The sequence below is a fragment of the Leptodactylus fuscus genome, chromosome 7 (genome assembly GCF_031893055.1).
Source record: "Leptodactylus fuscus isolate aLepFus1 chromosome 7, aLepFus1.hap2, whole genome shotgun sequence".
NCBI classification, from domain to species: domain Eukaryota; kingdom Metazoa; phylum Chordata; class Amphibia; order Anura; family Leptodactylidae; genus Leptodactylus; species Leptodactylus fuscus.
The window spans coordinates 147514689-147658867 of record NC_134271.1 but is presented as its reverse complement, the minus strand read 5'-3'; the positions used below and the strand labels follow the sequence as shown (position 1 = coordinate 147658867).

At 44.6% G+C, this 144179-nt stretch overlaps 2 protein-coding genes and 1 pseudogene across 3 annotated transcripts; 2 read left to right on the top strand and 1 right to left on the bottom strand.

Moving 5' to 3' along the window:
- Positions 1-23890: 23890 nt before the first annotated feature.
- On the top strand, positions 23891-100141 carry LOC142213435 (uncharacterized). Its single transcript, XM_075281750.1, has 10 exons — positions 23891-23952; positions 27539-27616; positions 37089-37412; positions 37539-37841; positions 82365-82688; positions 82814-83116; positions 83331-83396; positions 83669-83759; positions 97873-97943; positions 100104-100141. The coding sequence occupies exons 2-10, from the start codon at positions 27568-27570 to the stop codon at positions 100139-100141; spliced, it is 1569 nt and encodes a 522-aa protein (XP_075137851.1). The 5' UTR covers positions 23891-23952; positions 27539-27567.
- A 5991-nt stretch (positions 100142-106132) lies between these two features.
- Positions 106133-140550, top strand: LOC142214312 (uncharacterized). 2 transcript variants are annotated; one of them, XM_075283231.1, is made up of 9 exons: positions 106133-106225; positions 131608-131729; positions 132725-132829; positions 133528-133836; positions 134017-134147; positions 135423-135459; positions 136364-136426; positions 137583-137645; positions 140038-140550. In XM_075283231.1, the coding sequence occupies exons 2-9, from the start codon at positions 131693-131695 to the stop codon at positions 140223-140225; spliced, it is 933 nt and encodes a 310-aa protein (XP_075139332.1). In that variant the 5' UTR covers positions 106133-106225; positions 131608-131692; the 3' UTR covers positions 140226-140550. The 2 variants fall into 2 exon arrangements, with proteins under 2 accessions (XP_075139332.1, XP_075139333.1); XM_075283232.1 differs by lacking the exon at positions 106133-106225 and adding an exon at positions 129302-129318.
- On the bottom strand, positions 119297-120179 carry LOC142213064 (putative ATP-dependent RNA helicase DDX5 pseudogene; annotated as a pseudogene).
- Positions 140551-144179: the final 3629 nt, after the last annotated feature.

Here is a 144179-nt window from a genome sequence, read left to right as displayed (position 1 = left end):
CTGGGAGAGACATCATCATCCCCTGGAGACTGCTGAGGCCAATGAAGGCTTTCAGTGGTCATGTGATGTGCTTATGGTTATCCGTGTTTAATGCTCTTCTTCACCTTCACCAGATTATTATATTCTGGGATTGAATTTGGCTGAAATTGAACTTTTTGGAAAACTTTTTGGAGCCCCATATAGGGATCACAATGTACTTTTTTTTTTCCTATCAGTATGTCTTTGTAGAATGGGAGGAAAGGCACACAAACACGGGGAGAACATAAAAACTCTTTGCAGATGTTGTTCCTGGCGGGACCCAGGACTCCAGAGCTGCAAGGCTGCAGTGCTAACCACTGAGCCACCGTGTTGACCCAACTTTTTGGAAAGCTTGTAATGGCTTCTGTTTTTTTAGAGCCCAGTTCACCCATCTCTACTTACAATAATTATGTTTTCTTTAATGTGAAGGTTTCATATCATCATTTTCTGACATATACCATCGATCTGACTGTTCACGGGGAAGAAAGTAGTGCCGATGTTGGCGGAGAATGAGAACAGCTCTTCAAGAATACGATCAACCATATCAAAAGCCCAAAACACCCCTTTAACAGATAAAGATTGAGGTTAGAACTATAACTCACCATACACTGTGAGATTATACATCTGTGCACATTGCCCAGATGTCAATATATTTGCTATATAGGAGCCTTGGTCTTCTGTGGTCAGATTTGTGATGACTAAGGAGCCATCATAGGTAGCGCTCAGTCGTCCTTTATAAGAGCTGGTGATATCTTCAATGACATTCCCGGGTTTTGTAACAGCGACCAGCTTCATATTTCTTTGAGTTACCCAGAAGATGTCTCTGACCCCAGCACGGTCCACATGTAGCGTCACCTCTCCTCCCACCACACCGGTCACATCCCTACTCTCCCCGCACGATGATGTACTCAGCACACCTAAATGGAAAGAGGAATTTTATTATATATCGCCATAACACATTATTTCTCGTATTGTTGTAAATATGATTAGAATATATTGAGTATTTCTATGTTTCTGCAAGCGAACTACGTGTGCATGTGTAATTCTAGCTATACATCACACACAATAGTAAAGTAGTAGTGTTGGCCTTGGTTCTAGCAGTCTATCCTTTGTTAATGAATGGATCTATTATTTTGGTGGGGTTTTATTTTGTGTATTCCCCCAATACAGTCTAGCCTACTGTACTCTTAAAACACATTTAGGAATAGGAATTTCATGTAGTTTTTTTTTCCCGTTCTGTCCATAGTGTCAAAGGTGTCTCCCAAATAACAATAAGCCCCCTGTAGCACTTACAAGCCAACAAAACAAATTTTTCTACAAAACCATTGCTTATGGCAATACAACCGCTATGTCTGTCTAAAAAACCATGGGCACCCACATTTCCCTAGTAAATGGGTAACTTTTGGAGTGTAAAAGCGTCAGTGCAATGTATGGTTAAACTCTTGAGTTTGTATCCTTTGCTTACCATTAGAGATTAGCGAGTAGTGAAATATTCAATATTCGTTTTGAGTAGCCCCTCAATATTCGACTATTCCACCGAATCCCATTATAGTCTATGCGGAAAAAATGCTTCGTTTCAGGGGAAACCACTATTCGACTCAGGAGGGTCACCAAGTCCACAATGACACCTCAGGAAATGATGCCAACACCCTGGAATGCAACTGGGACGGCAGGGGAAGCATGTCTGGGAGCATCTAAAATGCCCAAGTCACAGTATTACCCCAATATCACAGCTTAACAACTACACAATTTCCACACTCACTAGAATCTCTATGGAAAGTGGAAAAATACTTAGAAACCTTCTTTCCTCTACATTAATATGGACAGAAACACAAATTGAAACCTAAAGAAACATTAGCATGCGCTCATCACAATTCCTGATATGACAGCTGCATTAAGCAGGGTGCAGCGTACAACACAGACCAGGCCCGAGCACCAGGAACAGTTGTTACAATGGCTAGCGGATAATGCTTCCAGCTGCTTTTCCACCAGCCAGTCAGCCACTACCTGCAGTCATGTTCATACCCAAGAGTCTGCCCCTCCTTCCTCCCAACAGAGTCATCCCACCCTTGCCCCCTCCCAGGATCTGTTATTGGGTCCTTTTACTGTCTCTCCCTCTGTTGAACCATTTTGTGAATCCCAGGAGCTAGCAGACGACTTTGTGTGTACTGATGCCCAAACACTGGAGTATCCGCCATTTCCTGCCAATCTTGTGGTTGTGGACCCACAACCAGTGTTTCTTGGCCTCAGTGATGATGACGAGACAGTTGCCATCAGGGCAGGCTGTGGTTATCTGCGGTTTGAAGTAAGAGGAGAGTGAGCAATTGGAAGAGGAGTTGGTGGACGACGAGGCCACCGACCCTAAATGGACAGGGGTGATGTCTAGCGGGGAAAGCAGTGTAGATGTGGAGGCAAGCACAGCAGCAAAAAAGGTGGCTAGAGGCAGAGGCATGTCCAGAGGCACAGGACAGTTACTCATTCCTGTATACTGTCATACAGTATATAGGACCTAATATAAGCTCAATATATCTAGCCTCTGTGTATACCCTAAAAAGCCTAAGTGGTATACAATCCATCAGTTAGTGAAGTCACTCATTCCTGTATACTGTCATACAGTATATAGGACCTAACAACTTCATGGAGCCAACGTTTTTAAAAACTTACACCAATGTTCACGAGCTACTGATGAAAGAGCGGCCACTTCCGTAAGTCTACAGTAGCTGCTGCTAGCCGGAAAACCCTCCAGCTACGCCTACATCTGCCTGAAGCACCGGCTGTTGTGTGAGGTCACCACACTCTGAAACCCTAGATACCGTATGTTGAGCAGGGTGTGTGAGCAGCAGAGACCTTTGATGGAGTTCCATCCCATCCCAAGGGTTCATCAAAGTCAGCTCCGTCAGTTTCTCAACCATGAGTGCCCATGGGTGGCAGACTTATGTGAAATCCTATCTCATCCTTTCCACTGGACACTTTCCCAACTCACTAGAACCTCTATGAAAGTCTAAATACTTGGAAACCTTCTTTCCTCAACATTAGTATGGACAGAAACAAAAATTTAAAGCAAAAGAAACATTAGCATGCACCCCATTAAATCACGTTGCCCATGAGAACCACAGATGGCATAGGCAATAAGAAATCCAACAGCCCCTATATTGTTTATGTGTGTGTGTATGTGTGATGTGGTAAGACCTTACAAAATTCAGTTTAGTGGCCCTTAATGTGAGCCCGTAAAAAATTAAGTTAGAGTCCCTTAAGCTGAGCTACCATCAGAGATTGAGGCCCTTGAAGTGACTTCAGCCTTTTACCAGCACAAAATTGGCATACAATCCATGAGTTAGTGAAGTCACTCATTTCTGTATACTGTCATACAGTATATAGAACCTAATATATATGCTCAATATATCTAGCCTCTGTGCATACAAAAAACCCCACATTTGTATACATCACAAAATGCGTAAGGCTAGTGCTAAGGGATGTGGACAAGGACATGCCCGGGGGCATGGAAATGCATTTGGGAAGCAAGGTTGTGGTCAAGCTACAGCTAGAGGCAGAGGCCTGTCCAGAGGCACAGGACAGCTGCTTCACAGAAGCCAGGCGAGAGCCAGCAAGGCCCAAGATTTTCCCTGTACTAGCCACTCGCCCAAAACTCGCCCATGTTGGCCACCTCCCTCGATATTGTATAGATTTTGCAACCTATACGTGGAGGACAAACTGAGTGCATTTTGCACACTGTGAAACTAAATAGGGGCCCTGAGAAAAGCAACCTGAGCACCTCAGCCATGTACCGTCATTTGTAAGGCAAGCACTGGCCTCAGTGGGAGAGAGAAAACGCAGGACAATCGTCGGCCGGCGTTGCTGACACTGACTCTTCCACTGTTTCCAGTGCTGGTGCTGCAGTCCAGACCACCAGCCTGGACACCTCCACATCTGCCTCTGACACTTTGGGGAGTTCACCCTCATCTGCCCCTTTTCCTGCCTCTTCTCCTTTTGCCTGCACCATCATGCGCCTCTTCCCAGCCATTCCCCATCTCCCAGGCAGAAGCAGGCAGAAGCACAGCACAAGCCACCCACATGGCCAAGCCTTCAACGGCCTCATCTCAAAACTGATGGTTCTGGAGATGTTGGCGTTTATGCTAGTGGAGACTCAGGCCTTCTGTGACCTGGTGGCAGCTGGGGCACCTCCCTATCCCATCCCTAGCCGTCACTACGTCTCTTGGTGTGCCGTCCTTGCGCCAGCACGTGTCCCATAACATCAGTTGGGCCTTGAGTTCTGCATTTTGCTCTAAGGTCCACTTGACCACCGACGCATGGACAAGCGCATGCGGTCAGGATTGTTGCTTCTCTATAATGACAAGCAGGGTGAATGTAGTGGAGGCTGGGCCCGGCTCGCAAACTGGGGCAGCCTATTTCCTCTCCCAGCCCAAAATTCATGACTGGGGTTCTCAGAAATCCTGCTGCTCCGCTGCAACATCGACCACACCTACGAGCTGTAAACGCTACAGTACTGGGGTGTGGAGACGTCAGCAGGTCGTGCTGAAGGTCAGCTTGGCCAACAGAAAACACACTGCCCCCAAGGTGAGTGATGCCATCCTAGATGAAACGGCAATGTCTTTCTCGCCAATGCACCTGGGCCCAGGCATGATCGTGTGTGATAATGGCTGGAACCTGGTAGCAGATCTGGAGCTTGCCAGACTCAAACACGGTCCACGTTTTCAACTTGTTGGTGGTAAGGTTTTTAAAAACCTACCCCATTGTGCCTGATATACTGGTGAAAGTGCCGCCATTTTTGTAAGTCTAAAGTAGTAACATTCAGAGCACACTCCTGTCATCTTCTCACCGTTGGCTGATGGAGGAAGAGGAGGAGGAGGAGTGAAGTGGCATTTCATGTCACTGTCCCACGCGAGGCTAGCGGGGTAGTTCAGTGCATCCCATTTCTTCAGCACGGATAGTGTGAAGGGGAGTTGAAAGTGGAAAAAATGGAGAGTGACCCTTCCGGTGGGGGCAGCGAAGTCATGCCAAGTAACACTCTGGCACACATGGCTGACTTCATGTTGGGCTGCTTTTCCAGAGACAAAGGCATTGTTCACATCAATAACAACAATACTGGATTTTTGAAATCCTCAACCTCCGGTATAAAAATAACATCTCGTCTTTCGTTCTGGTAGGAGAGAGGAACAATCGCATAAATGATTGCCACAAGCACCTGGTGCAGAATATGATGGAGATGTTTCCGTCAACCCTCGCTGGCGGCAGAGAGGATATTTCCTCCAAGAGGCTAACAACTGCTATCCGGTCCACAACCACCAGGTGAACACTCTCCAAGGTCTGGGACATGTTAATGCCCCCCCCCCCCCCCCGGCCAAACTACCGCCACTGAGGGGCCTAGTGTCACCAGGAGGGAAAAGTATAGGCGCATGTTGTGTGAGTACCTGGCCAACCACAGCCCTGTCCCCTCCGATCCCTCTGCACCTTACACGTATTCGATGTAGATGTTGGACCTGTGGCCCTTGGGGTGAGTGGAGGCTTCCCCCAGCTGAGGTTTGGGTGAGTTTGGTGAGGGGGTACAAGTAGGCCCCACAGTTAGCCTTTTTGGTGGCATAATGAACCCCAACTGTCACTTGCTGAGCCATTCTTCTACTTGTAACTTCATGATAGAACCTGCGTGTCTATGCTTTCTTTTCAGTACTACTTAGATTTGTGTACCTGCATTTCAAGTTTATGCCCCATTCTTTTGCATTAGGCCACAAGCAGAGATTTTTGTCTTGTGCCCCTTTGTGCCAATTCAGCCCTGCCACCCCCAGTAGTCATTATTTCACCCCTCTTTTCACTTGTGACTTGCCCCAGCAGCGCTTACAGTCTCAGCCCCATTCTGTTGCTTCAGTACAGGTGAATACTGTATACCAGCGCTACGGAATTTCAGCCCTAAAAAGTGGTTTTGAGAACCTTCTGCAGGATGAGCCTATAAGCTGATGGTGTTTATAGACTCATCAAGCAGTGTTGCTGTTTTCAGAATATTTCCTGCCTCGCAGAAGGTAAATTCTCTCTCTGACCCTCGGCACGATGTCTCTCCCTATCTATCCAGCCACAAATGACATGAACATGGCTGCCATTATTCTTATAGATTCAAGGTCACCTGATTTTGCCAGCCAATGGCTTTTTACTTATTTTTTTCGATGCCTACGTTTTCCTCTTTCCTGTCCGACCTCCCCTGCACAGTTATTGGTGCAAAAAGAGCACCAGGGAAGGTGGGAGGGGATATGAATTTTTTTTTTTTTTAAATGTAGATTGTGAGCCCCACATAGAGCTCACAATGTACATTTTTCCCTATCAGTATGTCTTTGGAATATGGGATGGAAATCCATGCAAACACGGGGAGAACATACAAACTCCTTGCAGATAGTTTTTGCCCTTGGCAGGATTTGAGCACCAGGACTCCAGCGCTGCAAGGCTGCAGTGCTAACCACTGAGCCACCGTGTGGCCCCAGGATATGATATGAATTTTTACTGCGTTTACCGCGTGGTATTCGATTGGAATCAAATATGTTGAAATTTCCGATCGAATATCTTCTCGATCGAACGGTATTCGATCATCTCTATTTACCATTCATTTTTCCATAGACATACAAGTCACGTTCACTTTGGCTTTTTTTTTTGAGTCTATGGTTTTATTGAAAATTTTTGGAAAAATCATAGAATACAAGAATAACATAGGAAGCAGAAAATGGCCTACACGGCCAAGCAATATACATATCTATCGAAGGGTGAAGCTCACCACAATAAGCATAGAAATAATCAAACAATAAAGTGCATAAAGAATTTGGAAACACAAATAAATAAGTCGTGGTAAGTATACCAATGTGGAACAGGACATTGTGGGACAAGACAGTATATATCGCAGGAACAATGTGTAATCCGTGGCCGAGAGCCAAGTAATAAGGTTAACGATAACAGTAACAATAACCACAGGCCTCAGAACCCTCGGGAGAGGAACCAAGTGGCATGGAATGGATATGTCACATTCACTTTGACCAAACTTTAGCCGTGTTACAATGTATCCTATAGACTTATAGACAGAAATGATATAACTAGAAGAAGAGAGAAATTAGATAAATGGTAAATATAGTGAATATACAGCCGTTAAATTGTGACCCAGAAATGTCTAAATGTCTGTGACTGTGTCCTTGTTGTTTTTATGGATATCTGCAAGACCCATTCATCTGAACGGAGTGATCACAGAACTTTCTGGAGAAAAAAATCTGCCATGTGCCAAGTTCAACCCGAGTTCAAAAGACGGCTCTCATTGAAATCAAAAAACCCCAGTGAGTAGATCTGAAGGACAATGTGAAGGAGCAATAAGTGAAATTAAAGAAGAAAAAGATATATAAAAGATAATAAATAGGTTGTCACCTGAAAATTCCCGTACTAAATCGAAGACCCCCAACTACAAGGTGATAGGACTTACCTTCATGATAAAGTAAGATGAAGACGCCCATGTAGATCCTTTCCATCACCTTGTGAGACTTCTCCATCGCTGAGCTCATGATATATACATACGAAGAACCTGAGACTGCTGTGAATAGTCTTTGACCAGTGAGAAGACGACCGAGGTGTCACCTCCGTTTCATACAAATAAAGAAAGAAGAAGGAACAGGAAAAGGCTATTAACCCTTCATCCCCCACAAAATTGTCAAGTGACAGTATCCTGCCATTTCTTTAGACTGACATGGAAAATTAAAAGTAAAATCAGCAAAAATATGTTTAACCTAAAAATTTGTTCATGACATGAATATTCCAAATTGTTTGGATTTGTACCGAACAAATGCCGATTCATCTCGGACTAACTAAAATGGTCCTTGCCGCGTGTATTGAGTAGGGAATACAAAAGAGTCACATGTACAGGAATCATTGTGTGACATTCTAGCGCCATCTGACATTAGCTGAGAGCCTTTCAGCCAATAGACAGTGGTAGGTAGACTCCCGACACTGCTGATGTCATACACGAGGCATTACAGTAATGGTGGAAATAAGGAACGGTCTGTGTTTAATCTCATTTCATCATACAGAGAACAGTTCTGAAAATATTACAATTTAAAGCTATATTTAGGAATAGGAGAATTTAGTTAGATTTAAAGGGATCCAATCATTGGAATCCCATTTTTTCTCACTAACATGTAAGAATAGCCTTAAGATAGTCTATTCTTCTCCTAACTTTAGATATCTTCTCCGCACCGCCGTTCGGTAGAAATCCCAGTTTTCTTCTGTATGCAAATGAGTTCTCTCTCAGCACTGGGAGCGGTCTCCAGCGCTCAAACAGCACTGGGGGTGTTCCCAATGTGGCGAGAGAACTCTCCAGCGTCGCCTCCATCTTCGTCTGGAACGCCTCTCTCCACGTCTCCTTTCGTCTTGGGTTTCAAACTTCTAGGCATTCGCAGTCAGCTCTTCCATCAGGCCTTGGGCAATGCCAACTGTGCATGCTGGTGGCCATTTTCTTGTGGCCACTTACACAATAAGCTGGTGTATATGGCCACAAGAAAATGGCCGCAGGCATGCGAAGTCGGCTCAGCCCGAGGACCTATGCAAGAGCTGACTGTGCATGCCTAGAAGATTGAGACCCAGGATGTAAGAAGAAGAGATATTCCTAATAGCCCAAGACTTCCTCTTCTTCCTTTTTTTTAATGAGAATTACCTGTGTTTTTGGTATTCCAGAGTATTGAATGTAGAGGAGGTAGAGGTAGAAGACATGAAATTTATTGAAGGTAGTAGTGGCAAGAGATGTGCTACTGGTGGTAGTGCTACTAGGGAGGATAGAGGGAAATGTAATAGGAATTATGAGGGCATAGAGGAATCCCACTGCCGAGATGAACCACAGAAAAGTGGAATAGATGATGACATTACTGAATCTGATGATGTTTCTATTACAGATAAGACATGGCAACCAGGAAGAGGGTGGTGGCAGCTGTAATAGTAAGAATTCCTCCTGACCTGCAGCCCCAACATTCAAAAGACCTACCTGGTGTATATCTAAGGCAAGTTTGGGTAGTGGTGGCCCTACCAGACACATTTCCACTGTTCCTGGTTTGGGCATCAACAACTATGTACAGTCATCTCCCATATTGAAATTGCTTTTGGAAAGGACACATCAAAGGCAAGGTGCAAGATCTGCAAGCAGATAATTAGCCATGGGAGTAGCATACCAGCCAGGGATAGAAATAGACTTGACAGGCTGATTAGAAGGGCCATCTCTGTCCCAGGGAGGCCCCTGGACCCAGTACAGGTGGTGGGTGACAGAAGGATACTGTCCGTGGTAAGATCCATGCTGAAGAACAACTCCCATCTCATATATGAGACCGTGATAGTACTGGGCAGTACTGTCAGTGACCGACTGCTTCACCCCAAGTGTGAAAAGGAACGCTATCAAAAGTCCTTCCTCCCAACCACGGTCAGGCTGTATAATCAACATCAGGCTAAATACAGATGACTCTGCACAGAGAACTAAATGATCCTGAGTCTTTCTTTTTCTTCTTAGTTGCTATGACTCCTAGTATCTTTTCGATCTGCTATGAACTTGTATGTGTTCTTGGAATATATTACTGTATTGTAACATGAAGTAAAGAAGTGGGGGGCACTCACCCAAACAAAGTATTTTCTTAAAAACTTGAACCTTTATTGGGAAACATAAATAAAATAAATTGTATGGAAGGCAAGAACTAAAGGTTCAAGTTGAAGTGGAAATCTGCGCTCCCTGGTAGATAATAGGTAGTGACACAAAGACCAGATGTCCACGTATGGATTTATTGAGAAACAAGAGCACGACGCGTTTCGGACCTCCAAGGGTCCTTCTTCAAATGCAAAGACAGAACTTGACACGTCAGACTAGATGCATCAATAAAATAAATTAGGATGGAGCGACCGCACTCATAGCAACAGCCGTTTCGCGCCCCATGGGCGCTTTCTCAAGCCGGATATGCCGATGGCAGAGCTGTCTGTGCAGGCATACAAGTGTGACCCCCAGCGCCAGAAGAAGAAGATGAAGAGGCTGTTGCTGACGAAGATGGAGGTGGCGCTGGAGAGAGCTCTCTCACAGCATTGAGGACGCCCACAGTGCTGTTTGAGCATACCAACGAAAAACGGATTTTTTACCGAACAGCGGCGTGGAGAAGACATCTAAAGGTAGGAGAAGAATAGCCTTTCTTAAGGCTATTCCGACGTGTAAACTAGAGAAAGAAGTTTTTAATAGTAGAATCCCTTTAATGTCACAACATTTCTTTGGTTTATACAGTATACAGAGCTTTAGGCCAGGCAATGCTTTCATACTGACTGTGAGTTGTGATATTTGCTATAACCCCTGCAGGAAGACTTGCTAAATAGATTAACCACAAATGCATTAGCAGTGGCGCCATGTGTATCCGGTCTTGTGGATTGTAATGACCATACACATTACTCAGAAGCTGCACTGATACATTGACGTGAACTCCTGCCTACAACTATGAGCACAAAAGACAACGCATAGCTAGAAAGAGTAACATATAACACAATAAGAGCAATGTTTAGTAGTACAAGGACTGGATTTGACCCCGGACAGTTGAGCTGGACCCAGCTATCATCCCCTCCCTGATAAGATATTTATGGCCTATCCTAAGAACAGAACATAAAAAATAATCCTGGGTGATCATTTTCTTGAGGAGTGACTTTTCCCTTAGTATTCCTCAATATCTATCCCTATTTTCCTCTGACCATTGCCATTAGAGCTGGGTTTAGAGGAGCCTGTTTTTTATGAATTTTCCAAAAATTTGGGTGACAGCTGGGCCTCATTGGTCAAGGGGCACATATTAACTTCACAACACATTTATCTGCACCTCCCCTGGGCTTTCACTTATTACACTGTAACTAATAACACTTATAATTTGGACCGAACCAAAACTTGGGGGAGAACTTTGTGAATATTCATGAAACAAATCGTGACTAGTGCTGGCCTGCAGCTGATCTGATGGGCACACTAGCAGTGTCTCTATGGTCCACCTTATGAGAGTGTGCGCCTCCTGATGAAGTATCCTGCCAATGACTAGTCATGAGGCCGGTAAGACGTGTCATGTTGTTTTCCTTGCTACTTTATTTACAGGGGTTATTTGGTCATTCTAGTGTAACCCACAGACTGTATTTTGCACAGAAGAGTGACCACATCCTTTTCACACCCCGTGACTAATATTTGTATTAGATATTTTTGTAGTATTGGACTTCTATGAACTATAACACATTCTAATGTAGACACCCAGACCACATGTTTTATATACAGGACTTGTACCTGCACTCGAACCCTACAATTTGTAAAGTTCTGTGGAATATGTTGGTGCTATATAAATAAAATATATTAATATTATTACTTCTTTTATACTTATTACTCATCTCTGGTGCTCCAGATTCCTGTGGAGTTCATCACCAGGAGATGTGCAAAGCCAGGAGATGTGCAAATTGGCTTCAATGCACATATTGAGGTCCCGCGCATGCGCAGTGAAGTTGAGGTGTATTCCTCTAGCTCCACAACAGAAATACACTGACATGGGGAATACAGCTGTGAGGTATAACAGGGCTATTTGGGGTGCTAAGTCCTCAGGCCATGAGGATCTGTGGGTGGTATAGTGTCCCAAAATCGCTCTGACAGGATTCCTTTAACCCTGTCAGGACAGATATCTGGACCCCTCTGGTCTTCATTTCAGGTACACTAACAGCTCAGCGTTACTTTGATTTGGTCATGGAACCAGTGGTATGGCTATTACTCCAAAGACAACGCCGTACGTTTCTCATGCTACTGTGAGCAGTCTGTGTGGCCTAAACGTGCTACCATGGCCTGCAGCATCTCTGGAGTTGTCTCCCATTGAGAAGATCTGGGACCTTAGTGGTCAGGAACTGCGAGCAGTCAATCTTGATGATTTGTGTGCCCAAGTGGATTCAGCATGGCATAAGATTCCTCAGACAACCATTAATAACCTTAATGATAACATGCCAAGGAGTGTAAGTACAGGGATTTCTGTGTGTGCCATTCATACTCCATACTGAATATATCCAGATGTTTTGAATATTTTGTTTCCATTTTTTTTGTCATGTGTCTCCATTAACGATGGGGGAACATCTGAGGATTTGTTTTGTCCAGTGTTCAGACGAGGTAATAACAGTGTTACTCGCCTCTCTGCCCTTACTCGTTGATGCCAGGGACTGAGTGACATCACATGGTGTTGCGACATTTGCATTTTTTAGTCACAATGCGATGTGAGGCCCATTCACTGGTCCCCGATGTCAGTAGAAGCACCGAAGACAGCAGGGAATCGTACTAGATCCTAAGAGAGGTAACACTTTTTATTTTGACTACCTTCCCATGCCCTCTGCTTATTATACTTCTAGTGTCTGAAGAGGACCCACAGTATATTAATAGCAAATTCAGTTCAGCCGTGTTCTGTCAGAAAGAAATCGTTAGGCAAACCTTGTGAGACAACACTTAATCATACTGTAAAAGAGCGTGGAAAATATGGAAAAGCCATACTCTTAGGTGAATAAGCGGATCCCTTGGGATGGCCACCTTCAGTGTTACTGTGAGAATATGTTCATCATCCTTCCAAAATTAAAAAATTAGGGAACAGAGCCAGTAAATGTACAACAGAAAGTAAGGTTGAGCAATTGGGATCGGAAAAGATTGAATAAATTTCACGATCCGATCGGGTTCCGATCCTGCCTAAATTAGATCAGGAACGGAATTCCAATCCTGATCGCTCTACTTACCGGCACACATCCACTGCCGCTATCGCTCCCTGTTCTTCTAGTTCCAGTTCTCTCTCATTTACAGGCCTTCAGAGCGCAGTGTGCGCCCCCGCCTCCCAGACTAGTGTTACAGACCTAGTGTGTGGGCGGGTACTGGGAGGGGAAACGTGAGTGATGCACTCACGTCTCCCTGCCCTGTACCCGCCCACACTCTCCTAAGCCCCGCCTCAGTAACACTAGCCTGGGAGGCGGGGGCGCGCACGGCGCTCTGCAGGCCTGTAAATGAGAGAGAACCAGACTGAGAAGAATTGGGAGAGACAGCGGCAGCGGATCTGTGCAGGTAAGCGAACACCAGGGGGTACTAAGTAGCCGGGGGATTTTTTAATCACTACACAGCGTGGACTCCAAAAATTGAAGCGTTCAATTTTTGAACTCCATGCTGTTTTAGTGAATAGGATTGTTTTTAAAATCCAATCTTTGATCATAAAAAAAAATCCCATTGACTTACATTAGGATCAGAATTGGGATCGGGTTCGAATGGAAAATGATCGGAAATCGGATTTTAAAAACGATCCTGAAATCTCAAGATCGGCTCAACCCTAACAGAAAGCCATCGCTAGGAGACATTAGGTATAGTTAAGGGTACAAAGAGATCCCTTAGGGGCCCTAGACCATGTAACTTGCCATAGAGAGTCACCTTTTTGTGTGTCGATGAAGGGATGCTGTACCCTTTTGGGACGCTTCCTGACGGTGTCTGGGGATGAGGCCTGTAATGGGTCTCTCCCCTCTTTCAGCTGACCTGTCCTGGGGAACCAGGGCAGGCGCAGACTTCTTGCCTGAGCCAAGGAGTATCTCTGGTGGTGGCAGCCCGGAGAGAAACTTGGCGACTGGTAATCCTGAGTACCCTTGGTGGTGGCAGCCCGAGGGGAAAACGGATGTGTTGGTAGGGCCATCCTGCTCCGGCAGATGGCCCTTTCGGATACTCGACCCCACTCGGTCATCTTTTGGTCCTTGTGGGGAAGAGTTTGAGTCAGGAACCTCTCTCCCCTTTAGGGGAAGGGTGCGTTTTTTGGCGAGCATCCTGGGCACGTTTTTTTTAGTGTGGCACCCACACTTTTGTCGTGCACTTGGTGTTTTTGATTTGGCACAGACGGAGACCTTCAATAAAAAAAAAAATAAAAAAAATAGAGAGTAAGGGTCTCCCTTGCCAGTGGTCATTGAAGAGCATATAGGAGTGTCGGGTGTCAGGAGGCTCTTTAGGAGGCCATAGATACCCTAGATAGTATCCATATGTAAATAACACAGTAAACTGCATAGAAAATTTGTCCTAAAGATCAGCAAACCTCCTTAATTGTCTGGCTAGAGGATCTGCAAGGCCCCATATATGGAGGACCCACTAGAGCCACAATCCAAGGCCTATGGAGGTGATTTTATAAGGGAGGTGTGGTGGGAAAAGAAATGGAGTCAGGGGGAATAGTAAAGTAGACAACTGGTTCCTCACCCTATAGCAATACCAGATGTTCCTCATAACAACCATCGGACTTAACTAGTGATCAGAGGGAACATCTGAGGGAACATCTGATGGTGTCCCCAAATCAGGGTGGTAGGGGGCCAGCCAAAGTTTCTCCACGTTGGTCCCCTATGTCGAATTCTTGATAGTGGCAGTTATGGATGTTCCAGCTGTGTCCAATAGACTTGAAAGAAACAGTAGCACAGGGCAGCTCTCTGTACATAAACAATGCCGGGAGCTTTGAGTTCTGGGAAATAGCTGATCTGTGAGGGTCCTAACATTCAGATGCCAGACGATCTCAAGTTGATAAAAAACAAAAGAGACACCGAGCACACTATATAGTGTAGAATGTCTGATAAATTTTGGTGGAAATAACCAGAAGATTTAAAAGGACCAAATGGCCTCTCACCTGATGAGGTTGTGACAATCGCTCACAACTACGTTTGGGGTTTACCGTCAGGTGGAGGAGGCAGCACGTCTGATGGACACCGGCCAAGGCCAGGGAAGATAGAGTTTTCAATGAAATGGAAAGACGGCGCTCTCAGGTCACAACAGGATTTTATTCAAAAAGACAATGATGCACAACGCTAAAAAATCGCCGCGTTTCGGGCACACCTGCCCTTTCTCAAGTGCGTAACTTCACACAAAGCTCGGTCAGTCTGGAAGATGTATACAAATTGTATGCATACAATTTGTATACATCTTCCAGACTGACCGAGCTTTGTGTGAAGTTACGCACTTGAGAAAGGGCAGGTGTGCCCGAAACGCGGCGATTTTTTAGCGTTGTGCATCATTGTCTTTTTGAATAAAATCCTGTTGTGACCTGAGAGCGCCGTCTTTCCATTTCATTGAGATCTCAAGCTGATGGCTGTTGTAAAGCTGTATTCCCGTTCCTTGTTACTGAAGATCTATCCTTAGCATATGTTATCAATAAAAGATGAGAAGGGGGTCGGACACCCAGGACCCCTGCTGATCAGATGTTTGAAGAGGCTGTGACTTCACAGGCCGCCTGTTTTATAGAATATGTATAGCCTTGTCTCATTCACATTTGCTGTCTTGTATAGTTTATTAGAATTTCAAGTACACCAAATGTATATGAAACTTAGGATGTGTTCACATCTACACCATTGTCCCAAAAGAACCATAAAAAAAGATCCAACTAATGATGGACAACAACACATCCCGCAAACTACAATGGGGTCGGTCAGATGTCCGTTATTTTTTCACAGAAACTCAGCCTTGCAGAACTTTTTCGTTTGGGATTTTTTCATCTGACACACTCTGCACCTGTGACTCCGACCACCAAACTGATTTTTCATACCGATGACCTCAGCACTCATTGTGGCTTATATAAGCTTAAAGGGGTTGACTATGATAAACTAAAACTGTAACATTAAGCTAAAGCCCTCCCCCGCCTAAATTCTAATTTACTCCCTTTAAAAAAAAATGTCATATAATTACCCATATCCCTGGGATGGTCATGTGACCACTACCGGCCCATTTTCTGATTTCTTGATGATGTTCCGTTTCCCCATTTCCAGAAACGCAATGTCACCAATACTCCTCTCCATCCCCCATCATACTCACCAGTCTTCATGTCCTCTTCTTTTGCTGGGCGTCACTTCCTTCAGGGAATCCAGAGCCAGCGCCTGTGCAATAGAACGCTGGGCAGGTGCGGGCAGAAGAGCAGACAGCGGCACCGAAGAAAATGAACTCCAGGACAAAAAGACTGGGAAGTTGTGCTTGTTTTCCGTCCATGCGGTCCCTTACGGACGGAACACATCAGCATGTGTGAACCGGGCATAAGACAGCAGGAAGCTACCCAGGTAAACTAATGCTGAGGATGCCAGGAGCTCACATAGAAACACAGAAATCAAAACACTGCTAAAGACATATGGGTGCACTTATTATCCCATTAATAGCACTAATTTTTAAAAAAATAATTTTATTGCCCGGAAAACCCCTTTATGTCTGGGTAACCGATTTAATCCCTACATAGACCCCACAATGCAGCCTGATATAGTCAGGGGCTCCCATGTGGTCAGAGGTGGACAGGTCATATACTTTAATGGAAAGATTTCTGGAGGGCTCCATTGGGTTGTTTGGCCTGCCTTCTAACCTTATGTATAAATTATTCCTGTAAACTAGGGAGTTGGCTCACTGACGTGTTAGGGCAGACCTGGGCAGAGCCCAGCCCGCGGGCCATATCCGGCTCTCTGACTGATTCAGACCGGCCCGCACAGCTTGTCTAGGGAGGCGTGTCTTAGTGCCGGCAGGACAGTGCAAGAGGATGGAGACGTGGTGTTTGTCATAAGGTACTGAAAGGGGAATGTGAGATGCAGGGTGGAGAGTGTGTGTGTGTGTCTATATGTATCTGTCTGTGTGTCTATATGTGTCTGTCTGTGTGTCTATATGTGTCTGTCTGTATGTTTGTGTGTCTGTATGTGTGTGTCTGTCTGTATGTGTGTGTGTCTATCTGTCTGTGTGTCTATATGTGTCTGTCTGTGTCTATATGTGTCTGTCTGTATGTGTGTCTATGTGTGCCTATATGTGTGTCTATCTGTGTATCTGTGTGTCTATATGTGTGTCTAGAAACTAGAGAGGACATGAAGCTGGGACAACTGGAGGGGGCATTAAACCGTGGAGGAAGCTGAAGGGGGACCTGTCTGCCTCTAGTTGCTCCAGTTTAATGTCACCCTCCAGCTACCCCTACGGTTTAATGTCTGCTTCCAGCTTCCCAATTTTAATGCCCCCTTATAGTTGCACCCAGTTTCATGTCCCGCTCCAGCTGTCAATTTATTGTCCCCCTCCAACTACCCCCACTGTTTAATGTCCTCTCTAGTTTCCACCAGTTTAAACTGGGGCACCAGGAGAGGGACTTAATACTGTGGGGCAGTTGGAAGGTAACATTATAATGTGGGGACATATAATGTACGGGTGACTGTAGGATGATTATACTGTGTGGGGGCCAGGGGTGAACCTACCCCTTTCGCCGCCTGAGGCGAACTACAGAAAGCCCCCCCCCCCGGAGGAGGGGGCGGAGCGAAGGGGCGTGGCAGAATGAGGGGGCGGGGCTTAGCGTTGTTCGCAGGCAGAGAGCAGGCACGGAGAAGACCTGCTCTCTGCCTGAGTGTGAGGGGAGGCTGCTGGAGCAGCGCTGCTCCAGTGGCCTCCCCAAACCACCGCTCGGTGCTAAGCCAGTCCAGGACAGCTTGTCCTGGACTGGCTTAGATAATCAAAAATGCTGCCCTCCCTGGGGCCCTGACATAGTGCCGTCTGAAGCGCTCGCTTCAGGTCGCCTCATGGGAGGTGCGGCGCTGGTGGGGGCACATGGAAAGATGATTGGGAATGGGCGGAGTCAACGTAGAAGTGGGTGGAGCTAAATTTGCCATGGTGCGGCCCTCTAGCATAGTTTCAATTTCTTATGCGGCCTCATAGGAAAGTTAATTGCCCACCCCTGTGCTAGGGTATGTTCACACAGAGGAATTTGGCGCTGATTTTAAGGCGGATTTCACCTCCCAGATATTTAGCAATGTATGTTTCTGTTGTTATTTCTTTATTATGTACATATGGATGGAGCGAAGCGGGGCAGGAACACTTCAGCCTTTTGTATACATTACATTTTTATTCTTGTCCCATGAAGCTGCTCCACATTTGGTTTCAGCACAGTGCGAGGCATGATATCACTGAGCGGCTTCTATCCTCTATACTTCCAGCTCACAGCTAGTTAATTCTGATCATGTGTGTATCAGCTGAATGGGCTGGGTCTCCTATAAATCCTCTGCTCCTGGATCTATCCCTCCTTGTCTTTCACACTGAGATAAGACCAAAGCTGATCCAGAAAGGCAAAGAAAAACTCTAGCACCATGCAGGTTTGTAGCATGTACATGTATGGGCAGTGGGGGCGTATCTACATTTGTATATTCACATAGAGCTTAAGTGCAGGCTACGCACTGCTGCAAATGTCCAGAACTGATCCCTGGTGCAGGCAGGGCCGGCGTTAGGGGGAGGACAAACTGGACAATTGCCCAGGGCCCCGGCAGCTTAAGGGGCCCCCTGGCTCCAGCACTGCACCACCATAAACTGAGCCAGGCATTGAACGATGGTCCGGACTGTCAGATTGACAATCAGACCGGACAGTGACAGAGCAGGGGCAGCAGCTACGGATTATTGATAATACTTTAATTACTTTCCCTTTGCAGTAGCAGCGCAGCAGCCGGGCAGAGATTGGGGGAAGGGGCTTATTGGCTGTGTTATTTGTAGCTCCCTACCCAGCCCAGCAGGGGTCGTAGGAGCAGTCCTGACCTGCAGATTACATACTTAGACTGAGGCAGGAGACACTGGCTGTGTGCTCTCTTCTTGTGCAGTAAGAACAACATGAAATGGCAGCTATAAGGTGTACAGCCAGAGAATACAGGTCAGTCTGCTGCAGCAAGGTGTATTCAGTAACAGATAAAGGGGGTTTCCCCTAAAGCAAATTATCCCTTATACATAGCATAGGGGATAACCTGCAGGTCAGTGGGGATAGCTGAATGGAGCAATGATACTGGGCAGCACATGTGGCTTCATTCATTTCAATGGGAGTGCCAGAAATAGCACTGTACTTCAGCTATTACCAGCACTCTCATTGAAATGAATGGAGCGGTGCACATACTGCCAACCATCACTCCATTCTGCATTCTCCTGATCAGTGGGGGTCAGATCCCCACTGACCTGCAAGTTATCCCCCTATTCTATGGATAGGAGATGACAAAAAAAAAAAAACCTTTATAGAGGACCTTTCACCTCTTGGGGAACATGCAATTTTATATACCGCTAGAAAGCTGACAGTACACTGAATGCAGGGCACTATCGGCTTTCACGTTCTGTGCGCCTGGTGAAGAGCTATCGGTGCCGGTACTGTAGCTCTTCCACACTGAGATAAGACCAAAGCTGATCCAGAAAGGCAAAGAAAAACTCTAGCACCATGCAGGTTTGTAGCATGTACATGTATGGGCAGTGGGGGCGTATCTACATTTGTATATTCACATAGAGCTTAAGTGCAGGCTACGCACTGCTGCAAATGTCCAGAACTGATCCCTGGTGCAGGCAGGGCCGGCGTAGGGGGGGCTCTCCATAATGTCACACCTCCATACATTTCCTCCCTCCTCTCTGTCTACCGCCCAACCTGTGCTCTCCGCTCACTCAATGACCTAACACTTACATCCTCTATTATCAGAACCTCCCACGCTCGTATACAAGACTTCTCCCGAGCCGCACCACTTCTCTGGAATGCTCTACCCCGGACAATCAGATTAACTCCCAATTTCTACAGTTTCAAACGCAAACTAAAGACGCATCTTATCAGACAGGCCGATCACAATGTCTAACGTAAACCCTTAACCCTCCTCTGTCCCCGCTCCCACATTACCCCACATGATATGATGTCATCTCAGGATAACTTTATAAGTCCAAGCTCCATCCACATGTTAAAGGACACGACTGTTGACGGCTCATAAAGTCTTATGTTTGTGTAATGACAGTCACCTCTATTACAGGATTGTCTGACCCCTGTATAAGAAATGCCGCCCCTGCTACCTCTTGTTTCACCCCCTCTACCTCATAGATTGTAAGCTCTTGTGAGCAGGGCCCTCAGTCCCATTGTGTGAAATGACTTTCTTTGTAATGTATCTTTCTGTCTGTATCTGAACCCTACAAATTGTACAGCGCTGCGGAATATGTCGGCACTATATAAATTTTATTATTATTATTAGCTCTTCACTGTTAGAAGGGCTTCTCATACAGTCTGTCAGGTACGTCCTTCTCCACAGCAGCGTCTATTGTGCTGTACTGTGGAGCGGTGAGGAATGCCCCCCCCCCCCCTCCTGATAATACTCGTCTATGGATGTGCACTGTGAGCAGAGGGAGGGGGCGTTCCTCCCCGATCTCACAGTACAACGCTATAGACAGCAGCGCACTGTCAGCTTTCCAGCAGTATTTAGAACTGCCTGTGCCCAAATCCATGAAAGGTCCTCTTTAACCCTTTCCCGCCGATGGCATTTTTTGTTTTTGACTCCCCTCCTTCCAAACCCCATAACTTTTTTATTTCTCCGCTCCCAGAGCCATATGAGGTCTTAATTTTTGCGGGACAAATTTTTCTTCATGATGCCACCATTAATTATTGTATATAATGTACTGGGAAGCTGGAAAAAAATTCAGAATGGGGGGGGGGGGGGGGATTTGAAGAAAAATCGCATTTCTGCGACATTCTTACAGGCTTCGGTTTTACAGTGTTCACTGTGCAGCCAAAATGACATGTCCCCTGTATTCTGTGTTTCGGTACGGTTCCAGGGATACCAAAGTTATATGGTTTTATTTACATTTTGACCCCTTAAAAAAAAAATCGAAAACTGTGTTAAAAAATTTTTTTTCTAAAAGTCGCCATATTCCGACGGCCGTAACTTTTTTATACGTCCGTGTACGGGGATGCATAGGGCGTCTTTTTTTGCGGGGCCGGGTGTACTTTTTAGTTCTACCATTTTCGGGAAATGTTATTGCTTTGATCAGTTTTTATTAAAATTTTTATCAGAATCAAAATAGTGAAAAAACAGCGGTTTGGCACTTTTGACTATTTTTCCCGCTACGGCGTTTACCAAACAGGAAAAAATATTTTGGACGTGGGGATACCTAACATACATGTATGTGTTTCACAGTATTTAACTACTTTTATATGTGATCTAGGTGATTTGAATTTTTAATACTTTTTTAATATTTTTTTTTTTTTTTGCATTTATTAGACCCCTCCTAGGGGTGCTGAACCCCAGGGGATCTGATCACTAATGCAATGCATTACAAAAAAATCGTCATTTCTTTTGCAGGCTGCAAACTAACTAGCTGTAATGTATATCGAGATTGATAGCTAGACAAACTAATGCTAACCACTATAAAAATACTCTGGCACTAAAAACTAAGCACAGGTGTCGATGAGATGGCTACGCCGGACACACACAAGGATGTGGTGCAGAGGATGGAGGAAAAAAAACAAAAAGTCTTAGGGCCCCTTCACACGGAGGATACGCTGGCTGATTTTGAATGTGTAAACGTTCTGAATCAGCAGCGTTTAAAACAGGTCCCATTGCTTTCTATGGGAGTCGGCATACGCGCGCTCCCCATAGAAATGAATCGGAAAGAGCAGCCCATTCTTTTTTATGGGGAGCGCACGTATGCCGGCTCCCATAGAAAGCAATGGGACCTGTTTTAAACGCTGCTGATTCGGAACGTTTACACGTTCAAAATCAGCCAGCGTATCCTCTGTGTGAAGGGGCGCTGAAAAAAGAAAACTGTGGATGGAATATAGGGAGGTGGGATGAGGGAGGGAAAAAGAAGCAAGCTCCTGCAATTAATTGCAGTGGGAGAACCACAAGTCCCAGTGGGTATTTGTCAGCCAGTCACAGCCATCAGAGGGTGGCATCATCGTACCCCCCTTGCCCTTGTAAACACTGCGAGTACTTGGTGCTATCCCAGAAACCACCACTCACAACCATTTCTAACGCCACCTAGTTACTTTAGCTAAGCAATGGTGTAATTAGCTGGTCTGATTTGACTAACCAATAACAGGGATTGCTTATGGGGAAGTCGCCTAAATGTCACATGCTGTTAGGGTATAGCAGTCACCATTAGCTGACAACCCCATCCCCCCCCCCCCAGAGACACCCTCAGCTGCCGCATTACATCCATCGTCACTAGGTGTACTATTACGGAGATTTGCGGAAAGTTCTTCCCTGCAGCTCTGTACTATTGGGTGTCAGGAAGGGGTTAAAAATAGATAATCCCTCCAGGGGGTTGTCCATAAATTATAGTAAACTCAAGGGTGGCCAAACCAAACAAAAAATAATAATTCTCACCTATCTCTACGGGTACTGTACAGCACCAAGGATAGGTGCGTCTTTTATTTTTGCTTCACAACTATCCGACCAGTTTGTTTTCATTCCTGAACATCCCCTTTAAGTTACAATACACTATTCATACAATGCACCAGGACTTGTGATCCTCAATTTACACCATAAAAGTCTGACACTCTGAGAGCCTTGACCTGTTATACTAGTATACCGTCAGCAGTGAATATTAACCCCTTCCCGCCGATGGCATTTTTTGATTTGCGTTTTTGACTCCCCTCTGTACTGGGAAGCTGGAAAAAAATTCAGAATGGGGTGGATTTAAAGAAAAAAAATGCATTTCTGCAAATTTCTTACGGGCTTTGGTTTTACGGCGTTCACTGTGCAGTCAAAATGACATGTCCCCTGTATTCTGTGTTTCGGTACGATTCCAGGGATACCAAATTTATATGGTTTTATTTACATTTTGACCCCTAAAAAAAAAAATCCAAAACTGTGTTAGAGCTGTAGGTTTGGTCTAGTTGTGTGGGCAGTGCACGGCAAGCACATGGACCCCATTATAGACTATGGGGTCCGTGTGCTTTGACAGCACAGCGCTTGCAATTGTATTCCGTCCAGGGGGGGGCTGCATGCGGACTCTCCTCAGATGGAACATATACACTAGTGTGAACCAACCCTAAGGCCCAACATGGTGTCCTACAGCAAAAAAGCACAGTGAGAAAAACTGCAGTGGCAACACATTGCGGTTCTTCCCAAAACGCTTTACACAGAAAGACTTTCTGCTTCAATTATACCTGTAGAGAAACCGCCGGCGTTTCCGTAGGTATAATTAGCATGCTGCAATTTCCAAAACTGTAACTGTTCATCTTTCACGTGAACAAGGGGCCGCTTCTTTTTACTGCAGAGCACAGACGTCTATGTTAGGACGGGTTCACCTCTACGCCCCGGTTTCTATTTTGCAGGTTTCCCTTTCCTGCCCGAAACCGGACAGGAGACGGAAACCTGCAGTCATTTTTCAAACCCATTCATTTGAATGGGCTTGGAACGTCTCTGGCCAGGACCGGCGAAACTGTTGTGTGTTTTTTTTTTTTTTTTTAACCGGACACAGAGTTGGACGTGAAGGACTTTGTGTCCGGTTAAAAAAAAAATACGGTTTCGCTGCGGAAAGCAAAAAACGCTCACAGGCGCTCACGGCCGGACACTGAAAACGGAAACCTGAAAACGGAGATGGGGTTCAGGTGAGAACCCGCCTTCACATGAGGGAAAAAAAGTCCCCTTTCCGTGAGCGAAGCCGAATGATCCAGGTCACTGAAAATCGGCGAAATTCCCATCGTTAGCGCGCTCCCGTCAGTCCTACCGCGGCCTGGGGACGTCCAGCAAAGCCATGACCCTTATTAAACCCTTCCTGGACACCCCAATTACCTCTGTGGTAAATTTGGGGACCGATAGGTGGAGCCCTATAAAGGACAGCCGGTCACTCTTATACCATAGACCCATTTCCCTACTATAAGGTCTCATAGACTGCTATGGCTGCGGTATATTGTATTCCCATACACAGCTGGTGGGGGCTCATGGTGTGGGCTGGACTCGGGGTCACTATGGCAGTCTGCCTGGTTAGCCCTAGTGCTATACAATCCTCCAAGTCTAAGAGCCGCTGCCCCCGTCCTTTACCTCAGCTGCAGCCGAGTCCATATTCCCGCCTTCTTGTGACCCCGCCCCCTCCCACTGCACATTGAGACGTCACGTCACGTGCTGTAAACAAGAGAGACGCGCGGTGTAAAGCTCTCCTGAGGCGCTGAGGTAAGTGGGTTCTTCGACCTTGGAGACATCCACATAACAGACAATATGGCGACTACGAGATTCAGCCGAGATAAGAACACAAATAGTCGCTAGTATACTGCTATACACAATTGTTGTGTACTGGTATAACGGTGTAAGTACACTGCTGCATGTTATATGTAACATACAAGGTAAGGTTGTAAAAGATAACACTGCACACAGTGGTGTAACTAGGAATAGAACTTTTGACATGACCCCCAAATGTAAAGCACCATGGAGTTAAAGGGATTCTACCATTAAAAAACTTTTTTCTGTGGATAAGACGTCGGATCCTGTTCTTGGGCAGCAGTGCAGACGCCCTTGTCGCATTTTGAGCGCTGGGGCCCGCGGTATTACTAAACGGTATTACTAAGGAACGGCGCGGCGGAGATCCCATCTAAACGTAGGAGACGAATAGCCCTTCTAAAGGCTATTCAGACGTGTTAGCCACAGAAAAAAGTTTTTTAATGGTGCTATATAAATGATAATGCCCCCCCACCGACGCTAACCTCGACCCCCCCCCCCCTCCCCTCCGCATTCCTGCACACAGTATTATCCCCCATAGTGGCCCCTGCACACAGTATTATCCCCCATAGTGGCCCCTGCACACAGTATTATCCCCCATAGTGGCCCCTGCACACAGTATTATCCCCCATAGTGGCCCCTGCACACAGTATTATCCCCCATAGTGGCCCCTGCACACAGTATAATGCCCCATAGTGGCCCCTGCACACAGTATTATCCCCCATAGTGGCCCCTGCACACAGTATAATGCCCCATAGTGGCCCCTGCACACAGTATAATGCCCCATAGTGGCCCCTGCACACAGTATTATGTCCCATAGTGGCCCCTGCACACAGTATTATGTCCCATAGTGGCCCCTGCACACAGTATTATCCCCCATAGTGGCCCCTGCACACAGTATTATCCCCCATAGTGGCCCCTGCACACAGTATTATGCCCCATAGTGGCCCCTGCACACAGTATTATGTCCCATAGTGGCCCCTCTATACAGTATTATACCCCATAGTGGCCCCTGCACATAGTATTAACCCCCTTAGTGGCCCCTGCACACAGTATTATGCCCCATAGTGGCCCCTGCACACAGTATTATCCCCCATAGTGGCCCCTGCACACAGTATTATCCCCCATAGTGGCCCCTGCACACAGTATTATCCCCCATAGTGGCCCCTGCACACAGTATAATGCCCCATAGTGGCCCCTGCACACAGTATTATGTCCCATAGTGGCCCCTGCACACAGTATTATGTCCCATAGTGGCCCCTGCACACAGTATTATGTCCCATAGTGGCCCCTGCACACAGTATTATCCCCCATAGTGGCCCCTGCACACAGTATAATGCCCCATAGTGGCCCCTGCACACAGTATTATGTCCCATAGTGGCCCCTGCACACAGTATTATGTCCCATAGTGGCCCCTGCACACAGTATTATCCCCCATAGTGGCCCCTGCACACAGTATTATCCCCCATAGTGGCCCCTGCACACAGTATTATCCCCCATAGTGGCCCCTGCACACAGTATAATGCCCCATAGTGGCCCCTGCACACAGTATTATGTCCCATAGTGGCCCCTGCACACAGTATTATGTCCCATAGTGGCCCCCTGCACACAGTATTATGTCCCATAGTGGCCCCCTGCACACAGTATTATGCCCCATAGCGGCCCCAGTACACAGTATTATGCCCCATAGTGGCCCCTGCACACAGTATTATGCCCCATAGTGGCCCCTGCACACAGTATTATGCCCCATAGTGGCTCTTGCACACAGTATTATGTCCCATAGTGGCCCCTGCACACAGTATTATCCCCCATAGTGGCCCCTGCACACAGTATTATCCCCCATAGTGGCTCCTGCACACAGTATTATCCCCCATAGTGGCCCCTGCACACAGTATTATGTCCCACTGTGGACACCCATAAACAATTATTATACTCTGGGGTCTTTTCAGACCTCCGAGTATAATGATAGTCTTTGTGGGGTCCGCGGTGTCACTTACCGATCCCGGCCCAGCCAGGATCAGTAAGTAAATAGGGCCTGTTACCGGTTGGAGTAACTTCAGCGGGTAACAGCCTATTAAAAGAAACAAACTGTTACCGGGTCCCCTAATGTCTCGGGCCCTGTGGCAGCTGCCTCTGCTGCTACGGCGGTAGTTAGGCCACTGAGTACACACCTGTATGTCATATAGCTGTGTGATAACTGTACATTCTGTATGTTGCCTTATGGTTGCATTTTATACTGGAGATATATATATATATATATATATATATATATATACACACATTGTGCAGGACTTTTCTGTCCATTTGAAAAAACAGACAGCAAGTGTTCCGTTTTGTTTTTTTTAAAAAAGTTGAGGTCTATGGACAACGGACAGTAGCTGATAGCCACCAGTTACTATTCGTTTGTGTCTGTTATGATAGGTGTCCATTAGAGATGAGCGAACAGCACGCACCCATAGAAATAAATGGAAGCACCTGTGACGCTGACTTTGCCGGCGGCCGGCCGACGTCACAGGTGTTTCCATTCATTTCTATGGGTGCGTGCTGTTCGGATCAGCTGATCCGAACAGTGTTCGCTCATCTCTAGTGTCCATTTGTTTTTTTTAAACTGACACATTCTGTGTAGACATCAACAGTAGTGTGAACCCTACCTTAGAAAGCTAATTCAGGTGACCTCCAATTTGTAAGAACAGTGGATTTAATATCCGGTTCATATGAGACTGAACTGTGTGACTGTGAGACAGGGACAGATGTACAGGCAGGGTTAGCTAGGGATTACCTTTATTTAGGGGGGAATGTCACTCACACAGCTCTTTGGGGCTCTATCTGGTCGGGATCCCTGTCAGCTTGTGATATGCGTGAGCTGACTTTTTCCCATAGGAATGCATTGACCAGCGGTGATTGGCCGAATGTCATACAGAGTACAGCATTCGGCCAATCAACGCTGGTTCTGCCAGAGGCTCGTCTGTGAGGAGGCGGAGTCTAAGATCGGTCCACAGCAGTCTCCATTCTGGTCCGATCTTAGACTCTGCCTCCTCACAGACGAGCCTCCGGCAGAACCAGCGTTGATTGGCCGAATGCTGTACTCTGTATGACATTAGGCCAATCAAAGCTGGTCAATGCATTCCTATGGGAAAAAGTCAGCTCCCGCATATCGCAAGCTGGCAGGGATCCTGACATAATAGTGACTTGGGCATGTTAGATGCCCCCAGACATGCTTCCCCTGCTGTCCCAGTTGCTTTCCAGGGTGTTGGCATCATTTCCTGGGGTGTCATAGTGGACTTGGTGACTCTCCTGAGTTGAATAGTGGTTTCCCCCTAAACGAGTATTTATTCCCCATAGACTATAATGCGGTTCGATGTTCGATCGAACAGTCGAGTATTGAGCGACTACTCGAATCGAACTTCGAACATTTCACTGTTCGCTCAACTCTAATTATTATACTACACACCATTCATTTTAATTACTGTAAACTTTGTACAATCAAGACCTTATTTTCTCTTTTTTTTTTTTTTTTTTTTTTTTTTTTTTTTCTCTCCTTCAGCCAGGTTTGACATAAGATACTAAGAAAATATGAAGAACATTTTTTGCTGGCTGATTGTCCTCATCCATCTACAAATCAGTGAGTATCCTTTCATTCTTCAGACAGGATAGTTTTTTTTCCTAGTGCTGTGTATTACTGATATTCCGGCATCCGATAATTCAGACTATTTAATATCATAGTGCTTGTTTTCTGCACAGATGTGCAACATGCACATACTGTGAAGACGGAGCAAACTGGGAAGGAGAAGGTTTAGCAATATCTTTATATGATAATAGTCATATTTGTAAAAATGACAAAAAGGTGCAGAAGAGATGAGAGAGCTGAGGGAAAGATTCAGCAAAGAGCCACATTCTAAAGGGTATGTAAATAGATAACGGAGTGGAATGTGTGAGGGTCCATGTACACGGCTGAGTGTGCATCTGAGTTGGGGGCGTAGCTTATCACGGAGTGCAGTGAAGATGACATTCGAGTGTATTCAGTGATGCATTCACATCTAAGGGGCTTCTGGCTATCTGTTCCCATAACATGGATGATTATAGAGCAGATTCTATTCTGCTTCGTACTATTGGAAAGGATCTAGAAGCCCCATAAACATGAATGCATCACAAAATACACTCAAATCTCATCTGATGAATTCTGTATAAACTTGGATTACACTCATTACACCCATTTGGATGCACACTCATGTGCATGGGTGCTTAAATCAGGGACCTCAGCGAAACGTGACGTCACTATACCTGTGACGTCCCAAGTCTCTTCCTGATGCCACTCAGCAGAAGGGCGGCAGGATGTCATAGCCGGTGAAGAGTTCCACTTCAAGAAGACACCGGAGGAGCAGGACCAGACCACGCTGGGAGGACTTTTTTTTTTTATTTTTTTATTTTTTTTTTAAATAGGCCGTGGGAGGTAAAAAAAAAAAAAACCAGAAAACCTCTTTAAAGGGGGGGTAGCACCATGAAGAAAAAAAATTGTCCTGCAAACATTAAGATCTCATAGCTCTGAGAATAAAAAATAAAAAATCGAAAAATGTCACCAGTGGGCGGGGGTTAAAGATGCAAAAGAAATTTTAGATTTATTGAATGGATTATTACTTGGACATAAGTTTAATAAATTTATTACATGAGATATCCCATATATTTCATGCTGTGAATATTTCCACTGTTACAGATTAAAATATGTTTGTTTGTTTTTTTTTTTTTTTATCTGGATACAAGTTCCTAAACAAAAAAAATAAAATAAAATAATGAGCAGCGGAGCTCATGATCTGGTCTATCTGCAAGAAAAGGGGAAGTGGAAGCCTGATACATTTTGTTTTTATGTTCTCATAGTCATGTGTACTAATAAAAAAAAAAAAAAATCTCTTTATCATATGTGTAAGTCTTATGCGTGGATAGGATTGGTTAACCTACAGCCTAGAAGGAGCGTAAATAAACACGTCAGGGGCTTAAGTCCTGAGACTGCATCTTCAATGACCATACTGGTGCGTCGGAGAGAGAGAAATTTCCTAACTGTAAATTTTGATCCCACGGACAAAGTGTTAAGAATTTGTTAAAGAAACAAGACATTGTCTTTGTTGCCGCAGAATGTAGACAAAGTCTGTGCTGTGTTCACTCTCTATCACATATATCCGTATACAAGAGTGCTGTGCACAGACGGAGCTGTTTATAATGGGGAAGGGGAGTGAGGAAGTCAGAAGACAAAGAGAGACTGTCTACAGTGTTTAATGATCCACTAGAGAGCTCGATAATAATTCACCCGATAATCCAGCGCTCTCGTAAAGTAAAAGATATCAGTAGGTTCCTCTCCAACAACCAGTGCCAGGCGGCAGCTGCCAACGCAAATAAAAGCATCTGCTGTATCATGAAGGGACATACACTCACCGGCCACTTTATTAGGTACACCATGCTAGTAACGGGTTGGACCCCCTTTTGCCTTCAGAACTGCCTCAATTCTTCGTGGCATAGATACAACAAGGTGCTGGAAGCATTCCTCAGAGATTTTGGTCCATATTGACATGATGGCATCACACAGTTGCAGTCGCAGATTTGTCGGCTGCACATCCATGATGCGAATCTCCCGTTCCACCACATCCCAAAGATGCTCCTCTATTGGATTGAGATCTGGTGACTGTGGAGGCCATTGGAGTACAGTGAACTCATTGTCATGTTCAAGAAACCAGTCTGAGATGATTCCAGCTTTATGACATGGCGCATTGTCCTGCTGAAAGTAGCCATCAGATGTTGGGTACATTGTGGTCATAAAGGGATGGACATGGTCAGCAACAATACTCAGGTAGGCTTTGGCGTTGCAACGATTCTCAATTGGTACCAAGGGGCCCAAAGAGTGCCAAGAAAATATTCACCACACCATGACACCACCACCAGCCTGAACCGTTGATACAAGGCAGGATGGATCCATGCTTTCATGTTGTTGACGCCAAATTCTGACCCTACCATCCGAATATCGCAGCAGAAATCGAGACTCATCAGACCAGGCAACGTTTTTCCAATCTTCAATTGTCCAATTTCGATGAGCTTGTGCAAATTGTAGCCTCAGTTTCCTGTTCTTAGCTGAAAGGAGTGGCACCCGGTGTGGTCTTCTGCTGCTGTAGCCCATCTGCCTCAAAGTTGGACGTACTGTGCGGCGTTCAGAGATGCTCTTCTGGCTACCTTGGTTGTAACGGGTGGCTATTTGAGTCACTGTTGCCTTTCTATCAGCTCGAACCAGTCTGGCCATTCTCCTCTGACCTCTGGCATCAACAACGCATTTCCGCCCACAGAACTGCCGCTCACTGGATGTTTTTCTTTTTCGGACCATTCTCTGTAAACCCTAGAGATGGTTGTGCGTGAAAATCCCAGTAGATCAGCAGTTTCTGAAATACTCAGACCAGCCCTTCTGGCACCAACAACCATGCCACGTTCAAAGGCACTCAAATCACCTTTCTTCCCCATACTGATGCTCGGTTTGAACTGCAGGAGATTGTCTTGACCATGTCTACATGCCTAAATGCACTGAGTTGCCGCCATTTGATTGGCTGATTAGAAATTAAGTGTTAACGAGCAGTTGGACAGGTGTACCTAATAAAGTGGCCGGTGAGTGTATATATATGTGTGTGTGTGTCTATATGTGTGTGTGTGTGTCTATATGTGTGTCTGTCTATATGTGTCTGTCTGTGTGTGTCTCAGCAACCTAGGGGCAGAGATGGAAGGCAAATGTTAGGAGGATTATACTTTGTGAGGGCACATGGAAAGATGATTGGGAATGGGCGGAGTCAACATATAAGTGGGTGGAGCTAAATTTGCCGTGGCACGGCCCTCTAGCATAGTTTCAATTTCTTATGCGGCCCCATGGGAAAATTAATTGCCCACCCCTGATCTATACTCTTCGCGTACGGATGTTCAGTAATACAAAATGTCTGACGTTTTATTGATGTTGGAATAAAGGAATTTTACTGTAGTTATTCTTATCATAGTTGCCTATGTGTTGGTAGTAGTCTGGTTATATAAAATCTTCAGTGTGTATACAGAGGCTTAACTACTGGGGGTGCAGCGGTAGCAGTTGTTACTGAACCCTGAGGGGTCCCCAAAGGCCCGTCAGCTACACAAAACATACCACTTTTCTAAATAGTAAGTAGGGGCCCAGATTCGGATTGTGTGCTGGGACCAAAAAACTTCAAATTATGCCTTTGTGTGTTTGTATATACTGTACATATAACACCGTAATGATGCAGCAGTTTTGGGGTACATTCACATTTGCGTCCGAGAATCACAGCCTGTGATGCAGACTCAGTTTAAAGGGGTTGAAAGTGTTAAAGTGTTGGGGCAGGGGGCCAGTAAAGGGGAAACATTAAAAAAAATACATGATCCAGTGTCCTCTCCAGAGGCACCACAAGGCTCGTCCCGGGAAACAATCTGGGAATCTGATGAGTGTTTTTTAACGTTTCACCTTTCCCGGCCTCCTACATCAGTTCTGTATATGCTAAACAGCCCCTTTAATATGGAAGATCACAAAGTCCTTCAAGCACAACTTTTTTAGCGTACTGACGGCGAGAACAAAAGATACCTGATGAACGCATTGTATTCTTTGCAGTTCTTCAGAATCCGTTGTGTTAATAGACAAATCCATTTAAAGATGTTCTGTTTTGTGGGCTATATACTGCTGTACATCCTATTGGTATTTTTGTTATGTCATTTTGTTTTTTGCATCCACAAAAATAACGGGCACTGTCGTCTTTATCTTTTAGCCTCGCCCCTGAATCCATGAAAAACAGAGTTTTCTGTATTTTTCATGGAAAGAAAATTTATGAAAGAGCTCTTAATGTTTAGCCCTTTCTTCTATTCCTACGTTGAAAACAGAAGAACGGACCAAGATGATGAAAGTGTGAATACGTCCTCACCAAAATCTTCAATGATCTCCTAATGGTTAAATCCAAGGGTGACTTCTCTATTCTTCTGGACCTCTCTGCAGCATTTGATACCATCATCTCCTCCTCACTATGCTCTGCTCAGTCGGCCTCGAGGACACTGCGCTCTCCTGGTTCTCCTCTTATCTCTCAGACCGCACTTTCAGTGTATCATTCGCGGGCTCTGTCTCTTCTCCTCTTTCCCTTGCTGTTGGGGTTCCTCAGGGCTCGGTCCTAGGCCCTCTGCTCTTCTCTCTCTACACTGTCCCCATTGGACAAACCATCACCAGATTTGGCTTCCAGTACCATCTTTATGCTGATTTATGCAGATGGGTACCAAGCACACAGTTGTAAATGTGTATTCTGCTGGAAAATGATTTCAGTATGTGGAGAAGTAGTATGGAGTAGTAGGTATCTGCTGGGGCCCTTAACATCCACAAGGGACGAAAAATTGACAGGATCCTGGACCAGGAGAGAGGCACAGCACTTACTCCCAGAATGTTCAGTAAAAGGTAGCTTTATTGAAACCGATTACATGTACACAGACACAAAGAACCCATTTCAGAGGTCTAGAAGCCCATCTGGGAAGGAACTCTGTTCTTTATATCCCACTTGAAAAAGGAGTTAAACCCCGAAACACCCTGACAGCGTCGTATGTGCATTTTATCAGTTTCAATATAAGTTTTACTGGAAGATATGCAAATCTGTTTCCATGATGTAAATAGGATAACAGTACCTCTGTTTGTTGCCCTCTAGTGACAGCCCCCTTCTTTAAACATCATGCTTGACTTTCCAATAAGCCTTTATGCTATGATGCGGGGATTAGCCAAACCAATAAATCTATTCCAAAAGGAACAGAAACCCATAGGGTGAACTGGTTTGGCAGAGATTGGAGATGTCTAGACCAGGTTATTGGGCTTACTATCAGAGATGAGCGAACAGTAAAATATTCGATGTTCGTTATTCTTTCCAAATAGCCGCTCAATATTCGACTATTCGAACGAATATCGAACCCCATTATCGTCTATGGGAGAAAATGCTTCGTTTCAGGGGATCCCACCATTCAACTCAGGAGGGTCACCAAGTCCACTATCACACCCCAGGAAATGATGCCAACACCTCTGCAATGCAACTGGAACAGCAGGGGAAGCATGTCTGGGGGCATCTAACACACCAAAGACCCTCTATTACCCCACTATCACAGACTAACAACTACACATTTTACACATTCAAAAAAAACTCTATCAAAGTGGGAAAATACCTGGAAACCTTCTTTACTCCCCAAATGGATGGACACAAACCCCAATTTAAGCTAAAGAAACATTAACAAGCACCCCTTTAAATCACGTTCCCCATGACAACCACAGATGGAATAGACAATGGAAAATCCAAAAGCCCTCACCCTTAACTGTCATTTTGAGTGTGTGTGTGTGTGATGTGGTGAGACCTTCCAAAATTCACTTTTCTTAACAGGAGCCCTTCCAAATTAAGTATGAGGCCCTTAAGCTGAGCTACCAGCAGAGATTGAGGCCCTTCAGGTGACTTCAGCCTCTACCTGCAGAGTTTTAGGAACTTTAACTTAGTTCAGCCTTGCACCAGCAGAGATTTGTTGGTTCTTTGGGTGAGTGGAGCCTTTAAAATACAGTGTTTTTGGCCCTTTTGGTGACTAGAGCCATGCAGCAGCATTGCTTTATTTTTTTGGCCCTTGGGGTGACCCCTAAAAAATTAGATTTCAGGCCCTTGGTGGGGGAGCCCTAAAACAATTTGCACGCCCCTGTGGGGGGAGCCCTAAAAAATTGTTTTGCACACCCCTGTGGGGGGTATGCATGAAAAAAAATTATTTTAATAAAAAAAAAAAAAAAATTATTACTACATTCAGGGGCTCGGGTTGTAGGAGGATGAGAAGGATGAGGAAGAGTAATATGTTTGCTGACTGAATCTCTCCAGTACGTGGGCTATGGAGTGGATATACAGCTGGGTATCCACGTCCTCGCACCCTGGTGCTGGCGAGGGGCACTGCTGACAGCCTCTCTGCAGTACATCGACTCTGGAGCTGATACCCAGCTGGGTATCCAGTTCCACGTGCCCGCCAACGTACCCCGGTGCTGGCGAGGGGCACTGCCGGCAGCCCCTCTCCAGTACCTGGACTGTGGAGCTGATACCCAGCTGGGTATACATGTCCACGTCCTTGCTCACGTCCCCTGCTGCTACGCTGCATGATTTTCTAGTTAACAGCTCTTTTCAGAGCTCAATAGCTAGCTATTATTGACAATTCCTGCCTAACCAAAGCACTGTACCGCACTGACAGTCTGACACCACACTCTCTATGACTCCAAAACGAGAATGAGACGAAGATGGCTGACACTATTCTTATGAATTGGGAGGTCAGATGTTTTCGGCAGCCAATGGGATTTTTCAATTTTTTTCACTGCCTCTGTTGTCGTAGTTCCTGTCCCACCTGCCCTGCACAGTTATTGGTGCAAAGAACGCACCAGGGAAGGTGGGAGGGGACACAAATTTTTACCTATTCGATCGAACGGCCTTCGCTCATCTCTACTTACTATCACTCCTTACACTCACTAAAGGGCAGCAAACAGAGGCACTGTGAAGGTGATCTCTCCTCAAGGAGTGATAGTATCCCAGTAACCTGGTCTACAAGTCTCTCCTCTCTGCCAAACCAGTCCTCCCTAAGCTGTGCTGAATAGATCCAATCAGATTGAAGCAGCACTGTCCACAGCTCCTTTTGGAATAGATTTATTGGTTTGGCTAATCCCCGCATCATAGCATAAAGGCTTGTTGGAAAGTCAAGCATGATGTTTAATGGGGCTGTCGCTAGAGGGCAGCAAACAGAGGTACTGTTTTCCTAATTACATCATGGAAACAGATTTGCATATTTTCCCATAATTCCCCAGTGGAGTGAAAATGACTTGGTAAATCTCCATACGCCTGTGAAGGTGATCTCTTTTTATGGAGTGATAGTATCCCCATAACCTACCTTTTACTGAACATTCTGGGAGTAAGCACGGTGCCTCTCTACTGGTCCAGGATACTGTCAATCTTTGTGCTGATGACTCCCAATTATACACATCTGCCCGTGACATCACCCCTGCACTCATACAGAACACTAGTGACTGTCTTTCTGCTGTCTCAAATATCATGTCTTCGCTCTATCTGAAACTGAATCTCTCTAAGACTGAACTACTACTGTTTCCACCATCTAATAGATCTGTCCCTGATATATCCATTGCAGTCTCAGGCCTTACTATAACTCCTAGGTAGCAGGCCCGCTGCCTCAGGGTTGTGTTTGACTCGGACGTTTCCTTCACCCCCATATCCAATTACTGGCACGCTCATGTCACCTCCACCTCAAAAACATCTCCAGCATACCCTTTCCTTACCAGAGATACATTAACCCCTTCCCGCCAATGGCATATTTTGATTTTCGTTTTTGACTCCCCTTCTTCTAAACTCCATAACTTTTTTATTTCTCCGCTCCCAGAGCCATATGAGGTCTTAATCTTTGCAGGACAAATTTTTCTTCATGACACCAACATTAATTATTCTGTATAATGTACTGGGAAGCTGGAAAAAAATTCAGAATGCGGAGGATTTGAAGAAAAAATGCATTTCTGCGACTTTCTTATGGCTTTGGTTTTACGGCGTTCGCTGTGCAGCCAAAATGACATGTCCCCTGTATTCTGTGTATTGGTATGATTCTGGGGATACCAAATCTATATGGTTTTATTTACATTTTAACCCCTTAAAAGTCGCCATATTCTGACACCCATAACTTTTTTATACGTCAGTGTACGGGGATGCATAGGGCGTCTTTTTTTGCGGGGCCGGGTGTACTTTTTAGTTCTACCATTTTCGGGAAATGTTATTGCTTTGATCACTTTTTATTCAAATTTTTATCAGAAGCAAAACAGTGAAAAAAACGGCAGTTTGGCACTTTTGACTCTTTTTCCTGCTACGGCGTTTACCGTACTGGAAAAATATTTTTATAGATTTGTAGAGCGTTTTTGAACACAGGCATACCTAACATGTATGTGTTTCACAGTATTTAGCTACTTTTATATGTGTTCTAGGGAAAAGGGGGTGATTTGATCTTTTAATAATTTTTTTATTTTAATATTTTTTAACTTTTTTCTGCATTTGTTAGACCCCCCTAGGGGTCTTGAACCCCAGGGGGTCTGATCACTAATGCAATGCATTACAATGCTAATTCATTGCAAAATACCGGCGCTTCTATTGCAGGCTACCTAGCATAGCCTTCAATAGAAGCAAAAGAATGACAGGCCGGAGAGCCTTCACAAGGCTCCAGGCTGTCATAGCAACGTGACACCGGGCCCCGGAGCTTACGCCGGCGATCACGAGGAAAATGGCGCCTCGGCACCTACCAGGAACATTACTGCTGGTTGTCTATTGTATCTTTCTGTCTGTATTTGAACCCTACAAATTGTACAGTGCTGCGGAATATGTTGGTGCTATATAAGTAAAATTTATTACAATTTATTACATGGACTGTGCAATATTGTGCACAATTTTGAGCACTAGTATATAAGGACATAGCTGAACTAGAACGGGTGCAGAAGAGGGCAGCCATAGTAATTGAAGGAGTTGTTGAGCACCTTAAGGTAATTGATATTGACCTATCAATATCAGATTGGTCAGGGTCTGACATCTGAACCCCGTCTTTATTTGTTTCGGCCGCTGGAAGCTATGTATCAGTTACACGCCTGGAAGAAGCCCTGCTTCTAGAATCGGAGTGGGCTGCTGTTCCAAGCACTGCCACTAAACTGTTTGTCTAGAAACTGTATGGTGGTTCCTGGAACTGCAGCTTTCGGCCTTATACCTATTATATGACTTTTAGCAGCTAAAATGGCTGACCGAGATGGGATCCAGGTGTTGAACCCTGGCCAGTATTGATAGGTCACCTTCAGATTCTGGACAACCCTTTTAAGGACACTAATCCCATAGCCACAGTGTTATTAATTATTAGTATTATTAAATTTACCCCATAGTCTCTGTTGAATATAGAATTCTGAATTTTCGCATGTCAAGATTCTCCTCAAGGCTCTTGGATTCAGACCACACATTTAGATTTTCAACTCCACAGATTTCTTAATAAAATGTTTCTATTGGCAGTTCTACCTGCGATAGTCTGTGAGGAGACAAGAGATGTGTTTGGCATTAATGGAGAAGAAGTGACTCTACAAGTGTCTGTGGTTCAGGGCAAAGATATCAGACAAATCCGATGGGTCACTTTCGACGGGGTTAATATTGCCACATCACGACCGGGTGGCTTTGTTGAGATTCGAGAAGATTATTATGCGGATAGATTGAGAGCGACCAGTGATGGATCTTTGATTATAGAAGACCTTAAGATGGAAGATGGTGGAATCATCAAAGCGACCATTTACTTACTGGACGGAGAAGACTGCTCAGAAACCTACAACCTCAGCGTCACAGGTGAAGTATTATAACATTTATGTAAATAGGGAGGATTTACCTCAGTGGTGGACAAGACTATTGTAAGAAATTATTGGTCCAACAACACCATCTATAATATGTATTGTTACTGTATCATGAAAACAGGAAAGTGTGGTATGGCAAAGAAGGTCTCGGTTCCAGTTGGAGGGAATGTTACTCTGCAAGTGGAAGAAAGTCACATTAACAACCTGTTTTGGGAAAGACCAGTTGGGGTCATTATTGGCAGAACAAATCCAGGTGGATTCCTTGATCTCCGAGAAGAAAAGTATAAGGGAAGGCTGCAGGGATCTCCTGATGGTTCCTTGACCTTAAGAAATGTATCTGGCCAAGACCAAGGATACTACAGAGCAGTAATATTCCCACCAGATGGAGTAGCTTGTGCTCGAGTGTATGATGTCTCCATTTCAGGTAAGATTTAAAAATTTACAATATTGTCATTCTTTAGTAAACTTGCTTGGCATTGGTCTCCCATGGTGTGCCCACTGGGCTCTTTAGGCCTTCAGGTGACGAGCTGCAGTGCTGTGCGTTACATTACCAGTGTTGTTTCGCCAGTCATTTTACAGCAAAGTCTAGTTGGCCTCTGGTACCAGTCATGGTGTTTTATAAACATTTTTTTTGTCCCCGAATTCAGTACCTAAATTTTTTATCAAGGACTTTTCAAACTACCTAAACTTCCAGCCTTTTGTTTGGGCGAGTTCTCACTTTCAATTTGTTTTATACCATTTTCCCAAAAATTTTTTGGATAAAGCAATTGGAGTCAGACATGCTCGGGTGGAAGTAGCTGGTGTGTGATCAAATCTGTTGAAGAATTAGATTTAGTTCATTAAGCCACTTTGTGTCTCCTTCTACTTGGGAGACAGACTCTCTGTGTCCAAATATTGCTTTAAGACCACCCCAGAATTTACTCACAGATCCCTATGCCATTTGCTGTTCCATTCGAATCCTATCATTGACTTTTTCCCTCCCTAATTTGTCACCTCATGTCCTTTTGCACATCGCCCAGGCTTTCCTTATCTCCTACCGTAAAGGCTCTCTTTTTTTTCTTTATGAAGAGCTTTTATATCAGGGTTAATCCATGGTTTGTTATTAGAGAAACACCTCACCACTTTTGTGGGTATTGTGTTGTCCACACAAAAGTTAATATAGTCTGTTATGCAATGTGTGAAATCGAGACCCTCTGTCATTCAAATGAGAACCCAGCAACACGTCCCATGCAGTTGTTTCAAAACAGTCCCTCAAAGACAAAGCGCACTCCTCTGACCAGATCCTCACTGTACGAGTAACAGCTGGTTCTTTACGTACAAGTGACTTGTACACAGGTCACAGGTACACCAGGTTGTGATCTGATCTACCCAGGGGCGGTAGGGTTGATAAGCTATATGCCTCCATCACATTGGCAAAGAGCAAGTCCAGTGTTTTGTTGTCTCTTGTGTAGCAGGTTGCATACTGTGTGAAGTTGGGTAGAGTGGATGATGATGGAGAGACATGGTTGAAATCTCCAGACACAAGGAGGAGGGCATGGGGGTGTAACGATTGCAGCTGGCTCACCGCTACTTGTAGCAGCTTCAGCTTTTTGCAGAGTGGGGACTTATGCAGGTATCACAATGACATGCGATAATTCCCTTGACTGTAGTAGACTTTCTATAAAAATTTATTTTATTTTTTTTATATTTCAGATGACTCTTTGAAACTGAAATTTGGCATATTGGTGTACGTGAACGCTGGTTTAGTTATCGCAATGGTCACTTTCCTACAGTGTATGTAATGTTTCCCTTCATATGATCTCTTGCTTTTATCTCCTTAAAGGTTATCTAAAGATTAATGATCCCCCCCCCCCAAAAAAAAGGTATCCCTAAAGTTGATGTGGGGCAATTTACTGGCCTAGCGTTTCACAACTCCGCGGCCTATGATGGAGAAAACTTAATGTGTACACACCCATCTCGATATCGTAATTCCACCTTTCTGAAGTGCCTAAAGGGTCAAGGGACCGTACATTCCCCTGAGATATGGGGGCTTACAGACATTTTCACAGCGCCCCATTAGAAGTTTCTAACATGGAAGCTTGTTTATATCTAGATAGTCCAGGCCACACAGAATGGGATTCCTGGCTGCATGTCGTGTATCACCAATGTACTACATAACATTGTTTGAATCAGGAAAAATTGCCAAAATCAATGGAAGCAAGGGACAAGACGTGGACTAGAGAGGCAGCTGCCTAAAGCATTGCTATCCACCTGGCAGAGGAAAGGGCATCACAGTTCCCTCCAACTTAATGGGCAGCAATGTTACTGCTGGTCATATAGAAAAGTACAGCTAGTTGTAGGAGTAATAAGTGACAGGTGATCGCCCTTTGGTGTGCACCAGAATTTATGTGTGATATTTTGCATTTCAGATGCTGAATATTGTGAGAAACAGAAATGGGTAAGTATCCTATAGCATGGTTCACGCTTGCTTTGTGACTGGCAGTAATCGACACTCTGTGGCTGTCATGCATGTGATGTCATAGCTTGCATTTAAGAGCACTGCATGCATTCTCCAAAGACTATTCCCATCTCAAGGATCCTACCTATACTGCTAGCGTATATAAAGTCAAGAGTTTTCTTAAATGCATTGCTTGAGCTATTTGCCTTCTATGTGAGATTATTCCTGATATTGTTTATATAGGTTTTCCTTAGTTCACAGCCTGTAGCCGATCTTATCTCTCAGTATAGGAAGGTGACAAAGCTCACTGCTCCCTGGAGGGGAGGGGGGCTGAGTTCTCGGCAGCGAGCTTGTGTTTTAGAGCTGTTGTCTCCTGCCCAGGTCAGCTAATTCACTTTTGCTGATAAGGGATCAGACAGTGGGTTCCAAACCAAACAGAGACCAAACAGGGTGATGTATTTCTGCTGCTTTTTTTCCACAGTGCTTTTGGCTGCAACTTGACAAAAAAAATGTGTCTTGTCCTTTGCATGCTCCTCCAGGGCAAGAGCAAATTATTATTTCTTTCTTTAATTTTTTAGAGCACAAAGACACTGTACATTGAAAAAGGTTAATATACATACAGTGTTTCCCCGAAAATAGGACATACCCCGAAAGTAAGGCATGGCAGACATTTTGCTGCCTTGCCTAATATAAGGTGCTCCCCCGAAAGTAAGGCGTAGTGAATAGAAATGAATGGAAGTAGCCGGCAAGCGGAGGGTTAATCGGCGTGTCGGGTGCTTCCATTCATTTCTATGGGAGCGTGTGTGGGCACCGACTGGAGGCATTAGCGCTGGATGTCTGCTGACACCAGCAGACACCAGGCGGCTATGGGTATTCTTCTCCTATCTACCTTCTCCTACACGTCTGACCAAAAAACCCCATGTGAACTTACCCTTAGGGGTGGGAGAAGAGTGTCTTCCATGAATGTTTCTAAGTTGGAGCCAGAAGAAGGTGTTGAGGGCCTGGATATGTGGTTAAAAGGACAGGGCAGAATAAAAGGTTACCCTGAGAATAAGCTTGTGGAACTGATAAGTGTGTAGAGACATTAAATGTGTGCTCGGTGATGTATGAAGAGATCCAGGAGGGGGCCAAGTATGTGAAGCTGAGAAAGAGAGATTTTTTTTTAAAGGAGGGAGCAGTCAGCTGAGTAAAAGGCAGAATAAAGTTCTAGAAAGAGGAAAAAAGAAGGCACCACTGGTTAGAAAAAGGTTGAAGAGATTGGATATTTTGTGGTATAAACATTGCTATAAGGTAGAGCTGCTAGTGGATCAGTTCAAGCACACAGCTTGTGAGGTTCGATGTTGCCAGCCAGGCAGTGAGGGGGTCGATAATAGCGGTAGTAGCTCACGGTGGTCAGTAGATGATGGCCATTTGGAGGTTGGAGAGCGAGTAGATGCAGACAGTGTGAATTTCAGAAGAAGGGAGCGTAAGGGTGGGAAAAGATCCACAACCTGTCTGCTCCATATATCTCTGACCTCATCCACAACCTGTCCGCTCCCTATATCTCTGACCTCATCCACAACCTGTCCGCTCCCTATATCTCTGACCTCATCCACAACCTGTCCGCTCCCTATATCTCTGACCTCATCCACAACCTGTCTGCTCCCTATATCTCTGACCTCATCCACAACCTGTCTGCTCCATATATCTCTGACCTCATCCACAACCTGTCCGCTCCCTATATCTCTGACCTCATCCACAACCTGTCTGCTCCATATATCTCTGACCTCATCCACAACCTATCCGCTCCCTATATTTCTGACCTCATCCACAACCTGTCCACTCCCTATATTTCTGACCTCATCCACAACCTGTCTGCTCCATATATCCACGACCTAATCCCCCTCTACCTGCCCACATGTAATTTCAGATCCTCCATAGACCTCCTACTCCGCTCTACTGTCATCCGCTCCTCACACAACCGTCTCCAAGATATCTCCTGTACATCCCCCATACTCTGGAACTTCTGACCAAGACACATAAGGGCTTGTTCACATCTGCGCCCCGGGTCTCCGTTCTGCAGGTTTCCGTTTCTTGCCCAAAACTGGACAGGAGACGAAAACCTGCAGTCATTTTTCAAACCCATGTAAACGAATGGGTTTGAAAAGTGTCTGACCGTGAGCATTTTGTGCTCTCCACGTGTTTTTTTTTATTTTTTTTTTTTAACCGTACACAGAGTTGGACATGCAGGACTTTGTCTGGTTTTAGAAAAAAAAAAACGCTTTTGCCGCGGAGAGCCCAAAACGCTCACCGGCGACCACGGCCGGACTCTGTCTGAATGCTGTGTGAACCCAGCATAAGACTGATCCCCACAATCACAGGCTTCAAGAAGGCCCTGTAGACTCACCTATTCAGGAAGGCCTACAACCTCCAATAACACTACTGTTACACCACCGTCTGAACAGTCTCTCCCCTCACCTTCTGTCTCTATCCCTCTACCCTCATAGACTGTAAGCCCTTGCGGGCAGGTCCCTTTATCCCACTGTGCCAGTTGGTTACTGTTAGGCTATGTTCACAAAGAGTTTTTTGTAAGCGGATTTTGATGTGGAATCTGCCTCAAAATCCACCTGCAAATATGGCTCCCATTGACTTCAATGTTAGCTGCTCTCTCTTTTTTTTTTTTTTTTTTTTCTTTTTTTTCCCACTAGCTAGTATCGGAAAAAAGAAGCGACATGACCCATCTTATTGCGGATTCCACGACCATTCATTCGGGCCTAAACAGGAGCAGGATGCCACGGCAGAATGCCAATGCTGCAACAGTTGGTGTTCTTGTAGACACCAGGGGCTCTGACCACAATTAGGACAAAGGCAGGTGTGATGATGTCATTCCACTGTGCCTCCTACTCTTTGACGTAGACATCTTGTGGTAGCGGAACTTTGTAAGCTACAGGCCTGAAGAGGATTGTGGTCTACAAGCCGGGCAAGGAAGAAGAGGTGGGGTGCACAAGGGAATCGATGGTGAGATGAGTATCTTTTTTTTTTTTTTTTTTTTCTTTTTTACGTTTGGCCATTATTTTACAGTTAAAATGGGGATAGTAGGATAGATATATATAACCATATAAAAGGATAATATTAATAGGGTTGGGGTTAATAAGTCAGCATTAAAAGGGTTGCCGGGTATTTATTTTATAGACTCTCCCGAATAGCTGATCCATTCAGGGGCCAACTCTCGCCCGCAACCAATCAAATAATTATGGTCTATCCTAAGGATAACCCATAAAGAAATCCGACAACAAGGACTAGGTTCTATATCCCCAGGAGTAAGGAAAAGCAGGGAGAGGGATAGCCGGTGTGAGCAGGAGAGGGTGAGATGTGGATCTGTGCATCTAGGGTGGAAGGTTTGCATTAGAGATGAGCGAACACTGTTCGGATCAGCCGATCCGAACAGTACGCACCCATAGAAATGAATGGAAGCACCTGTGACGCCGGACGGCTGCCGGCAAAGTCAGCGTCACAGGTGCTTCCATTCATTTCTATGGGTGCGTGCTGTTCGGATCGGCTGATCTGAACAGTGTTCGCTCCTCTCTAGTTTGCATGTTTTAAAAATGGCTCAGTAGAGAAGGTCAGTTGAAGAAAATTTGTAATCTATTTTATTAAATCTGTTTCCTTCCCCACTTGTCAAACTGAGTTACTTTTAAAAGTACAGGTGTAAATTTAGGACTTCAATAAAAGTAACAATGTTGGAATCCATTTGCTCGACCTGTTCTGTTTCCAATCCAAGAGGGCTAGTACCGGAACAAGGTTTTCTCCTTCTTTCTGTTACTCATCCTATACTAGTGATGGCAAACCTTTTAGAGACCGAGTGCCCAAACTGCCACCCAAAACCCACTAATTTATCACAAAGTACCAACACGGCAATTTAACCTTAATACTGTGCAGATCCACGATTGTGGACAATTAAGGACCTGCAAAATGCCATCATGTGAATGGGGCTTTACAAAGCGTTCAATATTGCAAGCAACTTTGAACTGCATTTGGTACTTTTGAACAATTAATGCTCACTATTTCCACCGCACAGATCTGTTTTATAGTGACCACTTAATGTTGTTATGAACTATAATAATATCACGTCTGCTATAAAAACAGATATTGTGTGAAATAAATAGTGAAGGGCCCCCACACAGTCCAATCTGCTCCACATTGGCCCCCACACAGTACAATCTGCTCCACTGTGGCCCCCACACAGTACAATCTGCTCCACAGTGGCCCCCACATGGTATAATCTGCTCCACAGTGGCTCTTACACAGTCTAATCTGTTCTACACTGGCCCCCCACACAGTCTAATCTGCTCCACATTGGCCCCCACACGGTATAATCTGCTCCACAGTGGCTCTTACACAGTCTAATCTGTTCTACACTTGCCCCCACAGAGTATAATCTGTTCCACAGATGGGTCACCCCAGAGAGGGCTCTGAGTGCCACCTCTGGCACCCGTGCCATAGTTTCTCCATCACAGTCCTGTAGGATTCTATAATATACAAATAATGTATTCCCACGCATCAGAAACCAATCTTTACAGAGAGCAAACCTCCTGTCATATTCTCCACTAAAAGGCTACCAAGAGGTTACCAATAATCTCATTTAGTGTATTTACCAGTTACGCTGGGTTCACACCAGCACCCGGACTCCGTTTTCAGGTTTCCGTTTTCTGCCGACAGAAGACTGAAACCTGGCAGACCGTGTCCGGCCGTGAACGCCGGTGAGAGTCTTTTGCTTTTTTTTTTTTTTTTTAACTGGACACAAAGTCCTGCATGTTCGACTTTGTGTCCAGTTAAAAAAAAGTCCTTTACAGTTTCAGGCAGGAAATGGAAACCTGCAAAATGGAGACAAGGGCGCAGAAGTGAACGAGCCCTTAAATTGTTGGACTGGCTTAGGTTGATGGTGTCATGGTCAATAGACCATAGACAACAAGGATGAATAAATACCTTACTTCTGCATCTGTTTTTTTTCATGTAAGAAAATGTTAAGTGATGTACGGAGCGTTGAATTCACCCACGAGCTGGAGCTTTGGATCGGTTTGTATTGAGAGTTCATTATCGGCTCTCTTTTCGGCGTATAGAGAGCAGAACATTTCCTTTCAGCTGTGGAATATCGACTACATCCCCCTGGAATATTAAATATTCATCATTCTGGATGTTGGTGGAGTTTTCGGACAGTACCGATGGAGGAGCCACAGGTATGGACATCTACTTAGCAAGATATTAATAGAATTTTTTTTGGACATGAACCTATATATATATATAAAACCATCAACCTATGCCAGTCTAACATAATCTAAACTGGCAACTTTAATACTTGTGATTATTGGTAATCTGGTGGTAGCCTTTTAGTAGAATATATGACAGGGGGCTTGTTATATCTGGAGATTGGTTTTTGATGTATTGGAATACTTGTTTTTTACTTGTTTTGTGGGTATTGAAGCACGAGATGCCAGTCTTACACAGCATGAACAGCCGCAAAGTGTTGATTGAATTTGGTGATCAGCGCTAAAGTGACATGTTTTGGATTGCTTAGTTTGTTGGACTACCCAGGCGGCAGCACCCCATCTGACAGCCCATGAGTTGTAGTGTCATGCACACAACTGTATGAGGTGAACAAGGTTTCAGTTGTATATAGTGTGGTATACATTAGACTACATTCACACTACGGTTGTTAGTTTGTTGCCGTGACTTTAATGATTTCAGAATAACTCTATCTGTGTCCGTTTCCTCGTGTTCATTTACTTTTGTATCGGCAGAACTTTTTCTTCCTTTACAAAAGTAAAAAAACATGATGAAAGAAAGTTTCCAACTACTATGTAAGCGGCCATTTTTATTGTGGCCGCGAGCATGCGCAGTCGGCTTGCCCGAGGCCTAGAAGTTACAAGCCGCCACTGGAAGAAGACGCGGTAAAGATCTCGCTGCAGAAGAAGAGGAGGCGGCATTGGAGAGAGTTCTCTTGCAGCATTGGGGCCGCCCCCAGTGCTGTCTGAGTGCTGGGGCCCGCCCCCAGTGCTGCGAGAGAGCTCATTTACGTACCGAGAAAAACTAGGAGAACGGTAACATGTTAGAAAAAAAAAAAGTGATTGAATGATAGGATCCCTTTAATGTTTATTGCAATGAATAATGATAGTGTGATCCCCACCCTTACTATGACAGTGCTGTCCTATGGGGTGTTTTGCCGCCTTAATTGTTTTCTGCACAGAGCACAATGAAAAATCCACATCCTATTTTTTTTTTTCATCTCTTTTAGGAAAACAGACCAGTGTGAATTGTAAACTTATCCGACATCTGGTGGAGCGAACCTACCTGCTTGGGTTAAATTCTCTCATTTACGAAAGGAAAAAAAAAATCTGTTTCTTTTGATTTAATGATAAATTAGAATAATCTGGTAATAATCTTACTAATCTGTTAGAATAAGCTGTCATAAATAGACGACTTTCTGTTATAACACTTGACATTGACAGTATCCTCAGCTGGAAGTTGGTGACTCCATATCACGATAGGTACTATAATGAAGGTGCGGCACTGTATTGAGCACTGTCCTCGCTCACCTTCACTCTGTATAACACAGGGTTTATCATACATTACTGGCACACTGACTGCAGTGCTACTGTGTACTATATACAGTATATGTTGTATATATGTTGGGTCCATATTTTTTATATATGTATTATATATTTATTTATTTATATTCATATATTGGTTCCATTAAAAAGCCCCCCTCGGCTCATACTCGAGTCAGCAAAAAAAAATAAAATTTTTTTTATATATATATATATGAGGGGGGGGCTATGACCAGCCACAATATTAATGTATAGAATCTGCCATGAAATAGTGCAAAAAAAATAGATTTAAAATTAAAATAAAATAAAAGTTCTAAATCCCTCCTTTCCCTAGAATACATACAGAAGTAGAAAATTACTGTGAAACACAAACACATTAGGTATCCCTGTGTCTGACAGTGCCCGGTGCTTCCGTCGGGAAGGCGTTAATAGGAGCACTGCAGATACCCTATATTCAGCCAGGCTGAATTCCAAGTGGGGGAAGAAAAAACAGTCCTCAAGCTCAGGGAAGGGGCAGACAGACAACCAAAACACCCCCTCCCCTTACCCAGCAACTACTGCACCCAAAAACTCTGACCATTTTATTTTTCTGTAATTTTCCAGTAGCTGCTGCATTTCCCCCATAGAAAAATCAAAAGGAAAAACCGCTACATCTGACTGCATGTACAGTCCTATGAAAAAGTTTGGGCACCCCTATTAATCTTAATCATTTTTAGTTCTAAATATTTTGGTGTTTGCAACAGCCATTTCAGTTTGATATATCTAATAACTGATGGACACAGTAATATTTCAGGATTGAAATGAGGTTTATTGTACTAACAGGAAATGCGCTATATGCAATAAACCAAAATTTGACCGATGCAAAAGTATGGGCACCTCAACAGAATAGTGACATTAATATTTAGTAGATCCTCCTTTTGCAAAGATAACAGCCTCTAGTCGCTTCCTGTAGCTTTTAATCAGTTCCTGGATCCTGGATGAAGGTATTTTGGACCATTCCTCTTTACAAAACAATTCAAGTTCAGTTAAGTTAGATGGTCGCCGAGCATGGACAGCCCGCTCTCAAATGATCTGAAAACAAAGATTGTTCAACATAGTTGTTCAGGGGAAGGATACAAAAAGTTGTCTCAGAGATTTAACCTGTCAGTTTCCACTGTGAGGAACATAGTAAGGAAATGGAAGACCACAGGGACAGTTCTTGTTAAGCCCAGAAGTGGCAGGCCAAGAAAAATATCAGAAAGGCAGAGAAGAAGAATGGTGAGAACAGTCAAGGACAATCCACAGACCACCTCCAAAGAGCTGCAGCATCATCTTGCTGCAGATGGTGTCACTGTGCATCGGCCAACAATACAGCGCACTTTGCACAAGGAGAAGTTGTATGGGAGATGATGAGAAAGAAGACGTTTCTGCAAACACGCCACAAACAGAGTCGCCTGAGGTATGCAAAAGCACATTTGGACAAGTCAGCTTCATTTTGGAAGAAGGTCCTGTGGACTGATGAAACAAAGATTGAGTTGTTTGGTCATACAAAAAGGTGTTATGCATGGCGTCCAAAAACAGCATTCCAAGTAAAACACTTGCTACCCACTGTAAAATTTGGTGGAGGTTCCATCATGCTTTGGGGCTGTGTGGCCAATGCCGGCACTGAGAATCTTGTTAAAGTTGAGGGTCGTATGGATTCCACTCCGTATCAGCAGATTCTTGAGAATAATGTTCAAGAATCAGTGACGAAGTTGAAGTTACGCTGGGGATGGATATTTCAGCAAGACAATGATCCAAAACACTGCTCCAAATCAACTCAGGCATTCATGCAGAGGAACAATTACAATGTTCTGTAATGGCCATCCCAGTCCCCAGACCTGAATATCATTGAACATCTGTGGGATGATTAGAAGCGGGCTGTTCATGCTCAGCGACCATCAAACTTAACTGAACTTGAATTGTTTTGTAAAGAGGAATGGTCCAAAATACCTTCATCCAGGATCCAGGAACTGATTAAAAGCTACAGGAAGCGACTAGAGGCTGTTATCTTTGCAAAAGGAGGATCTACTAAACATTAATGTCACTTTTCTGTTGAAGTGCCCATACTTTTGCACCGGTCAAATTTTGGTTTAATGCATATTGCGCATTTTCTGTTAGTACAATAAACCTCATTTCAATCCTGAAATATTACTGTGCCCATCAGTTATTAGATATATCAAACTGAAATGGCTGTTATAAACACCAAAATATTTAGAACTAAAAATGATTAAGATTTTTCATAGGACTGTATATATGCAATGACTGCAACGGACAACCCCAGACTGTAAGAGCCAACAACAGACAAAATAGAAAAAAATTATCGTCCGGCAATCAAATACTTAAAATGTAACTTTTACTTCATTGATATAAAAAACATAAACATGTTTCAGGAGCAAGAAAAAAAGCTGTTCCTTTTTTTTTCTTGCTCCTGAAACATGTTTATGTTTTTTATATCAATGAAGTAAAAGTTACATTTTAAGTATTTGATTGCCGGACGATAATTTTTTCTATTTCCCCCATAGGCTTATACTCGAGTCAATAAGTTTTTTCAGTGTTTTGTGGTAAAATTAGGGGCCTCGGCTTATACTCGGGTCGGCTTATACTCAAGTATATACGGTATTTGCAAAAAATTGTAATGTCCATTGTTACTATATATGCTTATTTCTTTTGTTATGTGATGACGCTTGTTAGACCATAATTTTGGTATTATAAATCTTGGCCTTGTTTCCTTTAAAGAGGTTGCCTAAGCCCAGGTTGATCCTTATTATATCTCATCCAGGCCTGTACCAACACTCTCGTACATCACTGGTGACGTCCCAGGTCCTTTTCATGTGACAGCTGAGGCCATTGATTGGTTGGGGGACAATGGAGCTTATGTTTCACCTTCCCGACCTCCTGATTTAGGACTTTAATTCCTGGACAACCCCTTTAAACTAATAAGGTCATGTTCTGATGTTTTCTTTGTCATTGGCCTGTTATCATCTATCTATCTGTATCTTTCCTTCACTGTACTTATCTTCATCTAATAAACATATGTTCAAAAATATTGTATTTGTCATACCGTGCCGCAGCAAATTTAGCCCCGCCCACTTTTTGTTGACTCCGCCCATTCTCATTCATTTATCATGTGCCCCCACACAGTATAATCCTCTTACAGTCACCCGTAAATTATATGTCCCCCCTCCATCTCTCCCCCAGTTTCATGTTCCCCGATCTCTGTTCCCAGTTTCATGCCCCCCATCCATCTCTGCCCCCAGATTCATGTCCCCCATCTCTGCCCCCAGATTCATGTCCCCCCCATCTCTGCCCCCAGATTCATGTCTCCTCCATCTCTGCCCCTAGAATCATGTCCCCCCATCTCTTCCCCCAGATTCATGTCCCCCCATCTCTTCCCCCAGATTCATGTCCCCCCATCTCTGCCCCCAGATTCATGTCCTCCCATCTCTGCCCCCAGAATCATGGGCCAGCACTTCGAGCAATTGTTGTAATAAGTAACAGTGATTAAACTGATTTTCCATTAATGCGCTTTCTCTTCTTCGTTTCTCCTCATTAATAAAAAAAAAACGCTTCATATACCGGCTAAAGTCCACCCTTTCATTTTGTGTACTTACTTTCCGAACACCTTGTATGAGTGGTGGAAGTTCGACACCCGGGAAATTGAATTCTTACTGCGTAGTCCTATAAACAATACGCGATCACTAATGATTCCCGCAGTACGAGTCTTGTGATTAAAGGGCTCGGTCAGAATAAAATGAAAAATTAAACCTAAACTAAACTTCCTCCACCGCCTATCTTCTAATTTACTTACTATAAAATAATCTAATTACTGAGATTGCTGGGGCAGTGACCGACCCAGGCACACTTTCTGATATTCCGGTAGCCGTAGTAGAAGCCGCATGCTACTGCGCATGCGTCCAGGCCATTTTTTTTAAGCAATGTCAGTTCGCGAGCGCCGGAGGAGGATGGGACCCGAGGACATCGCAGGAAGAGGAGGCGTGGATGAAGAAGACGGCGCACCCTGAATGCCCGCCCACTGTGCACGATGCGTAAGTTTATCACATTCCGTTTTAGAGTTTTATTTTAAAACGGGGGGGGGGGGGGGGTAGTTTAATATAACATTTACGGTATTCACGCATATGTGGGGCTCGATCAGCATGATTTTGCTGATAGAGCCCCCTTAACCCCTTGCTGTTTGCCCGCTCCCATTCATTCCTATGGGAGCGAGGTATTCAAAACTATGTTTCATATACTATTCAAAGCAACACTAGAAGCTAGCAACTCGGCTCAGTGGTTAGCACTGCAGCCTTGCAGCGCTGGAGTCCTGGTGTTCAAATCCCGCCAAGGGCATAAAACCATCTGCAAGGAGTTTGTATGTTCTCCCCGTGTTTGCATGGATTTCCATCCCATATTCCAAAAAAGACATAATGATAGGGAAAAATGTACATTGTGAGCTCTATGTGGGGCTCACAATCTGCATTTAAAAAAAAAAAAAAAAGCTAGCAACTCGTGTAGAAGATGTCAGGAGCTCCCAGGGAAACTCAGAAATCACTCAAAACACTGCGAGAGGTACTAATAGTAGTAAAATGCGCTTTTTAAAAAAACATATCATTGAAGCCTTTGAAAATAAAAAGCATTGGCTAAATAGAAGTATCCCCTTTTAAGGGTATGTCCAAAAGTACAGACAAAATTTTTTTTAAAAATCCATTGTTTTATACTGCCAATAAAAAGTAAGTGAACCCTTTGAAATGACCTGGAATTTCATAGAATGCTAATACAATGTCTCATTATCTGCAATAACAATTATAGACAAATGTATTATAACTAAATCAGTAACATAAACAGATGTACTTTATTGGGCCAATTGAGTATCATCCATAGTGTAAGGGAAAAAGTAAGTGAACCTCTGTATTAATAGATAAGAGCTCATTGGCAATATGTGTTTCAATTGAGATGAAAATAGAAGTCTGGCTCTTGTGTGTTTTGGTTGTTTAAATGAAGGCGCACAAAGCCTGGTTACAGACAGATTTATCAAGAAACACTGATTAGTGTGAACTCTGCCTTGATTCAACCAATGTTCGGAAGACCTGTTATAGCGATGCATGAAGCTGGACGAGGATACAAAACATTCCTGTAACATCGGACAAATGGTGGAGAGCAGTCAGGACTTTTCCTACTCTTCTCAGGTGCGGTGTCTTGTTGCTACTCTATGTAAGAGTGCATGGCGGATTACAATAATAAGAATTGAAGATCATGAAAGCGTCTAAACAAAACAGAAAAAGTCCTACTGAAGACTCTACAACTGCAAAAAAACCTCTGATGTGTCCACGATTAGTAAGCCACTACTCTCCAGAAAAAAGTTGCGGCCCATTTCAAGTTTGTTTGAGACTACCTTGTTACTTCAAATGTTTGCATGGATATATGACACCACACTCAACACTTCACATCAACATCCAAACCTCGTTCTGACTGTGAAGCCTGGTGGAAGAAGCATTATGGCTCCGCTTCCATTAGGACCTTGACGCTTTGAGATCATTGAGGGAAGAAATCTCTACCAAAACACATTAACTTTTTTTTGCTCTCTTTTTGTCATGATACCATATTTTTTTTGGTGAACAAGAAGAATTGCCAATTCCTCCACTTGACTTTGTAAAACATGTAAGGTGACCTTCATTAAATGGCGTGGTTTTTCTTAAATTAAAGGAGAAATAGTCATCGTGCCATGAAATGTTTATAAGAATGGCAACCCCAACATGACATTCATATAAAGTAAGGCATAACGACAACCAATTCCTTAGCTGAACCTTACGTTTCAGTTTGATCCCTGTCTCTGACCTTTTTTTTGCAAAGATTATACTAGTCTGGCGGATGTGACATTTGGTTGAATACAAGACTTGGACTGGTCTGCACCATGGTGGCGATGCGGGCACAAAGGATGCCCGGTCTTTTTGTTGAACAAGTCTTTATAAATCTGTCCAGCTTTGAGCATTGTTTACAATGGCAGAAAAAGCTGTGTGCCAGGTAAATATGCAGAGGCTGGGGTTACTGACCATTAGTAACTGGTTATAAAAAATAAAAATTATAGCTATCTATCTATCTATCTATCTATCTATCTATCTGCAGGGCTGGGTTTTGGTGACACTCCCTTTAAGTCCACAGTATGTGAAATTCTGCTGCAGACTTTACCCCATTTTAGTAAAATCTGCAGTAAATTCCACAGAAAATCAGATGCGTATTTAGACCAAAATATTAACTAATAGCTCATTGGAATTAACCTTTATTGCAGGAAACAGCCTGACCCTGTTATGTTTTCAGGGTGCTGGTCTAGTGGGGTGCACATATGGAGGTGCTGGACAGCTTGCCTAATCTAATAGTAGGGGCGCTATTTAATAGGCTGTAAATCGGCACTGTTCATCTGACCTCATCATGTGCCTAGAAAGATACATATATAACAAACATTTTTTAACTCCTTCCTGTCGCAGCCAGTTTTAGACTTGCTCTTAGAGCCATACCTCCCAACTTCTGAAGAACAGAAAGAGGGACAAAATGTGCGGTGCACACAGAGCGCCACGACAAATTTAGCTCTGCCCACTTTTATGTTAACTTTACCCATTCTCATTCATTTATCATGTGCCCCCACACAGTATAATCCTCTTACAGTCACCCGTAAATTATATGTCCCTCCTTTCCATCATTCCCCCAGTTTCATATACCCCCTTCATCTGTCCCCAGTTTCATGTCTCCTCTCCATCTCTGCCCTCAGTTTCATGTCCCCCCATCTTTGTCCCGTTTTATGTCCCCCCTCATCTCTGCCTCCAGTTTTATGTCCCCCCTCCGTCTCTACCCCAAGTTTCATGCCCCCCTCCATCTCTTCCCCCAGTTTCATGTCCCCCCTTCTATTTCTGCCCACAGTTTCATGTCCTCCCCCCTCCATTTCGCCTCCAATTTCATGGCTACCCCCTCCATCTCTGCCCCAGTTTCATTTCCCCCCTCCATCTCTGCCCCAGTTTCATGCCATTCCCCCCCCCCTTCATCTGTCCCCAGTTTCATGGGCCCCCTTCATCATGTTCTCCCTCATGTTAACACAAAAAAACACTTACCGTATTTTCCGGACTATAAGCCGCACATAAAAACCTACGATTTCCTCAGAAATATAGTCCGGTGCGGCTTATATATGGATGGAAGCGGCGGCAAAGACTGCGTGCCGCTTCCATACATACATAAAAGGCACCGTAAGGGTGCATTCACACTACCGAACGCCGGCGTGTATCACAGCCGTACACGCCGGCGTTACAGCAGGGCTGCCGGACACTTCCTATTCATTTCTATGGGAGCCGGCATGCGAGCGCTCCCTATAGAAATGAATGGAAAAAAGCAGTCCATTCATTTCTATGGGGAGCGCTCGCATGCCTGCTCCCATAGAAATGAATAGGAAGTGTCCGGCAGCCCTGCTGTGACACCGCCGTCCTGAAAGAGAACGTGAAACTTACCCAACGGTGCAGGGCGGGCATTCAGGCCTCCTCTGCCTCCGATGTTCCGTCCTTCTCCTCCGGCGCTCGCTGATAATGGCCGGGGCGCATGCGCATAATGCTTCTACTGCGCATGTGCCCTGGCCATTATCAGCTTGCGAGCGCCGGAGGAGGACGGAACATCGGAGGAAGAGGAGGCCTGAATGCCCGCCCACCCTGCACCGCTCGGTAAGTTTCACGTTCTCTTTCAGGACGGCGGTGTCACAGCAGGGCTGCCGGACACTTCCTATTCATTTCTATGGGAGCAGGCATGCGAGCGCTCCCCATAGAAATGAATGGACTGCTTTTTTCCATTCATTTCTATAGGGAGCGCTCGCATGCCGGCTCCCATAGAAATGAATAGGAAGTGTCCGGCAGCCCTGCTGTAACGGGGGGGGGGGGGGGGTGTGTGTAGTAGTTTAACCTAACGTTTACGGTTGGGCTCTATCAGCATGATTTTGCTGATAGAGCCCCTCCTCGCCTGCCGAGCGCTTCCAATAGAAGCGGCTGGCACGCGGGGGGTTAAGCGGCCGCTGGCAAAGTCTGCCTGCCGCCGCTTTCAATAAGATATAATGCGCACCGGACTGCGGCTTATAGTCCGGTGCGCCTTATATATGAACCAAGACGGACTATAAGGCGCTCATGGGCAATGCGGCTTATAGTCCAGTGCGCCTTATAGTCCGTAAAATACGGTATATTCACCCTTCCAACGCTCCCCTGCAGCTCTCTCCCCAAGTTTCACTCATAGAATTGTAGGCGTGATGTGAGTGACGTCATCACATCGTGCCTACACATCCACTAGCTTGAGCGCAGGGGTAATAATAATAATAATAAAAAATTTTATTTATATAGCGCCAACATATTCTGCAGCGCTGTACAATTTGTAGGGTTAAAATACAGATAGAAAGATGCATTATAAAGAAAGTCATTACACAATGGGACTGAGGGCCCTGCTCGCAAGAGCTTACTATTAGAGATGAGCGAACACTGTTCGGATCAGCCGTTCCGAACAGCACGCTCCCATAGAAATGAATGGAAGCACCTGGCATGTACACTTTGCCAGCGACTGGTCGCCGTTCCAGCTGCTTCCATTCATTTCTATGGGAGCGTGCTGTTCGGAACGGCTGATCCGAACAGTGTTCGCTCATCTCTACTTACAATCTATGCGGTAGAAGGGGTGACACAAGAGGTAGCAGGGGCGGCATTGCTTATACAGAGGTCAGACACTTTTGTAATAGAGGTTACTGTCCTTACACAAACATTAAAACTTTTTGAGCCATCACCAGTCATGTCATTTAACATGTGGATGGAGCTTGGACAAATAAAGTTAGCCTGAAATGGCATCATATCATGTGGGGAAATTTGGGAGCGGGGACAGAGGAGGGTTACATTTTGGGGATTCTAATTATAGTATGGAAGGGTTTACATTAGGACATGTGATCTGCCTGTCTGATGTCTTTAGTTTGCATTTGAAACTGTAGAAATTTGGGAGTTAATCTGATTGTCCGGGGTAGAGCATTCCAGAGAAGTGGTGCAGCTCGGGAGAAGTCTTGTATACGAGCGTGGGAGGTTCTGATAATAGAGGATGTAAGAGTTAGGTCATTGAGTGAGCGGAGAGCACGGGTTGGGCGGTAGACAGAGATGAGGGAGGAAATGTAGGGAGGTGCGGCATTATGGAGAGCTTTGTGGAGGAGGGGGATAACTTTATATTTTATTCTATATTGAATAGGCAGCCAATGTAACGACTGGCACAGACCGGAGGCATCGCTGTAGCGTCTAGCCTGATAGATGAGCCTGGCCGCTGCATTCAGAATAGATTGTAGAGGGGAAAGTTTAGTGAGGGGAAGACCGATTAGTAAGGAGTTACAGTAGTCAAGGCGAGAATGAGTCAGAGAGACAATAAGTGTCTTTAATGTATCTCTGGTAAGGAAAGGCCGTATTCTGGAGATGTTTTTGAGATGGAGGTGACATGAGCGTGAGAGTGATTCAATATGAGGGGTGAAGGAAAGGTCTGCGTCAAACATGACCCTGAGGCAGCGGGCCTGCTGCCTAGGAGTTATAGTAAAGCCTGAGACTGCAATGGATATATCAGGGACAGATCTATTAGATGGTGGAAACAGAAGTAGTTCAGTCTTAAGAGAGATTTAGTTTCCGATAGAGCGAGGACATGATATTAGAGACAGCAGAGAGACAGTCACTGGTGTTCTGTATGAGTGCAGGGGTGATGTCACGGGAAGATGTGTATAATTGGGTGTCATCAGCATAAAGGTGGTACCGGAAGCCAAATCTGGCGATGGTTTGTCCATTGGGGGCTGTGTAGAGAGAAAAGAGCAGGGGGCCTTGGACCGAGCCTTGAGGAACCCCAACAGCAAGGGAAAGAGGTGAGGAAACAGAGCCCGCGAATGATACACTGAAAGTGCGGTCTGAGAGAAGAGGAGAACCAGGAGAGCGCAGTGTCATTGAGGCTGACTGAGCGGAGCATAGTGAGAAGTTGATGGTCAACAGTGTCAAAAGCTGCAGAGAGGTCCAGAAGAATAAGAAGAGAGAAGTCACCATTGGATTTAGCCATTAGGAGATCATTGGAGACTTTTGTGAGAGCCATTTCAGAAGAGTGCAGAGCGCGGAAACCAGATTGTAAGGGGTCAAGCAGAGAGATAGCAGATTAAACGAGAATAGCCCAGGCATTCCAAGAGTTTAGAGATGAAGGGGAGGTTAGAGACGGGTCGATAGTTAGCAGCACAGGATGGGTCCAGGGAGGGTTTTTTCAATAGCGGAGTTATAACAGCATGCTTGAAGGAGGATGGGAAGATTCCAGAAGGGAGAGAGGTTAAATATTTTAGTAAGGTAAGTCGTGACAGCAGGCGAGAGAGATTGGAGAAGGTGTGAGGGGAAGAGGTCACTACGGCAGGTTGTAGGGCGAGATGAAGAAAGTAGCTGGGAGACTTCCTCTTCTGTAACAGGTTCAAAAGATGAGAATGGACAGTCTGAAGTGCGGTTGGTGAGGGAATCAGTTCTATGGTAGGTGTGGGAATCAATGCCACCTGTAAAGCAGGAGCTGATTCTGTGACGGCTTCTGTTTTACTCGCGTATGTATTCAACTCATCTGCGTCCTCCAGACACAGATGAGTTGAAACCGGGACATACCTCCTGCCAACCGGGACTGTGGGACAGGACACAGAATCCGTGAATGTCCCACGGAATCTGGGACGGTTGGGAGGTATGTTAGAGCTACATATTACAAGTCTGACATGTGTCACTTTGTGACAGTAGCTTTAATTTATCTAAGTGATTTTGAGACAGTTTTTTCATGACAATTTGTACTTTGTTAGTGCTAAATTTTAGTTTTGTGTTTAGTTATGACTAAATAGGAATGTTGGAGAAAATTCTGAAAAATATACAATAATCAAAGTCTGAAATTATTTACTTTTCATACCCAAATTAGGTCTTAAATCTAATTTACCATATCTGTACTTTATGTTTGCATCAAGCTTTAAAAATTAACGACCAAGGATGTAATAGTATATCCTTGGTTGCGAGGGGATGTAAGAAGAGAACATGGGCACCACCATAATTGACTGATTGCTGCCCTCAGGAATGTCATTAGAGGGCAGCGATTAGATACCATTAGAGATGAGCGAATACCTTTTGAACAAGTAGGTATTCGACCTATTCGATTCCGATTGAATACCACGCAGTAAATGCAGTAAAAATTTGTATACTCTTCCCACCTTTCCTGGCGCTTTTTTTGCACCAATAACTGTGCAGGGATTGTGGGACAGGAAGCAGGAAAACGTAGGCATTAAAAAAAAAAAAAATAGGAAAAAGTTATTGGCTGGTTAAATCAGGTGACCTCGGATTTATAAGAATAGTGTCAGCCATATTCGTGTCAGATGCGTTTTGGTGACATAGGGAGAGACATTGTACTGAGGGTGAGATAGAGTTTAGCCACTGCTAGGCAGGAAAAATTCAACAGCTCTTTTCAGAGCTACACTGCAGGAACAGTGAATATACACTGAACCTGCCAATGATGCGTCAGGGTAGCATCAAGAGACAGGAGCGTGGAAATCCAGCTGGGGATCCAGTCAGCGCCGCACCTCCCATGAGGCGACCGCTGAAGCAGCCTCCCCTCACCGGCAGCCTCCCCTCACGCTCAGGCAGACAGCAGGTCTTCTCCGTGCCTGTGAACGGTGCTAAGCCCCACCCCCTCCTTGGGGGGGGGCTTTCTGTGGTTCGCTTCGGGCGGCGAGAGGGGCAGGTTCACCCCTGGATCCAGTCCACTGTCCAGTTACTGGAGAGGGGCAGCCAGCAGTACCCCTTGTCAGTAGCACAAGGGGACGAGAGCGGGGACGTGGAAATCCAGCTGGGGATCCAGGCCACAGTCCAGCTACTGGAGAGGGGCTGCCATCAGTGCCCCTCATCATTAGCACAAAGGGACGGGGACGTGGAAATCCAGCTGGGGATCCAGGCCGCAGTAGCTCGACTGCAGATTCAATTAGCTACTGGAGAGGGGCAGCCAGCATTGCCACAACATCAAGCAGGGTGCAGGATACCCCACTGACGAGGCCTGGGCACCAGGAACCTATGTTAGAGTGGATAGCAGATTGTGGACCCGCAACCAGCATGTCCTGTCAACAGTACTGACGAGACACAGTTCCACGTGTCTGTGCCAGCTCACAAGTTCCTCGTCCTCCGCCAACACCACCACCTTCACCGTTAATAAATAATTAATGTTTTAGGGTTCCCCCCAAGGACCTGAAAATTAATTTAGGGCTCACCTCAAGGGCCAAAAACTAAAACTCTGCTGGTTAAAGGCTCAATTTACCCAAGGGGCTTAAAACACTGCTGGTACAAGGCTCTACTCACCCCAAAGGCCAAAAACACTGATGGTACAAGGCTCTACTCACCCCAAAGGCCAAAAACACTGCTGGTGCAAGCCTCTACTCACCCCAAGGGCCAAAAACACTGCTAGTACAAGGCTCTACTCACCCCAAGGGCCTAAACACTGCTGGTACAAGGCTCTACCCACCCCAAGGGCCAAAAACTGAAAAACTACTGGTGCAAGGCTCAACTCACCCCAAGGGCCAAAACCACTGCTGGTACAAGGCTCTACTCACCCAAAGGGCCAAAAACTAAATCTCTGCTGGTTAAAGGCTCAATTCACCTTAAAGGCCAACAAATCTCTGCTGGTGCAATGCTCAACTCAATTAAAGGTGCAACATTTAGATGGCTTCTTTCCAAACTGAGGGTGATTCCTTTCGCTAAGATGTGATGGCTGTTTTCAGCCCTGATTATCCTGGTTGATCGTGTTCAGTAATGAGGCCAGCTCAGCATGAGGATCTTGTACGTTAGGTTGTCCATGCCCACTAATGTGCATGAAGACTCGATCACAGTAAATGTCCTTATTTTTCTCCAATTCAATCTCTGAATGATCTGCTCTGACAGATGGCCTACACAATGCTGCAATGGCAATCACTGGGTTTTCCTGTTCTGGTTCCAAAGAATCTTGTGTCTTACTTGAAGAAGAGACAATCTTAGTCTGACTCCTGGTTGCTTGTGCTGCAGCATGTGGAGTTGGGTCTGTCAGCCTTGTGATGAACTCCTCATTCTGGATCCCATTACTTTCAACAGTCTCTAAAGTCTTTTGACACTTTGAATTTTGTTCAGTTCCAAAGGACTCTGTGTTTAGATTTGGCTCAGTCGCAGCTCCAGGACAGGCCTTGGAAGGCAAGGTTTCCTTTAGTGGCTCCATCTCAGCAGAATGATAATGATGATGATGATGATGATGATGAAGCTGAAGCTTTGTTAAATCTGGTGTCGGAAGGGAAAGTGGTTTCTGATCTACATCTAAAGTACTGGAGCATGTTGTTTGGACAATTAACACCTGATCAGAACCCTGTATAGGTAATGTAGAGTCTGATATTAGAGGAACATTACTGCTAGTAGTGGTTGCAGCCAATTCTCCCCCTTTGCGGCCCTCTAAATCAAAGTTACCCCCAGGACTTGATGCCAAAATTTTATCAATTTGACAGTCAAAATGAAGGTCAATGTCTGGGTCCTCAGTCCAATCCACTGCATCAATCCAACACAATGAGAGTGATGGTTCTGGAACCACTGTTTTAGGGGCTAAGAAATTTAAAGGGGCTAACACTCTGCTGGTGCAAGGCTCAACTCACCCAAAGGGCCTAAAACTCTGCAGGTAGAAGGGCTGAAGTCACCTGAAGGGCCTCAATCACTGCTGGTAGCTCAGCTTAAGGGCCTGTAACTTAATTTGGAAGGGCTTACGTGAAGGGCACACACACACACACAATGACAGTTAAGGGTGGGGGCCGTTGGATTTCCCATTGCCTATTCCATCTGTGGTTGTCATGGGCAACGTAATTTAAAGGGGTGCATGCTAATGTTTCTTTAGCTTTAAATTTGGGTTTCTGTCCATATTATTGTCGAGGAAAGAAGGTTTCCAAGTATTTAGACTTTCATATTTCACTACTCGCTCATCTCTAGTTACCATGACAGCTGGGAGCCTCTTATCATTACTATAGTTCTATAGGCAGCATATAATACACAGTCCAGTCCTATTAATGTGACCACCGCCTACTTTGACGTCAACGTTAAATAACCAATGGCAGAAGGCACGTGTCATCTGGGTGCACTCATCATTGTGGAAGGCACGATGGATCAACACCAGTATGGATCTATCCTTGCGGACCATGTTCACCCCTACATGCGAATTGTTTTTCCTCAGGATGATGGCATCTACCAGCAGGACAATGCGACGCGTCATAAAGCTCGCAGTGTACTTGCTTGGTTCGAGGATGAGTTTACCGTACTCTCTTGGCCTGCAAATTCCCCGGACTTGAACCCAATCGAGAATCTGTGGGACCACCTCGATCGGGTTGTTCGCGCCGTAGATGCTCAACCGCGTAACCTAGCGCAGCTGACCACGGTACTGGAGTTGGCATGGCTCAACATCCCAGTGACATCATCACAACATCCCCTCTCTTCCTGCACGTCTCGCAGCGGTCCACTCTGCCAAATGTGGTTATTCTGGATTTTGACAGGTGGTCACAGTAATGTCACTGGACTGTGTATATCTGAAAAGAGTACAGTCCGTGGCATGTACTACATATAGAGATGAGCGAACAGTGTTCTATCGAACTCATGTTCGATCGGATATTAGGCTGTTCGGCATGTTCGAATCGAATCGAACACCGCGTGGTAAAGTGCGCCATTACTCGATTCCCCTCCCACCTTCCCTGGCGCCTTTTTTGCTCCAATAACAGCGCAGGGTAGGTGGGACAGGAACTACGACACCGGTGACGTTGAAAAAAGTAGGCAAAACCCATTGGCTGCCGAAAACATGTGACCTCTAATTTAAAAGAACAGCGACGCCCAGGTTCGCGTCATTCTGAGCTTGCAATTCACCGGGGACGGAGGTTTCCGTCCAGTTAGCTAGGGCTTAGATTCTGGGTAGGCAGGGACAGGCTAGGATAGGAAGGAGAAGACAACCACAACAGCTCTTGTAAGAGCTAAATTCCAGGGAGAAGCTTGTCAGTGTAACGTGGCACTGACGGGCTCAATCGCCGCAACCCAGCTTTCCGCGGATCCTGAATGAAATACACTGACAGTGTATTCCCGTATACCCGATATATACCCCCGATACCCGTTCCAACGGTGTGCCCCCCCACCTTCACCCCAGAAATACCCTGCAAGTCCCCTAGCAATAGAATTGGGGCTATATACACCCACTATTTTTGCTACTGCCATATAGTGCCATTGTCTGACTGGGAATTCAAAGAATATATTGGGGTTACGTGCACCCACAATTTTTACTACTGGTATACAGTGCCATTGTCTGACTGGGAATTCAAAGAATATATTGGGGTTATAAATACCCTCATTTCTTGCTACTGCCATATAGTGCCAGTTTCTGACTGGTAATTCAAAGAATATATTGGGGTTACGTGCACCCACAATTTTTACTACTGGTATACAGTGCCAGTTTCTGACTGGGAATTCAAAGAATATATTGGGGTTACAAATACCCTCATTTCTTGCTACTGCCATATAGTGCCAGTTTCTGACTGGGAATTCAAAGAATATATTGGGGTTACGTGCACCCACAATTTTTACTACTGGTATACAGTGCCATTGTCTGACTGGGAATTCAAAGAATATATTGGGGTTATAAATACCCTCATTTCTTGCTACTGGTATATAGTGCCATTGTCTGACTGGGAATTCAAAGAATATATTGGGGTTACGTGCACCCACAATTTTTACTACTGGTATACAGTGCCATTGTCTGACTGGGAATTCAAAGAATATATTGGGAATACAAATACCCTCATTTCTTGCTACTGCCATATAGTGCCAGTTTCTGACTGGTAATTCAAAGAATATATTGGGGTTATAAATACCCTCATTTCTTGCTACTGGTATATAGTGCCATTGTCTGACTGGGAATTCAAAGAATATATTGGGGTTACGTGCACCCACAATTTTTACTACTGGTATACAGTGCCAGTTTCTGACTGGGAATTCAAAGAATATATTGGGGTTACAAATACCCTCATTTCTTGCTACTGCCATATAGTGCCAGTTTCTGACTGGTAATTCAAAGAATATATTGGGGTTACGTGCACCCACAATTTTTACTACTGGTATACAGTGCCATTGTCTGACTGGGAATTCAAAGAATATATTGGGGTTATAAATACCCTCATTTTTTTTTTTTTAGGCGCCGCCCCCTGAGAAGCTGGCTGCCTGATGCAGTGCTCCAAGCTGGGAGCAAACTTTTTCTTTCCTTTTTCACTCTTTTTCTCTCTAGCTTCAAGAATCCGGTAACCAAGCAATCTAGCACTATGAATTTAGCAACTATAAATCGAATGGAAGACCCTGTGGAGTTTTTTGTTCCTTTTGTTTCCATTGTAAGGCATGGACTCAAGACCTGGTTCAGCTGGTTTCCACATGTGCCTGTTACCATCCCCCCAGCTAGGACAGCATGGCTCAACATGCGGCATGGAAGAGAAACCTACATGGAAATGCGGACTTCTTCGTTCAAGGAGATGATTTCTGGCGTCAATTGCTGATGTGTGAAGATGCTACAGCTGACTGGTATTTCTTTCTATTACTGTGGACACGTGGGACACTGTTACAGCCTGGGAACCATCACCCACCTACCCCAAGAGTTATGGAAGCTTGGCAAGAGAGCAGCACCCTGTATACCTGGATGGCCTCTGACTTCCTTGGGGCAGTAGAACACTGTGGTAAGAAGAAAGGAGGAGGAGGGCTTGTGATGAAGGACATTTGGGGCATTTTTTGTGGTTAATGGACAATAGTGCTGATGCAAGATACCGAACTATCAGCTGTGAGCAGGAGATCTCATCACCTACCAAAGGAACTACCACATGTTATCATGATAGCTGACTATGTCCCCCACCTCTGCAAAATTTCTGCTTGTTATATCCACATGCTGTGACCCCCCTCCTTGTGTCCTACAACCAAGTCGGCTGTATTATTATTATTATTATAATTATTATTATTAACATCAATCTGCACAGAGAACTAAATGATCCTGCAGTGTGTCTGTGTTTCTTTCTTTTTTTTAGTTGCTATGATTCCTAGGATTTCTCTATCTGCCATGATCTTCTATGTGTTTCTCTCTTGCTATATACTACTGTACCATCTATGAAACTGTATCACTGAAATTTCCCCATTGTGGGACTATTAAAGGAATATCTTATCTTATCTTATCTTATTTCTTGCCACTGCCACTGACTGGGAATTCAAAGAATATATTGGGGTTATAAATACCCTCATTTCTTGCTACTGGTATATAGTGCCATTGTCTGACTGGGAATTCAAAGAATATATTGGGGTTACGTGCACCCACAATTTTTACTACTGGTATACAGTGCCATTGTCTGACTGGGAATTCAAAGAGTATATTGGGAATACAAATACCCTCATTTCTTGCTACTGCCATATAGTGCCAGTTTCTGACTGGGAATTCAAAGAATATATTGGGGTTACGTGCACCCACAATTTTTACTACTGGTATACAGTGCCATTGTCTGACTGGGAATTCAAAGAATATATTGGGGTTATAAATACCCTCATTTCTTGCTACTGCCATATAGTGCCAGTTTCTGACTGGGAATTTAAAGAATATATTGGGGTTACGTGCACCCACAATTTTTACTACTGGTATACAGTGCCATTGTCTGACTGGGAATTCAAAGAATATATTGGGGTTATAAATACCCTCATTTCTTGCTACTGGTATATAGTGCCATTGTCTGACTGGGAATTCAAAGAATATATTGGGGTTACGTGCACCCACAATTTTTACTACTGGTATATAGTGCCAGTTTCTGACTGGTAATTCAAAGAATATATTGGGGTTATAAATACCCTCATTTCTTGCTACTGGTATATAGTGCCATTGTCTGACTGGGAATTCAAAGAATATATTGGGGTTACGTGCACCCACAATTTTTACTACTGGTATACAGTGCCAGTTTCTGACTGGGAATTCAAAGAATATATTGGGGTTACAAATACCCTCATTTCTTGCTACTGCCATATAGTGCCAGTTTCTGACTGGTAATTCAAAGAATATATTGGGGTTACGTGCACCCACAATTTTTGCTACTGGTATATAGTGCCAATTTCTAACTGGGAATTCAAAATGCGCAAGGCTCCCGGAAAGGGACGTGGACGAGGCCGTGGGCGAGGTCGGGGGAATGGTTCTGGGGAGCAAGGTAGCAGTGAAGCCACAGGGCGTCCCGTGCCTACTCCTGTGGGGCAGCAAGCATTGCGCCACTCCACAGTGCCAGGGTTGCTTGCCACATTAACTAAACTGCAGGGTACAAACCTTAGTAGGCCCGAGAACCAGGAACAGGTCTTGCAATGGCTGTCAGAGAACGCTTACAGCACATTGTCCAGCAGCCAGTCAGACTCTGCCTCCTCTTCTCCTATTACCCAACAGTCTTGTCCTCCTTCCTCCCAAAATTCCCAAGCTTCACAGAACAATAACCCCAACTGTCCCTGCTCCCCAGAGCTGTTCTCCGCTCCTTTCATTGTCCCTCAACCTGCCTCTCCACGTCACGATTCCACGAACCTAACAGAGGAGCATCTGTGTCCAGATGCTCAAACACTAGAGTCTCCTCCATCTCCGTTCGATTTGGTGGTGGATGACCAGCAACCCACCCTCATCGACGATGATGTGACGCAGTTGCCGTCAGGGCATCCAGTTGACCGGCGCATTGTGCGGGAGGAGGAGATGAGACAGGAGTTGGAAGAGGAAGTGGTGGATGATGAGGACACTGACCCGACCTGGACAGGGGGGATGTCAAGCGGGGAAAGTAGTGTGGATGTTGAGGCAAGTGCAGCACCAAAAAGGGTAGCTAGAGGCAGAGGCAGAGGTCAGCAGCTTAGGCGAAGCCAGGCCACACCCGGAATCTCCCAAGATGTTCCAGTTCGTACCCAGCCCCGAAAAACTCCCACCTCGAGGGCACGTTTCTCGAAGGTGTGGAGTTTTTTCAAGGAATGCGCCGAGGACAGATATAGTGTTGTCTGCACAATTTGCCTCTCGAAATTGATTAGGGGCTCTGAGAAGAGCAACCTGTCCACCACTTCAATGCGCCGTCATTTGGAATCCAAGCACTGGAATCAGTGGAAGCAGCAACGGCAGGACAAAGGCCGCCTGCCGTTCACGCCACTGCCACTGCCTCTGCCACTGCCTCTGCCTCTGCCACTGCCACTGCTGACTGTGCTGGCGATGCACTCCAGAGGACGAGCCAGGACACCACTTCATCTGCCTCCGCCACTTTGTTGACTTCTCCCTCATCCTCCCCTGTTCCTGTCTTATCTCCTTCTCCTGCACCATCAAAGGCACCATCAGGCGCTTCTTTACAACAACCTACCATCTCTCAGACATTGGAGCGGCGGCAGAAATACACTGCTAACCACCCACACGCGCAAGCCTTGAACGCCAACATCGCTAAACTGCTGGCCCAGGAGATGTTGGCGTTCCGGCTTGTTGAAACTCCCACCTTCCTGGACCTGATGGCAACTGCGGCACCTCGCTATGCCGTCCCTAGCCGTCACTACTTCTCCCGGTGTGCCGTCCCCGCCTTGCACCAGCACGTGTCACTCAACATCAGGCGGGCCCTTAGTTCCGCGCTTTGCACAAAGGTCCACTTGACCACCGACGCGTGGACAAGTGCATGCGGACAGGGACGCTACATTTCACTGACGGCACACTGGGTGAATGTAGTTGAGGCTGGGACTGCTTCCCAAACTGGCCCGGTGTACCTCGTCTCCCCGCCTAACATTCCTGGCAGGGACACGAGAAGAACACCCCCCTCCTCCTCCTCCTCTACCGCCTCCTCCTCCGCCACCGCCTCCTCCTCCGCCACCGCCTCCTCCTCCGCTGTTAGATTGACCCCAGCTACGAGTTGGAAACGTTGCAGCACTGGCGTTGGTAGACGTCAGCAGGCTGTGCTGAAGCTGATCAGCTTGGGGGACAGACAGCACACTGCCTCCGAGGTGAGGGATGCCCTCCTCGATGAGACGGCAATATGGTTTGAGCCGCTGCACCTGGGCCCAGGCATGGTCGTTTGTGATAACGGCCGGAACCTGGTAGCAGCTCTGGAGCTTGCCGGACTCCAACATGTTCCATGCCTGGCCCACGTCTTCAACCTAGTGGTGCAACGTTTCCTAAAGAGCTACCCCAATTTTCCAGAGCTACTGGTGAAAGTGCGGCGCATGTGCGCCCACTTTCGCAAGTCGACAGTAGCCGCTGCTAGCTTAAAATCTCTCCAGCAACGCCTGCATGTGCCACAACACCGGCTTTTGTGCGACGTCCCCACACGCTGGAACTCAACGTTTCAGATGTTGAATAGAGTGGTTGAGCAGCAGAGACCTTTGATGGAATACCAGCTACACAACCCTAGGGTGCCACAAAGTCAGCTGCCTCAGTTTCTCATCCATGAGTGGCCATGGATGAGAGACCTTTGTGACATCCTACGGGTGTTTGAGGAGTCCACAAGGAGGGTGAGCTCTGAGGATGCGATGGTGAGCCTTACAATCCCGCTCTTGTGTGTTCTGAGAGAATCCCTGATTGACATCAGGGATAACTCAGATCACACAGAGGAGTCAGGGATAGCATCCGATCCGTCACAGCTGGAGAGTAGGTCCACACATCTGTCCGCTTCATCGCGTTTAATGGAGGAGGAGGAGGAGGAAGAAGAGTTGTCCGATGATGTGATGGTGATACAGGAGGCTTCCGGGCAACTTCGAATCGTCCCATTGTTGCAGCGCGGATGGGTAGACATGGAGGATGAGGAGGAAATGGAGATTGAACTTTCCGGTGGGGCCAGAGGAGTCATGCCAACTAACACTGTGGCAGACATGGCTGAGTTCATGTTGGGGTGCTTTACAACCGACAAGCGTATTGTCAAAATCATGGAGGACAACCAGTACTGGATCTTTGCTATCCTTGACCCCCGGTATAAAAACAACATCTCGTCTTTTATTCCGGTAGAGGGGAGGGCCAATCGCATCAATGCTTGCCACAGGCAATTGGTGCAGAATATGATGGAGATGTTTCCAGCATGTGACGTTGGCGGCAGGGAGGACAGTTCCTCCAGTAGGCGACCAAGTTCTCACCGGTCCACACAAACGAGGGGCACACTGTCTAAGGTCTGGGACACCTTGATGGCACCCCCTCGCCAAAGTGCCGCCACAGAGGGTCCTAGTGTCACCAGGCGTGAGAAGTATAGGCGCATGTTGCGGGAATACCTTTCCGACCACAGCCCTGTCCTCTCCGACCCCTCTGCGCCCTACACGTATTGGGTGTCGAAGTTGGACCTGTGGCTTGAACTTGCCCTATATGCCTTGGAGGTGCTGTCCTGTCCTGCCGCCAGCGTCCTATCTGAGAGGGTGTTCAGTGCAGCCGGTGGCATCATCACTGACAAGCGCACCCGTCTGTCAGCTGAGAGTGCCGACCGGCTCACTTTGATAAAAATGAACCACCACTGGATAGAGCCTTCATTTTTGTGCCCACCTGTGTAAAGCACCCCAACATGAAACTCCATGTCTGTACTCAACCTCTCCAATTCCTCCGCATCCTCATACTCATCCACCATAAGCGTTGCACAATTCTGCTAATACTAGGCTCCCTCCAACATGATTTCCCCCAACTCTGCTGGTTAGAGGCTCCCTCCACCCTGCTTTCCCACAACTCTGCTGGTTAGAGGCTCCCTCCACCATGAATTTGCCCAAACTGGGCTGGTTAGAGGCTCCCTCCACCATGAATTGGTCCAAACTGGGGTTTTTAGAGGCTCCCTCCACCATGAATTTGCCAAAACTGGGCTGTTTAGAGGCTCCCTCCACCATGAATTGGTCCAAATTGGGGTTTTTAGAGGCTCCCTCCACCATGAATTTGCCCAAACTGGGCTGGTTAGAGGCTCCCTCCACCATGAATTGGTCCAAACTGGGCTGGTTAGAGGCTCCCTCCACCATGAATTGGTCCAAACTGGGGTTTTTAGAGGCTCCCTCCACCATGAATTGGTCCAAACTGGGCTGTTTAGAGGCTCCCTCCACCATGAATTGGTCCAAACTGGGGTTTTTAGAGGCTCCCTCCACCATGAATTGGTCCAAACTGGGCTGGTTAGAGGCTCCCTCCACCATGAATTGGTCCAAACTGGGTTTTTTAGAGGCTCCCTCCACCATGAATTGGTCCAAACTGGGGTTTTTAGAGGCTCCCTCCACCATGAATTGGTCCAAACTGGGGTTTTTAGAGGCTCCCTCCACCATGAATTGGTCCAAACTGGGGTTTTTAGAGGCTCCCTCCACCATGAATTTGCCCAAACTGGGCTGTTTAGAGGCTCCCTCCACCATGAATTGGTCCAAACTGGGTTTTTTAGAGGCTCCCTCCACCATGAATTGGTCCAAACTGGGGTTTTTAGAGGCTCCCTCCACCATGAATTTGCCCAAACTGGGCTGTTTAGAGGCTCCCTCCAGCATGAATTGGTCCAAACTGGGGTTTTTATAGGCTCCCTCCACCATGAATTGGTCCAAACTGGGGTTTTTAGAGGCTCCCTCCACCATGAATTGGTCCAAACTGGGGTTTTTAGAGGCTCCCTCCACCATGAATTGGTCCAAACTGGGCTGGTTAGAGGCTCCCTCCACCATGAATTTGCCCAAACTGGGCTGTTTAGAGGCTCCCTCCACCATGAATTGGTCCAAACTGGGCTGGTTAGAGGCTCCCTCCACCATGAATTGGTCCAAACTGTGTTTTTAGAGGCTCCCTCCACCATGAATTGGTCCAAACTGGGGTTTTTAGAGGCTCCCTCCACCATGAATTGGTCCAAACTGGGGTTTTTAGAGGCTCCCTCCACCATGAATTGGTCCAAACTGGGGTTTTTAGAGGCTCCCTCCACCATGAATTTGCCCAAACTGGGCTGTTTATTGGCTCCCTCCACCATGAATTGGTCCAAACTGGGTTTTTTAGAGGCTCCCTCCACCATGAATTGGTCCAAACTGGGGTTTTTAGAGGCTCCCTCCACCATGAATTGGTCCAAACTGGGGTTTTTAGAGGCTCCCTCCACCATGAATTTGCCCAAACTGGGCTGTTTAGAGGCTCCCTCCACCATGAATTGGTCCAAATTGGGGTTTTTAGAGGCTCCCTCCACCATGAATTTGCCCAAACTGGGCTGGTTAGAGGCTCCCTCCACCATGAATTGGTCCAAACTGGGCTGGTTAGAGGCTTCCTCCACCATGAATTGGTGCAAATTGGGGTTTTTAGAGGCTCCCTCCACCATGAATTGGTCCAAACTGGGCTGTTTAGAGGCTCCCTCCACCATGAATTGGTCCAAACTGGGGTTTTTAGAGGCTCCCTCCACCATGAATTGGTCCAAACTGGGCTGGTTAGAGGCTCCCTCCACCATGAATTGGTCCAAACTGGGTTTTTTAGAGGCTCCCTCCACCATGAATTGGTCCAAACTGGGGTTTTTAGAGGCTCCCTCCACCATGAATTTGCCCAAACTGGGCTGTTTAGAGGCTCCCTCCACCATGAATTGGTCCAAATTGGGGTTTTTAGAGGCTCCCTCCACCATGAATTTGCCCAAATTGGGCTGGTTATCCTATATGTGCCCTACATCTATCCTATATGTGCCCTACAGCTATCCTATATGTGCCCTACAGCTATCCTATATGTGCCCTACATCTATCCTATATGTGCCCTACATCTATCCTATATGTGCCCTACATCTATCCTATATGTGCCCTACAGCTATCCTATATGTGCCCTACAGCTATCCTATATGTGCCCTACATCTATCCTATATGTGCCCTACATCTATCCTATATGTGCCCTACATCTATCCTATATGTGCCCTATAGCTTTCCTATATGTGCCCTATAGCTTTCCTATATGTGCCCTACATCTATCCTATATGTGTCCTATAGCTGTCTGCAGTTCTGGCTCTGTCAATTCATTTTTAATGTACAAGTCAGTGTTAACCACATCCGTGCTATTTGTGTGCAGGAGACCTCTTAAGCCTGGTTCACATCTGCATTCGGTATTCTGTTCAGGGAGTCCGCATGGGGACCCCCCCAAAAAGAATACCGAACACATTGACGAGCAGTAAGCAATGAAAGCACACGTTCCCCTAAACTATAATGGGGTCTGTGTGTTTCCCGCGCACTGTCCATGCAGAGAGGAAAGTACTTCATGATCTACTTTCCTCTCCGCTTGACTCATGTGGAAAATGCGTGGAAAGCACATGGACCCCATTATAGTCTATGGGATCCGTGTGCTTTCATAAGCTCACCACTTGTCAATGCATTTCAAGTAGGACAAAGCATGCTCGGAGCCTGGAGAGGTAAGTAACAGTGTTTATTATGTTATCTTACCTCTCCCACGCCTCCGATTGTTATACTCGGGGGTCCGAAAAGACCCTCGAGTATAATAATAGTCTTTGTGGGGCCCGCGGCATCATTTACTGATCCCGGCCCCTGCCAGGACCTTTAAGTATATAGGGCCCGTTACCGGTTGGAGTAACTCCAGCCGATAACGGGCTATTAAAAAAAAACAACCTGTGGCAGTCGCCGGGCCCCCTAATGTCCCGGGCCCTGCGGCAGCTGCTACCACGGTAGTTACACCACTGGCCCCCGGCTGTCAGGGCAATCGATCACCACGCTTCATGGTGATCGGTAACCGAAGGAGGCGCCTACACTCTTTAGATGCTGCAGTCGTGTTTAACCGGCACATCTAAAGGATCGACACCGATCGCAGCTGTTATTGACGGGTGCTGCTTGTATTATACATCCGTCTCTCTCCATTTGTAGATTCAGGTCACCGAAAAGAGCCGAAATTCCCATCGTTAGCGCATTCCTGTCACTCCTACCGCGGCCTGGGGACGTCCAGCAAAGCCATGACCCTTATTAAACCCTTCCTGGACACCCCATTTACCTGTGTGGTAAATTTGGGGACCAATAGCTGAGATAGGTGGAGCCCTATAAAGGACAGCCGGTCACTCTTATACTATGGACTCATTTCCCTACTATAAGGTCTCATAGACTGCTATGGCTGCGGTATATTGTATTCCCATACACAGCTGGTGGGGGCTCACGGTGTGGGCTGGACCCCCGTCCTTCACTTGTAATTTTACCTCAGCTCTCCGTAACCCCGCCCCTTCCTCCTCACGAGTCACCTGCACATGACAGACGAGACCATATACACAGAGACAGGTGCTGCGGAGCTCAGCGGAGGTGTGAGAGTGACCTGACCCATAAGAGACATCCACATAACAGATAATATGGCGGCTGCGACATTCAGCTAAGATGCCTCCCAACGGGGTCGTGTCCCGCACGGCCGAATGTTTGTCCCGGATTCGGCTCATCTGCGTCTGAAGGAGGACGCAGACGAGATGAATACGGTGGTGAGGCGGGAGCGGAGAGTCACTGCCTCACTACTGTGCCCGCATGTGCTCCGGCTCTATCCTCCTCTGTGCTCGGCCGAGTCTTACAGAAGAGACTGGTGGGAATGGCACCGTGAGGTAACAGTGTGTGGTCAGTGCATGTAATGGCTGCAGCAACTACAGCCTGGTGACCCCTCACCTACCTCTCTGAGCCTCTTCTTCACCTCACATACGTCACTGAGCCCCCACCTTACCTCACATACATTTACTGAGCCCCTTCCTCGTCTGACATATATCACTGAGCCCCTTCCTCGCCTCACATATATCACTGAGCCCCTTCCTCGCCTCACATACGTCACTGAGCCCCCACATTATCTCACATACATTTACTGAGCCCCTTCCTCGTCTGACATACGTCACTGAGCCCCTTCCTCGCCTCACATACGTCACTGAGCCCCTTCCTCGCCTCACATACGTCACTGAGCCCCTTCCTCGCCTCACATACGTCACTGAGCCCCTTCCTCGCCTCACATACATTTACTGAGCCGCCTGCTCCCCTCACATACGTCACTGAGCCCCCACCTTACCTCACATACATTTACTGAGCCCCTTCCTCGCCTCACATACGTCACTGAGCCCCTTCCTCGCCTCACGTACGTCACTGAGCCCCTTCCTCGCCTCACATACGTCACTGAGCCGCCTGCTCCCCTCACATACATCACTGAGCCGCCTGCTCCCCTCACATACGTCACTGAGCCCCTTCCTCGCCTCACATACGTCACTGAGCCGCCTGCTCCCCTCACATACATCACTGAGCCCCTTCCTCGCCTCACATACATCACTGAGCCCCTTCCTCGCCTCACATACGTCACTGAGCCCCTTCCTTGCCTCACATACGTCACTGAGCCGCCTGCTCCCCTCACATACGTCACTGAGCCCCCACTTTACCTCACATACATTTACTGAGCCCCTTCCTCGCCTCACATACGTCACTGAGCCCCTTCCTCGCCTCACATACGTCACTGAGCCCCTTCCTCGCCTCACGTACGTCACTGAGCCCCTTCCTCGCCTCACATACGTCACTGAGCCGCCTGCTCCCCTCACATACGTCACTGAGCCGCCTGCTCCCCTCACATACATCACTGAGCCCCTTCCTCGCCTCACATACATCACTGAGCCCCTTCCTCGCCTCACGTACGTCACTGAGCCCCTTCCTCGCCTCACGTACGTCACTGAGCCCCTTCCTCGCCTCACATACGTCACTGAGCCCCTTCCTCGCCTCACATACGTCACTGAGCCCCTTCCTCGCCTCACGTACGTCACTGAGCCCCTTCCTCGCCTCACATACGTCACTGAGCCGCCTGCTCCCCTCACATACGTCACTGAGCCGCCTGCTCCCCTCACATACATCACTGAGCCCCTTCCTCGCCTCACATACATCACTGAGCCCCTTCCTCGCCTCACATACGTCACTGAGCCCCTTCCTTGCCTCACATACGTCACTGAGCCGCCTGCTCCCCTCACATACATCACTGAGCCCCTTCCTCGCCTCACATACATCACTGAGCCCCTTCCTCACCCCACATACGTCACTGAGCCCCTTCCTCGCCTCACATACGTCACTGAGCCCCTTCCTCGCCTCACATACATCACTGAGCCCCTTCCTTGCCTCACATACGTCACTGAGCCGCCTGCTCCCCTCACATACATCACTGAGCCCCTTCCTCACCTCACGTACGTCACTGAGCCGCCTGCTCCCCTCACATACGTCACTGAGCCCCCACCTTACCTCACATACATTTACTGAGCCCCTTCCTCGCCTCACATACGTCACTGAGCCCCTTCCTCGCCTCACATACGTCACTGAGCCCCTTCCTCGCCTCACGTACGTCACTGAGCCCCTTCCTCGCCTCACGTACGTCACTGAGCCCCTTCCTCGCCTCACATACGTCACTGAGCCGCCTGCTCCCCTCACATACGTCACTGAGCCGCCTGCTCCCCTCACATACATCACTGAGCCCCTTCCTCACCCCACATACGTCACTGAGCCCCTTCCTCGCCTCACATACATCACTGAGCCCCTTCCTCGCCTCACATACGTCACTGAGCCGCCTGCTCCCCTCACATACGTCACTGAGCCGCCTTCTCCCCTCACATACGTCACTGAGCGCCTTCCTCGCCTCACATACATCACTGAGCCCCTTCCTCGCCTCACATACGTCACTGAGCCCCCACCTTACCTCACATACATTTACTGAGTCCCTTCCTCGTCTGACATATATCACTGAGCCCCTTCCTCCCCTCACATATATCACTGAGCCCCTTCCTCGCCTCACATACGTCACTGAGCCGCCTGCTCCCCTCACATACATCACTGAGCCCCTTCCTCGCCTCACATACGTCACTGAGCCCCTTCCTCGCCTCACGTACGTCACTGAGCCCCTTCCTCGCCTCACATACGTCACTGAGCCGCCTGCTCCCCTCACATACGTCACTGAGCCCCTTCCTCGCCTCACATACGTCACTGAGCCCCTTCCTCGCCTCACATACATCACTGAGCCCCTTCCTCGCCTCACATACGTCACTGAGCCCCTTCCTCGCCTCACATACATCACTGAGCCCCTTCCTCCCCTCACATACGTCACTGAGCCCCTTCCTCACCTCACATACGTCACTGAGCCCCTTCCTCGCCTCACATACGTCACTGAGCCCCTTCCTCGCCTCACGTACGTCACTGAGCCCCTTCCTCGCCTCACATACGTCACTGAGCCCCTTCCTCGCCTCACATACGTCACTGAGCCCCTTCCTCGACTCACGTACGTCACTGAGCCCCTTCCTCGCCTCACATACGTCACTGAGCCGCCTGCTCCCCTCACATACGTCACTGAGCCGCCTGCTCCCCTCACATACATCACTGAGCCCCTTCCTCGCCTCACATACATCACTGAGCCCCTTCCTCGCCTCACATACGTCACTGAGCCCCTTCCTTGCCTCACATACGTCACTGAGCCGCCTGCTCCCCTCACATACATCACTGAGCCCCTTCCTCGCCTCACATACATCACTGAGCCCCTTCCTCACCCCACATACGTCACTGAGCCCCTTCCTCGCCTCACATACGTCACTGAGCCCCTTCCTCGCCTCACATACATCACTGAGCCCCTTCCTCGCCTCACATACATCACTGAGCCGCCTGCTCCCCTCACATACATCACTGAGCCCCTTCCTCACCTCACGTACGTCACTGAGCCGCCTGCTCCCCTCACATACGTCACTGAGCCCCCACCTTACCTCACATACATTTACTGAGCCCCTTCCTCGCCTCACATACGTCACTGAGCCCCTTCCTCGCCTCACATACGTCACTGAGCCCCTTCCTCGCCTCACGTACGTCACTGAGCCCCTTCCTCGCCTCACGTACGTCACTGAGCCCCTTCCTCGCCTCACATACGTCACTGAGCCGCCTGCTCCCCTCACATACGTCACTGAGCCGCCTGCTCCCCTCACATACATCACTGAGCCCCTTCCTCACCCCACATACGTCACTGAGCCCCTTCCTCGCCTCACATACATCACTGAGCCCCTTCCTCGCCTCACATACGTCACTGAGCCGCCTGCTCCCCTCACATACGTCACTGAGCCGCCTTCTCCCCTCACATACGTCACTGAGCGCCTTCCTCGCCTCACATACATCACTGAGCCCCTTCCTCGCCTCACATACGTCACTGAGCCCCCACCTTACCTCACATACATTTACTGAGCCCCTTCCTCGTCTGACATATATCACTGAGCCCCTTCCTCCCCTCACATATATCACTGAGCCCCTTCCTCGCCTCACATACGTCACTGAGCCGCCTGCTCCCCTCACATACATCACTGAGCCCCTTCCTCGCCTCACATACGTCACTGAGCCCCTTCCTCGCCTCACGTACGTCACTGAGCCCCTTCCTCGCCTCACATACGTCACTGAGCCGCCTGCTCCCCTCACATACGTCACTGAGCCCCTTCCTCGCCTCACATACGTCACTGAGCCCCTTCCTCGCCTCACATACATCACTGAGCCCCTTCCTCGCCTCACATACGTCACTGAGCCCCTTCCTCGCCTCACATACATCACTGAGCCCCTTCCTCCCCTCACATACGTCACTGAGCCGCCTGTTCACCTCACATACATCACTGAGCCCCTTCCTCGCCTCACATACATCACTGAGCCCCTTCCTCACCTCACATACGTCACTGAGCCCCTTCCTCGCCTCACATACATCACTGAGCCCCTTCCTCACCTCACATACGTCACTGAGCCGCCTGCTCACCTCACGTAGGTCACTGAGCAATTTTTGTATGTAGTCTCTGTTTCATGCAAAGTTGCATGAAGGTGGTTGTATATATGAAACATTAAGTGGTGTTTTTATGTATGGTATACGGTATGCTGTATAATCTGAAAAAAGTTAGATTTTGGTATCACAGTCACAGTTTGGTAGGTGCAGTATAGCTTTTCAACATATTAGTGAACAGCAGCAAAATCCTGCCTGTCTTCTGTATCAGTGTTTTTGGGAGTCCGAGCTCTTGTTGATGTTTGCAGTACATATAGTATGTATAAATATACTATAAATAATTGTCTACACCTTAAGCTATTATTTTAGATGTATTTTGTATATGAATGTGAGATTGAACATGAGTTTTAGGTGCAAATTTGTATTTTAGTGCATTTTTTTTCAAAAAATTATTTGTGTTTGTCACAATGTTGCATGAAGGTGGATGTGGCTATTGATGACCCATTGAGACATATGTAATCTTCAGGTTGCTTACTTTCCAAAAAAAATGTATAGGGTTCACTTACTTTTCATGGTGTGTAATCCCTACATTTTATAGGATGATACTTTTTAAACATTTCCAGCTTCAAAGCAGATTTTTGTTCCTCCCAGTTCTGGTGATTTTCTGAAGACACGTGCATGCGGGTTCAGGCCATAGTGATATGTATGACCTCTGCACATGTTGAACTCTTATTTTTAGGAGGTTTGGTGCATTTAATTTGTTTGGTTTCCACTTTTAGCAACTAATATACATTTATTTGCATTTTTTTTAAATAAAACATTCACTTTAACCCCTTAGCGACCCTTGACGTAACTGTACGTCATGGGTCGCATGGGGATGTATGGAGCGAGCTCACACGCTGAGCTCGCTCCATACACGGCAGATGCCGGCTGTATCATACAGCCAGGACCTGCCACTAACAGCAGCGGTTGGTGCCCGAGCCGATCGCTGCCGTTAATCCTTTACACACTGCGGTCAAACGTGACCGCAGTGTGTAAACAGCGCAGGCGGCATGGGCGCCGCCATGTTTTGCCGATCGCCGCCCTCCTGAACGTCACATGAGGGCGGTGATCGGTTGCTATGACAGCTGGAAGCCTATTGAAGGCTTCCAGGCTTGTTTCTGCACTAGCTCTATTAGACGATGCCAGAGGCAGCATCTAATAGAAGTGCTGCGATTTTCCTATTCACTGCAATACTGTAGTATTGCAGTGAATAGTATGAGCGATCAGACCCCCTAGGTTTCAAGGTACCTAAGGGGTCTGATCATAAATGTAACAGAAGAAAAAAAAAAGTTTTTAAAAGTATTAAAAAAATAAAAAAAATATAAAAGTTCAAATCACCCCCTTTTCCCTAGATTAGCTATAAAAGTAATTAAAGAACATTAAACATAAACATATTAGGTATCCCCGTGCTCCAAAATGCCCGAACTATTAGAATATTAAAACATTTATCCCGTACTGCGAACGGCGTAGCGGCAAAAAAAATAAAAACAGCCAAAAAGCGTTTTTTTCAACACTTTGCCTCCTATAAAAAATTGAATAAAAAGTGATCAAACCATCAGATCTTTCCCCAAATGGTATCAATAGAAACGTCATCTTGTCCCGCATAAAAAGACACCACAACCAGCTCCATACATGGAAATATGAAAAAGTTACAGGTGTTAGAACATGACACAAATTTTTTTTTCTATTTTGCAAAGTTTATCATTTTTTTTAAAAGTATCAAAACATTTCAAATACTATATAAATTTGGTATCACCGCGTTCGTACTGACACGTAGAACACAGGTAACATGTCATTTGTACCAAACCGTGAACGCTGTAAAAATTAAACCCATAAGCAAATGGCGCAAATGCATTTTTTCTCCAATTGCACCTCATTCTGAATTTTTTTCCAGCTTCCCAGTACATTGCACAGCATATTGAATGGTGCCATTACAAAGTACAATTTGTCCCGCAAACAATAAGCCATCATGTGACTCTGTGAACTGAAAAATGAAAAAGTTATGGCTCTTGAAATGTGAGGAGGGAAAAACGAGAATGCGAAACCAAAAAATGGCCTGGTCCTTAAGGGGTTAAATCAAAATCGCATGAAGGTGCCTGTTTGTATACAGTACCAAGTGACATTCTGACAATGCTACAAGTGTTTACTTTAAAAAATATATATATAGGTATGAGAGGGGGGGGGGGGGGTTGGATGCTTTTTTAATGTTGCAATTTAGTTTTGATTTATCCATCTCAAAACTGTGAAAAAAGCTCCGGCTGCTGGAGGTGCAAAATTTCCAGAGACCCTTGGTAGTGAAGGGGTTAAAGTAGTCGCAGTTTTTCTTTACTTTCACACCATCTTGAATTTTTTCCAGCTTCCCAGGACATTGTACGTTATATTAAATGATACCAATACACTGTACAACCTGTCCTGCAAAAATAAGGCCCTCTACGGCTCTTTGAGCAGAAAATAAAAAAAAGTTGATGGGAAGGGGTTAGATATGGCGTTCACTCTGCTTTTGACTGCTGGATCTCTGCTGTTTTGCCCAGCAGAGACCTGGCAGTAATGCCCTTGCCCGTGCTCATAGTCCTTAGTACATTAGACATGTAGTACATCTGAGTCTCCCTAATATCCCCTCCATGTTCCGCTTCCACCGGTTACAGCCCTCCTGTAATGTTTAGATGTGGCTATGGCTTCCAGGTGGCCAGATCTCAGGGGCCGTCTGGTGTCTGACAGCTGGGAGTCTTGTGAAGGCTTGCCTGTTGCCAGCCTCAATAGTCATATAGTGATTCTTCCATCGACTATAGAATAGACTATAGATGGCAGTTTTAAGCCCCCGTGGGTATAAAAATTAAAATAAATGAAATTTAAAAAAAAAAAAAGTCTAAAAATAAAAAGTAAATTTAAATTAAAAAATTTCTATAAAAATTCAAATCACGACCCTTTTCCGTAGATCACGAATAAAAATAAACAAAAACAAAGTAATTAGCATCCCTATAAAAATATAAAAAATATTTATCCCTTGTGACGAACATCGTAGTGGTAAAAGATCAAGACAGCTGAATCTCCTCCTCCAAAAAAATATGGAAGAAAAAGCGATCAAAATGTCGGACATTCCCCAAAATGGTATAAATAAAAGCCACATCTTGTGCCAAAAAGGCGCCTTACATGGAAGCATTAAAAAGGGGGTCATAATATGGCGACTATTATAATGTTTGCACCTCAGAATTTTCTTAATGGTATTAAAGCATGACAAATTTATTGCTGTGTTCGTTCCCACCTTCGTAATATAAAGAACATGTCATTGTTATGGCACAGTGAACGCTGTAAAAATGAAACCCTACATTCGCTATTTATACATGGATTATTATACTAAATGGCGTTTATTTTAATTACTGCAAACTTCATACTAAATATATGAGGAGTATTTTTACTCTTCTGGAAAAAAAATATAGTGGCCTACGCTTCAGATTCCAGTCCAAAATACCCCGTGTGCACTGAGCCTTACTCGACATAGCCACTATATAGAAAACAGCACTTTCTGCTTTTGTTTCTGTTCTCTGTATAGCGGCTGAGAACAGCTGATCAGCAGGGTGCCGGGTGTCAGACACGCGCCAATGTCATGTTAATGACCTACCAATATAATTTTCCTTACAAGGAAAAAAAAAACAACTTTTTCAAGATAAAAGACTTTGATTATAAGATTTTGGAGCTTTGGCACAGAGCTAGTGAAAAATTGGTTTGATACACTGACGCGGTTTGGGGAATATGTGATCAGGACCTTAATTTCTCCTATTTTTTTTATTTTTTTTCCAGCTTGGGCTCATGTTGGATTTAAGGTACTGATAAAATATGAAGAACTTCTATTGCTGGCTGATTATACTTCTCCATCTACATAACAGTGAGTGTCCTCTCATTCTTGAGATGGGTTAGTTTTTCTCTATTAATTGGGGTTAGTTTTTAGTTATTAACCCCTTCCCGCCGATGGCATTTTTTGATTTTCGTTTTTCGTTTTTGACTCCCCTCCTTCTAAACCCCATAACTTTTTTATTTCTCCGCTCCCAGAGCCATATGAGGTCTTAATTTTTGCGGGACAAATTTTTCTTCATGATGCCACCATTAATTATTCTATATAATGTACTGGGAAGCTGGAAAAAAATTCAGAATAGGGTGGATTTGAAGAAAAAATGCATTTCTGCGACTTTCTTAAGGGCTTTGGTTTTACGGTGTTCACTGTGCAGCCAAAATGACCTGTCCCCTATATTCTGTGTTTCGTTACGGTTCCAGGGATACCAAATTTATATGGTTTTATTTACATTTTGACCCCTAAAAAAAATTCCAAAACTGTGTTAAAAATTTTTTTTCTAAAAGTCGCCATATTCCGACGGCCGTAACTTTTTTATACATAGGTGTACAGGGATGTGTATGGCGTCTTTTTTTGCGGGGCCGGGTGTACTTTTTAGTTCTACCATTTTCGGGAAATGTTATTGCTTTGATCACTTTTTATTCAAATTTTTATCAGAATCAAAACAGGGAAAAAACGGCGGTTTGGCACTTTCGACTATTTTTCCCGCTACGGCGTTTACCGAACAGGAAAAATATTTTTATAGATTTGTAGAGCGGGCGATTTCGGACACGGGGATACCTAACATGTATATGTTTCACAGTTTTTAACTACTTTTATATGTGTTCTAGGGAAAGGGGGGTGATTTGAACTTTAATACTTTTTATATTTTTTTTATATTTTTTTTTACTTTTTTTATTTTATTTTTTGCATTTATTAGACCCCCTAGGGGTGCTGAACCTCAGGGGGTCTGATCACTAATGCAATGCATTACAATGCTAATGCATTGCAATGCATTGCAAAAAATCATCCTTTCTTTTGCAGGCTGCATAGACCAGCCTGCAAAAGAGAGGCTTTGCAGACAAGCCTGGGAGCCTGTACAAGGCTCCCGGCTGTCATGGCAACGGGACGTCAGCCCTGGAGCATGCTCCAGGAGCCGGCGATCCCGGGCAAAATGGCGGCGCCCATGCGCCGCCGGGAATATGGCGCCTCCGGCGCCTTTGACCGCGGCGCCGGAGGGGTTAATGCCTCCGATCGGTCCGGGGACCGATCGGAGGCATGAGAGCCGGTTGTCTACTGCTTAAAGCAGTAGACACCCGGCAGCTATGGCGGCCGCCCGGCTCCCGGGCGGTCGCCATAGTTACAGACCCGACATGCGCCGTACTATTACGGCACATGTCGGGAAGGGGTTAAAATTCCTTTAATCCGACATCCGATAATTCAGGATATTTAATATCACAGTGCTTGTTTTCTGTGCAAATGTGCAACATACATGTAATGTGAAGTGTCCACACTATGCATGCGCCACCCTGATCTGAGTGAACTGCAGATCAAGGTGAAGGCAATATGGGGTGATTATCCGCAGGAATACTCTGCATGATATATACCTGTATATACTCGAGTATAAGCCGAATATTTCAGCCAGGCTGAATTCCAAGTGGGGGAAGAAAAAACAGTCCTCAAGCTCAGGGAAGGGGAAGACAGACCCCTTTCCCAGCACCCAGCAACTACTGCACCCAAAAACTCCGACCATTTTATTTTTTTGTAATTTTCCAGTAGCTGCTGCATTTCCCCCATAGGCTTATACTCGAGTCAATAAGTTTTCCCAGTTTTTTTGTGGTAAAATTACGGGCCTCGGCTTATATTCGGGTCGGCTTATACTCGAGTATATACGGTAAGTTCCATTGAAAACTCAGGTGCCCTTTATTGTATTTTGCATGTATGATTGTGTTGATGATTTGGTGATATGTGATTAGTGACTAGTTAAAGAGGACCTTTAACCACCTCCACTAATTCCAAGTGCTTGGCATCTTTTAACCCCTTCCCGCCGAAGGTATTATTTGATTTTTGTGTATTGTTTTTTTTTGTTAATTAACTTTTCACCCTTCCCGACACAATAATAAAATATTCTGGACAACCCCTCATATTTACCCCATAGTCTCTGTTGAATATAGAATTCCAAACTTTAGCATTTCGAAATTCAATGCATTATTTTCTGTAATAAAAAAAAATAATAATAATTCACCTCAAATCTTTTAGATTCTGACCACACCTCTAGATTTTCGGTTCTGCAAATTTCTTTTCCTAATAAAATGTTTCTATTGGCAGTTCTACCTGCGAAGGTCTGTGAGGAGACAAGAGATGTGTTTGGCGTGTATGGAGAAGAAGTGACTCTACAAGTGTCTGTGGTTCAGGGCAAAGATATCAGACAAATCCGATGGGTCACTTTCGACGGGGTTAATATTGCCACATCACGACCGGGTGGCTTTGTTGAGATCCGAGAAGATTATTATGCGGATAGATTGAGAGCGACCAGTGATGGATCTTTAATCATAAAAGACCTTAAGATGGAAGATGGTGGAATCATCAAAGCGACAATTTACTTACTGGACGGAGAAGACTGCTCAGAAGCCTACAACCTCAGCGTCACAGGTGAAGTGTTATAACATTTATGTAAAGGGACAGGATTTACCTCAGTGGTGGACAAGACTATTGTAAGAAATTATTGGTCCAACAACACCATCTATAATCTATAATATGTATTGTTATTAAAACAGGAAAGTGCGGCACGACCAAGAATGTCTCTGCTCCACTTGGTGGGAATGTTACTCTACAAGTAGAAGAAAGTCACATTAGCAACCTGTTTTGGGAAAGACCAGTTGGGGTCATTATTGCCACAACAAAACCAGGAGGATTCCTTGATCTTCGACAAGACCACTATAATGGAAGGCTGCAGGGATCTCCTGATGGTTCTTTGACCATAAGAAAAGTATCTGCCCAAGACCAAGGAGACTACAGAGCAGTAATATTCGCAACAGCTGGAGTAGCTTGTGCCCGGATGTATGATGTCTCCATTTCAAGTAAGATTTTAAAGTATACAATATTGTCATTCTTAATTAACTTTACTTGACATTGGCCTTCCCATGGTTGGTCTTCTGGGCTTTTTAGGCCTTCATGTGACGAGCTGTAATGCTGTGTGGTCCATAATCAGTGTTGTTTAGAAAGACAATTTACATCGAGGTCCAGTTAGCCTCTGGTACCAGTTATGGAGTTTTACTACTTCTTTTCTATCAGCTTCTAGCACCTACATTTTTCTTCAAAGACATCTCAAACTACACAAGGTTCCAGCCTTTTGCTCAGGTGAGTTTTACTTTTAATCTTCTCATAAAGAAGCTCACATAGAAGTTGTGTAGCTAGCAGAATACCACTAAACTATTATTTTCTGTTTTCTCTGGATACCCATTTCATTCCATAAGATGATGCAGCAGACGTCAGCCAGACTGGTACATCTTTTCAGTGTTGATGTCTTGAGAAAATGGCGGACAACACCAAGGAAAGAAATCTTAGACAGTATTATTAAATTTACCCCATGGTCTCGGTTGAATGTAGAAGTTCTAAATCTTTGCATCCAGAAATCCTTAAAATACTTGTGTTTGCCATGCTCGATGGAGAGGTGACTCTACAAATGTCAGCAGTCCAGACAGAACAAATTCTACAAATACGGTGGGTCAATTTCTGTGGGGTTGCCATTGCCACATCGCTACCTGGTGGCTTTTTTGAGAGTTGAGAAGATTTTGTATGCCGATAGATTGAACGTGACCAGTGATGAATCCTATGGATCATTAAAGATCTGAAGATGGAAGATGGTGGAATCATGAAAGCGACAATTTACTTCCTGGGCACAGAAGATTGCTAAGACTCGTATTACCTAAGCATCACAGGTGAAATAGTACAGCACCTATTTACATCTGGGATGGATTGTTATAAAGATGAGTGAACTGGAACGAACTACATTGGACCTAAATTTTTCAAATATTTCAAGTTTAACAGACACAAGTATAACAGGTGGAGGCTCAGGGGAGGTGCGGAAACATAATAGAGTTATAGTCACCGACTCTCACCTCTCCAGAGTCCGCTTCGGCCTCCTGGGTGACCTTACATACCCTGCGGTCAATGCTGAGGCCTGTGACTTACATGGGGTGCACCGACATCATGATGCTTTAATGCAAGTGCTTTGTTTGTATTATTTTGTGACATTGTAATGTCTCGATTGTCCATTCTTATACTCTTCGATTTATAAAGTATTATGGAATATGTTGATTTTGATAATTAGTTTATTACACTCTCGTTCTTTGCAGCTTAACCTCTGGAAATTTTGCATCTCCAGTAGCCAGAGCAATTTTCACAGTTTTGATATGTCCGAATAAAACGCATATTTCTAAATTAAATGTTTGTCATATCAATATATTTTCTGAAAGCAGGGAGTCAGGGGAATATAGCTTGAACAGTTCTATCTTGGAATGCTACATTATACTTGTATACATTTGAGCTAAAGTTTTTTTTTTTCTAAAAAAAAATTCCAAATTTCTGACCTAAATTCTACCACATGCAGGGATATACTGACATAATTTCTTTAGTATACTAAAGTCTAAGGTGCCTTTAATTCATCAATACCACATATATGTGACTAAACTTCCTTTAAGACCCTAAAAAAGTGCACTTCAAAATTTTGATTTTGGCCTTAAATGTGAAAAAAATAGTAGCATGAATAAAACATGCCATAGACATTAGAATCAATGACTAAACCCCATAAACCGATATATTTCCAAACAGCAGACACCCTGACGATCATAAAAAATACCATCTAGCTTATTATACTCAGACACCTTCATGCAACTTTTTATCAAACATTGATTTTTTGCAAAAATTATACAAAAGTTCAGCTTTGAGACTAAATCTCTGAGACAGTTTGAACTATATTCATCTAATACTTCCTAAAACTAAAAGTCCAGGGTGTGAGGCGTTTATACATACCACATGTGTATACACCCGGACACTATTTATGTTCTCAAAACTGCAAAAATCACAATCTACACTAATCTACTTGCAGGTTTCATCTCACTTTAACACTTTATGGGAGCTCTCCCTCATCCCCTTCAATAGTGCCGACAGTGTGCGGTACCGCTGTCTTCTTTAGTTGACAGCTGTGATCAGCCTCCCCTTTACATCTGATCACTGGCTTATTTTATAGCCCATGTTCATAGCTTCCAAATGAGGTGAAAATTGTTACACTATTCACAATATTCATCTCACAGTATAAGTATGTACGAGCGCTTCCCGTTCTTCAGCAGTACAGACAAGCGAGGGACAGATGGAGCGATATCGCCGTCTTTTTTATGTGATAGCTGCGATCAGCGACCTTTTGGACAGCTGATCACTGGCTTATTTTGTAGCCCATGTTCCTAACTTTCAAATGAGATCAAAATTGCAACGCTGCTTGCAATTTTCATCTCACTGTCAAGCTTTATGTGAGCGCTCCCCCTCCCCTTCTACTGTCGCGTCACGGAGCGGTACCGCCGTGTTTTTTAGTTGACAGCTGCGATCAGCGACCCCCTGGTCAGCTGATCGCTAGCTTATTTTAAAGGGCAGACTCTTGGCTTTCATATAAGTTGAAAATGGCAGCGCTTGCTGCCATTTTCAGCTCACTATACTACTTTTTATAGCGCCTCCCCTACATTTCTATAGAAAAAACAGGGAGCAGAATCTGCCTGTATTAACAGTTTTGGGAGCGATCCGTGACCTCTAGGTCATCAGATCGTTTGCCATTTTAAAGTCAAGATTCTTGGCTTTAAAATGACACCAAAACTGTCAAGATAACCCATTTTTTGACAGAAGTTATGGGCTTCAGTAGCAAGGACGTAGTAGCTACTGAAGTGCCACCTTGGGAGCACGTATATCTACGTGCTTGGCAGTGAAAGGGTTAAGGCTAAGGCCTCATGTAGCAGGCTGTAACAAAAAAGCTCTGCAAGTAAAACTGCAGCAGCAACTCATCATGGTTTTTCCCGCACCTCTTTTCACCGAAAGGCTTTTTGCTTCAATTACACCGATTAGGGAAACCGCCAGCGTTTCTTTAGGTATAATTGACATGCTGCAATTTCTAAATCCGCAACGGTTTTGGAAATCACAGCATGCCACAAATTGTGGATGAAATTCACTAGAATCCCATCCGTTTTTTAGGAACTGTAAAATAGTGCCGTTTTTTCCACATGGTTTCGCAGTTTGGGCAGCGAGTACACCGCTCCATTAATATCGTTGGAAGCACCAGAGATAGCTGAAGTACAGTTTTGCTATTTTCGGCACAAATGAATGGAACGGTTCAGAAATGAATGATTTTTCAAAACTGTACTTAAAATATATATATGTATATATTTTATATATGTATAAAAAAGTATGTAAATTAGGTATCTCATAATTGTATTGACCTGCCCAGTAAATTTAACATGTTATTTATGTCATATGGCGACTAAAAAAATTTAATCAGACAGTGCCAAATCTAGAAAAAAAAAATTTTTAATTCTATTTCTGAAATGGTTAACAAAAATTAGTCAACACGTTACGGTCACCCTAAAATGAATGGCATCAAAAAGTACAATGTGTCTTGAAAAAAAATTACCAAGCACTTAATAAGCTTCATCCGTGGAGAAATGAAAAAGTTAGGGCTTTCGGAACGGAAATGTGACGGTGAAAAACTTCTGTGTCATTACCTTGTCCATGTCAAAAAGTTTTTTTTTTTTTTTTTTTTAAGATGACCAGAGATTTTATATGATTCAGATTACCACTGTTACAGACAAAATAGACTCTTTTCTACCCTAAGAAGTTGTTGTCATGGCCCTAAGCTTTCTCAGTGTGATGTATTGACAATATTACAGACAAAGGAGAAAACCGTACAATTGCGTGGAAGCTCTAGGACCCTACTGGACACCTCTAATCTGGATACAATGAGATAGGGCTGGACATGGAGGTATACAGGTTCTGTATGGTATCCTATGTCACATATGTCCACAAATGTTGCAGCTGGGCCTGTAGATCCTGTTCACTCATGGGTTGGTGAAGCTGCATCCTAGCTGGTCCCGTGTATGTCTGATTGGTGAAAAATCTGCCAATCTGGAAGACCAATGCAGTGTTGTAATCTGGTGGAGACATTCCTAGGAACCCCTTTTCTGTGTGGATGAGCATTATCCTGCTGAAAAATACCCTAATGTAACCACTGCCCCAACACCTCCTAACAACTAGATCACAACGGCCTAGATGGACAGTAGTATGTTGAAGCGACATCCTGCTTCTCGAAGTCCAATGATATGCCCCCTCTGTCTGTCCACTGAGCAAAATATTTTCAAGTGCATTGTAGATGCATGTGTAGCAGTCACTGATCTCTCACCAAGAGAACACTACCCAAAAGCAGCCTCTGAGAGCCTTTTAAAAGAGCAACGGTGGAAGAACTTTTACTCCCTCTTTTGGCAAAATCCAGACCGCACCTGTAATCATTTACATATCTGCCTGAGACAGAACTGAAGGATGAGTTTTACAGTAGTCTGAGATTTCGATCTCTGAACTTTTTTATTTACTTATGTTTTTTTCTGTCAATGAGTGTTTAATATATTGGTGAAATGATAGTAGACTCCCTGTTAACTTTTTTCTGTTTTTTTTTTTAATTTTTTTTTTTTTAAATTTCAGGTGACGCTTTGAAACTGAAAACGGGAGTAGTGGTGTACATGATCTCCACTTTGATCAGTGTATGTAATATTTCCTTTCATTTGATCTCTTGCTTTTATTTTTCTTCCCAGTAAATGTATTTCTGTAAAGGATTTTTAAAGATATGGGAGAGCTAAGCAGCATCCAGACCCCGCTTTCCTTATTCCCCTGCTTGTGAGTCTAGGGTGCCAATCTTCTCATCTAATGTAGGGGTGCACAACTTTACTGATCTGAGGGCCATATTGTCAGATTTAATCCACTCCCAAAAGCTGTAGTTCATGATGAACTTTTGAGATTCTGCCATATGAGGGAATGTGGGGCCCTTTTCTGGCCCATTTGGCATTTTACAGAGGAAAAGACAAGTTTTTCTCCAGCGACACTTAAAGAAACAGTCGAGCATTTCACAGCTGCACCGACTACGACTACACACCTATCTCCTCCCTTCTGGAGTGTCTAGAAGGTCAAAGGGGCTGTACATTCTCCTAGGACCGCGGTGGTGAACCTATGGCACGTGTACCGGAGGTGTCACTCAGAGCCCTCTCTGTGGACACTCATCTGTGGAACAGATCATACTGTGTGGAGGCCACTGTGGAGCAGATCGTACTGTGTGTGGGCCATTGTGGAGCAGATCGTACTATGTGGGGGACATTGTGGAGCAGATTGTACTGTGTGGAGACCGTTGTGAAGCAGATCGTAGTGTGTGGGGGCCATTGTGGAGCAGATTGTACTGTGTGGAGACCGTTGTGAAGCAGATCGTAGTGTGTGGGGGCCATTGAGGAGCTGATCGTACTGTGTGGAGGCCACTGTGGAGCAGATCGTAGTGTGTGGGTGCCATTTCGGAGCAGATCATACTGTGTGGGGGCCATTGTGGAGCAGATCGTACTGTGTGGGGGCCATTGTGGAGCAGATTGTACTGTGTGGGGGACATTGTGGAGCAGATCGTACTATGTGGGGGACATTGTGGAGCAGATCGTACTATGTGGGGGACATTGTGGAGCAGATCGTACTATGTGGGGGACATTGTGGAGCAGATCGTACTGTGTGGAGGCCACCGTGGAGCAGATCGTACTGTGTGGGGGCCATTGTGGAGCAGATTGTACTGTGTGGAGACCGTTGTGAAGCAGATTGTAGTGTGTGGGGGCCATTGTGGAGCAGATCGTACTGTGTAGGGTCCATTGAGGAGCAGATCGTACTGTGTGGAGGCCACTGTGGAGCAGATCGTAGTGTGTGGGTGCCATTTTGGAGCAGATCGTACTGTGTGGGGGCCATTGTGGAGCAGATCGTACTGTGTGGGGGCCATTGAGGAGCAGATCGTACTGTGCAGGGGCCATTGTGGAGCAGATCGTAGTGTGTGGGGGCCATTTTGGAGCAGATTGTACTGTGTGGGGGCCATTGTGGAGCAGATCGTACTGTGTGGGGGCCCTTCACTATTTATGTCACGGTATCTGTTTTATAGCATGTGACATGATATTATTACATGCTGTAATAACATTGCACAGTCAGTATAAAACAGATACTGTGCGATATAAATAGTGAACATCAATTGTTTAAAGTTATGCCAAATGCAAACTATAACCTTTCAGTACAAAGTTGTTTGTATTATTGAAAGGCCCATTCACACAACCATATGTTGGGGGTCCGTAACTCTCCACAATTCTGTATTCGCAGAGTATTAAGGTTAAATTGCCGTGTTAGCACTTTGTGATAATTTATTGGGTTTTGGGTTGCAGTTTGGGCACTCAGTTTCTAAAAGGTTCACCATCACTGTCCTAGAATATGAGGACTTACAGACAAATTCACAGCGCCCTATTAGAAGTTTCCAACATGGAAGCTTGTTTATATCTAGATAGTACAGGCCACATAGAATGGGATTCCTTGCTGCAGGTCGTGTATCACCAATGTACTTCATAACAGTGGTTCAATCAGGAAAAGAACATTAGCAAAATCTTGGGGAGCAAGGGACGAGAAGTAGCTGCCTAAAGCATTGCTATACGCAGAGGAAAGGGCATCACAATTCCCTCCAACTCAATGGGTTAGTAATGTTACTACTGGTCATATAGAAAAATACAGATAGTTGTAGGTGTAATAAGTGACAGGAGATCGCCCTCTGGTGTCTACTTATGTGTGATGTTTTGCATTTCAGGTACTGAATATTCTGGGAGCCAGAAGCGGGTAAGTAGCCAATGGCATGGACACTCTGTGGCTGTCATGCATGTGATGTCATGGCTTGCATTTAAAGAGGAACTTTCATGTCCTCGGGCACCTGTGCTTTTATATACCGCGAGAAAGCCAACAGTGCTCTAAATTCAGGACAGTGTCGTCTTTCCCGTTATATGCCCCGGGTGAAGAGTTATCGGTGCTCATGCACCAGACTCATCGGACTCTTTTATAGGGTAAGTATAGAGATTTGGGTTTTACCGTGGGTATGAATAGACTTACAATAGGGCTATTTGGGACACTAAACAACTGGTCTGTAAGGACTTATTGGTGCTTTATTGTCTCAAATAGACCTTGTAGGTTCCCTTGAAGAGCTGCACTTGGGATGCTCCTCAGGAAAAGCCAACGTCTAGAAAGACATCTGCCATATGAAGCACTTGTTACGATACATTTCTTTATAGTTCTCTTCCATGTTTTCTTTTGAGTCTTAGATTTTTGGTAAAGATAAGTTGATCCAAGAATTTATACTGATTGGCAGATTTGGAGTCGGGAAGGTATTTTTTTTTTTTTCCCCTTGATAGACTTGCGTCCTCTTCCATCCTCATGTACTACATTACTATATGTAATCTTGAACCATGTAATATGTGTGTTCAATGTTTGCAAGCAGTCTGATCACAGCACAAGAGAAACAGGAAGAAGGAAGGCAAAAACTTTGTTCTGACACTATCCCTCTTACGAAGAGGTCAGAACGAAGTATTCCAAAAATTGTTACTTTTCTTGTCTCAAAGTACAGATGTAAACTTAGGACTTCAATAAAAGTAACAAGAGGGCTAGTACCGGAACAAGGTTCCTTCCTTCTGTCCATCGTCCTATGGGATCCCTTCCTTTACAAATAATGTATTCCAGCATCAGAAACCAGTTTTCACAGAGAACAAACCTCCTGTCATATGTCATACACTGTCTACCAATATGTATTTGGACACCCATGCAAACGAAGATATCTGCAGCCGTGATGTACGTCACGCCTTCCGTTGTTAAATATCGTGTAGGAAACAGCATTGGCATTAGTCGAATGCAAGATGCCACGAAGTGCAGAGTTGTCCAATTTCAAGAAAGAGGTAATTGTGGGGTACCATGGAAATGGTCGATCCTTAAGGGACATAGCAAGCGAACTGAATTACCCAAAATTGACAGTGGCCTATGTGATTACGAAGTGGAAGGTGAACAGTGATTGTCAGAATGTGCCCCGAGTCGGCAGACCCCCGGAACTACACGCATCCAAAATCTTTGAAAGAACTTACCTGTCTTCTCCAAGCCGAATGGAATAAAATATCACTAGCCGTCATACAAGGACTTGTGGAAAGCCCCGGAGGGTGGAGGCTGTAATCACCGCTCGTGGAGGTTCTAACAACTATTGAATATAAATAAATGTTGTTTTTTAATTCTATCACAGGTGTCCAAATACTTGTTGGTAAACCGTTTATACTCCACTAAGAGGCTACTACCAGGTTATCCTTAATCTCATGTAGTGTATTTGCTAGTTTGGGTTATTTTCGACTGAGATAGGTTTTATGGCCGGGACTGTTCACGTTTGGGCGTATAGAAACCAAAATGTTTCCTTTCACCTGTGGAATGTTGATTCCATCCTCATGGAATATGAATATTCATAATTCTGTATATTTGTGGAGTTTTTAGACAGTACTGATGGAGGAGAGTAAGGTATGGAGATATATATATATATATATATATATATATATATATATATATATATAGCAAGATTTTACATTTATTTTGTTTGCATATTAAACCTATAAGGTGATCACAAAACTGTCAATCTGTGCCAGTCTAACATACTCTAAACTGGCAACTAGCCTTTCATTGCATATATGACAGGGGGCTTCTTCTATGTAGAGATTGTTTTTTGATGTGTTGCAATACTTGTTTATTACTTGTTTTGTGGGTATTGAAGCAGGAGATGCCAGTCTTACACAGCATGAACAGCCGCTAAGTGTTGGTTGAATTGTTTTGGATTGCTTAGTATGTTGGACTACCCAGGCGGCAGCACCCCATCTGACAGCCCATGAGTTGTAGTGTCATACACACAACTGTATGAGGTGAGCAAGGTTTCAGTCGTATATAGTATGCTATACATTCGGCTACATTCACATTACCATTGTTACAGTTTGTTGCTACAACTTTAATGGTTTGAGAGTAACGGGCACAGACAGAGACCCTCCATCTGTGTCCGTTCCCATTGACTAGAATGTAAAAAGACTTGATGGACACTTCCCTCCCTCATGTTCATTTACTTTTGTATCAGAAGAAAAATCCCGCATGCAGGACTTTTTCTTCCTTTACAAAAGTAAAAATCATGACGAAAGAAAGCATCCACTATGTGTTTTATATTGGGATGAATACAGACTGACAACCGACTGTGGGGCTTCTGTCTGCATTTGTCATTTAATGTCCATTGCAATGGACATTAAATAACGGTAATGTGAACCCACCCTTACTATGACAGTGCTGTCATATGGGGTGTTTTGCCGTCTTAAAGGGATCCTATCATTAAAATGCAATTTTTTCTGACTAACACTTTGGAGTAGCCTTAAGGAAGGCTACTCTTCTCCTCCTTTTAGATGTATTCTCCCCGCTGCCGTTTGGTAGAAATCCTGGTTTTCTTCGGTATGCAAATGAGTTCTCTCGCAGCACTGAGGGCGGTCCCCAGCGCTCAAACAGCACTGGGGGTTTCCCCAATACTGCGAGAGAACTCTCCAGCGATACCTCCATTTTCTTCTGGGATAGCCTCTCTCCGCGTCTCCTTCTGACGCTGGGGTCAAACTTCTACGCATGTGCAAGTCGGCTCTGCCATTGGGCCTTGGGCAGAGCCGACGGCACATGCGAGTAGCCATTTTTTTGTGTCCACTTACGCAAGCATGTGCAGTACACTCCTATAGTTCAACGGAGTACAGAGCGTACTGCGCATACTCACATAAGCGTCCACAAAAAAATGGCCGCCCACATTTGCCGTTGGCTCAGCCAGAGGCCCGATGGCAGAGCCGACTTGCGCATGCGTCAAAGTTTGACCCCAGTGTCGGAAGAAGATGCGTGAAGAGGCCATTCCAGAAGAAGATGGAGGTGGCGCTAGAGAGTTCTCTCACAGCACTGGGGGATGCCCCCAGTGCTGTTTGAGCGCTGGGGCCCGCCCCCAGTGCTGGAAGAGAACTCATTTGCATACCGAATAGCGGCGTGGAGAAGACTTCTAAAGGTAGGAGAAGAATAGTCTTTCTTAAGGCTATTCCTACGTGTTAGTCAGAAAAAAATGCATTTTAAAGATAGGATCCCTTTAATTGTTTTCTGCATACAGCACAACAAAAAATCCACATCCTATTTTTTGCTTCTCTTTTAGGAAAACAGACCAGTGTGAATTGTAAAACAATCCGACATCTGGTGGAGCGAATCTACCTGCTTGGGTTACGTCCCTCATTTACGAAAGGAAAAAAAAAAAATCTGTTTCTTTAGATTTAATGATATTGTTAGAATAATCTGGTAATAATCTTACTAATGTTAGAATAAGCTGTCATAAATAGACGACTTTCTGTTATAACACTTGACATTGACAGTATCCTCTGCTGGTAGTCGGTGACTCCAGATCACGACAGGTACTATAATGAAGGTGCGGCACTGTATTGAGCACTGTACTCGTGCGCCTTCACTCTGTATAACATAGGGTTTATCATACATTACTGGCACACTGACTGCAGTGCTACTGTGTACTATATACAATATAAGTTGTATATATGTTGGGTCCATTTAATCAGTTTCACAAAAAAAAAAAACATGTGGACCACTGCTGTGTAAGTTAAGAGGTCGTCGGAGCTTGCATTTCTTTTTTTCCCTAAATCTCCAATAAATTTGGTAACAATGACCTTGCCGATCTTCTGCCATTTCCAAGGGCCCAGTCAGTCCAGTGATGATGTTTTAGTAACAGTAAGTGACTGCTGCAGCCAACCACTAGAGACACAAGTGAGAGGGGGCTGCAGCCAGTCCTTGGCGACAAAGATCACATTTCCTTGCCGAAACATCATCTCATCACTGGTGGACAGGATGTATAGACTGGTGGACAGAATGTATAGACTGGTGGGAACTCAAGAAGTGGAAGCTCAGGTGGTACTGAGGATCGGTAAGCTTTCTAATAAAATAAGAGGCACCAATAATATATCTTCTAGGAGAAAGATGTTTCTTCTACTTATCAGCTCTCTTCTGCTTCCCCCAACTTGCTGATCTGCTCTGGTCACTGCTCAGACCCGTCATCAGGAGAGGAGAAGGGGGGAAGGAGCTGACTGAGGGAAAAGCAGAAAGACCCCGCCATCTTTTAGAAAATAATGGTGACATATCTTTCTCATCAGAGCTTTACTTACTTCAGTCCAATATTGCTTAAGGACCCGATTAGGTGAGAAGATTTCACAGGCAGTTATCGGGAAGGAATGCTTGTATAAATACTCATTCACGACAACCAACCTAAGGGTAAGTTCACATGGGGTTTTTTGGACTGGATTTTGTTGCGGAATCTGACTCAGAATCCTTCTCGAAGTCCGTTTGACTTCAGTGGGAGCCATTCACTTTCCGCTCGTGGGAAAAAGATGTGGCCTGCCCCATCTTGCCGTAGATTCCGCGCCTGAATCATTCGTGGTCGTCTGTGGTGCAACACTCCCTTCCAACTAGGCTCACTCATTTGGACCTAATCTGGAGCAGAATGCCGCGACTGTCTACAGCCATGGCTAGCTACGGGAGGTTTTTTTGTGGTTCGGATTCTGAGGCGGATTCCCACGTCAAAATCCAGTCCAAAAAACCCCGTGTGAACTTACCCTAATCAGTCCTGGTCACCTCAGCTCGTTCATAGGTGATCTCATCCTTTCAAAAGGACAGAAAATAATTTGTCGGCAAAAACTTGGCTCTGTGTGCGAAGGGCTTTCTTGTCGGTAAACAATGCAAGTGCATGGCAGCGGAACAGAGATTTTAGAAATCATTCCTCCTGCGTGTCCTATGAATCCGCCTCTGTAATCAGGTGGTGGAGAGCGTGGACTGGTCATCGTGTCTTATAGTCCATCAGTCCTTGCTAAAATATAAAAAAAGTCTAGTCCAATAGGTTCCTAAAACTGCTGAAAATCTGCTAAACACAAATTTGTAGCAGCACCTTACATTGTGTCTTTCTCTACCACACAACTTCCCCCATCTCCATAGACTTCTGTATTGCCTGATATGGCGGTGAGCTCGAACCAATTTTCACCAAAGAATTGGTGACTTGAAGAGTTTGGAGAAGGGGTATGGAAAACAGACTAAGAGGAGAAAAGAGCATTTTTCTCACTTAAGATATATATTGGAATGTTTCTTGTGTTCACATGAACGGATTTAGGGCAAAAATATAAAATGATAGATCTGCTTTGAGCACGTACACTTCAGTGTAATGATTTTTTCCTACTTAGGAAATTGACGCGGGTCTTCTGTTCATGCACTCCAAACATGACACATTCTACCATGTTACTCAGCCTACCTCATTATTTAATAACATTAAGGATAAGAACTGCATTACACTTTCTATATACACCTCTAATATCATATATAACTTCATAGGCTTAGGCTAAATTGACACTACCGTCATTCAAGTCTGTTACTTTGATCTGTCATAGGATCAGATCAATGAACTAAAAAGCACACAGAATAACTGATGCACATGGAGCACCCTGAGCCAAAGTACAGCACAGAACTACCTCCTGCTCTCACATCGAAATGAATAGGAGCACTGCAAACAGGGTGCTCCATCAGCCTCAGTCATTCTGTGAGCTTTTATGTCCGTTGTTCTTTTCTGATGTCAAATCAGAGCAACAGACTAAGATATCCTGTTTAACATTACATTGAATAGACTGATGCAGACGGAGTGTGCTCCTTCTGCATCAGTCATTCTTTGGGCTTTTCAGTCATCGTCTTGATCCTATGCCAAATCGGAATAACGAACTTGAATGATGGCAATGTAAAGTTATCATTAAATAGATTGTTGGAAAATCAACACTTGTACCCTGGATAGGAGATAAGTGTCTGATGACGGGAGGTTCCACCTCTTGCTCCTCTTGGACTGCCAGAATGGAGGTCGTTTCCCTTGAATGGAGCAACAGTTACATGATGGAAATCTAGTAGTCCCCTATAATGCATTAATGTCGAAGTGATTTGCAACAATCCATAGACTTAGACTGTAATGGAGTTTTACATGAAGTCCCTGCCAGAACAAGTATGGAACAAGTATGCAGTCAAACTTTGGTTTTGATCTCCTGAAACGTTACAGCCTCCCTCACACTCGTTCCCTTCTGGCAGCTTCTCTAGGTGGAACTCCACAACAGCCTCAGCTTATGTATATTTGCAAAAAATTGTAATGTCCATTGTTACTATATATGCTTATTTCTTTTGTTGTGTGATGATGCTTGTTAGACTATAATAATGGTATTATAAATCTTGGCCTTGTTTCCTTTAAAGAGGTTGCCTAAGCCTAGACTGATCCTTATTATATGTCATCCAGGCCTGTACCAACACTCTCGTACGTCACTGGTGACGTCCCAGGTCCTTTTCATGTGACAGCTGAGGCCATTGATTGGTTGGGGGACAATGGAGCTCATGTTTCACCTTCCCGGCCTCCTGATTCAGGACTTTAATTCCTGGACAACCCCTTTAAACTAAAAAGGTCATGTTGTGATGTTTTATTTGTCATTGGCCTGTTATTATCTATCTATCTATCTATCTATCTATCTATTTATCTGTATATTTCCTTCACTGTACTTATCTTCATCTAATAAACATATGTTCAAAAATATTGTATTTATTGTGATAAGCTATTACATTCTAGTTAAAAACAATTAAAGCGTTTTTTTTTCGGAACATATACATTGTTCTGATATAGAATAGAAGAGGTCATTTATATACAGGGTGTCCAGAAAATAAGTATACAAAATGAAAGGCTGGACTTTAGCTAGGAGAAACAGAGAAGATTTCTTCTTGTGGGGACATGTCAAGTCTATTGTGTACACAACGCCTGTGCAAACGCGTGAAGAGCTCGTGAACCACATCCAGGCTGCGTTCGTCGCGGTGAGGGCAATGCCAGGAGTCTGTGAACGGGTGCGTCAATCCATCTCCCAGCGTTGCACTGCTTTCATCGAGGCAGGCGGCCAGCACTTTGAGCAATTTTTGTAATAAGTAACAGTGATTAAACTGATTTTCCATTAAAGCTCTTTCTCTTCTTCGTTTCTCCTTTCACATGGCGTAGCGAGGGATAGGAAACCGACATCTCAGTCTACCTGCAGCGCCACAACGAGGCATTTCCAATCACATGTTCATTAATTTGAAAAAAAAAAAAAAAAGCTTCGTATACCGGCTAAAGTCCACCCTTTCATTTTGTGTACTTACTTTCCGAACACCTCATATGAGTAGTGGAAGTCGGACACCGGGGAGACTGACTGCTTACTGGATATTCCTATAAACAATAGGTGATCACTAATGATTCCCGTAGTACGACGTCTTGTGAATAAAGGGCTCGTTCAGAATAAAATGAAAAATTAAACCTAAACTAAACTCCCCCGCCTATCTTCTAATTTACTTACTATAAAATAATCTACTGAGATTGCCGGGGCACTGACCGCCCCAGGCACACTTTCTGATATTCCGGTGACATCGTGTTTACAAATACAGAACGTCACCAATGCTCAGCTACCCCCCTTCTCCTGGTCCCATCATACTTACCTGTCTTCACTCTTCTGCAAACAATGCGTCACTTTCTTCTTCTATGCCTGCGCAATAGAGCCTATTGCGTAATCACTGGCCGACGAAGAGAAGAGTCCTGCCTCCCAAACATGCGCAATAAAGTTATGTTGTATCTATTGCACAGGTGCCGTGGAAGTCCACAGAAGAAAGAGCCGGCGGGACAGAAGGTGGTGATCTCCAGGACACAAAAGACAGGTAAGTATGATGTGGTGGGGGGTGGATTGAAGTAGGTAGGGTTAGTAGTGCACGAGCTAGCTAGGGAAACCAGGAAGACATGTTTGAGAGACAGGAGGAGGGAGAGCTAAGGCAACAGGAAGCTAGTAGAGATGAGCGAATAGTATTTGAAACTACAGTTTTGAATACCTCGCTCTATAGGAATGAATGGGAGCTGCCGGCGCTTAACCCCTTGCTGTTCGTCCGCTCCCATTCATTCCTATGGGAGTGAGGTATTCAAAACTATGTTTCATATACTATTCAAAGCAACACTAGAAGCTAGCAACTCATTTAGAAGATGTCAGGAGCTCCCAGGGAAACTCAGAAATCTCTCAAAACACTGCTAGAGGTATTTTGGTGCACTTATTAACCCATTAAGAGCGGTAAAATGCCCTTTTTTTAAGGGTTTGCCTAGAGAACCCCTTTAACATATCATTGAAGCCTTTCAAAATAAAAAGCATTGGCTAAATAGAAGTACAGACATAAAAAAATTGGAAAAAAAAATCCATTGTTTTATACTGCCAATAAAAAGTAAGTGAACCCTTTGAAATGACCTGTAATGTCATTGAATGCTAATACAATGTCTTATTATCTGCAATAACAATTATAGACAAATGTGTTATAACTAAATCAATAACATAAACAGTTGCACTATTCATGTACTTTATTGGGCCAATTGAGTATCATCCATAGTGTAAGGGAAAAAGTAAGTGAACCTCTGTATTAATAGATAAGAGATCATTGACAATATGTGTTTCAACTGAGATGAATGGCTCCTGTGTGTTTAGGTCAGGGGTAGGGAACGTACGGCTCTCCAGCTGTTGCAAAACTACAACTCCCAGCATGCATACTTGCTCTGCTGTTCTAGGAAATCCCATGGAAGTGAATGGAGCATGCTGGCAGTTGTAGTTTCAAAGCAGCTGGAGAGCCAAAGGTTCCCTACCACTGGTTTAGGTTGTTTAAATTAAGGCACACAAAGCCTGGTTACAGACAGATTTATCAAGAAACACTGATTAGTGTGAACCTTGCCTCAGCACAACCAATGTTCGGAAGACCTGTTATAGAGATGCATGAAGCTGGACGAGGATACAAAACATTCTTGTAACATAGGACAAATTGTGCAGAAGTGGACAGCAGTCAGGACCGTTCCTACTCTTCGTAGGTGCGGTGTCTTGTAGCTACTCTATGTAAGAATGCATGGCGGATTACAATAAGAATTGAAGATCATGAAAGCGTCTAAACAAAACAGAAAAAGTCCTACTGCAGACTCTATAACTGCAAAAAAACCTCTGATGTGTCCACGATTAGTAAGCCACTACTCTCCAGAAAAAAGTTGTGGCCCATTTCAAGTTTGCTTGAGACTACCTTGTTACTTCAAATGTTTGCATGGATATATGACACCACACTCAACACTTCACAGCAACATTCAAACCTCGTTCCGACTGTGAAGCCTGGTGGAAGACGCATTATGGCTCCGCTTCCTTTAGGACCTTGACATCTTGGGATCATTGAAGGAACACATCTCTACCAAAACATATTAACTTTTTTTTTGCTCTCTTTTTGTCATGAGATACCATATTTTTTTGGTGAACAAGAAGAATTGCCAATTCCTCCACTTGACTTTGTAAAACATGTAAGGTGACCTTCATTAAATGGCGTGGTTTTTTTTCTTAAATTAAAGGAGAATTAGTCATCGTGCCATGAAATGATTATAAGAATGGCAACCCCAGCATGACATTCATATAAAGCAAGACATAACGACAACCAATTCCTTTCCGTTTTAGTTTGATCCCTGTCTGACTTTTTTTTTTGCAAAGATTATACTAGTCTGGCAGATGTGACATTTGGTTGAATACAAGACTTGGACTAGACTGGTCCAGTAATATAAAATATTCCTATAGTAGGAAATAACCCGCCCAATAAAAAGTGGCAAATGGGAAGGTGAGGGGTATCTATCGTTCAGAAGACACCCCATCCTTTATCATCAGTACTGGTAGAAGACAAGATAAATCCTAGAATTCTTATCATATCTAATACAAATATAATGTATATTCCTATACAAAATATAGAAAGTTAGTTAGAAAAAAGAACAGGTCAGGTGTTTACTTCCAACCATTAAAGTAAGTCCTTCTTATCTTAAAGATGAAGACGTCTTCAGTGGCCGTCAAGAGGAATTTTGACTTCACTCATTACGTGATGAATGAAGATGCAGCAGGCGGTAAGCAACACTATACCGGATAACACCCAACGTATTATAGTTATCGTACTTGGATTCTTCTGGTGCCGTCCTATCAAGGAAGATTCGAAAAATATATAAGATTAGTAAGAAGTTTTGTGTTAATTGTCAACTATGGCAGAAGATTGCAAGAGTGTAAGCCTGTGTCTTAAGCTTCATCTTTCGAAAGGCCTCCGGATCCTTCAGCCCTGTAATGGACACAAATTGATCCTACTATCCTATCCTACTAATATTATAAATGTGAACGTTTGTGTGTTTGTTATTCAATCACGCAAAAACAGCTGAATGGATTTGAATGAAATTTGGCAGATAGATAGATCGTAACCTCGATTAACATATAGGCGACTTTTTATCCCGGTAAATGACATGGCTTTATGATAGTTATGAATTTATGTTCGCATACTATATTACACTGCTCCTGCAGTAGCCTTATCTCAACCACAGCTGTTATCATTCTGTGTAAACACACACTAACCCTCAGTGAATTCTGCACACACATTTGCATATTATCTGATCTGCTCCAGCCAGTGCTCACACACTAGATGGAAAAACACCTTTAATACAAATTGGCAGTTTGCTACATTTAAACATGCCGGGAAAAATAAAAACTAATTTGTTGCAAAATTCTTAGACAATGACAGGTATGAAGGGGCCAGAAGTCAGCAGAGTTCTCAAGTGGAGCTGATGGGGATCATCGGCGCAACAACACACTCATTATACGGCGCCCCAGCGAGATACTGGAACAATCACGGGCACAGCACGAGGAATGCATTGAGTGGCAGGCCACCTTAACAGCTGCTGAAATGCCCGAGCAGGTGGATCATCAATACCAACACACACTCATTATATGATGTCCCAGTGAGCTGCTGAGATGCCGGAACAATCACGGGCACAGCACAATGAACAAGTTTAGCGGCAGGCCAGCTTGACAGCTGCCAAAATACTGGAGCAGACGGATTATCAAAGCCAACAACACACATTATATGGCTTCCCAGCGAGATGCTGAGATGCTGGAACAATCACGGGCACAGCGCAAGGAATGAGTTCAGCCGCATGCTAGCTTGATGGCTTCCGCAACGCTGGAGCAGGCTGATCAATAACGCCAACAACACACTCATTATATGGTGTCCCAGCGAGCTGCTGAGATGCTGGAACAATCACAGGCACGGCATGAGGAACAAGTTCATCAGTAGGACAGCTTAAGAGCTGCCGAAACACCGGAGCAGGCAAACCATCGACGGCAGCAATTTGATGAATATAGGCAGATCATCAACGCCAACAACATGCAGACAAAGCCGCAGGCAGAGACACACACACAAATGACATACAAAAAACACAAGTGCAAAACTGGGCAATTCTTAAAGGGCCACTACACAAACAAAAAATGAAATATACCTGTGCGAAGCCGGGTCCTCCTGCTAGTATTATAAAAGTGAAAATTTGAATGTTTGGATGTTTGTGTGTTTGTTATTCAATCACGCAAAAACTGCTGAATGGATTTGAATGAAATTTGGCACATAGATAGATTGTAACCTCAATTAACACACAGGCTACTGTTTATCCCCATAAATGACATGACTTCATGACTGTTATGAATTTATGTTCACATACTATATTACACTGCTCCTGCAGCAGTATTATCTCAGGTCCCAGGGCTGTTATCTCTCTGTGTAAACACTCGTTAACCCTCAGTGAATTGTATACACACATTTGCATATTATCTGATCTGCTCCAGGCAGTGTCAATTTTAAACATGCCAGGAAAAAAAAGTCTAATTTGTCGAAAACAATGAGAGCTATGAAGGAAGCCAGAAGTCACACAGTTCTCCTCAAGTGGAGCTGAGGGGGATTATTGACGCCAACAACACATACATTATATGGTGTCGCAGCGAGCTCCTGAGATGCCGCAACAATTACAGGCACGGTGTGAAGAACAACTTCAGTGCCAGGCCAACTTGAGAGCTGCAGAAATGCCGGAGCAGGTGGATCATCAACGCCAACAAGACACTCATTATATGGCTTCCCACCGAGCTGCTGAGATGTCAGAACAATCCCAGTCACAGTGCAAGGAACGCGTTCAGCGACAGGCCAGCTTGACAGCTGTCAAAATGCTGTAGCAGGTGGATTAGCAACACCAACAACACGCTCATTATATAGCGTCCCAGCGATCTGCTGAGATGCCGGAACAATTAGAGGCACGGTGTGAACAACAAGTTCAGCAGCAGGACAGCTTAAGAGCTGCCAAAACGCCGGAGCAGGCAAACCATCAACAGCAGCAATTTGCTGAATATAGGCGGGTCATCCACTCCAACAACCTGCAGACGAAGTCGCAGGCCGAGGCTAGTAGTCAATAAATTAATGGGGTCATCTTTGGAATAGGAAGAAGGAGACCTGTGCTATAGTTCTCCACATCTAGACACGATTTTGAAATTGATTCTTAAGGTGGACAACATATTAGATTTTGGATAGTGAAGATGTAAGAAGGAGATTACTCCATTACTACAAGATTCTATATTCTGTGACTTTATGATATTCTTCATGCTAGAATGAGCAAGCTATGCAAAGGCAGTAGAGCTAAAGTAAAGAACATAGAAAGATGAAGAACATAAAGGAAGGAAAATAGAAATCTGAAGTATAACCTACCGTAGACCGTAAGATTAAACCATACACAGATCTCCTCTTCTGCTCTTCGTATATCTGCACTATAGATCCTCTGATCTTGTAGTGATAAGTTGTAGATGTGTAAGGATCCATCAGCCTCACTTCTCACTCTTCCCCTGTACTGTGTCCTCACCTCTTCATCATCATCAATAGATGCTCCAGGTTTAGTGGTGACAATAACACCTCCTTCTGGATACAAAACCCAGTGGATACGTCTGATCCCCTCCTGAGGGACACGTAGAATGACCTCTCCTCCTGCAGCTCCAGATACATTTTCCCATCGACAACCGTAACCAGACGCGACGCCTGATATAAAACCATTATACGGGATTAGTAGGTACCAAGACAATACAGAATGATAAACTCCCAATATATCTCTATTTAATCCAATAAAAATGTTGAAAAAATTAGAAAATAAAATAATTGACCCCAGAAGAATTGTGACAATGAAACGATCGTTGGGGTGGATGTCAGTGGTCTCTGTATATGCTAGTTATTCATATTCCTACCTATTGTTATAGGGCCGTATTGATGCACAGTGTAGTGAATGTTTGGGTTTGTGGATTGTAGGATCAATCGCCAATGGTGTAGTGACTCAATTTGGTGCCTTATTAGTTGACCCTTTCTCCACTTATCTTGCTTTTTGATTTTTTTTAAAATTTTTTTATTGGATTAACTAAAGATATATTAGAATTTTGTAGTGTGTTTCGTGTATAGTTTGGTGTTTCTTGTCTGGTTACACACTCACTTATCTTATATATTTGGTAACATGCCCTTGGTTCGATGGATTGTCTCTTCGTGTGTCCAGTCATGTGACTGGAAAAACTGGGTTCATATAATTCTGCCTGAGTGAACAATACCATAATACCATCTAACCACACTTCTGTAATAATTCAGGCCTTTATCGTATAGTGCAGCCATGAATATTGGCACTCGCTTGTCGATAATGTCGCTAACATCCACCGAATCTGTTCTATGTTATTGCTATTCACTGTTGTATTCAAGACGGGAACTAATTTAGTGCCTAAAGATGACAACAGGTTACTGATATTATCACCCACGGAATCTGGAAAGGAAACTTGGGTTCCTATCAATAGAACAAGCATTATAGTCTGTAGTCCCGTAAAGCCATGTAGGAATCATGGAACATGGGGTGATAAGCCTTATGGGTGATTAATGTCAGCCCTATTGGTTGTCATCCAGTTTAACCAGAACCAGATCTAACTTATTTTCATAAAATTGGGTTAGGATATGATGTAAATCTACAAATTCATAGTAATAAAAAGTAGAATACTCACATGTCTGCACAATGCACCCCATACAGAGAAGGAAACAAAGCCGCATCTTCGTTGCTTTGTAAAGTCCAAAAAATATGTCCTGAAGCAGGGTGTGATGAATATATTCTGCCTGACCACATATCACACCTTCAGTCCTTCACATTTTGTGTGATGCTGCAGTGGTAAAGCAGCCAAGAAACTCAGGAAAACCTCATAAGCTGTAAGAAACAGAATTCTGAATATAGCTGTAGATACGGTAAGAGAAGAAAAGGCCAATAAAGTGTGAGAAGATAAGCAAATTATTCACTTAAAGAGGTTGTCAAGGGTTAAATTTTTTATTTTTTTTTTTTTTTTTTAATTAGGATGGCAGAGGTAAAAAAAACAAACAAACAAAAAAAAAAACATACTCACTAGATTTGATGCTTGGCTGCATCTCCGGTGTAGCCAAGCTGAGCGCACGGCCAGCACTGCTACATCTCGGCATAGGAATGCATTGACCAGCGTTGATTGGCCGAATGCCATACAGAGTACAGCATTCGGACAATCAACGTTGGATCTGCTGGAAGAGGCGGAGTCTAAGATCGGTCCACAGCAGTCTCCATTCTGGTCCGAAATTAGATTCTGCCTCCTCACAGACGAGCCTCCGGCAGAACCAGCGTTGATTGGCCGAATGCTGTACTCTGCATGGCATTCGGCCAATCAACGCTGGTCAATGCATTCCTATGGAAAAAAGTCAGCTCACGCATATCGCAAGCTGACAGGGATTCCGACGTAATACAGGGACTTCGGCATGTTAGATGCCCCTAGACATGATTCCCCTGCTGTCCCAGTTACATTCCAGGGTGTTAGCATCATTTCCTGGGGTGTCATAGTGGACTTGGTGACTCTCCTGAGTCAAATATTGGTTTCCCCCTAAACGAGTATTTATTCCCCATAGACTATAATGGGGTTTGATGTTCAATCGAACAGTCGAGTATTGAGCGGCTATTCGAAACGAACTTCGAACATTTCACTGTTCACTCATCTCTAATACTCACCTGTCCCTTGTGCTGCGGTGTCCTTCTGTCTTCTTGCAGTTAAGTTCCTCCCCGGCTGTGACGTCCCAGGTCCCTTCTACTGAAGCTGCTGATTGGCCTTGGTGTAGTGTATGGAGGGGTAATGCATCTTTGAAGTTAATTTTTGTGTAATTTTTTTTTATTTGTAATTTTTTTATTTTTTTTATTTTTTTTTTGGGGGGGTGATTTTATTTATTTATTTCACGTCTGGATTAAAGAAAAAAAAGCAAAGGAAATGTATCTGTTTTTACTTTTTATAGTGCAAAGTGCTGCAATGTTTGCAGTCTTCCCTCTTAATTATAGAATTTCTGTGGGTGTATGTATGTAGGTAACAGTTTTTACCAGGCGCATGGCTGAAACCCTGTGAACGTGATAATGGTGTTTTTATTTTTTAATTACAACATTTTAACCTTGCATTTGTTTTTGTTTTTTCCTGTAACTGGAATCGATATGTTACCCCAGTTACAGGAGGAATACAGCCAGCTCCCTACTTCTGGTGCTTTACCAGTATATCCTTGAAAATATACCGACTGCCAGGATATACACAGTCCAGTCATATTAATGAGACCACCGCCTACTTTTGACTTCAACGTTAAATAACCAATGGCAGAAGCCACGTGTCATCAGCCATCTGGGTGCACTCATCATTGTGGAAGGCACGATGGATCAACACCAGTATGGATCTATCCTTGTGGTCCAAGTTCACCCCTACATGCGAAATGTTTCTCCTCAGGATGATGGCATCTACCAGCAGGACAATGTGACGTGTCATAAAGCTCGCAGTGTACATGCGTGATTTGAGGAGCACCAGGATGAGTTTATCGTACTCCCTTGGCCAGCAAATTCCCTGGACATGAACTCAATCGAGAATCTGTGGGACCACCTCGATCGGGTTGTTCACGCCGTGGATGCTCAACCGCTTAACCTACCACAGCAGGCCATGGCACTGGAGTCGGCATGGCTCAACATCCCAGTGACCATCATGAAAATATCCCCTCTCTTCCTGCACGTCTCGCAGCGATCCGCTCTGCCAAAGGTGGTTATTCTGGCTTTTGACAGGTGGTCACATTAATGTGACTGGACTGTGTATGTAGTCAATGGCTTGTAAACAAGATGTTAAAGGGGTATTCCCATCTGGTCAAAATATATGCTGTTTCTTCTCTCGACCACCAGGTTAGTAGTTATGAACAGAGCCAAATGTGTCAATTCAGTGCTGTTTCCATAGAGGTAAACAGAGGTTTTTATTAACTTTGGGCGTTACGAGCATGTTGTCAGCCTACAGATCTTTTGGACTACTAGTGCATTGGGGGAGGGGGTTACTAGGCCAGTTATACCAGTTATTGGCTTCCAAAAGGGATTATATCTACAAGCAATATGTTTTGGCAAAGTTACATATTCTGTATTCAATTTTTATCAACTCAGCTCAAAAACCACTCCAAATATTCAGGGAACTTCCAACAAACTACATCCAGATGGGATCAAACCATCAAACCTTCCTCAAAATGGTATTAATAAATAATACATCTTGTGCTGCTTAAAAAGACACCTTAGCCAGCACTGTACATGTATATATGAAAAAGTTACAGGTGTCTCAATATGGCGACGTAAAGAAATTTTTCTATGTTGCAAAGTTTTTCATTTTTAAATTTTTTTTTTTTAATCAAAACATTACAAACACTCTTTAAATTTGGAATCACTGTGGTGTCAGGCCCAAGTTTTTTAATTTACACCATTGCAAGTTTTTGGCCACAAAAAAAAAAAACAAGACAAAATGTAGGCTTCTGGAAGTAGTAAAATTCCTTTGTTGTCACAATTGAGTTCCACTAGAGAAATCAGTAGAAGCCTCATCTCGCGAGCCTCAACAATGACCTCATTCTCAATATGCTCCTGAAATGGTCACTAACTTTTCTGACAATTTAGTCACCTTATTTTTTAAAAAGTTGCTGTTTTCTGACTGGAAAAAAAAACTCTAAAAAGTTACTGCTATTGCTAAGAAGTCTGAAGCTTCTCACATTCGCAGCAGCGCTATAGAAATGAATGCTAGAAGACTCTGTATACTTCTGACTAGCTGCTTGTGTTATTGCTGATGGGGTGTTTTTCATAGACAGTAAGTAGTTTTCCTTATTGTGCTCTGATTTCTTTTTTTTCTGTGTCGGGGATCTTTATAGCTGGATTTACAGTTTGGTGTCCCCTGATCTCTTACATTATGGTCACTTGGTCTTTTCTCAGCTATTTTCTTGCTATTCTACAGTTACTCCTGGCAGAATTATATGTAATGAAACTAGTAGTAGTAATAATGGATGGGGGCAAACTGCTCTCTATTGTATATGTCCCTTACCTCAGGGAGAAAAGTAAAATGTGCTGCAGCTATAATGGGGTTATTACCAGCAAAATCACTGACAGGAAACCACATGTGGAGCCAGAGAACAGACTGCCTAGCAAGATCCTGCAGATATTTCAAGATATTTTAATCTATTACAAAAAGCACTTGGATATCAATTGTCCAGTCACTATGAAGTCCTTCCATTGCAGCATGACCTTGGTATATTGATATTTCACCACATGTGGTCCGTGGCATCACCCACTCCGGTTACACGTCACCTTCATTGTGACTTCCTCTGTGGAACACTTCACTTCTCAGGTGGTGAACTAACACACAGCAAATGAGAAGAAACACACAGGCCGATAGGAGAAGACGCACAAGGCTCAGCACTGTGTAATCTACCGGATCTTCTGCTCCTAGAGGTAGAAAAAATATTATGTTCATGGTCATATTGTATATTAGAGATACAGAGAACTAGTATTATGCAAGCTGAACTGTACATTTATTGGTATCTTTTTGGGGTAATTTTCAAAAAGGACACCCCCCAAATCTCTCCATTCCCTTGTATTAGGCTTTGGAAATAAGTTGAGTCAGCCTGCTGAGATATTTTTGAAAGAATGGAAATACTTGCACATGATGCGGCCCTTTCATATATACGTGTGGCCAAAATGGGGTTCTGTTTCTAGACAAAGATGGGATATTGATGTTGAGATGGGAATACCCTTTTAAATAAATAAGTAGGAATTCACATATATATTCATTCTACCGTCCCCTCAATGGATCTTCCACCAATCCAGTCAAAAAGCCACGAAAATGCCTGATGTGTTAACCCCATTAATCTCCTACTTGTTGAGATTGAAATTACATATCTCTGTGCCGGAACAGTAAATATTAAACTTATGTGTGATCGTAAAAACACTTACAAATTAATAACACATTGTTACGGTTCTGTGTGTATATATAAAAATAATAATGAACACAACCAGAACCGCTAAGCTGCAGAGCACTGCAGCGAGGTCCACAAGCCCAGATGGGCAGCCGTATGTCTGATTATACACCACCAGTTAAACCACACTGGCAGTGATGTTGTGCGGCACAAATGTGAACAGGCTGCAACACACTCTCTCCCGTTAACTTCACTGGGAGAGCGTGTATGTGTATAGAATTTGAGTGAAGCCAAATGAAGCTTTGCCAGAAGCACCTGCTATTTACAGCAGGAGAACCAGGCCCAAGCATGTGCTTCACTCTGCTGCAAACACAAGACTGCCAGGGGTTAACTTTACTCCTGGTCAGTCACACAACAAACTCCTAAACCTGCAAGGAGCTACACAGCAGTTAGACAAGGAATAGGTTGACTGATTCCAAACGGCAGAGCCAAGGAATTCTAACTGGATCCCTACTCAGCTCCTGCAATTGACTGGAACCTGGCTCTAACCTCCTGTCTCAACGTATTACTAGGCAAAGTGTGAGCACCGGGTGGGCGTCGGCTCACACTATTTAAAGGCTAGTCCCCGCCCAACAGGGGCGGTGGCATGACGTCACTCATCATGCTCAGTATGGCCAAAATTGGACTTAGCCTCTGAGCGGACCCAAAATGTCTGAGCATGCTCAGTAGGGAGAGAATGGCACTTAGCCTCAGAGCGGCTCCAAAATGTCTGAGCATGCTCAGTGGGCCGAAAGCTGGACTTGAACTCCAGACACCTCACTGCACAATGCCGAGAGCGAGGTTTGGATTGGCCCGCAGGGGGTGCTATGCGCTGGACGGGAAGCCTGCGGGACCTAATCCTAACACACATCAGCTAATGGAAATGGCAGATTGCTACATCCATTGGGTGATAAAGGTTTCAAGGGGTTAGATGATATAATGATCTTGTAAATCTTGTAAGTGGCCATACACTAGAGATTTTGGATGGCCGATGAAGTGGAGTGTGTTGGTGAAAAATAGTTTACGCCGAAATCCCCTATTATTACTATAAATGAGTGTACTGGTTTGTAACAAGCCTTTATGATTTTTCCAAAAAATTTCAAGTTTGGCCAAACTTGAAATTTTTGGGTTTGCCAACCATGAATCTCTGTTATACTCTGAGGTCTCCTCAGACTCCAGAGTATAACAAGCAGAGGTCCAGAGGCGGTGCAGAAACAAACACTTATAATCACCTTTCCTCACCTTTTCTGGGCTACCTCACTGTCCTCTTTGGTTGTCTTCCAGTCTCCTGGGTGACTTCACAGGCCCCAGGGGACTATTGAGACCCGTGATTTGGCTTCAGCAATCACATGGGATGCACTGATGTCATGGACTAGAGATGAGCGAACACTAAAATGTTCGAGGTTCGAAATTCGAATTGAACAGCCGCTCACTGTTCGTGTGTTCGAACGGGTTTCGAACCCCATTATAGTCTATGGGGAACATATACTCGTTAAGGGGGAAACCCAAATCCGTGTCTGGAGGGTCACCAAGTCCACTATGACACCCCAGGAAATGATGCCAACACCTCTGGAATGACACTGGGACAGCAGGGGAAGCATGTCTGGGGGCATCTAACACACCAAAGACCCTCTATTACCCCAACATCACAGCCTAACAACTACACACTTTACACACTCAATACCACCTCTCTGACAGTAGGAAAACACCTTGAAACATGTGTATTTGGCACTTGCAGTGAGGAGAGCTTGTCACCAGCAGTGAATTTGGCCCTTGTAGTAAGTTGAGGTTGGCACCAACATTTGTTTTGAAAATCAGGGTGGATTGAGCCTCTAACCAGCAGAGTTGGGGCAAATTCATGGTGGAGGGAGCCTCTAAAAACCCCAGTTTGGACCAATTCATGGTGGAGGGAGCCTCTAAAAACCCCAGTTTGGACCAATTCATGGTGGAGGGAGCCTCTAACCAGCCCAGTTTGGGCAAATTCATGGTGGAGGGAGCCTCTAAAAACCCCAGTTTGGACCAATTCATGGTGGAGGGAGCCTCTAAAAAACCCAGTTTGGACCAATTCATGGTGGAGGGAGCCTCTAAACAGCCCAGTTTGGGCAAATTCATGGTGGAGGGAGCCTCTAAAAACCCCAGTTTGGACCAATTCATGGTGGAGGGAGCCTCTAAAAACCCCAGTTTGGACCAATTCATGGTGGAGGGAGCCTCTAACCAGCCCAGTTTGGGCAAATTCATGGTGGAGGGAGCCTCTAAAAACCCCAGTTTGGACCAATTCATGGTGGAGGGAGCCTCTAAAAACCCCAGTTTGGACCAATTCATGGTGGAGGGAGCCTCTAAAAACCCCAGTTTGGACCAATTCATGGTGGAGGGAGCCTCTAACCAGCCCAGTTTGGGCAAATTCATGGTGGAGGGAGCCTCTAAAAAACCCAGTTTGGGCAAATTCATGGTGGAGGGAGCCTCTAAAAACCCCAGTTTGGACCAATTCATGGTGGAGGGAGCCTCTAAAAACCCCAGTTTGGACCAATTCATGGTGGAGGGAGCCTCTAAAAACCCCAGTTTGGACCAATTCATGGTGGAGGGAGCCTCTATAAAACCCAGTTTGGACCAATTCATGGTGGAGGGAGCCTCTAACCAGCAGAGTTGGGGGAAATCAGGGTGGAGGGAGCCTCTAACCAGCAGAGTTGGGGGAAATCAGGGTGGAGGGAGCCTCTAACCAGCAGAGTTGGGTGAAATCAGGGTGGAGGGAGCCTCTAACCAGCAGAGTTGTGGGAAATCAGGGTGGAGGGAGACTCTAACCAGCAGAGTTGTGGGAAATCAGGGTGGAGGGAGCCTCTAACCAGCAGAGTTGGGGGAAATCAGGGTGGAGGGAGCCTAGTATTAGCAGAATTGTGCAACGCTTATGGTGGATGAGTATGAGGATGCGGAGGAATTGGAGAGGTTGAGTACAGACATGGAGTTTCATGTTGGGGTGCTTTACACAGGTGGGCACAAAAATGAAGGCTCTATCCAGTGGTGGTTCATTTTTATCAAAGTGAGCCGGTCGGCACTCTCAGCTGACAGACGGGTGCGCTTGTCAGTGATGATGCCACCGGCTGCACTGAACACCCTCTCAGATAGGACGCTGGCGGCAGGACAGGACAGCACCTCCAAGGCATATAGGGCAAGTTCAAGCCACAGGTCCAACTTCGACACCCAATACGTGTAGGGCGCAGAGGGGTCGGAGAGGACAGGGCTGTGGTCGGAAAGGTATTCCCGCAACATGCGCCTATACTTCTCACGCCTGGTGACACTAGGACCCTCCGTGGCGGCACTTTGGCGAGGTGGTGCCATCAAGGTGTCCCAGACCTTAGACAGTGTGCCCCTTGTTTGTGTGGACCGGTGAGAACTTGGTCGCCTACTGGAGGAACTGCCCTCCCTGCCACCAACGTCACATGCTGGAAACATCTCCATCATATTCTGCACCAATTGCTTGTGGCAAGCATTGATGCAATTGGCCCTCCCCTCTACCGGAATAAAAGAGGAAATGTTGTTTTTATACCGGGGGTCAAGGATAGCAAAGATCCAGTACTGGTTGTCCTCCATGATTTTGACAATACACTTGTCGGTTGTAAAGCACCCCAACATGAACTCAGCCATGTCTGCCACAGTGTTAGTTGGCATGACTCCTCTGGCCCCACCGGAAAGTTCAATCTCCATTTCCTCCTCATCCTCCATGTCTACCCATCCGCGCTGCAACAATGGGACGATTCGAAGTTGCCCGGAAGCCTCCTGTATCACCATCACATCATCGGACAACTCTTCTTCCTCCTCCCCCTCCTCCTCCTCCTCCTTCATTAAACGCGATGAAGCGGACAGATGTGTGGACCTACTCTCCAGCTGTGACGAATTGGATGCTATCCCTGACTCCTCTGTGTGATCTGAGTTATCCCTGATGTCAATCAGGGATTCTCTCAGAACACACAAGAGCGGGATTGTAAGGCTCACCATCGAATCCTCAGAGCTCACCCTCCTTGTGGACTCCTCAAACACCCGTAGGATGTCACAAAGGTCTCTCATCCATGGCCACTCATGGATGAGAAACTGAGGCAGCTGACTTTGTGGCACCCTAGGGTTTTGTAGCTGGTATTCCAAAGGTCTCTGCTGCTCAACCACTCTATTCAACATCTGAAACGTTGAGTTCCAGCGTGTGGGGACGTCGCACAAATGCCGGTGTTGTGGCACATGCAGGCGTTGCTGGAGAGATTTTAAGCTAGCAGTGGCTACTGTCGACTTGCGAAAGTGGGCGCACATGCGCCGCACTTTCACCAGTAGCTCTGGAACATTGGGGTAGCTCTTTAGGAAACGTTGCACCACTAGGTTGAAGACGTGGGCCAGGCATGGAACATGTTGGAGTCCGGCAAGCTCCGGAGCTGCTACCAGGTTCCGGCCGTTATCACAAACGACCATGCCTGGGCCCAGGTGCAGCGGCTCAAACCATATTGCCGTCTCATCGAGGAGGGCATCCCTCACCTCGGAGGCAGTGTGCTGTCTGTCCCCCAAGCTGATCAGCTTCAGCACGGCCTGCTGACGTCTACCAACGCCAGTGCTGCAACGTTTCCAACTCGTAGCTGGGGTCAATCTAACAGCGGAGGAGGAGGTGGCGGAGGAGGAGGCGGTGGAGGAGGAGGAGGAGGGGGGTGTTCTTCTCGTGTCCCTGCCAGGAATGTTAGGCGGGGAGACGAGGTACACAGGGCCAGTTTGGGAAGCAGTCCCAGCCTCAACTACATTCACCCAGTGTGCCATCAGTGAAATGTAGCGTCCCTCTCCGCATGCACTTGTCCACGCGTCGGTGGTCAAGTGGACCTTTGTGCAAAGCGCGGAACTAAGGGCCCGCCTGATGTTGAGTGACACGTGCTGGTGCAAGGCGGGGACGGCACACCGGGAGAAGTTGTGACGGCTAGGAACGGCATAGCGAGGTGCCGCAGTTGCCATCAGGTCCAGGAAGGCGGGAGTTTCAACAAGCCGGAACGCCAACATCTCCTGGGCCAGCAGTTTAGTGATGTTGGCGTTCAAGGCTTGCGCGTGTGGGTGGTTAGCAGTGTATTTCTGCCGCCGCTCCAATGTCTGAGAGATGGTGGGTTGTTGTAAAGAAACGCCTGATGGTGCCTTTGATGGTGCAGGAGAAGGAGATAAGACAGAAACAGGGGAGGATGAGGGAGAAGTCAGCAAAGTGGCGGAGGCAGATGAAGTGGTGTCCTGGCTCGTCCTCTGGAGTGCATCGCCAGCCCAGTCAGCAGTGGCAGTGGCAGAGGCAGTGGCAGTGGCGTGAACGGCAGGCGGCCTTTGTCCTGCCGTTGCTGCCTGCCACTGATTCCAGTGCTTGGATTCCAAATGACGGCGCATTGAAGTGGTGGACAGGTTGCTCTTCTCAGAGCCCCTAATCAATTTCGAGAGGCAAATTGTGCAGACAACACTATATCTGTCCTCGGCGCATTCCTTGAAAAAACTCCACACCTTCGAGAAACGTGCCCTCGAGGTGGGAGTTTTTCGGGGCTGGGTACGAACTGGAACATCTTGGGAGTTTCCGGGTGTGGCCTGGCTTCACCTAAGCTGCTGACCTCTGCCTCTGCCTCTAGCTACCCTTTTTGGTGCTGCACCTGCCTCAACATCCACACTACTTTCCCCGCTTGACATCCCCCCTGTCCAGGTCGGGTCAGTGTCCTCATCATCCACCACTTCCTCTTCCAACTCCTGTCTCATCTCCTCCTCCCGCACAATGCGCAGGTCAACTGGATGCCCTGACGGCAACTGCGTCACATCATCGTCGATGAGGGTGGGTTGCTGGTCATCCACCACCAAATCGAACGGAGATGGAGGAGACTCTAGTGTTTGAGCATCTGGACACAGATGCTCCTCTGTTAGGTTCGTGGAATCGCGACGTGGAGGGGCAGGTTGAGGGACAATGAAAGGAGCGGAGAACAGCTCTGGGGAGCAGGGACAGTTGGGGTTATTGTTCTGTGAAGCTTGGGAATTTTGGGAGGAAGGAGGACAAGACTGTTGGGTAATAGGAGGAGAGGAGGCAGAGTCTGACTGGCTGCTGGACAATGTGCTGTAAGCGTTCTCCGACAGCCATTGCAAGACCTGTTCCTGGTTCTCGGGCCTACTAAGGTTTGTACCCTGCAGTTTAGTTAATGTGGCAAGCAACCCTGGCACTGTGGAGTGGCGCAATGCTTGCTGCCCCACAGGAGTAGGCACGGGACGCCCTGTGGCTTCACTGCTACCTTGCTCCCCAGAACCATTCCCCCGACCTCGCCCACGGCCTCGTCCACGTCCCTTTCCGGGAGCCTTGCGCATTTTGAATTCCCAGTCAGAAACTGGCACTATATAGCAGTAGCAAGAAATGAGGGTATTTGTAACCCCAATATATTCTTTGAATTCCCAGTCAGACAATGGCACTATATAGCAGTAGCAAAAATTGTGGGTGCACGTAACCCCAATATATTCTTTGAATTCCCAGTCAGAAACTGGCACTATATGGCAGTAGCAAGAAATGAGGGTATTTGTAAACCCAATATATTCTTTGAATTCCCAGTCAGACAATAGCACTATATAGCAGTAGCAAGAAATGAGGGTATTTGTAACCCCAATATATTCTTTGAATTCCCAGTCAGAAACTGGCACTATATGGCAGTAGCAAGAAATGAGGGTATTTGTAACCCCAATATATTCTTTGAATTCCCAGTCAGACAATGGCACTATATACCAGTAGCAAAAATTGTGGGTGCACGTAACCCCAATATATTCTTTGAATTCCCAGTCAGAAACTGGCACTATATGGCAGTAGCAAGAAATGAGGGTATTTGTAACCCCAATATATTCTTTGAATTCCCAGTCAGACAATGGCACTATATAGCAGTAGCAAGAAATGAGGGTATTTGTAACCCCAATATATTCTTTGAATTCCCAGTCAGACAATGGCACTATATAGCAGTAGCAAGAAATGAGGGTATTTGTAAACCCAATATATTCTTTGAATTCCCAGTCAGAAACTGGCACTATATGGCAGTAGCAAGAAATGAGGGTATTTGTAAACCCAATATATTCTTTGAATTCCCAGTCAGACAATGGCACTATATAGCAGTAGCAAGAAATGAGGGTATTTGTAACCCCAATATATTCTTTGAATTCCCAGTCAGACAATGGCACTATATGGCAGTAGCAAAAATTGTGGGTGCACGTAACCCCAATATATTCTTTGAATTCCCAGTCAGAAACTGGCACTATATGGCAGTAGCAAGAAATGAGAGTATTTGTAACCCCAATATATTCTTTGAATTCCCAGTCAGACAATGGCACTATATACCAGTAGCAAGAAATGAGGGTATTTATAACCCCAATATATTCTTTGAATTCCCAGTCAGACAATGGCACTATATGGCAGTAGCAAAAATTGTGGGTGCACGTAACCCCAATATATTCTTTGAATTCCCAGTCAGAAACTGGCACTATATGGCAGTAGCAAGAAATGAGGGTATTTGTAACCCCAATATATTCTTTGAATTCCCAGTCAGACAATAGCACTATATAGCAGTAGCAAAAATTGTGGGTGCACGTAACCGCAATATATTCTTTGAATTCCCAGTCAGACAATGGCACTATATACCAGTAGCAAAAATTGTGAGTGCACGTAACCCCAATATATTCTTTGAATTCCCAGTCAGACAATGGCACTATATAGCAGTAGCAAGAAATGAGGGTATTTGTAACCCCAATATATTCTTTGAATTCCCAGTCAGACAATGGCACTATATGGCAGTAGCAAAAATTGTGGGTGCACGTAACCCCAATATATTCTTTGAATTCCCAGTCAGAAACTGGCACTATATGGCAGTAGCAAGAAATGAGAGTATTTGTAACCCCAATATATTCTTTGAATTCCCAGTCAGACAATGGCACTATATACCAGTAGCAAGAAATGAGGGTATTTATAACCCCAATATATTCTTTGAATTCCCAGTCAGACAATGGCACTATATGGCAGTAGCAAAAATTGTGGGTGCACGTAACCCCAATATATTCTTTGAATTCCCAGTCAGAAACTGGCACTATATGGCAGTAGCAAGAAATGAGGGTATTTGTAACCCCAATATATTCTTTGAATTCCCAGTCAGACAATAGCACTATATAGCAGTAGCAAAAATTGTGGGTGCACGTAACCGCAATATATTCTTTGAATTCCCAGTCAGACAATGGCACTATATACCAGTAGCAAAAATTGTGAGTGCACGTAACCCCAATATATTCTTTGAATTCCCAGTCAGACAATGGCACTATATAGCAGTAGCAAAATTTGTGGGTGCACGTAACCCTAATATATTCTTTGAATTCCCAGTTAGACAATGGCACTATATGGCAGTAGCAAGAAATGAGGGTATTTGTAACCCCAATATATTCTTTGAATTCCCAGTCAGACAATGGCACTATATGGCAGTAGCAAAAATAGTGGGTGTATATAGCCCCAATCCTATTGCTAGGGGACTTGCAGGGTATTTCTGGGGTGAAGGTGGGGGGGCACATCGTTGGAACGGGGATTTGGGGTGTATATATCGGGTATACGGGAATACACTGTCAGTGTGTTCCATTCAGGATCCGCGGAAAGCTGGGTTGCGGCGATTGAGCCCGTCAGTGCCACGTTACACTGACAAGCTTCTCCCTGGAATTTAGCTCTTACAAGAGCTGTTGGTTGTCTTCTCCTTCCTATCCTAGCCTGTCCCTGCCTACCCAGAATCTAAGCCCTAGCTAACTGGACGGAAACCTCCGTCCTCGGTGAATTGCAAGCTCAGAATGACGTGAAGCTGGGCGTCGCTGTTCTTTTAAATTAGAGGTCACATGTTTTCGGCAGCCAATGGGTTTTGCCTACTTTTTTCAACGTCACCGGTGTCGTAGTTCCTGTCCCACCTACCCTGCGCTGTTATTGGAGCAAAAAAGGCGCCAGAGAAGGTGGGAGGGGAATCGAGTAATGGCGCACTTTACCACGCGGTGTTCGATTCGATTCGAACATGCCGAACAGCCTAATATCCGATCGAACATGAGTTCGATAGAACACTGTTCGCTCATCTCTATCATGGACCTTACATCAAAGAGGCATGATGTTGGTGTCCCCCATTATAGTCCCTGGGGCATGTGACATTACTGGAAGACAATTGAAAAGGAACATAATATTTTTTTTCCGCAAATATTCACAAGGTTTGTCCACCAGTCTAGTTTTGGACTGACCGTATTGGATCGAAGCCGGAAGTCCTGTACGTCACAAGGGGGAGAAGGGAAGGAAGGTGAAGGTTAATGTTTATTGTGTTTCCACATCTTCCCTGGGCCTCCACTCATTATACTCTGGGGTCTCAAGAAACTTAGGTGTATAATAATAGCACTTCCAGTTTGGATTCCAGAGGGTCAGTCCAAAATGAACCTCGAGAATATTCGCAAAACAAATATTGTGAGATTTGCCCACTTCTAATTGTTACACACTACATAGATAGATGATCTTGTAGATACCAAGAGCACTTTTTCTCTTAACATACAAGACCCAACTTACCAAGCACTTTGAGGTCATACAGTTGTACACATGGACTCTGATTACTTCTCACTATTTCTGCTATGTAAGTTCCTTGGTCTTCTTTGATCAGTTTAGTAATTATTAAGGATCCATTGGCTGTGACATTGAGACGTCCTGTATATGGATTATCTTGGGTTAGATCGATTTTCCCTGGCTCCATTCTTGCAATATATGATAGTTTACGGTCTCTTATCCAGAGTATGATTCTGGTCTCAATGTCCTCTATAGGTAGTGTCACCTTTCTCCCTTCAACAGCAGAGACTTTCTTTGTTTCTCCACAAAATTCTTCACTTAATACAACTAGAAACAACCAGAAAAAAAAGAGCTTAGAGCAACCATCCTATATCTTCTTCTTTAATGCTTATAGTATTTCTTAAAGGAACATTCCTTCAGGGGGCAGAGTTCCAAGAAACAGCAGAGAGCGGGAACCCTTGTGTCGTGACTCATGATCTAGCCACCTTCTCTGACTATATAATAAGCATAACACAGTGTATACATTTTGCATTGAATGTTCCATTAAAAAATAGCTCCACCTATAATATAATTTGAACAGTCAACTTCAACCAATATGTGAAGTTATCCCATGTCCACAATATGGGACAACTTCTTGATCATTGGTGGTTCAACCATTGGGACGTCCACTAATCCCAAGAATCAAGGTCCTTTTCATCCATTCTTTCATGCCAATATAAGCTCATAAAAATGGATGACTTGTGTGGTAGGAATAATATGGACACATTTTCAATCCATCCTTCAGGTTGTAGCATCTGCCAGCTCTGCTACATCGGACCGTGCACTCAGCTCAACTACTCCGGAGTAGTTGAGCTGAGTGTGCAGTATCGTCTGCAGAGTGTAGTTGAGCTGAGTGTGCAGTATCGGACAGTGTGCACACTGTCCGATACTGCACACTCAGCTCAACTACACTCTGCAGATGATACTGCACACTCAGCTCAACTATTCCGAAGTAGTTGAGCTGAGGGCACGGCCCGATGTAGGAGAGCTAGCAGATGTAGCAGTCCGATGCAGCAGATTAACACACTCAGCTCTGTTGCATCGGACAGCTCTGCACTACTCCCAACCATCCCTCCATCTACTCCTCCTGTCACACACATCTCGTGTGTAGCAGAGCTCAGCGCACACTCATCTCTACTACATCTCTACAACAGAGTGTAGAGATGTAGCAGAGCTGAGTGTGTGCTGAGCTCTGTTACACCAGAGTTGTGTGTGACAAGAGGAGTAGTTGGAGGGATTGTTGACTTCCAGCCGCCCACTCCTCACTGAGGGTAGGCTCCTGCCATGGCATATCCTAGCATGGAAGGAGCTGCTGCCATTGCTGTCGCTGCTGTGGGGTAGGTGTACGCCTGTTGTGTCATTCCATTCTGCATGGCGGCTGCATACTGTTGGCTGACGTCATAGCTGTTCTGGTAGGTGCCATTCTGGGCAGGGCGTAGGTAGGCTGTTTGCATGGCCTGTGCTCCGTAGCCATTGGTGTAGGAGTTTCCATTATATGACTGAGCCCCAAAACCGCTCTGGAATTTGTTTCTGAAGTCTCTCTTAGCACCAAAACCTCTGTTGTAATTCTCCCGATCCCCCCAACCCCGCTTACCTGAAGAAAACCGGTCATGGCAGTCATTCATTACTCCTCTGCCTCTGAAGCGCCCTCGATCCTCCACCAATTGGAGCAGCTTTGGATTGATTGTCTGGTTGGCATTACGGAGCACAGAGATCAGGCCGTTGACTTGTTTGACATTATTGGGGTTGAAGAAGGTATAAGCTGTGCCTGTTTTGGTACTGCGGGCAGTTCTTCCAATACGGTGGATATAATCTTCAGAGGAGTTAGGGTAGTCATAATTGATCACAAATTTCACATCTTCAACATCTAGGCCTCGGGAAGCGACATCTGTGGCGATAAGGATGGGGGATTTGCCATGCTTAAACTCATTTAGTAGCCAGTCACACTCCTGCTGGCTTTTGTCACCATGAATGACCATAGCGGGCCACCCATCTCTCCGTAGTCTGCGGGTGAGGTCATCGCAGCGCCTCTTGGTCTCCACAAATACTATTGTCTTATTCTCCTTCTCACTCATGATTTTGTCCATCAGACGAAGAAGCTTGTCATCCTTCTCGCCATCATTACAGACGTCCACTATTTTGTGATCGGAGTGGGGATCATTATACTTAGTCACCCCACGTGATCAACCCTGGGTTGTGGTTTGATACTACTCCTTCCCTGTGTGATTGTTCTACTAGCTGGCCAGTTTTAGTTTTATCTTTATTTTCTTGGACCCGTGATTTTCTATAGTTTTTAGACAATATTATTAAACACTATTTTTTAATCAGTTCCATATTTTTGAGATACTTGGACTCATGCTGTTTCTAATCGAAATATTCATAAAACTATGGCCTTCATGTTCTTTGTGTCTTGAATTCCTGTTGTACTTTGTATATGTTGCGAGAATTTTGTTCCTCTTATTTTTGCTATTGACTAGGGTTTAGTGATCGGGATCGGGAAAGATCGAATCCTGCTCGATGATCGAGCAAATTTCACAATCACGTTCGGGATCAGTTGGAAAATGATCGGAAATTGGATTTTAAAATTGATCCTGAAATCTCAAGATTGGCTCAACCCTACTCTTGAGTCATTAAACATCCAGGTAATACAGTTTTATTTCCATGTATATTATATTCTTATGAAACTTTTTCATGTTTTTGGAAATTCTTTATACAAGGGAACATGGATTAGTAAATTACACAAATTTACCATTTAATGCCAGATTGTAGAACTGAACGCACTGGCCTGATGTCCGCCTCAGGACGCTGCCCTTATAGACTCCTTGGTCTTCTCTGGTTAGTTTGGTGATAATTAATGACCCATTGGCCGTAGACTTCAGTCGTCCATTGTAGATCAGACTTCTAATAGTCACCGGTTTCCCAGGTTCTGTCCCCGCAAAGATATCTTGGTCTCTGTGGTTCATCCAGGTGATGTCCCAGACCTCAGTCTGCTGTACAGGGAGTGTCACCTCTCCTCCCACCTCATTGGAGACATTTATTGTCTCCCCACAGATTTCTTCAGAGGTCAAACCTGGAATAAGAATTGGATTTTACCAAAATTCAGAAAAAAGAAAGAATAAAGTTTCACAGAAAAGAGAAAAAATAAGGATGTTAGCTTCCCAGGGATGTGAAGAACCTGCTACATGTGATGACTAGTCAGCCAAAAAAAATTAAAAATTGTAATCTATGAACCTAAATTTTTTTAAAATTTAAGTACAGGTTGTGGACAAATCAGTCACACTCGGGCCCTGGTGCCCAATGGCCATATAAGAATACACCAATATTATACATGTGATATAGAAGGCTTCTGCGATAGCAAAGATAACATCTCAATCCAGATTTTTTTAATGCATATTCAATAGATGACAGATATGAGAGAGAGCGATAGATAGATAGATTAGATAGATAGGAGATAGATAGATGGATAGATAGATAGATGATAGATAGGAAATATATATATATATATATATATATATATATATATATATATATATATATATAGATAGACAGATAGATAGGAGATAGATAGATAGCAGATAGATGATAGATAGGAAATATATATATATATATATATATATATATATATAGTAGATAGACAGATAGATAGGAGATAGATAGATAGATAGATAGATAGATAGGAGATAGATAGATAGATAGATAGATAGATAGGAGATAGATAGATAGATAGATAGATAGATAGATAGATAGATAGATAGCTTACAATTTATGAGGTAGAGAGGGTGACACAAGAGGTAGCAGGGGCGGTATTGCTTATGCAGAGGTCAGACACTTTTGTAATAGAGGTGAATGTCATTACGTAAACATAAGACTTTATGAGCCGTCAACAGTTGTGTCCTTTAACATGTGGATGGAGCTTGGACCTATAAAGTTAACCTGAAATGACATCATATCATGTGGGGAAATGGACAGAGGAGGGTTAAGGGTTTACGTTAGACATTGTGATAGGCCTGTCTGATAAGATGTGTCTTTAGTTTGCGTTTGAAACTGTAGAAATTGGGAGTTAATCTGATTGTCTGGGGTAGAGCATTCCAGAGAAGTGGTGCAACTCGGGAGAAGTCTTGTGTGTACGGAGAACACGGGTTGGGCGGTAGACAGAGATGAGGGAGGAAATGTAGGGAGGTGCGGCATTATGGAGAGTCTTGTGGATGAGAGTGATAACTTTATATTTTATTCTATAATGAATAGGCAGCCAATGTAGCGACTGTCACAGACCAGAGGCATCGCTGTAGCGCAGGGGTAGGGAATGTACGGCTCTCCAGCTGTTGCAAAACTACAACTCCCAGCATGCATACTGGCTCTGCTGTTCTTGGAACTCCCATTGACATGAATGGAGCATGTTGGGAGTTGTAGTTTCACAGCAGCTGGAGAGCCGAAGGTTCCCTACCCCTGCTGTAGCGTCTAGCCTGATAGATGAGCCTGGCTGCTGCATTCAGAATAGATTGTAAAGGGGAGAGTTTAGTGAGGGGAAGACCGATTAGTAAGGAGTTACAGTAGTCAAGGCGAGAATGAATCAGAGAGACAATAAGTGTCTTCAGTATATCTCTGGTGAGGAAAGGGCGTATTCTGGAGATGTTTTTGAGGTGGAGGTGACATGAACATGCGAGTGATTCAACATGAGGTGTGAAGGAAAGGTCTGCGTCAAACATGACCCCGAGGCAGCGGGCCTGCTGCCTAGAAGTTATAGTAAGGCCTGAGACTACAATGGATATATCAGGGACAGATCTATTAGATGGTGGAAACAGTAGTAGTTCAGTCTTGGAGAGATTTAGTTTCAGATAGAGTGAGAACATGATATTTGAGACAGCACAGACAGCAACAGACAGTTGCCGGTGTTCTGTATGAGTGCAGGGGTGATGTCACGGGAAGATGTGTAGAAAACAGCTTTTCTTTGTGGTGTATAGACCATGAAAAAGGGAATCGTACATCCAAAATGCGCAAAGCTAGCGCAAGGGGACGGGGACGAGGACAGGGGCGAGGAAATGCAGATGTTCAGGAAGGTTGCGCTCAACCAACAGCGTCTACTGCGCCTACAGCTCTGCGGCAGCAAGCATTACGTTTCTCCGCAGTCCCTGGCTTGATGACCACATTGAGTAGGCTGCAGGGTACAAACCTAAGTAAGCCCGAGCACCAGGAAGAGGTGTGACAATGGCTGGTGGACAATGTTTCCAGCAAATTCTCCACCAGCCGGTCAGCATCTACCTGAACTCCTCCTCCTACCCAACAGACTGCTCCTCCTTCCTCACAACATGCCCAATCTTCCCAGCAACCTAATCCTACCTTTCCCGCCTCCCAGGAGCTGTTTTCGGCTCCATTCACTGTCTTTCTCTATGTCCCACCATGTCCTGAATCACCAGAGGTAACAGATGACTTCCCTGATGCACAAACACTGGAGCATCCGTTATCTTCTGTTGTTTCTGTTGACCAGCAATCGTCCCTCAGTGATGACGAGACACAGTTGCCATCAGGGCAGCCTGTTGCTGTTGTCATTGCGCAAGAGGAGGAGGAGGACTTGTTGGAGGATTTGGAAGAGGAGGTGGTGGACGATGAGGCCACTGACCCGACCTGGACAGGGCAGATGTCAAGCGGGGAAAGCAGTGGCGATGTGGAGGGAAGTGCAGCACCAAAGACGGTGGCTAGAGGCAGAGGCATATCGAGAGGCAGAGGACAGCTGCTTCACTGAAGCTAGGCCACAGCCAGCAGGGCTGAAAATGTTCCCTCTTGTAGCCAGCCTAGAAAAACTCCCCCATCGAGGTCACGGTCTTCGGTGGTGTAGAATTTTTTAAATGTCTGTGCTACGGACAAATATAGTGCCGTTTGTACACTCTGTAACTCAAAACTGAGTAGGGGCCACTGCCTCTCCCACTCTTACCAGTGCTGGTGCTGCAGTCCAGACCAGCAGCCAGGAAACCTCCACATCTTCCTCCACCACTTTGGGGAATTCTCCCTCATCCTCCCCTTTTCCTGGCTCAGCTCCTTCTCCTGCCTTAGCTCCTTCTCCTGCCTTACGTCCTTCTTCTGCCTTAGCTCCTTCTCCTGTACCATCATGCGCCTCCTCAAAACAACCCACCATCTCCCAGACTTTTGAGCGCAGGCAAAAATACAGCGCTACCCACCCCCATGCACAAGCCTTCAGGTTGAGCATGGACGGGACTCCCAACAATCAGGAAGTTGTCCCCTTGCTTTCGCTTGCACCACCAAAGGTGGTAAAGAGTCCATGCCAACATAAGCTCATAAAAATGGATGATTTGTGTGGTAGAAATAACATGGACACATGAAACATGCTAGTATTCCACCACTTTTTGACATTCAGGGCTCTGTTCACATTTGTGCTACTGATTTTGGTTTTCTTCTCCACCAAAAGAGCTGAACAATGAAAAATGACATCGATGTTGGATCCATCACGTGATGACACCAACACCGTTTGACCGACTACCTTGATTATAATGGGGTCCTTGGGATTTTACCAGATAGAATAAGGCAGAATGTGGTACCTTTGATGGAATCTGTGAAGATGAGGATGTAAACAGAGTCTAAAGTATCTTCATAATATGGAGGGGTTAAATATTTTTCTCCGTCATGTGCTGGACTCTAGTGCTCTTCACGGCCAATATACCAACTCCAAGTCTTTGGGGAACATAGGAAGCAGTTGGTAGGAAACGCGCCATCTGATAATGTTTTACCCAATGCTGGGCTACTGTAAGTGCCTATCCCTCAGGTTCCATATTAAAAAAACCTCCATGAACTACTAACTAAATAATGAAAAAAACTTACCTTTGTGAAGAGAAAGAAATATAAAGCTACACAACAAAGAAATTTCCATAGTTCCAGTAAGAGGCACGGACATAGATCTGCACGACCTACAGCACATTCTCCATAATACTCATCTGTGGTGAATACTATTTTTCATTTCCACCCCTAGGAGCTAGAAAATCCTGCCTACTAACCAACTATGAGGTTGTGACCTCTGTATTTGTGAACTTCACATTTGACTCATAACATAAAGCAGAACTCATTTCCGGAGGAAGTCTGCCTTATGCTTCTTCAAGCTTCACTTCTTTGTTTCTTCTCTTTGGATGATGTGGTCCCATCTGATGTTCAATTCCCTAATTTTAAGTTCCCTTTAGAATTAGGTACACTTTCTATCTTCCCTGGTTAAGTTCAATATAGAGCTCTTAGCACACATGAGTATTGAAAACCACAGTCATCCACATCATCCGTCAAGTTTTACTTACCTTTCACCACCTATTTTGGCTGAGTTTCCATGGGGTATTTTGGTCAGGATTTTGAGACCATATCCACCTCAAAATCCTGACCAAAAAGATGGCTCCTATTGAAATGAATGGGAGCCAGTCACTTCTTTTTTTGGACATGCTCATTCTTCAGGCGGAGTCGCCTTGTGACTCTGCCTAAATGCACTCCCTCCTCCCGACTAGGCCCAGTCGCAGCTACCGGCATCCAGTCACAGTTACCCGTATTTTGGACCAGAACTTGAGGTGGCCTCCGCTTCAGGTTCCGGACCAAAAAACTCTGTGTGAACCCGCCTTAGAGTTTTCAAAATCATAGATTAGAATGGTAAAGAATAGAGATGAGTGAATAGTATTCGAAACTCTAGTTTAGAGTACCTCGCTCCATAGGAATGAATAGGAGTGGCCGGTGTGCTCCAGGCGCCGGCGGCTGGCTCTTAACCCCTTCGCGATCGGTCGCTCCCATGCATTCCTATGGGAGCAGAGGTATTCGAATCTAGGATTTGAATACTATTCGCTCAACACTAGTAAAGAACCATAAAACTTAATGTTTTTGTTATATCGATTAAAAAATAAAACACAAGTTGAAAAACCACCTACAGTTTGAGCTTCTACTAATGGCAGAGAAGGTGGATATTGGCAACCCAATCTAGCTGGAACACAAGGAGATAATACTGATTGCTCTCAGAATGTTGTTCCCCAATCAGGACAAAATGGTCAGATGTTAAATATACCAACGTTGAGCACTAAACGTTCCAGCTAATACTTATAGCAGATGAAACATGAAAGATGTCAAAAAGACTGACGTGTTTCCCCCAGCAGATAGAAATTGTGGGTCGCCAGGAGCAAAAAGTAGTCTAGGCAGCTATTCTAACATATATCTGGTGGACTTTGTTGATGTTTACAAGATGCCTCATTTAGAAAATTTGAGTCTTGGAAAGAAATTATCCATAGACATGTAGTTCTCAGCTCATACGTCATCTCTATATAGAGGGGTTGTCCCGCATGTGCTTCCACATCTACACCTGGCCACTGCAGGAATCTGGACATGAACAGAGATGAGCGAACCAGATTTGAACCAGATTTTCCAAAAGTTTTGGCTTTGATACAAACCCAAAACTTTTGGGGTTCACCATCCATATAATAAACAGAGGCTCAAGCAAGCTGCAAGTTCCTGTGAAGCTATTTCTCTGCTGTTATATTACCTGTGTTTGACTTTTGGCTTGTGTACTAGACTGATTATGTTTCGCCTGCCCTGACCTAATGCCTATATATTGGATTTGAATGAACTCTGCCTGCCCTGACTTTGTCTTGTACAGTTACCTCAACTCTGCCTATGACCGGCATCAACAAAAGATTACTCCCCTGTCTCAACCGGAGTAACTTAAGAGAAGAGACCTACCCAGCTAAACCATGGAGACTTCTACTTTCACAGCAGAACCATCTCTCTATAAACAGAACAGGACGATGTCTACAAGTGACCACAATGATGTTGTTTCTCAGGCGTTAAAAGGTGACAGATGTATGTAGGACGATCAGTATAAAGAATGGGTCATGTAAGATCTACCCTTTCCATCACTCTCCCAGGATGTTATACACAGCCATAGTCCAAACTGGTTATAGCGATATAGTAACCATAAAGCACTTAGGCTAGAAAGATAACAATATGGATCAGAATAGGAATTGAAATTCAATTTCACTTACGGTGGGTATTCAAGACATTACTACCATTCACAACCATTACCCAGAATCCCATTCAACTAGATAATCCATGGAGGAACCTCAAGTATCAATGTTCTAGAAAACCCTTCTAAATGCAAATTTCTGGAGCCTAGATACATTTTTAGAAGTGTTCCTATTCCACCCCACCAGTGCCAGAAAAACAATACAGCAAGAAGAATAGAAGAAAATGACCCATTGTCACATATCTATGAGTGGCAAAAGTATGTGAACCTTTGCTTTCAGTATCTGGTGTGACCTCTTTGTGCACTAAAAACACCTGAAAATTATTATTCCTGCATCAGCTTGAAAGCGTTTTAGCCCTCCCTACACAACTGCTTCAGCTTGGATTTTCTCCATGAACTAATTCAGGTCCTTCCAGAACATTTCTATTGGACTAAAGTCAAAGCTTTGACTTGGCTATTCCAAAACTTTAACTTTATTCTTCTTTCACCATTCTTTGGTCTTTGCTCAGACGTCATGAAATGGGATCTTTACGTACAAGGGCTTGCCACAAACCTTTGCTTATAGAGAACCAGTTGGGACCTTTCCTTCGCTGCACCAGAGAGGTGCACCCTGGCTTCAGTGCAAATGCACCGGACGTGGAGTGCGTGCGTTGTGAAGCAGGGGTGTATGCCTGAAGAATTGCACAGTTTCCAGGAGCACCAGATACGAGTCCAGTGAGTGGAATAGTGCTACTATAAGTCTATTTTGGACAAGGAACTCCAACTCATAAAGACCTGTGGGCGGTTCTGTGTCCCAAATTGAACTGACAGGTTCCTGCCTATCATTTCATGAGGAACAAAACTGAGCTGTTTGGTAGTGTCATAAGCTCTAGCATCTGAATAGCAGCTCTGTCCACAAATATACCACAAATGTATGAAGGAACTTGGCCGAGGAACCTTATCAACTTTAGATACTTAGCCCTCAGGTTCCAACCCAAATTTGTATATACCAATGAGTAGCAGTTGTATGACGTGGCCACTGGAGGTCACTAGACCATTGTCTATGTTGCATAGGAGAATATCTGGTGAATGTGTACAGCATGGATGGGGTTAATGAATAAGCAATAGCTGTCATTGTACACAATACGTGAGGCCTACAACATATAAACCTGTGGAGAAGACGGAATATTGTACAGTCATGGAATCCTGACGGTGGGATGTTCTACACAACCATGTACAGTTCTAATAACACACGGCGATTGTATCTATTAGTCATGTTGTGTCTAATTGTAGCTCTTCTCACCATGTGTTACACAAAGTGTGTGAATAGGTTGTGTGAATGATTTGGAAATCCTGCAAGAGAGGCTGGTGTGTGCAGTTGTGTATAATGTCTGTATAGTTTGTATGCAGGTGTGTGTAGTTTATGCAAGTGTGTGTAATGTATGTCCTTTGTGTGCAGTTGTGTATGCAGATGTTTAATGTGTACACTTGTGTGTAGTGTCTGCAGTTATGTACAGTTGTGTATAATATGTGTGTAGTTTGTAGTGTGTGCAGAGTGATTTCACTTGTGTGTAGTGTGAGCACTTGAGTATACTGTCTACAGTTGTGTGTAGTGTGTGCAGTTGTGTACAGTGTATGTGCAGTGTGTGTGTGCAGTGAGTGGGAAGTTGTGTGTATTGTGTGCAGTGTATGTGTAGTGTGTGCAGTTATGTACAGTTGTGTGTAGTTGTGTATAATATGTGTGTAGGTTGTAGTGTGTGTAGAGTGCTTTCACTTGTGTGTACTGTGAGCACTTGAGTATACTGTCAGCAGTTGTGTGTAGTGTGTGTGCAGTGTGTGTGCAGTTGTGTACAGTGTATGTGCAGTGTGTATGTGCAGTGTGTGGGCAGTTGTGTGTATTGTGTACAGTGTATGTGTAGTGTGTGCAGTGCATGTGCAGTTGTCTGTAGTGTGTGCAGTGTATATGCAGTTGTGTGTAGTGTGTGCAGTGTGTGTGCATTATGTGGGCAGTTGTGTGCACCATGTGAGCTTTATACCCGGTATATGTGATTAGAAATGTAATATAATAGTTGTGCAGTTTCCATCCTGTGTAGAAATTCTTTCATCCTTTCATCTTTCATCCTCTTCAGTCGCTGCGCTGTCACAGTGTGTGTGTGTGTGTGTGTGTGTGTGATATTCGCTGTTGTATAGCAGTGCAGGGACAGGACACGCCTGTTGTAATAGTTTCCAGGCTGCAGCCATTGCTGGGATAGGAGTGGTGTCCAATAGAGAAAGTGAAAGTGAGAGGCTGCAGCCCGGGCACAATGGTGAGCTGGACATTTACTCTGAATCTTTTCTATATATTGGCTCCATATATATATATATATATATATATATATATATATATATATATATATATTCTATATGTGCTATCTGATCTTGCTGCACTTTTGTTACTTTTTCTATAGTTCTTCAGATTGGACATGGATAGGGCTGACTAGTAGTGATCGGATTGTGCACAGTCAGCGTGTTCATGTTGTATATGGACTTAATCCTTTAATTCTGTTTGCTTAAGAAGACTTTGCCTTTAAGGGGCCACCTCAGTGTACAGGGACAAGTTAGACAAACAATATGAACAACATGATAGGAGGACAATTCGTCTAATCCTACACTTAGACAGTGGAAGGTCGATGTGGCAAACACATGAGAACATTCATCCTTACAGAGATTTCCTCGTCACCTTGTACTCGTCTGTTTTGATTTTCTGATTTCCTGTACATGATTATGGGGCCGACATCTTGTCTGAGCTTCTCCTCTGCTCTGTTAACAGTAGAGATGGGCGAACCACCGTCTTGTAACCGAGCCAGGTTCACCCAAATATTCCGAATTACAGATTCACCTCAGGAAAACTGAAATGGCCACCAGAGTATGGGGTGAAGGCCCAGGGGAGGTGTTAAAAAAACAAAACATTCTTACGTTATGTTACACCTTTTGGGCCTCCGCGTGGTTTCTGTTGCTCTCCTGGTGATGTCATGTGTGCTGGGTCACAGTCGATGCCTGTGATTGGACACCAACAGTCAGATGGGCATGGCAAGACAGCATGCCCATGTCCTTCCTGAGGTCCAATCACAAGCCTCAGTGTGAGGCTAAGAGTATTCTACACTGTGTTTTATAGATAGGCTCCTAGTAGTCCTGACAGTGTTCTACACTATGTTTTATAGATAGGTTCCTAGGAGCCCTGACAGTGTTCTACGCTATGTTTTATAGATAGGTTCCTAGGAGCCCTAAGAGTATTCTACACTATGTTTTATAGATAGGTTCCTAGGAGCCCTGACAGTATTCTACACTATGTATTATAGATAGGTTCCTAGGAGCCCTGACAGTGTTCTACGCTATGTTTTATAGATAGGTTCCTAGGAGCCCTGACAGTATTCTACACTATGTTTTATAGATAGGTTCCCAGGAGGCCTGACAGTGTTATACACTATGTATTATAGATAGGTTCCTAGGAGTCCTGACAGCGTCATACACTATGTATTATAGATAGGTTCCTAGGAGCCCTGACAGTGTTCTACACTATGTTTTATAGATAGGTTCCTAGGAGCCCTAAGAGTATTCTACACTATGTTTTATAGATAGGTTCCTAGGAGCCCTGACAGTGTCATACACTATGTTTATAGATAGGTTCCTAGGAGCCCTAAGAGTATTCTACACTATGTTTTATAGATAGGTTCCTAGGAGCCCTGACAGTATTCTACACTATGTATTATAGATAGGTTCCTAGGAGCCCTAAGAGTATTCTACACTATTTTTTATAGATAGGTTCCTAGGAGCCCTGACAGTATTCTACACTATGTATTATAGATAGGTTCCTAGGAGCCCTGACAGTGTTATACACTATGTTTTACAGATAGGTTCCTAGGAGCCCTAAGAGTATTCTACACTATGTTTTATAGATAGGTTCCTAGGAACCCTAAGAGTATTCTACACTATGTTTTATAGATAGGTTCCTAGGAGTTCTGACAATATTCTACACTGTGTTTTATAGATAGGTTCCTAGGAGCCCTGACAGTATTCTACACTATGTTTTATAGATAGGTTCCTAGGAGCCCTGACAGTATTCTACACTATGTTTTATAGATAGGTTCCTAGGAGTCCTGACAGTATTCTACACTATGTTTTATAGATAGGTTCCTAGGAGTCCTGACAGTATTCTACACTATGTTTTATAGATAGGTTCCTAGGAGTCCTGACAGTGTTCTACAGGTTCCTAGGAGCCCTGACAGTATTCTACACTATGTTTTATAGATAGGTTCCTAGGAGTCTTGACAGTGTTCTATACTATGTTTTATAGATAGGTTCCTAGGAGCCCTGACAGTATTCTACACTATGTTTTATAGATAGGTTCCTAGGAGCCCTGACAGTGTTCTACACTATGTTTTATAGATAGATTCCTAGGAGCCCTGACAGTATTCTACATTATGTTTTATAGATAGGTTCCTAGGAGCCCTGACAGTGTTCTATATTGATAAGAATGTGCATATTTGACCATAATTTCAACAACCATTGATATAAACGAGACCCATAGATTGACATTTTTATCTTTTTCCAAATAGTGGAGGTGACAGGTCATACAAGTCCTAAAACCAGGGTATCCATCAAAGTCTTCATCATCTGTCCCTTATAAGAAGAAGAGAGAAGATGGAAAATACTCCTAGTTGGATGCTTATGCTAATAGGTAAGTGACATGTCCTAACAATCCTGCGTTTTCCAATGTCCATCTCAATCTCCACCACCTCGATTGAACTTGTAGAATGTTGACCAACTGAGCTACAATTGAAGTCCTCAACGGCCGGAGTAATTTAGAATCAATATATTTGCTTACCTATATGTGTACAGTATATGATATAGATTGTTGTTGCCACTGTAAGGGCTTACAATAGACTGAGGGGCTACACACCAGATTTATGAAGGTGAAAAGATATGTAAACCTCATAAATTCTTATTGTGACCTTAACCCTTTCATCAATTCTTCTCGATACTTGCAGATAGTTTGCGAACAACTCAGCAAGGAGATTGTTCCCGTCATCTCGGAGAACTCGGCACAGATCTTCTGTGGCTGTAGGCTTGTCCAATCCCTCTGTCTCTTCAAGTCTTATAAGAAAGCATCCACAATCCAAAAAAATTAAAAAAAATTGGGCTGATTAAGAAGTCCATAGATGGGAACATTTTTTTCCAACCCAAACATAGTTCCATCTAATCATGGTTGGGATGCTCATTGGTAAAGATGCAAGTATGGATGTCCAGTGCCATAGATATAATCCTTAAAGGTGTTGACAACCACATTTTGTATTAAAACCCTCATGGTGTTGAGTTGACCATTGGGGTCCGGCTACTTTGCGTACGATAGATGGTTTTTCTAGTAGTTCTCTACTGTAATAGATTCTGAGAAGAAGACCTCCACCTATGACTTCCAGGTCTGTCCTGATGGGACAATCATTGGAATGATTCTTGTTTATGGTCTGATTTTTGCACCTATGTCCGTCTTTACTGCATATGACCTATAGTTGTAAGGATAATTGTGGTGGGACAATATTATACATTGTACATGGATGACTCAAGTCAACAACATTGTTGTGACTCTAGTGGAAGTTCCATTGACTGTGAATGGTGGAAATGTCACAATTTTGTTTACATTGAAGCAATACACTAAGGTGTTGTGTGGTTGTCTAGTCCTATGTATTAGGAATACTGAAGCTGCACCCCTGGGAACTACTGAAGGGGCAAACCCTCATTACAATGTCAAAGAAGACCAAGTGGCACTTTCTTCAGAAAAAGGTTAGTAATCCACTTCTCTACTGTATATACTTATTCTGTGTCTAAGTCCAATCTTGTTGCTGAGAAAATCTATTCTTATTCCATATGAAAATTCACTGTTTGGCGCACTCTAGGCAGGGCCATGTCTGCCAGACCACCTGATCATTTGTGGTCACCACTGATCTACACGCCTTGTCCTTCCCTAAGTAGAAGTATTGAATGGTGGCAAACACGTATTCACTTCAACAGGCCTCAGCTGCAATACCAGACACAGCCTGTGGACAGGTGTGGCACTATTTTTCTAAATGAAACAGTCACGTTTTTACAACCCTTTGATAAGTGTCATCCATGATGTGAGGTGATGTCACTCAAATATGCCATTGGTTCCCTACCAGTGACTATTGAGGCGCTAGACTTCCGGCACTTAGGCATTGGCACATTACACCAGAGGCGTAGAACGGAGCCCTAGGGACAGTTGAGCATGCTTTTTTTTGTTATACACTTCCCCTGGCCTCCATAGGCGTTGCTTTAATTCTTCGAAACCCCTTTAATGTGCTAACAACACTGTGGCACATAAATATTGTCCCAGAACAGCTGATCTCCGTGGCTGAAGGACCTCTGCATATCTCACATTGGCCATCAATATTCCAAAGGTGATTAAACCATTATAAGTAATTATAGTGTTCTGTTTAGTAATACAATATTATCTACTTTTATAGAGACCTTGCTGGAAGCCAAGAATATATCCGGTTTACGTGGCGAATCGGTAACTCTAATCGTAGCTTCCATAAAAGAAAGTGAAATACAAGACATCCAATGGGTCAAAAATGGAATCAATTTTGCTACCACCAAGCCGAACAAAGAGGTTACCATCCGAGACAGTAACTATAATGAAAGATTGGGCGCCTCCAATGATGGATCACTGGTCATACAGAAATTAACAATGGAAGACCAAGGAGAATATAAAGCAGATATCCTTATGTTAAACTCAAAGAAATATGAAATCATTTACGTCCTACATATTTCTGGTGAGTTTCATGATAAACCAATGAGCATTGGGCGAAAAGAAAGTTACTTTTCTCGACACGAGTCCATCGAGTCTCTAGTTATTGCCAATTTCTTATTGATTTTTTTATGTTTTTGTTCTTTGTCTTGAAGAAATAGTGTTCTGTTCCTGTCTGATATAAAATTTTCTTGGTTCCTTCTAGAAGAAAGTGATTCTCATGGTCGGAGCACGGTGGCAGGAGTGGTATCAATACTTGTAGTGTTGCTGTTGGTGGTAGCCGCAGGAGTGGCATTCATGATGTGGAAGAAGAAGACGATGTGCTTTAAAGAGTCCGTATGTATCTTTTTATTTCTAGATTGCTTTATCTACCTGTATCTTTAGTAGGAACCCAAGAAATACATCATGTCCACCACCTGATCTCACTTACTACGCCTACTCATTTCATACAAAATGTCAGTAATTGTCGGTGGGTTCCTAGTGGTTGGACCTCCAATGATTTGTTATCTATCCTGTGGATACTAGAGATGTGTGACCCAGTTCGTAACAAGTCCAGTTCAAAAATTTCGAGTTCAGCTGAAATCAAGAATTTGTGGATCTGCCACCAATGAATTATTATTAGAGATGAGCGAGTAGTACTCGATCGAGTAGGTATTCGATCGAATACTACGGTATTCGAAATACCCGTACTCAATCGAGTTCCACTCGCTATTCGAATGGCAAAGTTCGATGCAGAACCAGCATTGATTGGCCGAATGCTATACAGTCGGCCAATCAATGCTGGTTTTTCTCCTACCTTTAGAAGTCTTCTCCGTGCAGCGTCCCCGCGGCGTCTTCCGCCTCTGAATTCACTCTGCCAGGCATCGGGCCTGGGCAGAGCTGACTGCGCATGCCCGCGCTACAAGAAAATGGCCGCTTACAGGCTCTGCCCAGGCCCGATGCCTGGCAGAGTGAATGAAGAGCCGGAAGATGCCACGGGGACGCTGCACGGAGAAGACTTCTCGGAGGATCCAGCCCGACCCTCACTCGTGGACTTGGTAAGTATAATTTGATCGAATGTTGCCTACCCCTGAAACGAACATTTTCCCTCCATAAACTATAATAGGATTCAATATTCGATTCGAGTAGTCGAATATTGAGCGGCTACTCGAAACGAATATCGAATATCGAACATTTTACTGTTCGCTCATCTCTAATTATTATTATATTGTGGGGTCTCTTTAGACCCCACAGTATAATAATCAGAGGCGTAGGTGAGATGCGGAAAAACCACAGACAGCCATACTTGCCTTCACATGTCCGTTGTGCTTCCTCCCACGTATTCTGGCTTCCTGGGTGATGGCAGTGGCCCTGGGGATGCCCTTGAGGCCCATCAGGCTTCCATTGGTCACGTTGCTGTCGTGATGTTTGTATTAAAGCCTTCGAACAAGTTTGGTCTGAAATGAAACTGATGGGTGAACGTGATGAATATTTACAAAATTTATCTCGCGAGGGTTGCCCATCTCTAGTGGATACCCCTTCGAGAAATTACTAAAAATTTGTTAGACATGCTGAGATATATGATGAAATAATGATGGTAAAATAATTCATTTTTTTGTTGTCTTATCATAGAGGGGAGCCCAGGCAGAAGTGGCAAGACAAGAGCCAGGTAGGTCATACGGGGCTCCTTTATTGCAGAAGAATAGGAGACGAGTCGGCTGATGGTTGTTTCACTGAATTTCCCCATAAATTTAGAATATGCAGTAAAATTCCAAGGACGCCACGTATCAGTCATATTCCCAACACAAGCATCACCAGAGGTGGGACTTGTAGTTTAGGGGGAAGCCTATAACATGGTTCCCACCGATAATGTGCCATTTATAATGTCTTGTTGAAGGGGTTATGTCACATTAGGCATCATGTATCCATAGGATAGAGAATAAATAGCTGATCAGTGGGGTCTGACCACCATAGGAACGTGGAGGCATCACAACCTCCAGGATAGGGATGCCTACATTTAATCTGGCTTCGAAAGACACCCTTCGTTTTCAGGATCGGTGGAGGTCTCAGTGGCTAGCCCCCCATAGATCAGCTATTTATCCTCTATATAAGTACTCTTCATGGCATAACCCATTTACATGGACTTTGGACCTCTGCAAAAATCTACAATCTAGGTGCAACTTCTATCATCCTGACAATAACTTGCCAGATCTCCAGTAAGGTCTTGATTTGGGCTGCAAAAATCGTACCCATTTTTTCATATAGCACCCTAAGTTCTCTTTCTTAGGTTAGATTCACACAACAGTGAATAATGGATATGCAACGTCCGTTTTTTTCCCGTAAAGGGGGCTATTCACATGAGAATTACTTTGATGGTCCCTTCTCCAACACCATCAGGTCCTATTTTTGGCTGTTTTCACTGATCCTTCCACACCTGTATGGGGGATCAGTGAAAACGGTTGCCCCTCAGATGCAAGACGGCCATGAAAAATTGATGTGTCTAGCCTTATTATTCTGTTCAGAAGTCGTGCTATTGCGTTATTCTTATTGCTTTATTCTTATTTCCCATTTAGAAGGCAAGTCTGAACCGGAGAAGGAAGCCCTTCATATGGAAGAGTCCAGCCCAAACCTTCAGAGTAATGTATCCTTCTTACCAGTATTTCCACCAAAAGAGTGATTATATAGATAGCTTCCAAAGTCTGTACTATATATACAGTATAAAACGGGGTCAGAAGCAGTAGGTTCCAAGCACTGTATAGTTACCAGGTGGCGCTACTGCAGCTCAACTTCTATTGAAGTCAATGGAAGTTGAGCTGAGCTGCAGTGATAGCTAGGGTTGAGCGATCGGGATCAGAAAAGATCAGATTCCGATCGGCGATCGAGTAAATTTCAGCGGGATTGAGGTCGGAGGTTATCTCAAGATTGGCTCAACCCTAAAAGTGACTTTTCCCATAGAGAAGCATTGACTAGGGATTAGCGATTGGGATCGTAAAAGATTGGATTCCAATCGCCAATTGAGCAAATTTCATAATCGGCTGGAAAATTATCGGAAATCGGATTTTAAAATCGATCCTGAAATCACAAGATCGGCTCAACCCTAGTGATAGCGCCTGGCCACTATATACAGGGCACAGAACCTACTGCTTCTGGTCCCGTGTTGTGTATAGGAAGGATAGGTCATGAAAAGAATAAAAATGGGGCAACCACATTGCTGTTCAGCTCTTTAGTATAAGGCATACTGATGTGTACCTAACATGGTGGGGGTCTATATGCTGAGACTCCCACCGATCCCCCACCAATCAACTTTTTATCCCCTTTCCTAGGGGTGAGGATAAATACTCTTTGTGGCATAAACCCTTTAAGTGGCCTTTTGGAGCTCCTTAAAAATCTAGGGTTTAGGTGCACCCGCTTGTCAGAGCTCCACTGTGATCTTGAAGATTAGTGGGAGAACTACTGAAGACTTGATTTGGTCCTCCATAAACTCACCAATTTTTTCCATATAGCACCCTGTGTTCTCTTTTTAATGTTCTGTTCAGTAGTTTCTGGTCTCTGAAGTCTAAATGTCGCATGAAACTGCATTCTAATCAAGATTTGTAACTTTGCTCTTGGGGACACCAAAAGGCTAGAACGGGTATTGCAGGTAGTAGAAAAATTTCTATGATGAGCCAGTATTTTCTTTAAATGTTTTCTCTGACTGATTCATGTATACTGTATGAGCTTAGTGACCATGAGAAATGTAATAAAATGTATTATGGTGTTATTCTTATGGCGTTATTCTTATTTCTCATTTAGAAGGAAGGTCTATGCCAGAGAAAGAAGGACTTCATATGGAGGAGTCCAGCCAAAAACTTCAGAGTAATGTATCATTCTTACCAGCGCTTTCATCTAAAAAAGTTATTATATATTGTCAGGGTCTGGGGTTGCTAGGTGGGGTGGCATAGACACCAAGAGTCCAGATTCTTTAGTCCAAAACAAAGGTAGAATTTATTTTCACTCAAAAAGGTAGTGCAGCAACAAAAGGAAACAATACAAAAATAAATCCCTGCCCGGCTAGGCTCTAACTAAACATAGAATAGGTTACCTCACCTAGAATAACAGAAATCAAAAGCCAGTAGAATCACTCAGGACACAGCTCCAAACATATGACCTCTCTCTTTGGCTCTCCAGCCAAGCTCTGCCCAAAGTCTGCTGCTGGAGCAACTTCTTAAACCTCACTGACAAGGAGACTCTCTGCAGCTGAGTCGCTGCCGGAACATTTCCAAAGTGTGGACTGGAGGGGGGGTGGAATGACAGGTCCCACTGCCAACCTACCTGCCATTCCTAAAAATCCAGCCCAATACTGAGCATTTACCAAAATACTCAGCACACGAAAGTTGTCTGCAGAGAACAAACATTCCTGGAGTTTCTCATCTCACCCACCTGAGTAGTCTGGGTGAGATGTACACCCCCTTACCGACTTACAATATATATATATATACTGTACAGTATATTTGCCTTAAAGCCCACTCTAGGGAATTATTTTAAAGGGGTTGTCCACTTTCTTTTATGGCCTATCCTTAGGACAGAGCATGAATATCTGTTAGGATCGGGTCTCGCAGGGTTCCACCACGGCGCACAGCGCCACCTGCGGGCCAATCCGAACCTCGCCCTCGGCGTTGCGTAATAGGATGTCTGGAGTCTAAGTCCAGTTTTCGGCCCACTGAGCATGCTCAGGCATTTTGGGTCCGCTCCGGGGCTAAGTCCCAGTTTGGCCTTACTGGGCGTGATCGGTGATGTTATGCCACCGCCCCTGTTGGGCGGGGATTAGCCTTTAAAAGGTGTGAGCCGACGCCCGCCCGGTGCTCACACTTTATCTGAAAAACACATAAGACAGGAGGTTATGACAGGAGCTCCAGGCTGCTTCCAGTAGCTAGGCAGGTTCCATCTAGTGCTGTTAGCAAGACCTATAAGTCCTGAATGTACTGGCAGCTCCACACTACGGCTCGGTGCAGTGGACTCTGTACCAGCCGGTGGACTGGCGGCAGGCTTGGTCTCTTTAGCTAGGCTATCTGTCATTGTCTGTGTGTTATAGCTCCAAGCTGTGCGGAGCCATTTGTGTTGCTGTTAGGGGTGACGTTAACCCCTGGCAGTCTGGTTGCAGCTGGTCCACCTGAAGCTGAACAAACTATTTCCCCAGTGCAGTGAACTGGTGTGAAACTTCATTCCAGTCTGTTAAATACTGAAGCTGTAAAGCTTTTACCCAGTGAGGTTAACTGGAGTAAATCTCCATTGTGTAACACAGTTGCCCAGTGAAGTTAACTGGTGCAACTGGTACAACCTTGTCGCAGCCCGTTCACACTGCTGCAGCCCTGACGCATTCATCCAGTGAAGTGAACTGGTGCATTTACGTTACTTCCTGTTCAGACACACTGCTGCCTGGTACTGGCACACGGCCGCCCATCTGGGTCTGTGGACCTCCCTGCAGTGCTCTGCGGCTTAGCGGTTCTGTTGCGTTTATTTTTGTATTTGCACACAGAACCATAACAATATCTAACAGATAGTTCCGTCAGTTGTAGGGGCCGTTATATACAGCACGGGGCTGGAAGCAGTTGGCTCTGTGCCGTATATAGTCGCCAGGCACTAATACTGCAGCTCATATCCTATTGAATTCAATGGGACTGCTATAGGGCCCCTGTGTTGTGTACAGTAAGGGTGTTGGCCCCTGGTGTTCAGATATTTATGGCCTATACTAAAAATAGACTATAAAAAATAAACCCCTTTTACGTTCAACCCTTAAGTACAGGTCATTCTGATGTGCACCTCTCAGTGCCTTCACTCACCTAATTCTTCAATTTATTCAGCTGCCATTCTGGTCCTTTCGCTGGTCATGTGATTGGCAGACTGACCCTCTGATGCACACAGTGGCCAAAAGTCACTTTTCCTATGTAAGTATATGAGAATCTGGATGTAACACTATATTAGACTTACCTAGAAAACCGGGATTTTCTGCATGTGTGTGACTCAACAGGTCTGTCTGCCAGTCACATGACCCACTGAAGGACCAATATGGCCACTAAATAAAGAGAAGAATTCCTCAGGTGAATCTTACAGTAACTGAATTTGGTTAAAGACTTTAATTTCCCGCATATTTCCCAATATTTTCTTGAAAATCCTTTTCAGAAATAAAATGTAGTAATGTACAGTCTTATGTTTTTCAGATGGCTCCAAGAATTCTTCTCTTGTAATTATCTTGTGATTTTTCTTACAGATCCTCAAGATGAAGCAAACGATGACGACGACGACGATGATGATGCTGCATATTTCATTGCCCCACAAACTCTGGAAGACATGATAGATGGCCATACACCTGATACTCATCCCAATTCCTCCATATGTGAAGGGAATGAGTCACTTCTAGAACATTCTGACAGCAATATATCAGATACAAAGGCATGATGAAGTCCAACATGGACGATTCTTCTTCGCCTGACATCTTCCTCTTTTTTTGAGAGTCAGTGGACCTCCATAGACATTAAACAATTTTCTGTTTTTGGTGTCTTACCTTTAAAATATATGGACATCCTTTAAGACATCTGATCATCTGCACATGAGATTACCTGATATCTGATCCCGATTCCAGATGCTGGACATATCATCCATGGGCTCTTCAGGACAATCCATACATGACAATATTATTTACCACTTTTTTGTAATGTATGATCTGTCTTTATTAATGGTTTTCAAAGAGTTACAATGTAATATGACATACAATAAAAGACAAAGTGCCAATAACTCGGGGTCCAAAGTAGTGGTCAAGATCACTCTATAGGTAAAGTTCTAGGCATAGTGTCAACCACAACGTAAGAGCCAAAAATCCAGAGACTGTGTCTGTATCGCAAGAAAATAACAAGCCAGCCTCGATCACAAAGAAGACCAATGCCCTACCCTGGAGAACACTAGTGTGACATTAAATGGATGACTCAATGTAAAAAAAAAAAAAAAAGGTGGGGCAGCAAGAGGAAGGGTCCAGGTGGAGAAAATGTGGAAAAGATTTTTAAACTTGTTGTTTAACCCTTGTGCTAAGGGAATCTCATCATTAAGGATCAAATGGGGAGAGGGTAGGGAGGAATATGAAACAAAAGGAAAAAAGATAAAAAGGGATTTTTAATAGGAAATTAGGAATCCTACTAATATTATAAGTTTCTGTGTTTGGATGTTTGTTCCTAAATCACCCAAAAATGGCTGAACGGATTTGAATGAAATTTGGTACATAGGTAGATCGTAACCTCGTTTAAAACATAGACTACTTTTTATCCTGGTAAATGACATGGCTTCACCACCACTAGGAACGAATTTATGTTCATACTAGACTAAAGGATCCTTGATGACGTCATCAAAGGTCCTTGAGCCGTTTAGGATAGGATTATGCTATTTTGTGGGCGGAGCTATATAGTATTGAATCGGACAGTGTGGAAGCTGCTGAGAATGGCAGGTGAGGAGAGAAGAAAGCATGCAGGCTGTGTGTGGGCAAGAGGGGTATATGGGGTGTAGACTTTGTGTGAGTCAGAGAGGGGAATGTGGGGTTCAGGCTCTGATGGGGGTGAGAACCGTACCAAATTTCATCAAAATCAGTTCAGCCGTCTATGACACACAAGCGGCTTAGACACTGACGTAAGAAAACCCCTTTCATACAAATTGCCAGATGTAGCAGAGCTTATGCAGAGATGTAGCACAGCTGGGTATGCTGTCCATATGCAGAGATGTAGATAGAGCTGGGTATACTGTGCATATGCAGAGATGTAGCAGAGTCAAAACGCTGGAGCAAGCAGATAATCGACAGCAGCAACTGGCTAAATATAAGCAGATCATCGACAGCAACAACACGCGGACGAAGTCGTGGGCAGAGGCTAGTGAAAGAATAATAGCAAAATAGTGAAGAACGGTGGATGGCTGGCTAAGCTCTTTAAAGTATAAATCCACGCAAATATTTTTATTGTATTGTGTGGTTTACACTAGGTTCACACTAGCATTCGGGTCCACATGGGACCCGAGCTTGTAGCCACTAGGAGACGCACACTACATATACAGCTCCCTCTAGCAGGTTAAAGGGATTTCCGTCAGGACAAAAAATTGTGGAAAAAAGGCTCAAAGTGGGTTAAAAAAAAGAAGCGGCCATTACCTTACTGATCCCCTCTTGTTCCCATTCCTATGTTGCTTGAGTCCCCATTGATCTCTAGTACCAGGTTCCATCCCAAAAAACATGAAATGCGTGTTAGCCAATCACTGACCACAACAGTGACCCACGTTCCCCAGCAATTGGCTGAATGGGCATTTTCCTTCATATAAAGATGGGACAAGGACTTGAAGACCAGCAGGGATCCGGCCTACATTGGAACAGGAGCGACAAAGCATTGCGACGTGCTGGTGCTATCACTAGGCAGTCATGATCAGGGAGTTATAGGAACCAAAAATTCACCATGGACGATGAACTGTATAAAACCTGAGTCTGGTAGTAAGAAATATGTCCATAAGAAAATCCTTAAAGGCAGTGTATAAAATGGATTGCCCACTTCCACTGGTGGAGAGTCCCGGTGTCCCACCACATTAGCTGGGATCGATCGCCTTCTGTATGGTATATGACAACTAGGAAAATAATCGAGTCATTTCTCCTCTTGCCCCAACCAGGTGGGAACACAGTACCAATGTTTTTCCCCAGTCACACATTACCACTCTTCTTCGTCCTTAAGGAGGGAACGTTAGTATAGATGACCGTCGCCTGTTCCTAAAACACAAAACATGATTGTGGGTCCTTGAGTACTCTAGAACTTCTAAAGGTTCTGTTCACATCTGCGCTAGGGATTTCCATTGTTCAACTTCATCCCCAACGGTGCCCAATGTATCCCATTGGCTATAATGCAATCCATGTAGGGGCTCCTAATAAAGCCACCAGCCCAAGTGTAAGCACAGCCCAAGAGAAACTACTAAAACACAAATATTTCCACTGCTGTATAGTGCAAAGTTCAGTAAGTTTTTGATACATTTTGTGGTTTATTACTATTTTTGTGATCTTTACTGTCATTGGGAAAATACTAGATTACATCCAGAGGCTAAAGACTAGAGATGAGCAAGTGGTATTCAATCGAATACCTCCCCGCCATAGATTTCTGTGTAAGAGTCCAAAAACCAATGGGTTAAGTACATCGAATTTTTGAAGCTATTACTTGTCACTAGAGATGAGCCAATCGAGTCACTCCAAGATGGGCGCGACCCCAATATTCCAAATTGTTAGACCATAGAAAAGGGTCATATACTGTGTGGGGGCAAAAAAGGAAGTCATACTGTAGGGGACCATAAGAAAGGGGTCATATACTGTAGGGGACCATAAGAAAGGGGTCATATACTGTAGGGGACCATAAGAAAGGGGTCATATACTGTAGGGGTGGGATAAGAAAGTGGTCAAATATTGTGGGGGCCATAAAAAGCAGAATCATATACTGTGGAGGGTTACAGGTCATACCCCATGTGGGGGACCAGAAAAAGGGGGTTCTATGCTGCACAGTGGGTCAAAAAAAGGGGATGATACCATGTGGGGGGCCAAAAGGGGGAATTTTTTGATCTGCAAATGCGGAAGATGTGCCTTACAATTTTAATTAGGGGCCCCATCATGCAACCAAAGATAGCTGTGTTTTTTTTTTTTTTTTTTTTTTTTTGGGGGGGGGGTCTCTCTTTAGTTCGCCTCAGGTCGCAGTGAGGCTAGGTTGACCCTTTATATCATTGTAGAGAAGCTACATACTCAGAAACACAGCAGGTCATTTTAGTTGTGAAACGCAAATGTTTTCCTTATAGACTTTAGGGGGGAAAAAAAACTGAAAAACACAGCAATGAAAAACATTGCGGATACAAAATACAAAGGAGATTTTTTTCTACAGTGTTTTTTTAGATTCGCGTTTCGCTACGTGGGCCTTAAAGTGTTAATAATAATAGCACTTATAGTAACAGGTAGGAGGACCTTGGTGATCTCCAGGGGGCATTGCTGGTTCCTTACACTGAGAAATGTTGCATCAGGTAAAAAAAAATTAACATAAAAATTTCCCGGCACAACTCACCTCTACATTTCTGGCTTGAAAACCTAAGGGATAAAAAATAAATAAAAATGACGCTCATTAATAACCTTTCATATTGATATCTCTAACCCTGTCCCGCCATAGACAGGCTCTCTACCCTACCACTCTCAGACTTGTAGGTGGTCTACAAATTGGCGGGAACATAGAGAAGATTTCGGCATCCTGGTACAGGTCGTGTGAGGACAGAACTGCATTGTGCTTCCTTAGAGAGGTCCCTAATCCTTGTACGCTGCCGAGCTGCTGCATTTTTTTTGTACATTGGGGAGACTATGAATGTAAAGTGTCC

Coding starts and splice junctions, on each gene's coding strand:
- LOC142213435 (XM_075281750.1), top strand. CDS start 27,568: ATGAAGAACATTTTTTGCTGGCTGATTGTCCTCATCCATCTACAAATC. Junction 27,617..37,088: donor CCTCATCCATCTACAAATCA/GTGAGTATCCTT, acceptor TTCTATTGGCAG/TTCTACCTGCGATAGTCTGT. Junction 82,689..82,813: donor CTACAACCTCAGCGTCACAG/GTGAAGTGTTAT, acceptor TTATTAAAACAG/GAAAGTGCGGCACGACCAAG.
- LOC142214312 (XM_075283231.1), top strand. CDS start 131,693: ATGGAAAATACTCCTAGTTGGATGCTTATGCTAATAG. Junction 132,830..133,527: donor GGCACTTTCTTCAGAAAAAG/GTTAGTAATCCA, acceptor CTACTTTTATAG/AGACCTTGCTGGAAGCCAAG. Junction 133,837..134,016: donor TTACGTCCTACATATTTCTG/GTGAGTTTCATG, acceptor GGTTCCTTCTAG/AAGAAAGTGATTCTCATGGT.